Here is a 144179-nt window from a genome sequence, read left to right as displayed (position 1 = left end):
GCTCAGGGCAGCAAGCGGGTGGCAAGCAAAAGAGCAGGGGAAACAGAGGATGGCTTGAGGGCAAAGCCAGAAGCTCCTCTAGCGAACCAAAGCCTGGTTTACTCCTGAGAGAGGCCGAGAACAAACCGCTGCAACTGCAATGGAGGAGGAGCCAGAGCGGAGGGGATAAACGCGATTATGGCAAGTTGATAGCACCATGATCAAGAAATTAACCGGCGTAAATGGATGTACTGGCGTCATTAAAGTCTCATTAAGCTGGAGCAGAGGAGGAGTTATGACCAGAGCTGTGAGAGGATGTGTGGCGGTGAAAATCAACCACGCGCCCATCCAAACCGCTAGCCACGTACCTATGTTGCCGTCAGACACCCGGATCCGAGAAGAAGTCCACTATTGTTATTATTGTGCCCTTACGTTATTATTGTTATGTCGGTTCTGATTATATTACGACCCCTTAGACTCCTACATATAGAAAAGAGGTCTTGTCATTTGTATCATCCAAGAATTTTTCATTTGTGTAATGTAAAGGAGGTTGGCTGAATTCTAAGGCGTTGATCTATCTTTTCTATCTTTTTGTGAGCTGGTTTAATAACATTTGGCATCAGAGCTTTGGATTCTAGGGTTTTGCTGATCCAAACAGGTCATCGTGGCATTTTAGTTTTAGTTTTTTTTTTTTTTTTTGCGACATTTCTGAAGCTAAAAAAAAACTCATTTGAGCCGAAATCGTTCTAAACTTCAGGTTCGAATTTCAGAGCTTGTCTCGCTATATTTTCAGAGATATAATATGAGGAAGTTAGCGTTTTTGCAGACTTCCGAATTACATTCTAAACAGGGGACCTTGGGAAAATTGTCATAACTTTTTCTCTGAGCATCAGATTGGAATTTCGTGAGAAGTTACAGAAAGAGGATGGACTATAGTTTTCTGTATATATTTCTTCAGATCCTAAGGTTGAAAGAGTGACACGTGGGACTTCATACAAGTACGCTCTACTGAGCTAGTCTATAATCAGGTCATCGTGAGAGATTTGACATAATTCTTCCTTGAAGAATCCAATCTTGATCAGACTTGTGGGATCAGAAAGAGAACGTAGAGGGCTACTGTAGGACGCAATTTCAGAACTTGGAGATCTGAAATTACAGAGTTACAGTCATTTCAAGCCCGAGCTCCAAAAATCAATAAAAGGCGATATGAGGCATTTTGTTGGCAAGGATCCGATAAATTGGATACTACAGATGGAGCAATATTTGATCTACATGAGGTGCAACTATTACAAAAGGTATGTATTCAATCTTCATATTTAGAATTGGATCAATTTTTATGGTATAAAGGGTTTTGTTCTCGTAAACCACTTGTTACATGGTCAATTTTCATGGAGAAAATGATAGCACATTATGAGGATACAAAGAGAAATACCTTCTTTAGCCAATTGATAAATCTCAAACAAAAGTGTTCAATGGCAGAGCACATTGAGTACTTTCAAACATTGAATATAAGGAAAAATGATATTCCAGAGAAGCAGAGGATTGATGTCTCCATAGGGACTTTAAAGGATAACATTCAACATGAATTTCATCTTTGGGAACCTGATTCATTGGAGAAGGCATTCAGGTTGGCAAGAAAAGTGGAAAGAAAAATTATGGCAACAAGGAATTCTACCCTTCACAACTATAAAGATGGAAGTGTTGTTTCTCCTAGCCTTACACAACCTACAAGGTTGACACCACAACAATTGGAAGAAAAAAGTGCAAAAGAGCTTTGTTGTAATTGTGATAACACATACATTAAAGGTCATGTGCCGAGAAGAAATTATTTTACATAAATTGTGAAGTGGAGGAAGAAAAGAATCCAGAAACATCAAAAGAAGAGGATATACACCAGGAAACAACCCCAGAGAAAGAAGAAATGAATCCGGTCATATCTTCTAAAGCATTGGAAAGAATTACCACTCCTCAAACTCTCAAGATAGAAGGACATATAAAGAAGAAAAAGGTTCAAGAAGTGAAAAATCACATCGAAAAAGAAGAAATGAATCTGCCCATATCTTGTAATGCATTGGCAATAATTACCACTCCTCAAACTATCAAGATAGAAGGACATATCAAAAAGAAAAATGTTCAAGAAGTGAAACATCACATCGAGCATCAAGAAATGAATCCGACCATATCTTGTAATGCATGAAGAAATTACCACTCCTCAAACTCTCAAGATAGAAGGACATATCAAGAAGAAAAAGATTCAAGCAGTGAAAGATCACATCGAGCATCAACAACAAGTTCTCCAACTTTTAAAGGATAACGCCACTTTGGTGCAAAATCAAATGAAACAACTGACAAATCAACATCGCAATGAAAGAAGTTTTGATGTAGGTGATTGGGTATTTTTATGGCTACATCTCAAGCAAACTATTTATGAGAAGGAAACATTGGCAATACTACATGCACTTAAGAAATGACAACCTTACCTAATGGGAAGACACTTCAAGATAAAAATGGATCATGATAGTCTTAAATACTTTTTAGAACAAAGATTGTCTTTAGAAGAACAAAAAAAATGGGTCACAAATATGTTGGGTTATGACTTTGAAATCATCTACAAAAAAGAGAAGCAAAATGTTGTTGTAGATGCACTCTCAAGAAAGGATGAGGATGTGGAGGCATTGTTTTATGCTATTTCTGTTATCCAACCAAATTTGATAAACGATGTAAGGGATGAATGGATGAAGGACGAATAGGTGTTTCCACTCATTCAAAAGTTGCGGAAGATCCCAGTTCAAACAATATTGCCAGAACTTAACGAGGAAGGAAAAATCATATTGGAACCTGGAGCAGTCATAGAAACAAGAACCCGACAACTAGGAAATCGATCAATTTCAAAGTATCTCATCAAGTGGAAGAACTTACCTGCTAAAAATTCCACATGGGAGGACAGGAATTTTATACAAAAACATCAAGAACTACTCTAGCGTTGAGGACAACACTTTTTGAAGGAGAGGGGCATGTTAGATCCCTATAGTACTAATGTAAACCCTTATTGTTATTAGTACAACCCCCTTATTATATTGTTGTGTCCATATTGTTATTATTGTGCCCCATAGAAGCCCATTATGTTATTATTGTGTCCTTACATTATTATTGTTATGTTCGCTCTGATTATATTACGACCCCTTAGACTCCTATATATAAAAAGGAGGTCTTGTCATTTGTATCATCCAAGAATTGTTCATTTGTGTAATGTAAAGGAGTTTGCCCCCTCGAAGAGGCTGAATTCTAAGGCATTAATCTATCTTTTTGTGAGTTGGTTTCATAAGATTTGGTCTCAGAGCTTTGGATTATAGGGTTTCGCTAATCCAAACAGGTCATCGTGTCATTTTCGCTATAATTTTTTTTTTGTGACGTTTCAAAAGCTAAAAAAAAAACCCATTTGCATTGAAGTCGTTCTAAATTTCGGGTCTGAATTTCAGAACTTGTCTCACTATATTTTCAGAGATATAATATGAGGAAGCTAGGGTTTTTGCAGACTCCCGAATTACATTCTAGATAGGGGACCTTGGGAAAATCGTCATAACTTTTTCTCTGATTATCAAATTGAAATTTCGTCAGAAGTTACAGAAAGAGGATGGACTATAGTTTTTTGTATATATTTTTCAGATCCTAAGGTTGAAACAGTGACACGTGGGACTTCGTACAAGTACGCTCTACTGAACCAGTCTATAATCAGGTCATCGTGGGAGATTTGATATAACTCTTCCTTGCAGAATCCAATCTTGATTAGACTTGCGGAATTAGAAAGAGAACGTAGAGGGCTACTGCAGGATGCAATTTCATAACTTGGAGATCTGAAATTACAGAGTTACAATCGTTACAAGCCTGAGATCCTAAAATCAAGAAAAGACGATTTGACGAAGTTTGATGGCAAGGATCCGGTAATTGGATACTGCAGATGGAGCAATATTTTGATCTACATGAGCTGCAACTATTACAAAAGGTACGTATTGCATCTTCATATTTAGAACCAGATCAATTTTTATGGTATAAAGTTATCCGTTCTCGTAAACCACTTGTTACGTGGTCAATTTTCACGGAGGAAATGATAGCACATTATGAAGATACAAAGAGAAACACCTTCTTTAGCCAATTGATAAATCTCAAACAAAAGTGTTCAATGGCAGAGCACATTGAGGACTTTCAAACATTGAATATAAGGGAAAATGATATTCCAGAGAAACAAAGGATTGATGTCTCCATAGAGACTTTAAAGGATAACATTCAACATGAGGTTCATCTTTGGGAACCTGATTCATTGGAGAAGGCATTCAGGTTGGCAAGAAAAATTGAAAGCAAAATTATGGCAACAAGGAATTCTACCCCTCACGACTATAAAGATGGAAGTGTTGTTTCTCCTAGCCTTCCACAAGCTACAAGGTTGACACCACAACAATTGGAAGAAAAAAGTGCAAAAGGGCTTTGTTACTGTTGTGATAAGAAATACATTAAAGGTCATAAGTGTGCTGAGAAGAAATTATTTTACATAGATTGTGAAGAGGAGGAAGAAAATGAACAACGTAAACTTTGAAACGGGAACTGATACTGTTACCCGTTTCGTAGAGATAGCAAAAAATTGACCCAATTTTGAAAAGCGGCGATGCAGAACACACATTTTTTTTAGATCATAGTTTTTGGCACTTTAAATAACCGATACGATTACCCGTTTCGTAGGGGTAATAAAAATGTGACCCGATTTTCAAAAGTGGTTAAGCAGAAAACATTTTTTTTTGTTGGGAGCATATTTTTAAGTTTATTTTGGTTTTTTTATTTTTTTTATATGTTTTTAATATTAATTTTCTTAGTTTTTTAAAAAAAAAAAATTGTTGATTCTCTATTTTTGTTTGATCTAGTTTGCTTTTAATTTTTGTTCTTTTCATAGTTTTTGTTAATGTTTTTTTAATTTTTCTATTTTTACTTACTTAACTTTATATATATATATATATATATATATATATTATTATTTTTTTTATTTTTTTTCCAAATTCTATTATGGTTTATGGGATAACTTTTTTTTTAACATTTTTTTTTTGTCTTTTTTATATATATTTTTATATTTGTTTTTTAAAATAATTAACATTTTAATCTTAATTTCACTAGTTTTTAATTTTTTTTTTGGTTAATTTTCCTTCTTCTTTTTTTAAATCTAGTTGTTTTTAATTTTCATTTTTTTTTAGTTTTTTGTTAATGTTTTTTTAAATTTTCTACTTTTACCTATTTAATTTTATATATTTTTTTTCCCAAATTTTTTTATGGTTTACATAAAAAAAAATTTCCATTTTTTTTAAATATGTTTTTTTTACTATTTATTTGTTTATAATTTGTAATTTTTTTTTAGTTTTTTAATTCTTATCTTTTATAGGTTAATTTTGTTTTTTTTTTTACATTTTTATGATTGATTTTTTTTTTGATGTTTGATTTTTTTTGTTTTTTATTTTTATTTTATGTTTTGTTTTTAGTATATATTTTAATTTATGTTTGTTATTTTTTTTTTACATTTTTTTTCATTATCTTTTTGAAATTTTAATGTTTTTCGGGGTCATGATAAAATATTTTACGCCATTATTTCGAAATGTTGAAATTTTACCCTTGAAATTTTTTTTGTTATCCCAACGTCAACACTTTTCGTTTTAAGAGTGCTTTTTGCACAAAATTTACTATTGAAAAAAAAAAAGTGTTATTCGAACATCAACACTTCGTTTTGAGGGTGTCTTTTGGGCAATTTTTGCACAAAAAATTGGTTTTCACCGCCATTTTTAAAACATGTTGAAAATTTACCCTAGGAAAAAAGGTGTTATTCCAGCATCAACAATTTTCGTTTTTAGCACTGTTTTTGATGTTTTTACGGGGTTTTTTGGCTAGAGTTCCCGTTTTGAGTTTATAGTTCCTGTTTCAAAGTTTACATTGTTAATGATCAAAAACATCAAAAGAAGAGGATATACACCAAGAACCAACCCCAGAAAAAAGAATAAATGAATCCAACCATATCTTCTAAAGCATTGAAAAGAATTACCACTCCTCAAACTCTCAAGATAAAAGGACATATAAAGAAGAAAAAGGTTCAAGAAGTGAAATATCACATCGAGAAAGAAGAAATGAATCTGACCATATCTTGTAATGTATTGGCAAGAATTACCACTCCTCAAACTATCAAGATAGAAGGACATATAAAAAAGAAAAATGTTCAAGAAGTGAAACATCACAATGAGCATCAAGAAATGAATCTGACCATATCTTGTAATGCATTGGATGAAATTACCACTCTTCAAACTCTCAAGATAGAAGCACATATCAAGAAGAAAAAGATTCAAGCGGTGGAAGATCACATCGAGCATCAACAACAAGTTCTCCAACTTTTAAAGGATAACGCCACTTTGGTGCAGAATCGAATGAAACAACAGATAGACCAACATCGTAGTGAAAAAAGTTTGATGTAGGCGACTGGGTATTTTTCTGGCTACATCTCAAGCAAGATATTTATGAGAAAGAAATTTTGACAATACTACATGCACTTAAGAAATGATGACCTTACCTAATGGGAAGACACTTCAAAGTAAAAATGGATCATGATAGTCTTAAATAATTTTTAGAACGAAGATTATCTTTATAAAAACAGAAAAAATGGGCCACAAATATGTTGGGTTATGACTTTGAAATCATCTACAAAAAAGGGAAGCAAAATGTTGTTGCAGATGCACTCTCAAGAAAGGATGAGGAAGTGGAAGCATTGTTTTATGCTATTTCTATTATCCAACCAGATTGGATAAATGAAGCAAGGGATGAATGGAAGAAGGACGAAGAATTGTGGCCACTCATTCAAAAGTTACAGAAGATCCCAGTTCAAACAATATTGCCAGAACTTGATGATGAAAGAAAAATCATATTGGAACCTGGAGTAGTCACAGAAACAAGAACCTGACAACTAGGAAATCGATCAATTTCAGAGTATCTCGTCAAGTGGAAGAACTTACCTGCTGAAGATTCCACATGGGAGGATAAGAATTTTATACAGAAGCATCAAGAACTACTCAAGCGTTGAGAACGACACTTTTTGAAGTAGAGGGACATGTTAGGTCCATATACTACTAGTGCAACCCCTTATTGTTATTAGTACAACCCCCTTATTATATTGTCGTGCCCATATTGTTATTATTGTGCCCCATAGAAGCCCACTATTGTTATTATTGTGCCCTTACATTACTATTGTTATGTCGACTCTGATTATATTATGACCCTTAGACTCCTATATATAGAAAGGAGGTCTTGTCATTTGTATCATCCAAGAATTGTTCATTTGTGTAATGTAAAGGAGGTTCCCCCTTGAAGAGGTTGAATTCTAAGGCGTTGATCTATCTTTTCTATCTTTTTGTGAGCTGGTTTCATAACATTTGGTATCAGAGCTTTGGATTCTAGGGTTTCGCTGACCCAAACAGGGAATTTTTCTTTCTGAACGTTTCAGAAGCTAAAACAAAAACCCATTTGATCTGAAATCGTTTTGAACATCGGGTCCAAATTTCATAGCTTGTATCACTATATTTTCGGAGATATAATCTGAGGAAGTTAGGGTTTTTGCAGACTCCCAAATTACATTCTAAATAGGTGACTTTGGGAAAATCATCATAACTTTTTCTTTGAGCATCAGATTGAAATTTCGTAAGAAGTTATGGAAAGAGGATGGACTATAGATTCCCGTATATATTTTTCAGATCCTAAGGTTGAAACAGTGACACGTGGGATTTTGTACAAGTACGCTCTACTGAACCAGTTTAAAATCAGGTCATTGTGGGAGATGTGACATAACTCTTCCTTGTAGAATCCAATCTTGATAAGAGTTGTGAGATTAGAAAGAGAACGTAGAGGTCTACTGCAGAACATAATTTCAGAACTTGGAGATCTGAAATTACAGAGTTACATTCATTTCAAGCCCGAGCTCCTAAAATCAAGAAAAGGCGATATGAGGAAGTTCGATGGCAAGGATCCGGTAAATTAGATACTATAGATGGAGCAATATATTGATCTACATGAGGTGCAACTATTACAAAATGTACGTATTGCTTCTTCATATTTAGAACCGGATCAATTTTTATGGTATAAAGGGCTTTGTTATCGTAAACCACTTGTTACATGGTCAATTTTCACAAAGGAAATGATAGCACATTATGAGGATACAAAGAGAAACACCTTTTTTAGCCAATTGATAAATATCAAACATAAGTGTTCAATGGAAGAGCACATTGAGGACTTTCAAACATTGAATATAAGGGAAAATGATATTCCAGAGAAGTAGAGGATTGATGTCTCCATAGGGACTTTAAAGGATAACATTCAACATGAGGTTCATCTTTGAGAACCTGATTCATTGGAGAAGGCATTGAGGTTGGCAAGAAAAGTGGAAAGCAAAATTATGGCAACAGAGAATTCTACCCCTCACAACTATAAAGATGGAAGTGTTGTTACTCCTAGCCTTCCACAACCTACAAGGTTGACACCACAACAATTGGAAGAAAAAAGAGCAAAAGGGCTTTGTTACAATTGTGATAACAAATGCGTTAAATGTCATAAGTGTGCTAAGAAGAAATTATTTTACATAGATTGTGAATTGGAGGAAGAAAAGGATCAAGAAACATCAAAAGAAGAGGATATACACTAAGAACCAACCCCAGAGAAAGAAGAAATGAATCCGGCCATATCTTCTAAAGCATTGGAAAGAATTACCACTCCTCAAACTCTAAAGATAGAAGGACATATAAAGAAGAAAAAGGTTCAAGAAGTGAAAGATCACATCGAGAAAGAAGAAATGAATCTGACCATATCTTGTAATGCATTGGCAAGAATTACCACTCCTCAAATTATCAAGATAAAAGGACTTATCAAAAAGAAAAATGTTCAAGAAGTGAAACATGACATCGAGCATCAAGAAATGAATCTGACCATATCTTGTAATCCATTGGAAGAAATTACCACTTCTCAAACTCTCAAGATAGAAGGACATATCAAGAAGAAAAAGATTCAAGCAGTGAAAGATCACATTAAGCATCAACAACAAGTTCTCCAACTTTTAAAGGATAACGCCACTTTGGTGCAAAATCGAATGAAACAATAGACAGATCAACATCGCAGTGAAAGAAGTTTTGATGTAGGTGATTGGGTATTTTTATGGCTACATCTCAAGTAAGCTATTTATGAGAAGGAAATGTTGGCAATACTACATGCACTTGAGAAATGACGACCTTACCTAATGGGAAGACAATTCAAGGTAAAAATGGATCATGATAATTTTAAATACTTTTTAGAACAAATATTATCTTTAGAAGAACATAAAAAATGGGTCACAAATATGTTTGGTTATGACTTTGAAATCATCTACAAAAGAGGGAAGCAAAATGTTGTTGCAGATGCACTCTCAAGAAAGGATGAGGATGTGGAAGCATTGTTTTATGCTATTTCTATTATCCAACCACATTGGATAAATGAAGCAAGGGATGAATGGGAGAAGGACGAAGAAGGGTGGCCACTCATTCAAAAGTTGCAGAAGATTCCAGTTCAAACAATATTGCCAGAACTTGACAAGGAAGGGAAAATCATATTGGAACCTGGAGCAGTCACAGAAACAAGAACCTGACAACTAGGAAATCAATCAATTTCAGAGTATCTCATCAAGTGGAAGAACTTACCTACTGAAGGTTCCACATGGGAGGACAAGAATTTTACACAGAAGGATCAAGAACTACTCAAGCGTTGAGGACAACACTTTTTAAATGAGAGGGGCATGTTAGCTCCCTATACTACTAGTGTAACCCCTTATTGTTATTATTACAACCCACTTATTATATTTTTATGCCCATATTGTTATTATTGTGCCCCATATAAGCCCACTATTGTTATTATTGTGCCCTTACATTATTATTTTTATGTCGGCTCTGATTATATTATGACCCCTTAGACTCCTATATATAAAAATGAGGTCTTGTCATTTGTATCATTCAAGAATTTATCATTTGTGTAATGTAAAGGAGGTTGCCCCCTCGAAGAGGCTGAATTCTAAGATTTTGATCTATCTTTTCTATTTTTTTGTGAGCTGGTTTCATAACATTTGGTATCAGAGCTTTAGACTCTAGGGTTTCGCTGATTCAAACAGGTCATCGTGGCATTTCCGCTATAATTTTTTTTCGACGTTTTAGAAGCTAAAAAAAAAAAGACCCATTTGAGTCGAAATCATTCTAAACTTCAGGTCCAAATTTCAGAGCTTGTCTCGCTATATTTTCAGAGATATAATCTGAGGAATTTAGGGTTTTTGCAGACTCCCGAATTACATTCTAAACAGGTGACCTTGGGAAAATCGTCATAACTTTCTCTTTGAGCATCAGATTGAAATTTTTTAAGAATATACAGAAAGAGGATGGACTATAGTTTTCTGTATATATTTTTCAGATCCTAAGGTTGAAACAGTGACACGTGGGACTTCGTACAAGTACGCTCTACTGAACCAGTATATAATCATGTCATCGTGGGAGATTTGACATAACTCTTCCTTGTAGAATCCAATCTTGATCAGACTTGCGGGATTAAAAAGAGAACGTAGAGGGCTACTGCAGGATGCAATTTTAGAACTTGGAGATCTTAAATTACAAAGTTACAGTCGTTTCAAGCCTGAGTTCCTAAAATCAAGAAAAGGCGATATGAGGAAGTTTGATGGAAAGGATCCGGTAAATTGGATACTACAGATGGAGTAATATTTTGATCTACATGAGGTGCAATTATTACAAAAGGTACGTATTGCATCTTCATATTTAGAATCAGATCAATTTTTATGGTATAAAGGGCTTTGTTCTCGTAAACCACTTGTTACGTGGTCAATTTTCATGGAGGAAATGATAGCACATTATGAGGATACAAAGAGAAACACCTTCTTTAGCCAATTGATAAATCTCAAACAAAAGTGTTTAATGGCAGAGCACATTGAGGACTTTCAAACATTGAATATAAGGGAAAATGATACTCCAGAGACGCAGAGGATTGATGTCTCCATAGGGACTTTAAAGGATAACATTCAACATGCGGTTCATCTTTGGGAACCTGATTCATTGGAGAAGGCATTCAGGTTGGCAAGAAAAGTGGAAAGCAAAATTATGGCAACAAGAAATTCTACCCCTCACAACTATAAAGATGGAAGTGTTGTTTCTCCTAGCCTTCCAAAACCTATAAGCTTGACACCACAACGATTGGGAGAAAAAAGAGCAAAAGGGCTTTCTTACAATTGTGATAACAAATACATTAAAGGTCATAAGTGTGCTAAGAATAAATTATTTTACATAGATTGTGAAGTGGAGGAAGAAAAGGATCAAGAAACATCAAAAGAAGAGGATATACACCAGGAACCAACCCCGGAGAAAGAAGAAATGAATCCGACCATATCTTCTAAAGCATTGGAAAGAATTACCACTCCTCAAACTCTCAAGATAGAAGGACATATAAAGAAGAAAAAGGTTCAAGAAGTGAAAGATCACATCGAGAAAGAAGAAATGAATCTAACCATATCTTGTAATGCATTAGCAAGAATTACCACTCCTCAAACTATCAAGATAGAAGGACATATCAAAAAGAAAAATGTTCAAGAAGTGAGACATCACATCGAACATCAAGAAATGAATCTGGCCATATCTTGTAATGCATTGGAAGAAATTACCACTCCTCAAACTCTCAAGATAGAAGGACATATCAAGAAGAAAAAGATTCAAGCAGTGAAAGATCACATCGAGCATCAACAACAAGTTCTCCATCTTTTAAAGGATAATGCCACTTTGGTGCAAAATTGAATGAAACAACAGATAAATCAACATCGCTTGAAGAAAGTTTTGATGTAGGCGATTGGGTATTTTTATGGCTACATCTCAAGCAAGCTATTTATGAGAAGGAAATGTCGGCAATACTACATGCACTTAAGAAATGGCGACCTTACCTAATGGGAGGACACTTCAAGGTAAAAATGGATCATGATAGTCTTAAATACTTTTTAGAACAAAGATTATCTTTAGAATAACAGAAAAAATGGGTCACAAATATGTTGGGTTATGACTTTGAAATCATCTACAAAAAAGGGAAGCAAAATGTTGTTGTGGATGCACTCTCAAGAAAGGATGAGGATGTGGAAGCATTATTTTACGTTATTTCTATTATCCAACCAGATTGGATAAACGAAGCAAGGGACGAATGGCAGAAAGACGAAGAAGTGTGGCCGCTCATTTAAAAGTTGCAGAAGATCCTAGTTCAAACAATATTGCCAGAACTTGACGAGGAAGGAAAAATCATATTGAAACCTGAAGCAGTCACAGAAACAAGAACCCGACAACTAGGAAATCGATCAATTTCAGAGTATCTCATCAAGTGGAGGAACTTGCGTGTTGAAAATTCCACATGGGAGGACAAGAATTTTATACAGAAGCATCAAGAACTACTCAAGCGTTGAGGACAACACTTTTTGAAGGAAAGGGGCATGTTAGGCCCCTATACTACTAGTGTAACCCCTTATTGTTATTAGTACAACCTTCTCATTATATTGTTGTGCCCATATTGTTATTATTGTGCCCCATAGAAGCCCAATATTGTTATTGTTAGAAAATTATATATTACGGAGCAATGGAACACATAAAATATTGCAGAAATATAAACACAGAAAACGCATAAAACAAGAGAGACACAGATATACATGGGTCAACCAGTTTGGGCTACGTCCACCCCGAACAGCCAGTCCTTCCTTTCTATTATCTAGCAAAATGAAGAGACACAACCTACAACAAATCCGCTGTAATATCCTCTCTTTTCTCTCACAGTCTCACCTCTCAGTTTCTCGCTCACAGTATACACACCTATATCTCAGCCTCAAAGACAATGCCCTCATACAAAGAGAGGGGTTGCCTTCTAGGGCAAAAAACCCTAAACTAAACATAAGTTCTATCGTCAGATCATCTGCCTAATGAACGGCCCAGATTGACTAGAAATTACTATACTTTTACAAGGCAATTTTACATTTGTTTTTAGCTTCGGGGGCGCTGCCCCCGAGCCCCCGCCAGGGGACCGTTGGCCCCCAGACCCCCCAGCCGGGGGGATCGGCCCCCCGGACCCCCGTGGGGGGGACAAGTCCCCCCCGCACCCCCCCGTGGAGGGGTGTACAAACTTCCTGGGGTACACATCCGACTGAAACAAATACCTCTCAACAATCATGCTCCACACACAACAGTTATTATTGTGCCCTTACATTATTATTGTTATGTCGGCTCTGATTATATTATGACCCGTTAGACTCCTATATGAAAGGAAGTCTTGTCATTTGTATCATCCAAGAATTGTTCATTTGTGTAATGTAAAGGAGGTTGGCCCTCGAAAAGGTTGAATTCTAAGGCATTGATCTATCTTTTCTATCTTTTTGTGAGGTGGTTTCATAACAATTATTTATCCATGACTTAACATTTGATTGGTATATAATCTATATTTAAAAGAGTATGGACGGTCATTTTCTAATGATCGATTGTGAGAAACTCTCTTATATAAAATAAAATAAAATTGTTGCATTAATAAATAGCTTAAGTGGTCACATTGGGTGTACAAAATATTTCCTTCTTAGAAGGTTTTAACCATGTAAAACTATTGTATTGTGATATTTTATCTAGTTGTGTAAGTGGTTACTTAAGGTGTTCTCCCTGTGTGGAATACCATTTTTTCCCAAACATGTGACTTGTCCTTGATGTGAAAAACTACCTAATGTCATCCATATTCAACTTTGCTGCAAAAAACCTCCTAGACAATGTTCGACTTATGGTTTGTAGCTATTGTTCATGGTGATCAAGTATGAAAATCTATTTTTAGGGCGTCAGACCTAAATGTTTTCCCACATGTACCATGGAAGTTGAGGTTAAAAAGGTTCATTTGGATTAAACCCCATGTTCCCCCACTTGACTATGTTTAGGCCTCAAGACCGATTTCCACTACACAAAACCTAGTCATGTCACCCATATCCTACTTGGAATCTATATAACCCAAGTCATGCTATGGAGAACCATTCTTAGTGTGGGATTGAGATACATTTTTGTTTAGTCCATATGTAATGTTTTAATCATGACACTTATACCCCTCTAGGGGGTCAAACATACCTTACAAGGGTCTAGTGTGGTGGTTCAAGGACACATTCATGGAGCTATAGCGTGAGAATATTCATGGGTTGTAGGTGTTCTTTATGGCACTCAAGCCCAAGATAATTTAGGGAGCACATGTATTATTTCTCTCCTCTAATATTGGTTAGGATTTGATACCCATTTTGGTTCACAAATTACCTAGTGGTGGTGCCCAATCCCACTTGGAGGCAACTAACAACCTATATAGGTCATATATGGTGGTTTGAGGACTCTTCCATGGTGGTTGACCCTGAAACACAAGTGCATGAATACCTTCTACATGTATCCTCCAAGTTTCACGTTATGGAACATCCCGAAAGAAAATGTAGAACGAAAATTCCTAGATGACTCGTTCACCCCATAAATCATATTTTTGCTTCCACCTTTAGACTCCAAAAATCACCCAAAAGTTATTCATTGGCTCCTCTTGTGACCTCAAATCTCTTATTTCTTAGATTCCTTCCGAATGAACTCATATACCCTTTATTGATAGTGTTTGTACGTTCACTTATGGGATTGACTTGTAAGATTGGTTGGGTTAGATTGCTTGTATTTTAGTTGGGCCATCCTAACTAAATCTTTCATATCTCCTCATTCTTATCAAATTATAGGGAGTGTCATTTTCCATTGGAAAGGTCTCGAAATAAGCTTTCCAACCATATATCCTATGTTCCCATTTAAGCTGAGTAATTGGAGTACAAAAGACGGGGCATCAAAAGTCCAAAAACAATATTTCCAACAATTTTCTTTTTCTAATCTCTATATTGGACACAAGTAGCCTACCCCTGTCTTTGACATCAATGAAAACAATGTTTCCAAGAAATTCAACCAAGGGAAATTAAATCGACCTAACATGACTCCAATAATGTTGTGAACATAGAAATTTGTGATAACGTTGTCCTTCCTCTACTGGCAGGCATTTCAAGAATGACCTTTCGAGTGAGTTGTACCTCCCATGTGAATCAACCAATGCATTAACGTGAATTCAACCTTCTTGCTAAGGAATGATTAAGGTTGTGTCCAGATGTTTGTAAGAGTTATAGTCACTTGCTCTAACATTAATGAGAGAGCTCCTCTCCTCATGCTCAAGTGTGATGAAACCATAAGATACATCCCATCCTTCTTTGATGTTTCACCACATAGTTGTTGCAGATGATTTTTTTCATCACACCCTATTTGAGAGTTTTCATTTTTTGTTTGTTTGTTAAATATATTCCTTTATAATATTTTATTTCAATGCTCATCAAATATTCAAAAAAATTGCCAACAACTATGTTGATTATTTCTTTGGGTAAAATATTGCATTTGGGTGGGTGATTCCTAAAATTTATGTGCACGTCCTTAAGAGTTTTAAGTTGCATTTAGCTCAAAAGATATTACAAGTTAAATGATTGTTAGTTCAAGGTTCTTAAGGTTTCTTTGTTTCCTTATTTTTCGCTGTGATACTAATATTATTTTGGAGGAACAAGAACTACCCCCATGATGAAATGGTAAATATTTTGCTCTTGCATAATTGAAATGTTTAAATCTTTGTCTCATGTTAAATTGGGTGATCCTATTTTTATCACAATAATACATAATTAAAGTTTGAGGTTCATCATTCATAAATAGTCAACAAATTTACATTTAGGCAAACATTGACATCTCAAGGTCCAAAGGCAATAAGGTATAATATTTTCATGTTTTCCATATTATTTAATTTGGAAGGTGGTTTTTGAGAGTATGTTTTTGGTTTTGATGTGGAGCATTGTTCTTCAATCTAGAATTAACATCCATGTTGTCTTTTTATTGAAAATGCCAGTGTGAGTAAAATAAGCTAATTAACAAGGCCCTAATGGATACAACAAAAAACATTCCTACATTTTGTAAAGGAAGGTATCACCTTCTATGCCAATAGTTATTCTTGCAGTGGATTCATAATAAGGCACTCTCAAAAATCCATGCAAGTACCTAATAACCACACATATTTCCTTTTACATGATGATTGCCCACATTCCAAAGATAAATATTATATGATCCCTAAGAACAATGTTCAATGTTAATTTTCAAGAAAATGTATTTTCAACATCACCATTCAATAAAATTGAAATTAAAAAACATTCTAAAGAACATTTGACAGAAAGCAAGTCTACACAGAGTTAAAAGTTCATTAAATCATATATTTAAGTAGAGTATCCAATTTGAAACTGAGAAAAAAAAGTCACGCTAATCGAACTCCAATGTCATCTTCCCAGTTATAAAGCATGACATATCAGAGAATAAAAGAAACCACTTGTTATTTCAGGACTAAGTCAGTGAGTCCATAGAGAACTTCATGCAACAACAAAAAGACAAAAGAATAACTCTTGAATGAAATGATATAACAACTATGAAGAGAAACTAACCCACTCAAGCACTAAAAGATGTGGGGTGGACATAGGCTCTTTGTAATGCCTTTTCCCCTTCAACAAATCCATAAATAGACAAGATAGATATGTGATTTGAATCTCTGTATCCTAGGGAGAAATGCAACAATTAATGTTTCTTAATATCAAAATGATACATTATTTTGTGGCAAAGGAATGCAATGCTTTAGAAGATCCTAAAATATGCAAACTTGATCCACAACATGCTAGATGATGTCCATAATAGGGCCACAATGATGATTCCCTTTACCTTAACCTCTGGCAAACTACATTTTATCCTCGCCAAATTAGGGGCTTGAGCATCAATAATCTTCTTCAATGGAACATTATTAACTATAGTGATGGTGAACCATTATCGACATATGTATGGTTGATCTTCTTTATAGTTGCATATTCCAAGGTGAAATCCTATACGAGTTTTGTAAATGCTTTATCAAACATAATATTTTTAATTATATCATTATTATCAAGTATTGATGGACCCTTCAAAGACTTCATGTTGGTTATCAAGTACTCTATCAATGACATGTTCTTTTCTAGTAGATTGTTGCATTTTCTTATCAATTATGATACCCTCCCAATGTTATAGTCCATTCCTTAATGGATCTCCTTGAAATGTTTATTACTTGGCCTCTATCACCTCCTCCTTGTCTATAGATCTTGAGCTTCCAAAATTGTTATGTATACTTCACATATTTTTTTAGGATTTAGGTCTCATTCTATGCTTCAATTATAAGGACCTTACTCCTCCCTAGTTGTGTTGGCTAAGGAGAATTGTGCTTTTATCAATAAGGCATTCTTTTTTTAATGGAGTCTTTGTATTATCCAAGTTACCTAAAACAACTTATATCATACTTCTTGATGATAGCTTGAGCCAAGAGGATAGTAGGGTTAGTGTGATGTTGAACCCCTTGGATAGTTATCTCCTCGCATGGTATAGGAGAAGCAAGGACTATATATAAAGGTTCATACAATAACATGCTTTGAAAATCTTCAAACTACTTTGCGTTGATTGTAAGTAGTTCCTTGAAGCTCTTCATTATCAGTCCCCATGATTTCACTTTTGTATTAATGAGATCAAATGAAACACTGCTTGAACTAATAACCTTGGATGCCAACAACTTGAAAGCATCGATAATCCTCTAAAAGTGTTTGTGTTTACTTTCTTGATGTTCAATGCTCATTGTGAATCTCTATGATGCCTTCCTATTCAAACTTATCAAGCCACAATGGTATATCCATAGTTGAGAATCTTGTTCCACATCAATATAGTTTCTACTACTATAATATTATGAAGGAAGAAGTGACTCATTTTCTTTTGTGAAATCTCTTAAAAGAAAACCAAGAACCTAATCATAGGGAGAAAAAATTAAAACAATTCCAATGCTCATAGGGAAGAAAGGAAAACAATTAGAGACTGACACAATATCATCACTAATGTAGATCTTTCTCAAATTCAGATCCATTAAGAGGAGAGAGGGGTCCAAAAACCAATTGAGATTCAAATCTCTTCATGCTTAAAGAACATGAATTAAGGTGGATTTATGTTGGCGAGCTTTATATATTTTTAGATACTCTATTTTATTAACTTTGTTATCCCTGCCACTCGTAGTAGATAATGCATTGGGGTTTTTTTGTCAAACCCATATTAGTTTGGGTTTCACAATTTTTTTTACAAATTTATATAGTTTAACATTTTAGATTGAAATTTATTATTTTTCAACAATAATTTAATTTATTTTTCTTCATCCTCATTAGCTATCAAGTTACACGTGTTATTGCTGATTGGCTCGATTAACGAACCCTTACAATGATATCCATTCATATAAGTTGTCAATTCATATTAGTTGTCATTTCATTAAATAACTTGATCATCTATGTTTTCCATTCATATCAATAGTATATTTGCATAATAATTTTTTTGTTATCAATACATAGTCTCCAAGACCAACAAATTTAAATGTATACTCTTTTAGTGTGATTTCCATATCATAAAACGAGACAATCTCCAAAGCTTTGGTCCTCTTAACATCAACAAAATCCTTTCAAAACAACATTATATACATTATATGATTAAAGCTCCTCGCAATAAATGGGAACATTCCCCATAAAAATCCTAAGGAATTTAGGAAATTTTCTTTACCACGCCTTCCCCCACTCTGCTTAAACATAAAATATAAAGAAAAATTCTAAAGATAGCCTCTCAGAATTTGTCAACAAGCTCACCCAACCATATCATCGATTATCTATTTTAGTAACGATTTTGAATTGAACCCAACCGACTAATATAATCGAACTTGAGCAAAACAAAAGTATGTATAAAGATGAACGTTCAAATGTATCTCAACGATTATTGTCGTTTCCAAAAGTAAACTATTGTCACACATGAAATTTAATGACATGTTTTAGCTACAAATTCTCGAAAACAATGAATACAATGACCAATTTAGTTAAAAATCCTTGAATATACCAAATATGATATTAAGTTCTAGCTACAAATATTCGAAAATACTGACTACACAAACTCGAAGATGGTAAGAACCATAAATTCAAAGAAAAATTGTTCCATTCTACATAGGGAGATTTGTCTATGTTGATCCTAGATGCCTAGGAGCAAAAGATAAGAGGGTTGCTTGGCTTCTGATCGAAAAGGATTATAGGGGCGGTTTTCTGGATCGCATCGACCTGATTTGGGGCAAGCTATCTGCCTGTCAAAGGCTGGATGCCTGGGGCGTTCCTTTTAGGTGCGCACAATGTCACAGAACGGGGCATTTAAAGGAAAAATGTCCTTGGCAGTCTAAAGGTAAGGCTTGGAAAAAAGTCTATTTGGTGAAAAATATTGCCAATGTCTCTGCTGAGTCTCCCTATTGTGATAACAGAGAATTTCAGTTCTGCAAAGATGTTTCACCCTCTGCTGCTTTTCCCTCCTAATCCCATTATCAGATTTTCCCGACTTCTCCTATACAAATGAGAGACCTGAACCACCGCCCTTCACTTTCGCCCAGGCTGCACAAATCTTCCAACTTTCCGATTTTGAGGTCAAATTCCGTGGGAAATTTCAAAGTGGCATGTGACTTTTCTCCCCTGTGTCCCCCTCCTGAACCACCTCTTGATATCCTGATTGCCCCTCTCCCTCCTATACCCAAGGACTGCTCCCCATCCCTAAAGGAAGGAAACTTCCACGTCATCCCCTCATCTTCCCCGTCACTTATGCGGCCTGAACATTCCCCTAATGATCTTGATAATTCCTCCCCCCCCATACCCTCCTCGTTGAACCGCTCGATTTCCAAAGGCAATGCCCCCATGAGCTATGTATCCCCCCTTTCTGGCCTCTTCCATCCCCTTCCAACTCCATTGGCAGTGACCTGGACATGTTGCTCCACAATAACTCACTCCGTTTACTTCCCCTAACTATCCATAAACCCCGCAAATCTTCTTCCCCTATCATCAGTCCTAATTCTGCTAATAATATTACTGTCTGCCGGAAAAACTATAGGGGAAGTAGACATTTTAGGGGCCGCAAAGGATCTCGGAACCTGGACTTTCAAGATTCCTCCCTTATTGATATTCCCATCTCCAACCTCCCTGGACCCGGGCCTCTTAGAGCAACATTGCCCGCAAATTGTATCAAATGATGAATATTATATCCATCAATATAAGGGGGCTGGGAGTAAACCCCAAATATATTGCTCTAAAAAATTTATTTTTCTCATCTTCATACAGGTTGATATTAATTTAGGAAACAATGCATAACAGTAAGGACACTATCTCATTCTTTAAGAGAATGTTTCCTTCGTGGTATATAGCGGCAACGGAGGCGTCGAGACTCTCTGGAGGACTAGCGGTGATTTGGGATCCGAGATGGATCTCTGCTAGAACATACAGATGCCTTGGGGGAATCTTGATCACTGCTAAATTTAGAGGATGTGCTGACAGGATACATATATTAAATGTCTATGCACCTTGCAAGGACCGTGCTTCCTATTGGGAATATTTCATTGCATCTGGTATCTTGGAGAATGAAGCGCTCCTCATCGCGGGAGATCTTAACTGCACAATGGGACCAAATGAAGTTTGGGGGAAGGGGAAAAAACTAACATGATTGGGGAAAAAATTAAGGAAGCTATGTTTCAATTCAACTATGTTGACATCTGTCCGAAATCTTTGTCCCCCACCTGGGACAACGGTCGCTCGGGTGATGCCTATATTGCTAAAAGGCTGGACAGATTTATCATGCATGAATAGCTGATGGAGAAACATGGTATCCCGAGCTCTCACACTCTCCCTGTTTTTATTTCGGACCATAGGCCGGTCTCCCTTCAATGGATGAGCTCTAAAGCACGGAAAGGTTACCCATTCAAATTCAACAGGTATTGGCTAGAGGACGAAGCATTTAACAACATGGTTCGGGAATTTTGGATGGCAAACAGTTTGACAATAGAAACCTCTCCATCAGAGTACTTGATTGGCAAAATGGGCATTCTTAAAACCAAAGTGAACAATTAGCAAATTCAGAAAAAACGATCAAATTGTGTTGAACTGAAGAATATTGAAAAAGAACTAGCTGATATAGCAGATGCTATGACTTCCCATTCCATTCCATGGAGCACTCGGGCGCGAATATGGGAACTTGGAAATAAGAAACAAAATATTCTAAAGATTGAAGAGATCTCATGGCGGCTCAAAAGCCGCGCTACATGGCTGATGGAGGGTGATAAGAACACAAAATTCTTTCACCGATTTGCAAGCAAAAGAAGAGCTACAAATTCTATTTGGCAAATCAGAAATGAAGAAGGAGATCTACTATTCTCCCAAGAAGACATATCCAAAGAAGCTGTCAATCATTTTTAAAAAGCTTATAAAAGAGAGACTATCAGGGAGATAAATGATATATTATGGGGCATAGATCCTTTCTCAAGAATGTTCAATGATGAAGATAATGAAAGAATATTTGCTGTTGTATCAGAGGAGGAATTACTCTCTGTAATGAGATCATTCAAGAAGGACAAATGTCCCGGCCCAGATGGCTGGACCATAGACATCTTCATCCACTTCTTTGATATTATGAAAAATTACATCTTGGGGATGGTGGAAGAGACCAGAATCCAAGGGAGAATAAATCAAAATATTTCTTCCACCTATATAGCACTGATTCTGAAAAGAAAAGACTCCTCTTCTTTTGCAGATTACAGGCCGATTTCTTTATGCAATGCCATCTATGAAATCATTTCTAAAATTATAGCAGAGAGAATCTTAGGCAACTTATCAGTTCATATTAGAAAAGAACAGCATGGATTCCTTAGTGGCAAGAACATTCTAGATGTTGTGGCCATAGCTCAGGAAGCTTTGCACTCTATGCAAACAAAAAATATTGGGGCTGCTATTCTTAAAATTGATTTAAAAAAGCCTTCAACAGCCTAGACTAGAGCCACCTCAGATATTTACTTATAAAAATCGGCCTGAATGACCAGTGCACAAAATGGATCATGGCGTGCGTGGAAGGAGTCAATTTCGCGGTTCTCATTAACGGATTCCCTACAGTTTTTTTTTTTTTCGAGTTGAAAAGGGTCTCCGTCAGGGGTGCTCATCATCTCGAATTTTATTCATCTTGGCCATGGATACCCTTAGTCTCCACATCAAAAGAGCAGTTGCTGCCAGAAAAATTGACCCCCTTGCCATATCCAGAGGTAACTTTGTTACGCACAACTTCTTTGTGGATGACATTCTCCTGTTTTCTAGGCTTTGCAGACATACTTGGCAGATAATGCATGAGATAATAAATTTATTTCAAAAGGCGACTGGCATATTCGTCAACAAAGGTAAATCCACTTCCACTTTGGTAAGGTTAAAGAAGAGGAGATGGAATATATCACACAACTATTTAACATTCAGGTTGTTTCCATAAAAGAGGGGCTAAAATATTTGGGATATCATCTTAAACCCACGGGATATAATATTTATGATTGGTCATGGATAACTGACAGATTTTATAAGAGAATATCAGGGTGGGAATTTAAATGCTTATCGCTTGCTGGCAGAATGATCTTAACACAGTCGGTTCTTGCTCAAATCAGTGTATATTGGACGCATCTGTTTTACATTCCATCGGCTATAGTTAAAAATTGAACAGCTTAATGGCAACCTTCATCTAGGGGGGAAACAAGGAAAAGAGAAAATTCCATCTTGCTAAACTGGAAGACATCTCCCTCCCAAAAAAGAAGGGAGGTTGGGGCATCATGAATTTGCGCCTCTTTGGCAGAGCTCTACTATGCAAATCATTGTGGCGGGTGGTTTTTGGAAAAAGCTTATGGAGTCAAGCTATTAAAATGAAATACCTTGGGAACAATGATATTTACTATTGGTATAGGAACAGTTTCAAATGGCCCTCTCAAGGTTCGGGGATCTGGAGAAGTTTTCAAAGGATACTTCCTTTTTTTTGCAGGAACTTCATTTGGAAATTCCAAACTGGTAACAACATCCTTATAGGTGCTGATACCATCAAGGGAGTTGATACAGAACCAATAATCACCCCACAGCTTCTTTCACTCCTCCACGGGAAAGGTCTTTTCTACTGGGCACAGGTAATAGAAGGATGGAAGAATGCCATTCCACAATGGAAAACTTTCAGAGAATTAGGCCTCGATGAAGAAATGGCTACTCAATGGAATAGTATTATTTGCAATATGAGGAATGCAGGTTTTTACAAAACTGAGGACAGGGATTGCATTGAATGGGAGGCTATGAAAGGCAAGTCCCTAATTTTAGTTAGAGACATATATCTTGTTGGAAATAATACTGAGGGGGGGGGGGGGGGTGAATCAGTATTATCAAGTCAAATATTCCTTTTTCAAAATCAAATGATATACACTACTTCAGTTAATTAAACTCGCGTATATACGCAACTATGCAGAAGAAAACCCGCGTATATAATGCAAACTTTTAAATGACTTTATCTTTCTGATGAGGATTATTAATCCGTGTTTGAGAATCAAATAACCAGTAACCAGAAACAGTCAAACAGAGCAGAAAGACAATCGCACACAAGAACACAAGATATAAGGTGGAAACCCAATGTGGGTGAAAACCACCTGCTGTAATTCGTCTCTATCTTCTCTTTAATTAGAAACTTCTTTTTACAATTGTACTGGCGCAGTCCTTTACCAGTACGCAGGCTGCAACCTGCAGAGAGCTACAACCCTCTCTCGTTTTCCAGCTTCTCCTGGAAGGGAGCTACAACCCCTTATCTCTTGCACTAGCCAAGATACTAGTACATAGGTGCTGGCCTACAAAAGGCTACAACCTTCTCTTTCTTTCAGGGACCACGTTTCATAAATTTTCAGACTGGATCCACAAATAGCATCAATCAAACATCAAGAATTTCTGCATCACCCAATCACCTTTTCACCAATCAAAACTGAATCAAAATAAACACTTCTCTGACGACTGTACCCAGATCATAGTAACAGTAACCACACACCAAATCTGAACCCAGAACACTGCAGCAATAAACAGAAGCAGCAAGATCACAACTCAAAATATATACGCTACTTTAATAGCCTGAAACCTGCGTGCATACGCTTCTGCGTATGGAACAACCTGCGTATACGTTGTTTCCCTTTACTGAACCAGCGTGTATACGCGCCTTCTCTTCACTGAACCTGCGTACAGATCTATAAAGGATAATTCGCTCTTTCAGATATTCAAACACTAATTAACCCAGATTATCAGACTTATAGATCAAGCATGCGCCACATATAGCAGATCAAAATCATACAAAGATACTATCATTCAAGCTTAAAGATTATGACCCATCAATAGAACTTATCCTTCTCTTTGCGCTAAGGTTCCTCCTTCATTCAGATCCAGATCTGCACCTTAACCCAATTACCAGTATTCCAGATCTAGCACTTTATCAGATATTCAACAATAATTCAGATTATTCCTTGCCACATGATCTCCTTCCTCTTTTATAGTTTTAGGCCTTCCACAATACCACGGTCCAAAACCATAATAAACCAATACCACGGACCCAATACTTGGGATGAACGCGTCTGACGAGGTATCATGGTCCAAAACCATAGGTTCAAATACCAAGGACTAACTACCACGGACCAAGGGTAAGTTCTCCAACATATACACGCTTTTCCTTGCATGAAAGTGCGTGTATACGCACACGCGCCTTTGAAACGTCTAACCCGCGTGTATATGCGTCTTCGTCTAGATGAACCTACGTATATGTCTTTTCCTTCATTCTGAAAGCCTGAACTGAGATCTGTTACCAAAGAGAGTTGCCATCAAGGACAACACCTGTGCCATAATGCCAACAATCTCCCCCTTTGGACTTGATGGCAACCCAACATCCTCAAAGTCATTCTCCCCCTTTGTCATCAAGGGCAAAGGGTTGTGCTCCCCCTGAGTACATGCTGAAATTTCTGCCCTGCTGTGCTGACCATGCTCCCCCTGACTGTAGGCAAGATCTGCAAAAGATGTTCTTCAAGAAGAACCATGACTTATACATCATAAAAGACCTTCCTATCACCAAAAGACTCAATACATACATCCATCACCCAACCAAGTGGGGATACATCAGAAAATTACATATGACAACCAAGTTCATTACATGTTCATCCTAGGCATAGTGGGGAAACCAAGATAGGCCGTTACATGACCTTGACACCATAAAAGAGATACCACAAAAGAGATACATGACATAGAGACGAAATATCTAGAACAAGACTTATGAAAGTCACAAATAACTGATAGCAGCAGCATTTGTCAATCACAATTCAGATCAGAACCAAGATTTCCTTCTGTTCTCCCTCTGCCTCTGCTCCACCTAAAACCAACAACAGCTGTGAACTAGAACCAAAAGCTTCTAAGATAATGCCAACAATGCATTATTAGAAGATTATCTGCTCCCCCTGAACCTGTGCCAGATGGTCTCTGTCAGACCCATATCAGACTCTCTTCAACCAGAGTCTGTCCTTGCTGATTTTCTTCAGAACTCCATATACGCGACTGCACCTGCATAAATCGGCGTATGTACGCGGATCTTCCTCATTCAACTCGCGTACACCCATTTTTCTCTGAAACAGACACGATTTAACAGCAAGATGATGCATCAACTACTCCCAGCTTCTATCTGAGGTATTCAAATGTCTCCCTGGGCAGTGGTTTGGTGAGAATATCAACAACTTGTTCCTTAGAAGGAACATACTCCAATTTGACCTTTTGTTCCAACACTTGTTCCCGGAGAAAGTGATACTTGATCGGTATGTGCTTGGTCTTTGAATGCATGACTAGGTTCTTTGAAATGATGATTGCACTTGTATTATCACATAAGATGGAGATAGGTGGTGTACAAGTGATTTGAAAATCCTGCAAGGTCTGCATCATCCAAAGAAGTTGAGTGCAGCAAGATGCAGCAGCCACATATTCCGCTTCAGCTGTAAATAAAGCAATCGAACTTTGTTTCTTGCTGAACCAAGATACTAATCTGGAACCCATAAAGAATGCACCACCACTTGTGCTCTTCCTGTCATCCACGCTACCGGCCCAATCTGCATTTGTGTAAGCATGAAGTGTGAGATATGTATCTCTAGGATACCATAAGCCATAGTTTTGAGTTCCTTGAAGGTACTTGAAGATTCTCTTGACTGCCTGAAGATGAGTTTCCTTTGGATTTGCCTAAAATCTTCCAACTATTCCCACTGCATGCATGATGTCTGGTCGGGTACCTGTCAAATAAAGTAGACTTCCAATCATAGATCTGTAGGTTGGTTGATGCACTGCTGCTGATTCATCATTTGCACTGAGGCTGCATCCTGTGACCATGGGGGTACATACTGGTTTTGCATCTTCCATGCCATATTTCTTCAAAATCTACTTGAGATACTTGGTTTGAGACAAGAAGATACCGCCTTCATTTTGTTGGATTTGCAATCCAAGAAAATATGTCAGTTCTCCAAGCAAATACATTTCGAATTCTTTCTGCATCACTAAGGCAAAGCTTTGACTCATAGCTTCTTCATTGCTGCCAAAGATAATATCATCTACATACACAACAAGTATTAGCAATTTGTCATTTTCATTTTTTATGTAAAGATTGCTATCTGCTGATCCCTTTGAAAAACCTTGTTGATGAAGATATTTGTCCAAACGGTAGTACCAAGCCCTTGGAGCTTGTTTAAGACCATAGAGAGCCTTTTTTAGTCTACATACAAGATTTGGATCATTCCCAAGGATAAAACCATCTGGTTGCTCAATGTACACTTCTTCTTCTAAGTCCCCATTCGGAAAGGCTGATTTCACGTCCATTTGAAAAACTTTGAACTTCTGAAAGCTTGAGAGAGCAAGGAACATTCAGATGGCCTCAAGTCTAGCAACGGGAGCAAAATTTTCTTCAATGTCTATTCCTTCTTGTTGAGCATACCCTTTACGCACAAGTCTGGCCTTGTTTCTGATTACTTCTCCATTTCATTCAACTTATTTTTAAAGATCTATTTTGTCCCTATGGCATTCTTATCTTTTGGTCTAGGAACCAATTCCCAAGTGTTGTTCTTTTCGATCTGCTCAAGTTCTTCATCCATTGCCTTGACCTAGCATTCATCTTTGCATGCCTCTTTTACATTTTGTGGCTCAGTGGAGGAGAGTAATGCCAAATAGCTTGAGGCTTCTGCAATTGTTCTTCTTGTTTGTACACCTGCCTCTTTCTGCCCCAAAATTTGAGATTCTGGATGACTCTTCTGAACATACCTGGATGGAGTCTTCTCTTCTATCCTTATTTGTTCCTTTGGTGCCTCTTGAGGTTCTTCTTCATCATCAGTCTGACTTGGAGGGTAGTCTTCATCCTCTTCGATGTTTTCATAATTTACTTGCCTAAGAATGTATCCTTTTTCATCAACCACTACATCAATGTTGTCAACAATTCTTCCAAGTCTTTTATTGTAACACTTATATGCTTTGCTGTGGGGAGAATAACCAAGGAGAATGCCTTCATCTGCTCTAGGTTCAAGTTTGCCAAGTTGTTCATCATTATTCTTAATATAGCATTTGCTTCCAAAATTTTGAAATGCTTTACCGCAGGAGTCTCACCATACCAGAGCTGATGAGGAGTTTGAGTGCTGTTCACTCGGACATTTGTTTTGTTGAGAATAACAACCGCAGAAAATGCAGCTTCACCCCAGAAGGTTGCGGGAGTCCCAGACTCATCAAGCATAGCACGAGCCATTTGTTGGACCGTTCTGTTCATCCTTTCCACCACTCCATTTTGCTGAGGAGTCCTAGCTGTAGAGAATTCCCTTCTTATTCCATGTTCTTCACAAAAATCAAAAAATTCATTTGAGGTAAACTCCCCACCTCTGTCGGACCTGAGACACTTAATTTTGTGATCTGATTCGTTTTCAGCCAAGGCTTTGAAAGATTTGAATTTTTCGAATGCTTCGTCCTTGTGTTTCATAAGTCCCAACCAAACCATCCTGGAGAAGTCGTCAATGAATAATATAAAGTATTCTTCTCCTCAAGGTGACCTTGTCCTAAATGGACCACATACATCTGTATGGACTAGTTCAAGAGGCCTGCTGGCGGATCCTTCCTTCTCAGGGAAGTTAGTTCTGGTTTGCTTACCAAACTAACATGATTTGCATATGGTGTTGTCTGGAATTTTGATATCTGGAAGACCACGAACTGCCTGGTATTTGCATGCTTTCCTTATTTGTGAAAAGCTTAGATGCCCCAACCTCTGGTGCCATAACCAATGTTCATCATCCTTGCTCAAATAGAATTTTTGTTGTTCTCCTTCAAATATGTATAGATTATTTGGAGTTCTTCTGCCTTTGATCACTTTTTTTCCTGTATCAAGATCACGAACACTACATCCATTTGATCGAAATATTACCTCTGTTCCTTGATCGCACATCTGACTGACACTTAGTAGATTATGCTTCAAGCCATCAACATACAAAACATTTCTAGCTTTGACCTTTTCTTTCAACTGAGCAGTGCCTTTTCCTTTTATGGCTGCAGGGGTATCATTTCCAAAAGAAACTTTCTTTCCCTTTTCTAAAGCAGTATATGATTCAAGTTTTTCTTTATCACCTGTCATATGCTTCGAACATCTGCTGTCGATGTACCATAGATTTTCTTGTCCTTCTACATAAAAAGCTATCCCACATCTTTCTGTTTTTGGTTCCTTTATTCTCCATGTTCTGGTGCTTGAGGCTTGTTCCTTTGTCTCCCGAAACGTGCTCCTGCATTCAGAATCTTCATGACCGAAGTTATTACAAAGAGAACATTCAATTTCATTTTCAAGGGCCGAAAAGTTGTTATAGGTCCTTTTCGTAATCCTAGTCATACTTCTTTGTTTTTTAGATTCTCTAGTCATGATTGTCTTATAAGCAACACATTGAGCTGCTTTGTGACCAAAGTTATGGCAAGAGAAACACTGGCCATTGAAGAAACTTCTGCGATTATCAAATCTACCAACCAAATGATCCATTCTTGAAGCAAATTGAGAAGTTTTTACCTGTGGCTGGTAGTAGCTTTTGTTCACCCTTAAGATGGATTGCCCCTGATTTACCTGGTAGTATTTGTTTGTTCTTGATGTAATTCGTCCCTGCTTTACCTGGTGATCTCCATTGGGCTTTTGCTCATTCATCCTTGCTGCATCAAGATAACTCCTTGAGGTGGATGGTTGAGATGTTTCTCCATTATAACCCAGACCTGTCTTGATTAGTGGAGAACGTTGTACATTGATAATCTCATCCAGAGTTTCAGATCCTTTAACAAATTTAAGATTAAGAGCCTTTGTTTTCTCAATTTCTTTTCTAAGGCCAACAATTTCACATTCTAACTTCTCAAGAGATTTTTCTTTTTCACCAAGTTGGAATTGCAGAGTATCAATGATCATATCTTTTTCTTCTAAACATATTTTGAGTCGAGAAATCTCTTCATAAAAACCATCTACATCTATAGCGTCCATGTAATCATCATCTTCAAAGGCCATTAAAAGTTTATAATCATTACCTCGTTCATCTTCGTCACTATTTGATAGGCCATCACTGTCTTCATGAGTGTAGTAACTTTTCTTAGTTGCATTCTGTTTCTTGTTCCATCTAACAGGTTCCTTCCCTTTGTCAATCTTATCCTTGTGAGGATATTTGGCAGCATAGTGACCGACTCTTCCACAAGCAAAGCATTTGAAAGGTAACTTACCTCGGAATCGTCCAGTACCCCATTGAAGATTTCTGACAAAATTTGATTCTTCTTCTTCTTCTAACACATGTCCTGACTCATAGTACTCTCCTTTGCCTGAAGCCTTATAGGCAGCTTCTCTCCTGTCTGATGGACCTCCTTTCCTCATTTCATAAGCAGTTAAAATTTCGTGCAGCTGTGACATTTTAAGGCTTTGTAGATTCTCTTTTTCTTCTATTGCAGAAACTTTAGATTCAAACCTAGGGGACAAAGATCTTAGAACTTTTTCAACCACAACAGCCTCTTTTATTTCTTCACCCAAAATTTTCATACAATTAACAATCTCATCTACACGAAGAAAATAGTTAGCCACACTTTCATCATTATACATCCTGAGATTTTCATACTGAATCCTGAGGGTTTGAAGTTTTGCTCGTTTTACCTGATCATCTCCTTCATAGCTCAGAACAATCTTGTCCCATATCTCTTTTTCGGATTTAAACTGCATTACCTTGACAAATTTTGATTGAGATAGGCATCCTAATAGAGTATTGACCGCCTTTGCATTTGTTTCATATTTCTTCTTCTTAGCTGGATCTGTAGGAGTTGCTGATGGAAAAGTATACCCTGTATCTATGATATCCCAGACTTCTGTACCAAGAGATTGAAGATAGGCAGTAACTCTTACCTTCCAATAAATGAAGTTTGTCCCATCAAAAATCGGTGGCCTGATTGATGCTTCCCTCTCGTAGTTGCTCATGATGAACGATCTTCCTTCAAGCGATCAAGCTTCTTCTGAAGGACCTGCTCTGATACCAATTGTTGGAAATAATACTGAGAGGGGGGGGGGTGAATCAGTATTATCAAGTCAATATTCCTTTTTCAAAATCAAATGATATACGCTACTTCAGTTAATTAAACCCGCGTATATACGCAACTATGCAGAAGAAAACCCGCGTATATAATGCAAACTTTTAAATGACTTTATCTTTTTGATGAGGATTATTAATCTGTGTTTGAGAATCAAATAACCAGAAACAGTCAAACAGAGCAGAAAGACAATCGCACACAAGAACACAAGATATAAGGTGGAAACCCAATGTGGGTGAAAACCACCTGCTGCAATTCGTCTCTATCTTCTCTTTAATTAGAAACTTCTTTTTACAATTGTACTGGTGCAGTCCTTTACCAGTACGCAGGCTACAACCTGCAGAGAGCTACAACCCTCTCTCGTTTTCCAGCTTCTCCTGGAAGGGAGCTACAACCCCCTTAGCTCTTGCCCTAGCCAAGATATTAGTACGTAGGTGCTGGCCTACAGAAGGCTACAACCTTCTCTTTCTTTCAGGGACCACGTTTCATAAATTTTCAGACTGGATCCACAAATAGCATCAATCAAACATCAAGAATTTCTGCATCACCCAATCACCTTTTCACCAATCAAAACTGAATCAAAATAAACACTTCTCTGACGACTGTACCTAGATCATAGTAACAGTTACCACACACCAAATCTGAACCCAGAACACTGCAGCAATAAACAGAAGCAACAAGATCACAACTCAAAATATATACGCTACTTTAATAGCCTGAAACCTGCGTGCATACGCTTCTGCGTATGGAACAACCTGCGTATACATTGTTTCCCTTTACTGAACCAGCGTGTATACGCACCTTCTCTTCACTGAACCTGCATACAGATCTATAAAGGATAATTCGCTCTTTCAGATATTCAAACACTAATTAACCCAGATTATCAGACTTATAGATCAAGCATGCGCCACATATAGCAGATCAAAATCATACAAAGATACTATCATTCAAGCTTAAAGATTATGACCCATCAATAGAACTTATCCTTCTCTTTGCGCTAAGGTCCTCCTTCATTCAGATCCAGATCTGCACCTTAACCCAATTACCAGTATTCCAGATCTAGCACTTTATCAGATATTCAACAATAATTCAGATTATTCCTTGCCACATGATCTCCTTCCTCTTTTATAGTTTTAGGCCTTCCACAATACCACGATCCAAAACCAAACCAATACCACGGACCCAATACTTGGGATCAACGCGTCTGACGAGGTATCGTGGTCCAAAACCATAGGTTCAAATACCAAGGACTAACTACCACGGACCAAGGGTAAGTTCTCCAACATATACGCGTTTTTCCTTGCATGAAAGTGCGTGTGCGTAACCCGCATGTATACGCGTCTTCGTCTAGATGAACCTGCGTATATGTCTTTTCCTTCATTCTGAAAGCCTGAACTGAGATCTGTTACCAAAGAGAGTTGCCATCAAGGACAACACCTGTGCCATAGCTCCAAACCTGTGCCATAATGCCAACATATCTCTATTTGATAGAGCTGCAAAGAGGAACCTCCCGGAAAATCTTTCCACCCTCTCTATGGAAAGTAAGCTGCCCGCTAAAAATCATTATGTTTTCGTGGCTAGTATTTCATAATAAAAACCTCACTTGGACAAATTTACAGAAAAGGTGCTGGCAGGGACCAGCCATATGCATGATCTGTCTTGCCAACTCTGAATATAACTTTCACACTTTTTTAAATTGTCCTCAATCTCAGTCTTTGTGGATGCAATTAGCTTCATATTTTGGCTTTCCTGCAATTTCACATCCTTCCATAACACAGGCATATGAATGGTGGGGTTCACAAAAATCTATCTGGCGTCCCATTCCATTAATCGTTTTCTAGTTCATATGGAAGTGGAGAAACAAAAGAATCTTCCAAAATAGCAAGGAGTCTTTCGGTCATATTATGGATAAGGTTATTCCCTATTACTTCTCCATCCTACAAAACATGCCCCAACAGAAAAATCAACAGAGGGCTGCCTCTGACGACCAACAACTCTCCTTCCCAAGGGCTCACTTCGATGGTGCGGCAAAGGATGGCATTTGCACTTGTGGTGTTTTCATCGGTATTTCAAATGACCTCCAATACTTCATATATTGGAATGGTGGCAAAGGGTCAAATAATAAGGTTGAGGCCATGGCCCTCCATGGTCTGCTTTTATTCTATACTTTCATGGATATTGGACCTATAAATGTATACAGTGACTCGAAAATAATCATAGAACATGTGAAAGGCAAACATGCTATACAAAATGACAGCCTTACAGGTTGGCTAGACAGGGTAGTATCTCTATGGAAGCCTGCGACTTTCCCTATCTCACATATAAAGCACAATCAAAATGAGCAAGTTGACGTACTGTCAAAGAAAGCTATGCATTCTCCATTTGGTAAGTGGCACCTGTGCATCAATATTGACCTCTATACATATGACATACAACCCTTCTCAATGCCTGGCACATAAAGACAACAATATCAGGTATGCTATTAGAACCATTTTTCTGGAAATACCTCAAATCTACTGATATCCTACATATACCGGATAGTTTAATAATTTTGCTATGATGATATGAATATATGTTTCCCAGAATCTTGTATATGTAATATGAAAGATGATCTGTTGAATGCGCTGAAAAGGATGCCATTCCGGGACTTATGCAAGCCACTTTTTGTAATATTCAATCTGTTTTTTGAACAATATATAATACAATACTGCATTTTCTTCTGAAAAAAAGTAATTTCGTCAATGTTAAAAACAACAAAATAAGCTTCTTCTTTTTTGAAATAAATTATCAATATCACTGAATTAATGCTTTTTTTTTAATAAATTATAAATATCACTAAATTATGCTTTTAGGTGATGATCAATGATTTGACGTTTATATTATATTCGATAGTTCGTCACAACAAATATGATAATAATGTATTAAAATTCTAAATCTTTACACTATTACAATTTTCTTAAACTTATAGATCTATCAATTTAACTGTAATTTGGGCATGCATGTGAATGGAAATTATGTAGAAAAGTAGAGAACAAAAAAATAAGCTTACACACATAAGACACAAGATATGCTCTGGGAAAATCTTTCAGGATAAAATCTAGTTGGAAGGTGAGGTTGTTTTGCTCTCTTTCTCTGTTTGGAAAATAAGGATGCAGGTACAGAGAAGTAATGCATGTGGCCCATGTGCTGCTACAGTGCACAAATCCTCTATGTATGCTCTACTTCCTAGCTCTTCTAGCTATCTTTACTCAACTATGGAACAAAATGCCCTCGAAAGAATGGAATGCCTCTTCCTCCTAGTGGTCCGGTTATGAACACAACCCGATAGCCTACTAGTGGTTGAGATTGACTACATCAACTGTTAACTAGAGTTACAATATAGACTTTTCTAGAGTCTTTTACATCAAAAACACATGGATAACCAATTTTTCATGAATAATGAGGGCTGACACGACATCCTCCCGAACACAGCCTGATAGCCTACTAGTGGTTGAGTTTGACTACATCAACTCTTAATTAGAGTTACAATATAGAATTTTGTAGAGTCTTTTACATCAAAAACACATGGATAGCCCGTTTTTCATGAATAATGAAAGCTGACACGACATCCTCCCGAACACGGCTCGATAGCCTACTAGTGGTTGAGTTTGACTACATCAACTCTTAACTAAAGTTATAATATAAACTTTTCTAGATTCTTTTACATCAAAAACACATGGATAGCCCATTTTTCATGAATAGTGAGGGTTGACACGACATCCTCCCAACTATAGATGTGAAAATAAGAAGTTCAATTTATGAATGGCATAACTTTTGCATATAGACTCTGATTGACGTGTTTCTTCTGCCGTTGGAAAGATCTTTGTGTATGGAATAGTATGAAAAGGTGCAGTGTGAAAGCGACAAAGTTTTACCCAAAAAAACGTTGTTTGATGCCTCAAAATGCTGCCATAAGGCTTCAGACCTCGTCTTGCCAAACTGAGTCCCGTCGGTAAAAACAGTCCCACGAGTTGATTCCTCCACTTTTTCCACTTTGAATGCATTGAGATGGATAACAAACAATATAATGATCCAATCGAGATCAAGTGACCATAAACATAACAAACAAATCTTAAAATTAAATAAATATTATATAATACTAAACATTTGTCGTTTTTTTTCTCTATTTAATCACAAAATTATTATCAAATCTATCAATTCCACTGACAACAAACAAGATGTACTAATTCCATGTGTTCATACCAAAAAGTTAGCAATGATTTACTGAATCTATTAAAAGATTGCAAATTGAGCATGAAAATGATTAAAAAAAAAAGTCCAATTTGAACGAAAAATGGTTTTATATTTAAGATGATAACAAAGTATTTCGAAAATGAATATTTTGGGTACATACCTGACTTTAGGATGCGTACTCTACAATTCAACCCTAACAAACTACACCTTGTACGCCTTTCATATTTCATTTGTTTCTTGAAAATAAGACTTAAAATAATCATGCTTCTAGTTGTCGTGGCATGGCGTCAGCTACGATTCAGACAAGTGGAGCCACGATCATTGGAAGTTGAAGATCATACTAGTGTAATCAAATCCCAAATCCCACCTGTAGTATGTACATAGAAAATGGCATGCATGGTAAAATATGTTTTGTGATCTTTATTACAGATGGACAGACATGGCGGTGTCTATGAAGATATCATGGACATGTATGGAAGAGCTCGAGTCCCGAGTTCTACTCGCAACAAAATACATAGAAATTTATGTGCACGATAAAACTGCACTTGCTTGTGCTTTGAGGCTCTTCACATATGTGAAACAACACAATGGAAGCAAACTAGATGTCAATAGGCAACACTACCTTCAAGTCTACCCCTACAATAATTATTAACCATAGGTTGTAGTCTCCCATAAGATCATAACATTGCATAGTTAATTTTCAAAAGTACTTAATCAATTTAGATAATGACTCGGTGTATATTTACATTTACCAATGTTTTTGAATACCTCACAATCATTTCAGAGATATACATAATTTATTTATCAAATTCCTATATGTCACTTTGGGGTCTTATTTCTCATAATTTATTTATCAAATTCCTATATGTCACTTTGGGGTCTTATTTACCATGAGAAATTAGGTATTGCTAATTATTATTTACCATGACAAATTAGGTGTTGCTAATTATTTTAACTTTTCAATGGAATGGATATCAAATATTTTAAAGATTTTAAAAAGTTACGTTGAAAATGTAACAGAATTAAAAAAGAATTATTCGCGAGAGAAGTGTGTCTTCATCCGAGTTATTATACTGTCATAGACGGTGTATATCGAAATTGATTTTTTATTTGATCGTGTTTCACCAAACAAATTTGCGTATTTTTAGAGTCTAACATTACATATTGAATTTTGTTATTTTTTTTAATGATATTTAAATTTATTTATATACAATTTGTTTGGTTCAAGTTTTATAGTAATAATAGTAGGAAAGTACAGGTTTAGCGTCTTAGTAGTTTTATGAGCAACTTTTGTGAGTACTAATTGTTTGGTTTTTTGTCATTTTGTATTATACTAAGGAAAAAAAAATTGAAAGGGCCAAAAAATCATGTTTTTGTTATGATGAACTTAATTGAGAAAGCTAGCTATGCATACAAATCACAGTGAAGCTTCATCGAATCTCTCTCTCAACAACCTATATTTGTCAAATCCTATCTCTACTTTTTCAAAATCCTAGAGTGATGAGGAGAACAATGGAAACCACATATATTTTCAAGGTTCTCAACCAAACATTTTTTCACTTCAAAATTCCCATCCAACGTTTCAATTTAATATGTCCTCCAAGACATCCTTTTCCACATCTCATCTTCTAATATTTTATATTCCACGTCCTATAGTATAATACACTTTTTTTTGCAAGTCGAAGCTTTTCATTACTCAAAAGGTATGTACAAAGATGTCAAAATGCATGTGGCCTCACCTCGACCAGGTTTGTTGACTTATGTTATTACCATGCTACAGACATAAAGCAAAATACACAACTGAGAGGTCCACAGCCTTATAGGCCTTACAAAAAAGAAAAGAAAAAGGAATTAACAAGACACCAATTACCATAATCAGTGATCAAAAGTGATAGAAGCAGGATTGTCTCGCCCTATTCTTGGAGGAGGAAGTGGGCATGTTGCTCAAAGTGAGCAAGCCAATTTTCTAGCTTCTCGAGCTTCTCTGTCAGTAGATTTTGTCCATGCCAAACAACCACAATTTATTCACGAACGCGACATTGAAAGTAATGAAGTTTCTCCAACTTAGCCATAACTGCCTCGTGCTCCATGAGATTCCACCGTGTCCGTGATAGATTGGAACATCTCCTGTTGCATCGAAGTTCTCTTGTTGCGACCAACAACTGCACGTCTAACTGACCCCACGTTTCCCATCCTGCCACTCTGCCCCCATGTGCTCGAACCTCGTCCACGCCTTGTGCCTCTGCTCCTGCTGCCTACCATACGACCCTGCAATCCATGTCGCCCATAGGACCAACCACTGATCTTCTCCCACCGCAAACTCCATGATCCCCACAAGATTTGCCTCACATAATTTCAGCATCATGACTACTGCAATCAGCACCGACTCCCACACCGCCACCCCAGGCACCAACAAACTCAGATGTCCCTTGCTTAGCCGAGACAATTCTGGCTTCACCAACACATGAGCTCGCAAGGATCGGAGAACCAGCTTCATCCTGAAAGCTTAGTCAAAACCCAGAGTCCTGTAACGAGCCTAAATCGACAACAACGTCCACCCAGTCAACCCCTGAACTGCGCCACCAACAACTACACACTCTATCAGCCAGTTGATCACCACCAGAGACCCTGCACTCCATGCCACAACCAGAAGAGGTAAAATGACCCAGCCCCGCTGGTCTCCACCAACTGAATTCACCACTAATCTATTACAGACCCAGGCTAATACTGCCAAATGACCCCTCACCAGGAGGGTCCAAAGGAAAGTCGCCCAACTACACGCAGGGAAGGAAAAACACCCAGACTCCTAGAAGCCTGAGCGTCGCCAGAGCCACTGGGCTTCCCCAAATGGAATTCTTCGTCCAACAGCACTAGGAAGGAAAAACCATACAATGCCAATCACAGAGAGCCAAAATATGGCCTGCTCCAGAGCCTCAACCCGAGCAAAATCACCACCACTGAAAACCCTGGTACCACTGGAAAAAGCGCCAACCACTATACACAAAGAGCCAAAGCACCACCACCCGAAATACCAACTCAAGAAACTACCTAGGCCCAAGACACCTATACCCAATACTAACCACTTCTCCAACTAACAAACCCTCTGGCCAAAAAATGAAAAGGAACGTTTCACCCAGAATGACAAGGAGGGAGTTGTTACCTTAATAATCCCGCAGGAGGAGCAACGGTTGGAGGTCTGCCACCATACCCACACGACCTGGAGAAAAGGAACCATAGACCAATTCACATCCCACAAAGAGCCAAATACCATTTGTATTGTTGCATGATCAACACTACTTAACCACCATATCGCAGGCGCCATGAATCCCTGAGACTGTCTTATTCCCTCGTGCACAGGCAAGGGATGATGTTTCACACGTTCTAAGGCAGAGACATTAACCACAACATAATGGGAAGGCAGATTGTCTGCCCTCCTCCACGCATGCCAAATGTCGTATGCCATGCTTCAGACATCAATGAGTTTGAGCTGTCCCCCACCCCCATCGGGGATACAATATAATAATATTTATTGCATTAGGGAATGCTTATTAATTGTGAAAAGTCTGTATGGTGATTATTATGTTCCCTCTTCCCAAAAGAAATTATTGGTTCCTTTCTACACCCATATTTAAGTATATTGTATCAAGCACTGAAGCAAAAAATTATTAAAATGTAATTGTTATGAGGGTTTGTGATGATCTCACTAATTTCAATTAGTAATAATTATTTTTGTGGTGATATCGTTAATTTTAATTAGCAAATAATTATTTTAGTTACAATGAAAAATGCTACAAGGTTTATAATGATCTCATCACTTTCAAATATATTTGTTTATTTATTTTTTTGTAACTAGGCGGAGCCTGGGGTGGGGCCAACTTGCTTATTGGTTGGAAGAAGATCGATCCACCCACAATGAGATGATTATCACCATGATTGTGTGAGGCTTTAGTCAAGCATGGACGCCCCTTGGGAAGTTTAATTACCCCAAAGTGGCTTCCACCCCTCAACCCCTCCCCATGAGGTTTGAACCTGTGTGCTGGTGGGGACTAAACCCCACACAAACCAATTAGTCTATACCTCATGGGTCAAATATATTTGATTTGAATAACCAAATTTCGTCTTACCAAACAATAACCAAATCACTTTGGTTTCTTAACAAGATACCATGCCATATTACAACTTTAAACATCACATGTGTGAGGAAATAGTTTACAAATCAAAAGCTTTGGTTCATAAAATAATGTGAAATCATTGGCCATCTTCATTTTCTTTATGTATTTATTAGTTATATTTAAACTAAACGACAGGGACTAGCTACTATGTAGCATTTGTATAAATATAAAATAGGCCCAACCTTGCATGACATAGACAAACATGATGGGTGTTACAATCTCTTAAGACACTAGGTTGTAGGTTTCTTTTTTTTTGTGAAAGGAACTGGTAGCATTGTATTAATCTAGCTGGAAACATGCCAACACCTTTACGTTCAAGAGTTGAACTTCATCAAAGGCATTGAAAAACTATTCAAGTTGTAGCCTACCTGTATTTTGTCTTTTCATCACTTATATCTAACATAGTTTATCTTATATAGTATCCAAAACAATCTATTATATATGAAAAAATTACAAAGCATTGCAAAACAAGAAAACAATAATGCTACCTACTGCCTTCATCCTCGTTTCCAGTGATTCCATCTGGCATGACACGATCAACATCCATTTGAAGAGGTGGCTTCGTTGTCGCTTCGTGCTCAATTTTCGCCTGCTGGGCAACCTGTTCATCAGGTTAGGGGTCATTAATCCCAAATACTTATTTGAATACACTGACTGCAATAAATTCCACAACCACTTCCACATTGTCCACCTTGAAGTCCATATTTTCCATTTTGGTGATCAACATGTCTACTAATAACTAGAGACATTCAAAATCTTTCCGTAGTTCACCAAGATGACTTGAAACCAATGCGAAGTGAGAGCGAGCCTTAGTCATTATTTGATCCCCTACCTTGGTTACCAAAAGTCGAGACATCCATTTTCATCGCTTCCATCTGCTTTTCCGAGAGCCTACTGGTGTTGTTCTTGCTTGCAAAAGCCATTTTTCCAACTTCTCTACCCTTGATTCAAATCAACAATGTTTTTAGTATTTGCACTCGACCCTTTAAATTATTACCTTGATCTAAATCGATTGCAAGGGAGATCTTGTCACATTGAATGCGTCCTTGCTCAAACTTATCTCATAAGTCCATCGCTATAATCGCCATTCTAAATGCATATGCGAACGAAATTAACTAATTCAACTCAGAGGCAATACTATCTAGTTCAGCCCTGGTGGGGAATTAATGTAAGTCCAATATTATTCCACTTGTCTTGAAACTTGACGTTGTCCATCGTGTGTTCCCAGTTGGATGCTTGATTTGTGGACTCCTCCTTCCAATGCTGCTGCTCATCAAGGTTCTCCCAGGCCTTGCGATTAAAGACATTCGATAGTGGAATGCCATACCTTAATTCCGTCTTAATGATAAAATTGAAATTTTTCATCCTTTGCTTGATAATGATCATGGGATATGAAATATAATTGGGTCACCTTGAGCTTTGAATAACACACCTTGGGCAAGGTTTGCCCCTTTGTTGGCTTGCTCATCAACTAGCTGATTATTTTCCCACTTGACATGGAAAAAGTCTTTTTTTTTCAAATTTGTCCATAAGTAACCCTATTGGATGATATATTGGCGGCAAATCCTTCTCCATGTGATCTTTAATTTTATGGAATTTTTGGATAAAATCATTGAGTCACCAAACACACTTATTTGACAAATGCCCATTGTTAATACAATTTTCAATCCTTGCCAAAGAGCTAAGGCTTTTGCTTGATTATTTGAAGCAATGCCTAGTCCCTAAGCAAATTTCATCTCTATTTCTCCATCGGGGCGAAATAAAATCCCTCCTGCTCCCGCCTCCCCTTGGACTTATTGGGGTTTGAAATTGTGACCTCCAAGTTACATGCCTATTGACTTTACCATTGAACCACATACACAACTTGGCCGTAGATTTTCCTTTTTTAAGCAAAAATTGAGAATAGCTATTATATTAAAAGACACTTAGCTAAAGCTCAATTTAGATACATGATTCACAAAAGCAAGTTGAAGCCCATGGATATGGTTAAAATGGACTATGTATCAATGACCATCTACATAATTTTGACCTTGAAACTTTTGGACAAAATGCTATAATATCTATAGTATTCCACTTGTACATTTGCCAATACTGACATAACAAAAATCAAAATTTACAAAGCATCCACCCCTTTTGCCCTTGTTAAGGAAGGGGGACATGCCCCTTTGCCCTGCCACTAAAATTCACCTGGATTTATCCTTAACCCCAAATTAGCTATGCAATAAGCCTTGGAGTTGTTTGATGTGAGAACATGGAGACATTTATTCTTAGGGATAGATCGATACCACTGATAAATTACTTGAAAATATGACTTAACATTGCATATGAGGTGAGAGATCTTAAATATAAATGGTGAATTATATTCAAGGAATCACAACAAACGATCATCTTCTGAATTCCGAGATTCACAATTTGCCTCAAACCTTGATATAAGGCATAAGCTTCAACAACATTGTTGGAAGTGTGACCTAAACCCCAAGCATACCTATGTGCTTCTTGATTCTTAGGGAAAAAAGTTACCATCCCCGACTCGTGCCACCCCTCATTAGGCTCTAGAATTACCTCGCTTCTCTTAGTGCAATTAAGTGTGTTTCCTTAAAGGATGGAGCATTAATGTTGTCCAATATGCCTTTGTGTCAAGAATACTTGCAATCATCAGTAAAACAAAATTACATTGACAAACCTATAAGATATGCCGTTACAGTGACGAGACTTGAAATTAATATTGACAATACATAAATACTAACTATAAGTAAAAATTGACTCACAAGACATGCCATTAAAAACAATGTGAATATCAAAATAAAAATAATGATAATAATAATCTAATATTAAGGTCATGACCAAGCCATATACCAAGTTATTATTATTATCCAATTTTAAGGTTATAGCCAAGCCACACCAAATTGGTGTATGAGACCCCCTTGTTTGTGGGACAAGGGACCCACCTCGCACAGTGATTACTAAGTCTACGAAGGCATACATACTCTACCCCCTCGGTTTTGAACCTATGACCTCTTAAGAGGAAACACATGTTCTTAACTATTGGGCCCACTCAAACTGTATAAGACATACAAGACCCTAAAAATTTGTAAAGAAATACATACATATCCATCCCAATTTGACCATCTCTTATTAAATATATATATTATGAAACATTCAACGCATTTAAATTATAATATTACATCATTTAAAAACTTAGACACTAAAAAACACTAAAACCAATTTAAACCTGGTAAAAAATTCAGCCGTAAATATGTGCCAAATACTCATTTATATTTTTACTAACAACGCAGCCCATATCCACACATAGTAAGCATTGAGATTAATGTGCCATCCCATTTTGCTTAATGCTAAGCTACTAAAATATTCGAACCTTCGAACACCTAAACAATTCAGTAGCCCCTCGGCTTATCTAGCCCGATTTGATTGCCATCTCGATACTTTTCCGACCATACGTCATAACGCAATATGTTTTTCCCGCCAAATTTGAGACTACTCATACAAACAGAGCCGGAGAGACACGGAGTCTAACGTTTGGGTTGAGAGGTTGGTTCTCATATTGTTCACAGATCTACTCAGAAATCCTCGCGACAGGGCAGAAGCCAGAAGCAACAATGCCCATGGAAGACGATATTCACCAAGAAGGGAGTACGAATCTTTCTCTGTTATCTGCCATCTTCGTATTGATGGTGTTCGCATAGTAGATCGTCTATGTATAAACCTGGTTAAATCACGTGGAGACTGGATATGAAGTTTCATGTAAAGGGCTCGCTTCTCTAAGCGCACGATACTTACTGGGTTTTTGTTTTCGTAGATGCAGGTCCCGGAAGTGAGGTTTCCTGTGAGGATGACGAGGATAACAGGGGAGAAGACAATATGCAGATTGACAGTCCCAAGAAAGCCCTGAACGAAGCTAGTATTCTCCCTCAAGGATTTAACGCCGAGTACTTGAGGGTCTACTATGGTAAATTCCTTGCATATTTTACTTTCTAGTCCTGATAAGTTTGATTGGCCACAGAAACTATACGTTGTCTCATTTTTTTTTTTTTTTGCTCTTTTCTCTGGTGGGTTCACGTCAAACAATAAATCGATGAAGCCAACACAATACGTGCTTATGCCTAATCCACGCCTTCACCAAATGTGCCATCTATCTTTTAATTTTGTGGAGATATATCTATTAACTTATTTGACATTCTTTGTGGATATTCACTGATACGAAATAAAAATGTCTTGTATAGTTTCACTGCCTTGCTTGCTCTCGCATATGCCCACTTTGTTTCTATATAATCACTAGCATTGTATACTTCCCTGTTTATTTTTTCTTTCTTTTGCATATTATACTATGCACACCCTTGTAGAATTTAAAAATTAGCCTGCAGAGCTAGCATGTCCACTTTGTGTCCAACTCCAGGCATATCTATATCTTTCCCAAAAATGGTTTTCCTTGTTGAGATATTTATAACTAAATCTGATCTAAAAGCTTTCTCCAGGTTGAACCGTTGAACAGAGCATCCATTTCAATGAAAAGTTGCTCCGACACTCTGGTTTTCATAAGAAAGGAATGGTTGTTGGTTTGACATGCTCTTGCTGACTGTTGGGCCATCCATTCCCCTGCCACACCACCCCCCAGCCCCACTCCAAAACTGCTTCTCCCAATGAAGAGGAGAAACAAAGAGGCACTTTTTGTATATATTAAAAAAAAGTTATATACCTCGACGTTGCACGTCCTCCCTAAATTTCCCTAAAATTTGAGGGTTCTCCTACACATCCCCCTTGTGCGTCTCCCCACGCCCGTCCTCCCTAAATTTCCCTAAAATTTGAGGGTACTCCCACACATCCCCCTTGTGCGTCTCCCCACACCCGTGCGCCCACCCCCCCCGTTCCGGAGTCTTGGTGGAAAATTGCATTTAACATGGAGCTTCTAAGCTCTGAGGAATAGGGCACGTTTAACAGTTGTATGGAGCTTCGAAGGTTTGAGGGCACATTTCATAGGTTGAATTGAATAGAGCGAACTTGCACTGAACTGATTGATTCTCAACCGACCTTAATTTCTTTTTAAGGTTCACTGAACTTCGAACTTCAAGGCTCAAGCTCGACCAATCCTGTGACTTAGCCTCGAGAGAGAGAGAAAATGCAAGTGAAGACATGTGTGCGGGAGGGAGAGAGAGGGAGTGCACACTCTCTTCTCTTAGTCACATGTCTTCACAAGTGTGAATTAATATGTTTTGCAAAGATTGCCTCCTTCCTCTATTTATATGAGAGGTAAGGGAGGCCTACTATACTATGTGGACCTAAGCACTTACAAGTAACATACATGAGCCTTTTTAGGCCACACAAGTGAGATGTCTACTCTAGAGTACAAGTGTCATGCTCCAATGGCAATGTTGTGTACAATAATGACTCCAAGGTGATGTGGCTACACAAGGAAAGTCATACAACTCCATCATGAGTGTCCATGGACTCCATATATTCTCCAAAGCAATGTATTCCACTGGGTTAGGTACCCTTGCAAGAACACTATTGAAGCCCTAGGCATCCTTGAGCCATCTCCAATCCTTTGAATAGGAAACTAAGTTGCTACATGCCAGCTAGGTCTTTGGCTTGAAGCCCTTCTCGATGATGCACAACGCTTAACATCCCTTGTAGGGTGCTCTCCAAACAAGTGGGTCCTCCATGAGGCTTCAATGAAAGACGTCCACCAAATTGCCAAGAGATCTCCAATGCTTAAGGGAAGAGCACCAAACTTGCAATCAACTTAGATCAAGCATCCACTGAGCAAACTATCACAAGAGTGCATATTCATTGTAGACCACCTTTCATGCTACAATTCATCTCGAACCATCTAGGGATTGAACATACATCATGTAACCTAAATCTCATAAAGCACCCCTAAACATAGTGTTAATACTTTTGGAGTAACTTGAAACTTTGATAGGATGTAATATATGGTGTAGCTGAATTGGTATGTCCATGGAATTTAGCAATGTGCTCATCTCAATATGGTGTTGAGAGGTCATTCGGAAATATTGAGATACTCGAGAGATCAAATGGAGCATACCACTTGGCCTCTGGTGGGGTCAATGCCACATCTCTTCACCCCCAAATCTTCAATATGACACGCTGACAAAATTTGAAAAACATATAACCATCATACCTCATTTCGATATCAATGGAATTGGTAGGTTGGTCTTCAAATACCTTTAATTCTGTCGGATGTCCTCACCTCTACAAACATTAAGTCACTTAATTTTTTTTTGGAACAAAGCTTTGTTCATTCATAGAGTTGCCAAATGAGAAAAGATATTTAAAGAAATGGTCCTATTAGATCTCGAGAACTAGACTTTAGACCTAGCAATAGAGCTTTTTTTTTTACCTCTTGGACTTGCTCTAAAAAATATTCAAGTCCCTAAAGGAAGTGCAATCCTAGAGGTGTTTATGAAGATTGCCCAATGTTACCACAACATCTCTTCCTTTCACTTAGGCTAGTTCTTTTTTGGCACAATGGGAAACCCCAGGAAAGGAATTTATGATATATTTTATAAAGGGATGATGAATTGCCAAGACTGATGCTTACCCAATTGGATGATGGATTCAAGATCCAAAAACAAGAGGCTTTGAATATTATGGAGAAGATGTAATTAAAGCATTCATTGAAGCACCATAATTAGTCCAAAATAGATTTTAGATCATGAAAGAATAAGTGAGAGCCCTTAAACAAGATGCATCATAACAAACATGAACTTATAGGAAGTAATAGCGTGCAACCATAAAGGAATAACTACGTAGAAAAAGTAGGACACCCTTTTTATTGAATGAACAACCTACAACACATCATATCTTCTTTTCATCATGAGATCAAGAGAGCCATAACATCTCACAATTAATCTTATTTCTTTGCTAAAACAACCCTCAAACATGGAGCAAACAACCTTAACCAAAAAATTTCAACAACAAACTCCTTCAAATATTGAATGCTACATCAAGAATTAGGGAGAGTTTCACCTTGGCCACAATGTCATTTTATTGGAGCAAGACTACCTTTTTTAAAGATTATTTTAACAACAAAAACAACGAGAATCCTTGCAAAAAGCCTAGTCATCAATGATAAAGAAAAATAGAGGTCAAAATCTATAATGTCCCCAAGAGATTAATTGCCCCGAGAGACAAAATAGCCTATCAATCCTTGTAGGCTATAGTCTTGGATAAAGGGGAAAATCCCAAAATTCCCAATGTTTGGGTAACAGGGGGCAAGTTTTGGGACAATTGAGGCAAAAAAAACCAAAATTGGGGGCTACCATGAATCCCTATCAATTAATTAAGGAGAAAAATCCCTTCAAGAAAATCTATAAATACAAGAAGGTTAGTGTGAAAATTTCAACTCTACTACTAAAATCCTATTGCAGCAACTGGATGTTATTTTTCTAATTGTTAATTAAATTTAATAATTTATCTGCTACGACAAATATCAAATAATTCACACTGCAACCTTCACAAATAAAATTGCGGAAGAAAATGAGAAAATACTAGCACACACAAAATTTGAGACAATTATTTTTGGACAAATGTCCCCAGAAAAACCCAACTTGGGAAAACCAGTGCATCAACTGAGGGTTTTATTATTATGCAGTAGTGAGAAATTTTGAGTATAACTGGATGCCGAATCTGGCTATCCTACAGAGAAAAATACTGGCAAATCTAGTGAGAAATTTTCCTCAACCCATAGGAAATCGAGGCTTTGACTGCAGCTCGAAGTGAGCTATCGAAACTGCCTCTACGCAGGCTTGCGTAACCCTTGCGCAGTCCCTTCTACGCTCAATCTGAATCAGCTGCTAACTCAAGCCATCCTGTCTCCACTGAGTGAGAAACTGTCTCTCCAGCCCTCTGGAACCCTTTCCCGCCTTTGGTATTGAAACTCGACTTCTAAATCGAATTGCCTCTCGAGGCTTTTTCCTAGCCCTTGCGTCAGCCTCACTGTGGTTCTTCTGCCTCTCTGCAAATGCACTCGCTGGATCTGGAAACCTTCCTCCGACCTCACTGTCTTTGTCCATCACTATCTCTGCTTCGTTTTGAAGCTCGAACTCTCCTGGCAAGTAACTGCTGCTACTTTGGAAAATCAAACTCTCTGAGGAAACTGACGCATAATCAGGTCAACGCAAGAGTATTTTCTAGATGAGAGTTAGAGCAAGGGTATTAGGACAATGAACCTATTGTTAGACCTTAGTGTAGTAAACCGTTGCAACTAGAGGATTGGACCACTGGATTTTGATATTGCATTCACAGTATATTGATGGTTTTGTGAAGAAAATTGAAGAATTGATTGTGGATTTACTGTAGAATCTTGTTAGTGTTAACAATATAGAACAACATCATTGCTTGAATCTATTGTTCATTTGATGCCCTAGTTTATTGACGAATGTCATACTATTGAGGATTTTTATAATTGTGATGATTGCACCTGTTATATGAATGCATAAACATGTTTTGTGGTTGAATTATTGAAAAATTCTAGACATGTTATAGAAACCCTAAGGGCTAAAATTTCGCTTGGGATATTACAAAATCCTTACATTGAACTTGTCCTTAAACTTCTACCTCCTTAAAGATATTCAACTAAACATGGAGGTGAACTCCCACACCTCCAACCATGCCTTAAGCAAATGGATCTCTCCTTTAAATTAAACCTCAATTCATATAATAATATTTCTTTTTAGAAGGCCCTATGATCCTCCATGAGTTTGCCTTTTGAGTAAATAAAATATGTCCATATTGCCCCTTGTCATTTTTCTATTTCTTGAGATCCATGTTTAATGATATTGGGAAATGGGTACGAGTTTCTAAGATGGAAACATGTTGGAAATTTGGCCCTTCAAAAATTTTGAAACCAGGAAACATGATATAATAATAATAATAATAATGTGTTATTTTACAAATAACACATTATATTGAGACTTTGAAGGAAAGCATTATGAATTAATGAACAAGAACATTAAAAATAATAAACATAAATGACAAGTAATGTACTGTGATCGCTTATATTGAGATCCCTCATCATTAGTGTTACTCTTTGCCTCCTCATCTAGCCTTTGCCTATAACTCGATTCACTAAGGAATGAACAATATCCAATTTTGGTGAAATTGCTTAATCCAAGTGTTAAAATATGGTAGAAAAGCTTAACATGCCGAATCAATGATTTTGGCTCTAGTGAAGGGTACATTTTTGCCAAGGCCATGAGAAGAGTCCAACAATTGTTGCCACCAACAACAGAGTACATAAAGGGCTTGATACTCTTGATTAAATGTGAATTGTTTGTTGAATTTTGTAGATATGGTTGGTCTTCATAATCAACATTTTAGCCCTTGATGTATTTATAATGTTAAATACAAAGCATGTTCTTCATGCTATTATCAAAAGATAAAATATGACATGTTCTTCATGTTGGATCTAAAAGCAAAAAGTTGTGAATTTTAAAATTTGAATTTTGTCCCCAAAATTGATTTGGTCGGCCCTCCTACAAAGATAAGTCAGCTCAGCTTCTAGAGGCACCCATTCGTCCTCCTCCAAGCACAAGAAGTTCTATCTGTGTTGAAATTGGCAACTAGGGCCAAATTCCATGTGGGTCATCTTATTAATGACATCTGATATTTTCTTGGATCCCTCTCATCAAGAGGTGTAGCATTGATCTAAAGATCATCCGATTCCGATAAGTATTCATGGAGATATGAATTTATTAGTATTATGGGACAATTCGTTAAGGTCGGCTAGCAACCAAATAAACCCCACTTTTGCTCAATGTTTTAGTATAAATAGAGGTGGACTTCAAGTCATTTAACAATCATCTCTTGTGATCTCACTCTCCACTTGTTTGGGTTTTTGGTGGAAGGGGAGGTCTAGAGGAGATGCCTCCTACGCAACCCTAATGGAGAAGTCTTGGACGTGCCCTAGCCGCAGTCAAGAAGGGTAGTGAAGTGTAAGCCCTCAACACAGCCAAGGAAAGGCTCCCTAGTCTAAGGGAGCTTCAACGCAAATCTAAGGAATCCTATAGGGAGCCTTAGCTGCAGTAAAAGAGGCCTTCCCACAATTGAAGGTAAAGCCCTCATATGCTGTCCCAAATGCCCTAGGCGCAGGTCATGAAGGGACCCTAATTTGCTGTCTCAAGAGACCCTCAAACGCAGCAAGAAGAGAACCTTGATCTGGTGTCTATGGAGCTCCTAATCCGCAATCCTTAAAAGTTCTAATACACTGTCATAATGAAGATTCTAGGAGAAGAGTCCTATACGCTGGAAGTACAACAAGGAGATCTGGCCGCAGGAAAAAGTGAGGTGTATTACGCTGTCATAAGGAAGCCCTCAAACAATCAGGAAGAAATCTAGACGTAGGGCTAAAGGGAGATGCCCTAACTGCTGTTTCAAAGCACAGTCATAAGCCCTAAACACTGTCAAGAAGAGGTGACCTTAATACGCAGTGAAGGGTGATAAAGAAGCCCTTGTTCGCTGTAATAAGGTGTCCTAAAATACGCTATCATTAAAGGCCTCAATCCACAATTGAGGATGATTGTTCTAGGAAGCCCTTACTTGTTGTTTCACAGCTAGAGGATGATCCGCAGCTTTAGGAGGATGGTCATAGGCAATACTAACAGCGGTTGCTGTCTAGAAAGAAGCCTTACACAGTCACTTTGCTGTTGTTGTTGTAGGTGACAGCAGGGCCATGTTTGGGTATGATATGGTGGGCTAAAGTATCCAATGAGGAGGAACTATGAGGCTGTTGCTTGAAGGCTGATTGGATCACTGTATAAAGGGACAAGGTTACAATCAACTGCTGGGCTAGGCCGCAGGCCATAGCCAGCAGTTGGAGGCCTCCTTAAGTGCTGCGTTCAGACCCTATAAGGCAGGGTATTGTTGGAGCAAATATGTGCAGGCAAGATGCAGTCAATAGATGGACTGTGGGGTTGATTTAGAATGCTGTAGCTCACAGTGTTTGTGCTCTATTCAGTGTCCAAGTCTGCTATGAAATCAGTGAAGCAGCAAAGGAGGAAGAGCATTATAGAAGGAAAGCTTCAATATTCTGGGCAATTGGTTGAGCTGCTCTAGGCCTATCATCTACTGCATTGTGTTATCTTCATGGTGAAGATCTCTGATGTTTGATCTCTTATCTTGTCAAGTCAAAGTGTTGACTTCTGATGTATATGTACTATCTCTCTCTGCTGAACTATTGAAGAACATATAAGAAGAATTGATCAAGGGTTTCCCCACATTGGGGTTTGTCCCTGGCTAGCACCACATCTTGTGTCCTCTTGTCTTGGCTTGTCTTCTGCGATTTATATTTATGTTCTATCTGCAGTTTACTTTAATACAGATGTGATTGCTAATCTAGAAAAGATATTGAGCTAGCTGTGAAAATTGAAATAAATTGCTCTAGCATAGAACACACCTAAAATTAACAATCTGTCTGTGGCAAGCAAAAGGACGAGTCTGAGGAAGTGAAAGGAAGAAAGTTCAAACCATATGTGGAAAGAATAAGGACGAATCTACGGAGAAGGAAGGAACAAATTTGAGGTAGAGAGAAAGATTGAATTTGTGGCAGAAGCATTTGGGTAGCAGAACCAAGTTTCCCAAAAGAAAAAGAAAGCCAAATTTGTTGGACAACAGGTTGTCTGACCAGGTTTGACCTAGCTATATTGTTGGTCAATTTGACCTAGTAAATGATTGGATGTATCTCTGTTGAACTTAATAATTTCTCCAAGGAAAAGGTTGTTGGCTTTTTCCCCCATGTGGGTTTTCCAAGGGATTGACTGTCTCTCTACGATCTTATTGACATTTTGTTTCTACTGTTGAGATCTTCTGTGTTTTTGCTTTATGATGAATTTGAATGCAAGAAAGGATTAATGTTAAGATATCATAAGAAGTAATTATTAGATAATAAGATCATATAAAAATCAACATTGCATACTCTCATACTTGATAGAATCCAATGAAACGCTGCAATCTCGCCAATATTGAAATGTTAAAAGCGGTTAAAGTCTTTTGGATTTTGAATGGGATTATGAAATTCTACTTTCTCCATATGAAGTTTGATGAGGTTAGAACCACTCTCAAACATCTTGAAACAATTAATGATAATTTAAGTAAGAGGATAGAAAACGAAAGATAAAGGAATGATAAAGGAGTTTAACATTACCATTAATTGTCGACATTTTTGGTCAAACCTAATAAAAAATCATGTAAAAAGTCAGTCAAATCATTTTGGAAATGCACTATATAGAAAATGGTACAACTGGGAAACATCTCGCACATGGAATGCATGTGTGTGCTTGAAGCTTATTTTCAGGATGTACCACTTGCTTTTCCATGTTTCCATACAGAAGTTTATGAGTATGTTTCTGTATGCATTTATTGCAACATATCATGAGATCCTTTTAAAACATATAGGGATTACTTATTTGGGTGTTTGACCATGTCAATAATGCCACATGGCATCACCTCATGCAAAGATCTTTCTTCTAAATATGTAGAAAATGCCTTGAACAAAGTTTCCTCACCCCAAAGCACTCCTTAAAGGTGAAACACGCCTCCATATATATAGAAACAACCTCAAACAATGTATCTTCCCCCCCTAATACTTTAAAAGGTGAAATATGCCTCACAAGTATGTGAAAATGGATTAATTAGTATGTCGACCCCCCAAAGTTCTCCTCAAAAGGGAAACATGCCTCCAAATATATGGATTATGCCTCAAAGAATGTACAGTGCCCCATAAAGTCATTCAAAGATTTAAATGCCTTCTTGCACATAATGTCCCTCTTAAAGGAAGTATATTCATGTTCAAGCAACCAAATGTTTTTTTTAACCCATGGAGTGGGATGCTCCACATCAAATGACCCTTATTTGACCATCCAAATGCCTTCAACACTACACATCATCATTATAAGCAAGGTATTCCTTATTTAACTTCTTTCTTCACCACTTGTCATGCCTTGGGATTCCTCCATGATAGGGTGTTTTTCTCCTTTGGGCATTATCTTGCCACATTCCTTGCTCTGAACATCTTGTACAATAGGGTATTCCTACTTTGGGGTTATGTTTGGTCCTTACCTCACCATAAATCACACCTTGGACACTTCCTAAAGTAGGGCGTTTATCCTCTAGGGTTTGCTTGCTTGTGCAAATCCTTCATCTACGTGGTATCGGGCCTTCGATGCAACTAGGGAACAAGGCTCCATGTCAATGATGCAACAAAAGATAGTGTAAGCCATGTAACAATGCTTCCAAATTCATGTCAAGTGTGCCAAGTGGAACCTCATGGTGAAATGTCTTTGGAAAGTATCCATCAATACCTCCCATTTCTCTTCTTGCAACCCATGATTGCCAATGAACTCTGAGGATTTGCTTTGTTGGTGAGCGAAGAAAGGCCCATAAAAATGCAAAATGAACCATGCATTTTCAAGGGGTAACATCGTACAACATACAAAAATAAGCAGTTCAAGTCTAGAGTTGACATAAAGAAAAAGTATATCCATAGTGGCATCAAGCATGCAAAGCCAAATCAAGTTGCTTATTAGTTTGTAGGTATACTTCCTGATATAACAAAAATAAATCTTGACAAAACATATTATAACTATAAGCAAACTAATGCCTTGGATGGGTATTATCAACATAGTCCACTTGGGTTGCCAAGCTAGCTCCATTCATGACAATAGTAGAGGTTTTAGGTTTTAGGTAGGTCGAGATCCACAAAGTTGACATAACATGGAAGTAGGGCAAGAGCGGGAGGAAAGAGCTCTTTTGGAGGTAGGTTAACGTGACTTGGTATATGTGTTAATAGAGTACTCAGAATGTCAAGTTAGGTTGTGAGCTCCAAGCGCTTCATATGTAGAATTGACATAGTAGCCTAAGGATATGTAGAATTGACATAGTAGCCTAAGGTTTTAGTCGTCAATCATGTAGGCATAAGATTTGTTTACTAGTATCAAGAGTGAACTGGTCTCTACCCTTGTTGACCTCCTACTATTTTTCCTTGAAGCCCTTTTCAAACTTTCCTAGATCAGTTTCGAAGAAGTCACATTATTGTGGGCCTTAGTGATATCCTTTTCATATTGTTGGAGGCATTTTTTAATCCCATGACTTTCCGTAAACACACAACAACAACAACAACAATGAGCCATGGTATCATACCTTTGGTTGCCTTAGGGAAATGAATGGGTTGCTCAAGCTCTAGACCTCCAACAATGTCGTGAATTCCCAACAATATCAACAATTGAACCCTAGAACCATCGAAAGAAATGAATGTCTGAATCCCATACTCAGATGCGAGTTATCCCCTAGGCTATCACATAATATGGAGTTGGTGTTGATTGACATTAACCTTGGAAATGACTGTGGAGGCTTAAATGCATGAGGAAGTAAATCCATTACCTCTCAAGAGAATTTTGCCAGGTGAGGATGTGGGAGAGGGGATGAATGTTGGGACCATTTATCTCGTTCTCAATGACACATCCAAAGTGACAAATGGAAGGGGGTTAGAGCTCCCTTTTTTTATTATTATCCATTAGCTCATGGTCATGGAGGGGTTTGGCCACTAATAATCCCAGCTTGATCCCTTCACAACAACTATCGTTCTATTAACATAATCCCTTCATTGGCCTTACAATCTGTTCTTAACATGAGAGTTCACTTTACCTCAAAGAAAGATATGTCTTGGAAGCTCTGAACGAGGGGATGGCTTTGCTTACAATTTTGGGAACTCTTTGTTCCGAAGGTATCTTTCCTAGCATCAAAGTTCTAGTGATAATTGTCCAATCTTCTATAACAATGGCTTTTTTGACGCCTTGGTCTGTTAGCAGTTCAACCCCTTGGCAAGCAACAAGAGCTTCTACTTCATTATTAGTTGCTCTACCCGATCCCAATGCAAACTCTATGGTTTGTTATCTTTTGAGATCAATTATGGTCCCTCCTCTACTTGTTGCCCCTAATGATGAACTCAAAATTAAACTATATACTGACCTTGATTCCACATCCTTATGTAGCCAGCCTAAAGTGTAGGATTCTAGTTGGACTTTTGTTGGTAAACCCATCCATTATACCAATGTACCAAGGCTTCAGAAATCATTTTTTTTGGCTACCACGGTCAAATATCACTGCAACTATGTACTTTTTGACTTGCACTTAGTAGTAGAAGGGTTTTCCCACTCTTCATTTTGTGCAGTTTGAGGGTGCATCACAAGAGCCAATTTTCATCCATCTTCTCGTGCTTCAACTTCTTGTTTCTCTACTGGAGCAGTCATTTTCATAAGGATTTCCTTTTTCCAGTGTGATTTTTGGGAATCAGCTCTGGATACAACAACCAGCATTGTTTGTCCCATGTTTTTTTACAATTGGCTCACTTCATTAACTTTCGTCCATATTTCTCCTCCACATATTTTCTTTGTTCAGTGCCGGGGGCCTTCTTGTCTTTCCTATGTTGTTTATGCTTCTCAGTTTTTATCAATGTTCCACCAAGACTCCGGGACGGGGGGACGCGGGTGCGGGGAGACACACAAGGGGGACACGTGGGAGCAATGTTGCACGAAGCGGGAGCGAAGCGGAAGCGCAGAGCGCGGAAGCGTCATTTTCCAAAAATCTAGGAAGCGAAGCGTCCGCGGAAGCGTCTGCTATATATATATATTTTTTTATATTTTTTTGCATTTATACTCAAAACAAACATCCCAAATACCAAATTAATTGTAGAAGACATGAAAACATGCATATTTTTGCATAAATCAATATTTTTGATATTGACTAAGAGTATTGTAACAAAGCCTATTTATAGGTTAAGAATCTCAATGACAAAATGAGAGTAAATCTACATGGTTAAGATACTTGTTACATGATTTTTTAAATGTATATATAATTAAATTTATATAACTAGGCTAAGTAGTATGTAGTTATACTAGTTACACTAGTTACGTCCATAGGTGTTTCTATTTTCAAATAGGTCGACATAATTCTAATTTAGTTATCAATGATTATTACGTGGATGGTAAGGATTTGACGTCCAAAAATACTCTAGAATATGGTTATGTTCTTTATATACTTTCAATTAAATTGATTAACTAAAAAAATGTCATATGAACATGTGTCATATCAACATAATTTAAAGGTTCTTTGAAGCATGTGATATTAGGAGGGCATGGTGTTGGTCTATGGTATTATAACAAAGCTTATTTGCAGATTAAGAACCTGCATAGTAAAATAGATGTGAATGTGGACAATCTTGTTATTCGTTTTTAACTAAATATATGTTTGACTAATAATAATAATAAAATTATAATATAATTTTTTTTATGATTTTTATTTTTTATTTTTTTGTGATGTGTTTTGATAAATATGCCATTTAATTTATATGACTATGCTATTTTCTTTATATAATTTTTTTTGCTTTATTCAATAAAAATTTGAACTTTGAATTTGATAATTTACACAATACTTCATAACACAATTCAACCATTTCTCATGAAATACTATAACATCATATAATTACACATAAAGATATTGGAATTGAACTCAAGAAATTTTAATTTTTATTAAATGAATAAACAAGATTTCAGGTTGAAGAATATTCTTCATCTAATACACCATCTTGATAAAATAAAAAATATTTTAATAATTGTTCAGTTTAATATCAAAAAAATTACAAATTAAATTTAAATATTATTTTTCATCCACTCCATTGTCTTCCACCACTTCCATTCTTCCGCCCTAATCCACTCATCCATTAAAATATTTTTTTAATAATAAGATGTGTGTCGTTAATTAATGATTCCATGCCTCTCCATTGTCTTCTTCGGCTGCTCATTCTTCCGCGGGCCATACTCTAGATGTTAAACTCATCAATTTCACTCCATTTCAACGATTGCTCTTCCTATAGCCGAATTTCTTATGGGAGATGATAGCGTTGTCATTTTATTTAATGCCAGAGCTTCACAATGTAAATAATTTTTATATTATTGTTCACATAAATTTTGTTTGCAAATTCATCAACAACTCATTGCGTTATATACTTGATATCATTTCATTTCAATGCATCTAACGGAGCCTGGAATGACGGTGGTTCTGTTGAACGCGAGGATTATAATATTTAGGGGTTCAATGCGACTTTCAGTGCACAGCCTGCAGCTTGGCACCCAAATGCTAACCTTAACACAAACACCGTAATCAAACCAAACTTTCAATTGCACTCCCATTTCAACAGTCACTCTTCGTGTAGATGAATGCCCTGTGGGAAATGTCAGCGTTGTCATTTTATTTACTGCCCGAAGCGCCCTCCGAAGCGCGGATCCGGGCCAACGCTTCCAGAATTCCAGGAATCGTGATAAAAAACAGGAATCGCGCTTCAGCAAATTTGGAATCGCGCTTCGGGGAGAGGTTCCGGAACGCTTCCGTACGGGACGCGATTCCGGCCTCGGATCCGGGGGGGGGGGGCGATTCCTGCAACACTGCGTGGGAGTACCTTCAAATTTTAGGGAAATTTAGGGTGGGCGGGGAGACGTCGGGGTATATATATATATATATAATGAAAGCATCAATATATTGATCCATACATAATTGAATTAAATAATGAAATACATTAATCCATGTTCATCATTCTATAATCTACATTGATTTAAAAATTAAATTTATTTGTCATCATTCTAGAATGTAAATTGATTTAAAATTTAAATTCATCATTTATCATTCTAGAATATAATTAGTACTAAGCAAAATAGAGTATAGTAGATACCAATGTTATCGGAATTGAATCAGTAATCGAACCGAAAAAACCTCTGAACAAAAACTAGTCGACCAAAAACACCTAAAATATTCAAATTTTAAAGAAAAACATATATATTCCTGTGCATCCATATGAATCCAAACCATTAATATACAAATAAGCAAAAGTTCTCATTTATATAGCAAGGGTGCACATAACCAAAATGGCACCGAGTGCAATCCATCTTTGAACTAAAAATACATCAACAAATAGGCTCTAGATGGCCTCTAGCATCTAAAAAAATCATGCTACAACAAATACCTACATATCATCAAAATCATTACCTCTATTGGGATCTCCCTAGTCAATATCACCCTCTAAGCATTAAAATAAGATAGAAAAGCATAGCATGTCAAGTCAAAATTTTGTTTGAGTGATGGGTACCTTTTTAGTAAGGTCATGATATAGGAGTTTGACAACCAATGCCACTAACGTCAAGGTACATAGAGGGCTTGGTGCTCTTGATTAAATATTAGTTCCATAGTCTTGTGCATAACAAAATCCAATGGAAACGTTGCAATCCCCCCCAATCCTGAAATCTTGAAAAACTGTTAAGTTCGCTGGATTTTGAGTGAAATCTAAAATTCTACTTTCTCCATATGAAATCCAATGAGGTCGGAACCACTCTCAAACATCCCGAGTCATTTCATGGTAATGTTAAAAATTTAAGTAAAAGGAGAATGTCACTTTTACTTTAAGAATTTAACATTACCATGAATGACATAGCATTAATAGGGCCATAGGCTTGAATATTAGGCTTTCCCATACAAAAGTTCTCAAAACTCAAAAGGGTTGCTTTTGGGCATCCCCCTTTTGAGGCGGTGCGTCCAGAAGCACCCCCTTTCAGGAGATGCGTCCCCCACACTAGGGAAACGTTTCCCCCTACGTCTCCCCAGAAGGGGGATGTGGGGAAACGTTTCCCCAGGCGTCCCCCCTTCCCGGGTGCATGGGAAACGTGGGGTGCGTGCACCCCACCCTAGGGGACGCGTCCCCGTGGAACATTGGTTTTTATAGCTGGTTTCCTGGAGATCCCCACAATTCCAACAACTTGTTTTCCTTTAGCTTTGATGTACATTGCTTTTGTGCACACCTCATCAAGGTTGTGGACATCAAATAGTGCTAGTTCTTGTTGGATATAATTGTGAAGGCCTTCAACGTACTTAATATTTATCATGGGTTTATCCTAAATTTTCAGCAGAGTGGCTAGTTTTTGAAACTTGACAGTGTAATCTTGTACCAACTGCCCTTGGTGTTACCTGAAATTGTGCCTCCGAATTTGCATTTCCCTTCATATAGTGAGCTGGGTTAAATTTCTTCTGCAACAACGATTTGAATTCATCCCAATTACAACAGGCACTTTCCTTTGCTGTTGCTGATGCTGCCGTAGCCAGTAATTTAGTTTTTTTGCATCCTTTTGCCCATCAAATGGTTGAATATTGAACTTGGCCTCCACTCTAAATGGACTCATGCATATGTCAGTTCTATTTATTTCAGAGGAGCCTTGCAGATGTGTTTTATATTCTTCCATGTTTTTTTTCTTTCTCATTCCCACCAGTTCTCTACTCCAACATGGTGGTCACAAGAAACAAAAACCTCCACTGCAGTGCTTCAACATTTGCTTCCATCTGAGCAAATCTTTCCTCAGAAGAGCTATAACCTTCTTCGCCAGGAAACATCTTCTTAAGCCTCCTTTGTTCTGACTTTTCCCGACACTTCTCATCTTTCAACAAATGCTGATGGTGGGTTTCACCATCTACTTCCAGGATTTAAGAGGTGCTCTTGTACCAAAATGATCTGTTATGGACAGGGTATCCCCTGTTTCAACAGCTCGCTTTATTTTTGTTCTGTAATGCCTGCCAATTCAAGGAACTGAACCAAAATCGTAGTTGCTAAATAGCAATATTTGAATGCCCAACAGGAAGCTGGATTCTTCAGTTAAGAGAATGAACCCTGGAAGTCATACACAGCATAACAAAGGCACTATCAATCAAGCCCAGAAGAATGTCTTCTAATGATTTATTCAAAGAAAAGTATTGTACAGAGATTGTTACAGAAGTATTACATAACACTCTTTTTTTGACTAGCAGCAAGCTTACTGCTGTGTAATTGTGCGCATCTTCAGATAACAGCGACCTCCTCCTTCCTTGCTCTGTCTCTTCCTTTTTTCTATTTGGGATCCTTTCACTACCAAAAACTTGAAAATAAAAAAATTAACTCGAAACGAAGAAAAACAACTAAATTAAGTGGCAAACTAAAATATCAACTTTCTAAACTGCTTGTGATGATTAATTTCCTACATGGCTACAACACACTGACAGATCAACTTTAATCAGCAGCGATCCAGGCCCAAAATGCTCTGCCAACTTTGCACTTCCACATAAGATGCTTAACTGTTTCATTTTGCATTAAGCCACACAACATCCATTTGTAAGACCAGAAATACGCAGTCCATTCTTTACTGCAAAAATTGTTATGAGGAATTAACCACCCAAGTAGTCTGACTTAAAGAAGAGTGGCACTGACCCTTCCGAATCTACTTTGCTTTGTTATAGTGAACATTCTGCTTCTAATTAACAAGCTAGCTGAATCTTAGCATAAAACACATTGGTTGGTAGTTCGTAAATGGCTTCCCATAATACCTTTGTGAATTCTCCCAAATAGGCCTGTAGGCATTCAAATTTAGCTTAATTAAACAGTTATCCTGAGTCATATTGATATGCTTTGAATTGATTTATAATGAAATATATGACACAATTTTAGACAATGTTTGAGATTGAAGCCTGTGGCCATTTCAGTTCAAGGCTATACAATTTACAATCATGCTATGCTCACCTTTTTTGTCTTCATTACAGCATTATCTATTCTATTCGTATATAGATAGTAAATTGAAAAGGGCATGTGAGTCTTGTTTCATTAAAATAAAATAACTGCATGTTTGAATCAGCATGCTTACTTTTTACTTCTGGTATCCCCTGTTGAAGCTGAAGACATTTGATATTGGGTTGGCCTTCAGTGTGATTTTTTTCCATGTTTTGCAGCAAAGCTGTTTCCATATGCTGAAATATTCAAATGGCTCTCATATGGACATGGTAAGTTCTATTTTTGATATTAAGGTGAGGAAAAATTAGTAGGATTTCCCTCTTATTTTTGAATTATCCTAACTGTTGTAGTTTATGCATCTTGTGTTGTGCCCGCATTTAAGTGTTGCCCCTCTTCGAGTATATGCAGATGGCAAGCATCCAGCTTGTGATTCATCTTACTTTGGTCGGAAGGAGTTCTCCTTCACATTAGAGCATGACATATATATTCGATTCCAGTCTTTTCAAGATGCACAAGACATGGAGAAATCCATCAAAGAGAAGTGCCCATATAAGATAGATATTGGAGCTGTGTACAATGTTGATGTAAGAAATTCACAGGCTTACTGGCATGCATGTTATTCTTAGCAATTGAATACATATTTTGGGCATGTAATAGCTTGGTTACAATTCCTTATTTTGTCACAGCCTGCAAAGAGACATGCATATGCTCAAGTGGGAGACAAGGTTTTCACACCTGTGGAAAGGGAACTGGTCTTTGATATAGTAAGTGTGGTTTCCTGTTGAAATTAGATTTTGCACATTCTGGGTGAGACATGATGTGATTGTTTGTGTTAATTTTTGGTATGTTCTATGCTTAAGAGCAATTTAATTCAATTTCTTAACTAGCCCAATATCAATATTTAGTTTAGCAATCACATCAGCATGATAGTAAAATGCAGATAGAACATAAACATAAACAGTAGAAGGCAAGCCAAGCCGATGACACAAGATGTGGCACCAGCCAGGGACAAACCCCAATGTGGGGAAACCCTTGATCAATTCTTCTTATATTCTTCAATAGTTCAGCAGAGAGAGATAGAACAAATTTACAAATCTGATAATTTATAACAGCAGCAGTAAAGCCTAGACTAGAAAAGTCAATGCTGATCAAATAGGATGGAAATCTTCCTCTAAGTAGCTTGGTCAAGCCCAGTCAACTTTGACCTTCAACAGTAAGCTCAATCAGCCCAAAACACTGCTCATAATTCTGATTTTATTCCGCTGTTGATTGCTGTTCTGGTTAGGGTACTTGTTGCAGCCCTAAACTCCCTTGACAGTCTCCAAACAGTCCCTAAGAGAGCTGCGGCATACCCTTGAGGAGTTCATCAATCCAGCAGCCCTCCACAAAACACTGCTGCAACATTGTTTGCACTGCTGTTTGCTGCACTCCTGGTTAGGGCACGTCCTGCAGCCCTAGTTCCACCACACAGTCAGCAAACAAGCCCTTGTAGGGCTGCGGTCCACCTTGGAGACCTTCCTCTCATGCCACGCTGCCTCCTAAAGGTGTTGTCCACCCATGACAGCCCTTAACACAACCTCCAGCTGTGTGCTATGGCCTGCAGCCTAGCACAACAACTTGCTGTAGCTTTCGGCCTTCACAAATGTCACCCAAACAATCCCAAACAACAACGTTATCTTCCTCATGAACTCGGCCTAGCTGACTGCACTTGCCAGCACCCAACCGCATGCATATCCAACTCTATGCTGACCTGTCTTCAACGAATTTCTTCTCCTTGTGGCTGCAACTTCCCTGCCTAGCAAACACACCTAAACCCATGCCCTAGAGCAACCTCTTTCACCACGCTGTCACCTACAGCAAACCGAAATTCCCACGCTGTCCTTAAGGCTCCTTGTTGCTGCGGCTAGGGCTTCCTCTTTGCTGCGGCTAGGGCTTCTTCTTTACTGCGTCTAGGACTTCTTGCTGCGGCTAGGGCTTCTTGCTGCGGCTAGGGCTTCTTCTTTACTGCGTCTAGGACTTCTTGCTGCGGCTAGGGCTTCTTGCTGCGGCTAGGGCTTGAGATCCTTCTTTGGAGAAGACATAGCCAAACGAGTGGAGAGAGAGAGATCATGAGATGATATGATGAAATAATGACTTGATGGTCTCCTCTTTTTATATGCAACGTTGAGGATGAGCTGGGGTGAAAATGCTTGTTTTGCTTGCCGGATGACCTTGATAATTTGTCAATAATACAAATAAATCCATATTTTCATTTTTACATGTCGGAATCGGATGATCTTTAGATCTATCCTACACCTCTCGGAGAGAGGAATCCAAGAAAAATATCAGCTGTCAAGGTGACCCACATGGAGTTTGGCCTCAGTTGCCAATTTTAACACTCCCTCTCAGCTAGGGAGAACTCCATGTGCTAATCCATCTGCCAGTAGGTACTATTTCTGCCAACAATGCACTGCTCTGCTCTACTAAACTATGAAGAAGAAGAAGTGATCGAAAATGTATCATACCATTCTCTACTGACCCAAAGTGAGTCCCAAATAAAGAGAGTGTCTCATATAACTCTTACTGACCCGAAGTCAGTTCTAGATAAAAGAGTGTCTCATACCACTCTTACTGACCCGAAGTCAGTTCCAATTGATCCCAGATCAATATAGGTCATCCTAGCATAGGGAGTATAGTAGTACACGATGCGTCCATCGGTAGTACTATGGTCCCTATGCTCATTTCCCTACTCATTGGCCAGATGAGAGGTACTTCCCATGAGTCCCATACTGCATGGGTAGGATGTCTCAGCAGGAGAAGGATGAATCACTCATCCTGCCTACATGTTGCCATGGGGTATTACAGGGGAAGGCTGAACCACTCACCGTGTAATCACTCATCCTGCCTACATGTTGTCATGGGGTATCACAGGGGAAGGCTGAACCACTCACCATGTACACAACAAACCACTAGGGGAAGGCTGGACCACTCACCCTATGGTTGTGTCTCAGCTGGAAAAGGATGAACCACTCATCCTGCCTACATAGCAAACCACTAGGGGAAGGTTGAATCACTCACCCTATGGTTGCTCGTCGCTCCAAGAAGTACCCCAAGCCCCCTCGGAGCTCCTAGAGCTCAATATCCATATCATACAGGACCCTCAGAAGAGGGTCTCTCCACGACTCCTAGTCGTTCTCGGAAAGTCAAGAATTTGACCTTTCCCAGGGGCTTTGTCAGAATGTCGACGACTTACTCATCAGTCCCAATGTGATGGAGCCTTATTGCTCCTCGTTGTACCATATCTCGAATAAAGTGGTACCTGATGTCTATGTGCTTGGAGCGATCATGAAATACGAGATTCTCTAATAATCGGATCCCACTCTGGTTGTCGCAGAGGATCACGGTGGTATCCAACACATGTCCAAACAACTCATTGAAGAGCTTCCTCAACCAGACAACTTCACAGGAGGCCATACTCGCAACTATGTATTCGGCCTCAGCAGTGCTCAAAGCAACCGACTTCTACTTCCTGCTCATCCAAGATATCGAAGCAGAACCCAAAGAGAAACAACACCCAAAAGTGCTCTTGCGATACACCACACTGCCAGCCCAATCAACATCAAAATAACCATGCAGCCTCACATCTCCGGCAGTGTATCTCAGTCCATGAGTGATTGTGCCTTGAAGATATCTTAGAAGATTCATGGCACCAATCCAATGTATATGATGAGGCTCAACTATATATTGGCTCAATGTGTTAACTGCAAAACATATGTCCGGACGACAGTTCACCAAGAACATCAATGCTCCTATGAGTTGACGAAACTCAGAAGCATTTCCCAATTTAGGTCCAACAACACTACCATATAACTTCTTAAAGTTAAGTTCCATCGGGGTAGTCACAGGCTTGCAGTGCACCATCCAAAATCTTTCCAATCTCTTCACAACATATTTTCTTCGAGATAGGAAAATTTCGCTTGGCTTTTTCCAGACCTCCAACCTAGGAAGTAGTGCATCAACCCTAGGTCCTTCATCTCAAATTCGGAAGCCAACTCCCTCTTACATTTGTGAATGAGAGGGTCTGCACCTGTCAGAAAGAGGTCGTCCACATAAAGTACTAGTATGAGAGGTTTATCATCTTCAACCTTAAAGTAAAGGTTCGGATCGGCTTCACTCCTAGTGAATCTCAACTTCATCAGATAGCTATCAATCCTCTCATACCAAGCTCGGGGTGCTTGCTTCAAGCCATGGAGAGCCTTCTTCAACCTGCATACATGAGATTCTCGGTCATGAACCTCAAACCCCTCGGGTTGTTCCACATAGACTTTGAAGTGACAGAACTAGGTGAATACTTCATACTTCCAAGTCTTGTGAGAATAGTCATCCATAAAGGTGAGATAATATAAATATCTTCCCAAAGAGTTTACAGGCATCATATCAGATATATCGGAGTGGATCAATTGCAATATATCTGTGGTCTTGCTATTACTTGAGGGGAATTGTCCCCTTGTAAGTTTTCCTTCGGCACATCGCGGCCATATACCTTGATGCTCTACTTTGAACTCGGGCATACCTGTCACCATCTGTCTTACATCAGGAAGAACCTTATAATGAAGATGGGCAAACCTTCGGTGCCATAGTTCAGATTGTAGAGATGCGTCGCAAGACATGGCTCCTAATGGACTTCCTCCAACTTGATACAAAGAGTCAACTCGGAACCCAAGAGTAAAAGCATCTTTAAAATTTCTTTTCCAAACACGTACCTTTCCATTGATGAATGCCAGTGTGTATCCTTTATCTTCCATTGCTAAAATGGACACCAGGTTCTTCTTGAGATCAGGTACATAAAGAACTTCTTGTAAATGAATCGTGTTACCCTGATTCAATTGAAGGGTAACATTCCCTACACCCTTCATGGGATAGGTGGTATTGTCTCCAAGAATAATCTCCAAGTTTGTCTCCTTCTCTATTAGATTAGAGAGAGCTTCCTTCTATCCGGTGAAGTGCTTTGAGGCACCACTATCAATTAGCCAATTCCCCAGAGTGTCTGGAGGAGAGGTAGTGGAGAGGGCCGATATAAGATAGTACTCCTTTTGCTTATTGTTAACAACATTTGATTCTTCATACCTGGAGTTCCTTGCTTTCTTGGAGGGTTGACCATTTCCTTGATGTCTCACATTCCTTTTTCCTTTGCCATTGAACCTGCCATTCCTTTGATTGTTGTTGTTGAAGTTGCCCCTGGAATGGTTGTGATCATCATCATGTAATGTGTCCCTTCTATTTGGACACTCCCTTGCACAGTGGCCAAACTTATTGCAAACAAAGCACCTCCCCTTCCTTCCACCCTTAGATTTGGGCTTTCCATTGAAATGATCTTTAGACCTTGCATTATTTCTCCTTTTGGCATGAGCGGAGAAAGTAGTGGAGTTGCCTCTATTTGAAGGCATTTCTTGCTCCACCATTCTTGTCTCTTCTTGAATGCATCTTGACATCAATTCTTCAAATCCCGGAATTCAATCATTATTGAGAACAGTGGTTCTAAATATATACCACTCTGGTGGGAGTCTTCCAAGGGTAGTGATAGTGAGTTCCCTGTTAGGAATGACCTCTCCAATCGATAGAAGATCATTCTTGATCTCAGTGATCCTTAAGAAGTAGGATTGAATATCCTCATCCTTGCCCTTCTTAATATCCTTCAATTTATTTTTGAGAAATAAAATTTGATTTGCATCACTAAGCTTGAACATGTTGACCAATATGTCGTAGATCTCCTTGGAGGTGTTCAAATCGGAGATGTAGGCCACCAGACACTTGTCAATGGAATCTCTGATAATCTTCTTCGCTTTGACTTCATCCTTGTTGTATTTGTTCTTTGTAGCAGCTGGTGCATTTGAAGGAGGCTCAGGGATCTTACCCTTATTTGTTCTTTGTAGCAGCTGGTGCATTTGAAGGAGGCTCAGGGATCTTACCCTTACATAATCCAACACTTCTTGTTTTTCCAATGTCAGATCAAGAGACATCTTCCATCCGTGATAGTCAGGACTCAGACTTTTCATGGAGCTTGTCTTCAGCCAGGAAGTGGGATGAGGAATCCATTGAGCCTTTGTCCTTGTCCAACTGTCTTCGGTGATTGCTCTTTCACTCTTGCTTGGGCTTTGTCTTCATCTCACCTCTGATACCAAGTTTATTTTTGGTATGTTCTATGCTTAAGAGCAATTTACTTCAATTTCTTAATTAGCCCAATATCAATATTCAGTTTAGCAATCACATCAGCATGATAGTAAAATGCAGATAGAACATAAACATAAATAGTAGAAGACAAGCCAAGACAAGAGGACACAAGATGTGGCACCGGCTAGGGACAAACCCCAATGTGGGGAAACACTTGATCAATTCTTCTTATATTTTTCAATAGTTCAGAAGAGAGAGATAGAACAAATTTACAAATCTGATAAATTATAACAGCAGCAGTAAAGCCTAGACCAGAAAAGTCAATGCTGATCAAACAGGATGGAAATCTTCTTCTCTGTAGCTCGGTCAAGCCCAGTCAACTTCGGCCTTCAACATTAAGCTCAATCAGCCCAAAACACTGCTCATAATTCTGATTTTGATCCGCTGTTGATTGCTGTTCTGGTTAGGGTACTTGTTGCAGCCCTAAACTCCCTTGACAGTCTCCAAACAGTCCCTAAGAGAGCTGCGGCATACCCTTGAGGAGTTCATCAATCCAGCAGCCCTCCACAAAACACTGCTGCAACATTGTTTGCACTGCTGTTTGCTGCACTCCTGGTTAGGGCACGTCCTGCAGCCCTAGTTCCACCACACAGTCAGCAAACAAGCCCTTGTAGGGCTGTGGTCCACCTTGGAGACCTTCCTCTCATGCCACGCTGCCTCCTAAAGGTGTTGTCCACCCACGACAGTGCTTAACAGAACCTCTAGCTGTGTGCTCTGGCCTGCGAGCTAGCACAACAGCTTGCTGTAGCTTTCACCCTTCACAAATGTTACCCAAACAATCCCAAACAGCAGCGTTATCTTCCTCATGAACTCAGCCTAGCTGACTGCACTTGTCAGCACCCAACCGCATGCATATCCAGCTCTATGCTGACCTGTCTTCAACAAATTTCTTCTCCTTGTGGCTGCGGCTTCTCTGCCTAGCAAACACACCTAAACACATGCCCTGGAGCAGCCTCTTTCACCATGCTGTCACCTACAGAAACTGAAATTCCCACGCTGTCCTTAAGGCTCCTTCTTGCTGTGGCTAGGGCTTCCTCTTTGTTGCGGCGAGGGCTTCTTCTTGCTGCGGCTAGGGCTTGAGTTCCTTCTTTCCACCAAGTCCTCCTTTGGAGAAGACATACCCAAACGAGTGGAGAGAGAGATCATGAGATGATATGATGAAATAATGACTTGATGGTCTCCTCTTTTTATATGCAATGTTGAGGATGAGCTGGGGGTTAAAATGCTTGTTTTGCTTGCTGGCCGACCTTGATAATTTGTCAATAATACAAATAAATTCATATCTTCATTTTTACATGTCGGAATCGGATGATCTTTAGATCAATCCTACACCTCTCGGAGAGAGGAATCCAAGAAAAATATCAGCTGTCATAAATAAGGTGACCCACATGGAGTTTGGCCCTAGTTGCCAATTTTAACAGTTTGAAATTAGATTGTGAGTTTGATAATATTTTTGTTTGCAGGATATGACAGATTATGATGATATACGATATTGTTGCTCTGGAGCTGATATTTGCTTAGATTGCTGGCCTTTAATGACAATTGCTATTAAAGTTATAGACACTGCTCTTCGAGGTTGGCGTTATGTTGGAACACAGCAATATAACTTGGATTTTCTTCCTGATATTTGATGGAATGGTTCTTTGCTGCATGGTTAACTAGCATTTATTGATGTACAGAGGATTTTGGTTTTAAACACATCCTCTGGGTTTATAGTGGTCGCCGTGGTGTTCATTGCTGGGTCTGTGATGGAAGGGCACGAAGGTGACAACTTGCATCCTTTTTGAATAGAACTGGCAGTGTATAATTATATAAATGATACATGAAAGAACTAAGATTGGTTCTTTTCTGTATATAGGCTAACCAATGAGCAGAGAGGAAGTATTGCTGAATATTTTCGTGTATACAAGGTTAGTTGTTTTGATATCTGTATTTGCTTTAATGGTATATTTGGTGCTTTAGTTCCCGAGCAAAAAGGCCTGTAGACTGTTCTGTTTATATTTCTCCTAGTGCTGGACACAATATTGATTTCTGGGCATTTTTTTTCATTCAGGGGAGTGAGCACTCTAATAAAATGGTGTCCCTGAGCGGGCCTGTATTACATCCTTCATTGACGTAAGTTCCTTCCAAAAATTACTCGTTACCAGCTTCAAATGACATCAAGTACTTATGCTAGTAGATTACATAATTATGTATTAACAGGGAACATGGCTTTAATTGATTTCTGCAGGAGGGCTTATGCAGATGTCTTGAGGGTTTTCTTCGAAGAGAAAGTACTTCCTAATCAAAAATTGTTTGTCTATGAAGACAGATATCAGAAGATCTTGGATTTGATACCAGATGATTGTAGGTTTTACTAATTTTGTAAACTAAGTCCATTGTTTCTTGAAATATAGGAGATTCAATAATGCCACTTATTTGTTCATTATTTTTGGACCTGCTATTCTCTTGGGCATATTGGTTATCATTTTTAGAAAAACCATCTGCAAAATTGTTGTCTAACAAGTAACAACCAATCTTTGGTTTTTTGAATGTATATTCATTACCAGATGATGTCTGGATGTTCATTATTTTCACATTTTTTTTTCATTCTGCAATGGATAGCAATTGCATCCCAGCTTCGTGAGAGATGGCGAGACAACAAGCGCTCCTCTGCATCAAAAGAAGATAATAATTTTGGACGCTGGAAACAACTAAGGCAGCTGCTTGAAGCAGGGAAACAAAAGGTTAAGTATATTTATAGTTACAACTTTATGATTCTTTAGATATGCATATATGCCCCATGTAGGCAAGCATTCAATTAATGATTTGTATACTCAGCATATATGGAATTTTGGTGACAGTCACAAGGATTACGACGATGTGTTGAAGAAATTATTTTCTCCTACACCTACCCCCGTCTAGACATGGAGGTATTCAATATGACAATGAAGTTTATGAAGTTTCCATTGAAAAATGCATTTCAAAGGAAAAACCTAACTGTCTGCTGATCCTCCCTTAGGTGTCGAAGCATATGAATCACTTACTGAAGTCACCATTTTGCATTCATCCAAAAACTGGTTTGTATTTTTAGTTCAGTTTTTGGGCATTTCTTTCATTGAGGCTCTGGCGACTGTTGTTCAACTCTTGTATGATTTCCTGAAATATCTGTTTTTATGATTGAGTATTATGCTATCTCAGACTCAATGCTTTTGCTAAGACCATCTGGAGCAATACTTTTTGAAACATTAATGCATAGAATAGTTCATGGTTAGGGTTTATTGGTCTGACTTCTGGGTTTATTGGTAGCTAATCGTTATATGTTGCAGGCCGTGTTTGTGTGCCTATTGACCCTCATGATTGTGACAGCTTTGATCCTACAAGTGTACCCACACTTTCTCAAGTAAGGTTCTTACCTAATTGTATAAATTAAGAAATGGTTAAATTCAAGAAGCTATTTTCTTTTTTGTGATAGTTGATCCTTGATGTAAAAATGTGTTTTTTCTTTTCTTTACTCTGCAGCATAATAATAACATTTGAGATCAAAGAACACTTGAATTTTACACGATAATTTGATGGGATATAAACTAGTATTATCCTAGTGTCCTCAATTATCGTTCCCTTGACTGGTGACACCTTTTGAAACACAATAGCTATCCCATATATCTCTTAATATTGCAATGAATCATGTAGTTGTAAAATCTGTGCAGGTTGAGAAAATAATCTCTAAACCCTGTCATTTTGTACCTGCTTAGTTTTCTCCTTTTTCTGTCTCAAAATCTTACGTCCTTTACTCTCTGTTTTTACTTTTGATGATTAATTGTATGGTTGAAGATCTTGGCCCTTTTTATTCTACATTACGCTAGAAAAGAGTACAATGTTATGTGGTCCTTGGTCATAGCTGCTCATAAGAAACCAACAGGCTTTGAAAGTTATTTGCCCATGCTACACTACAGTGCTGTGTAGTTTGATTGATCATCTCAGCCCTTATTGTATTCTATGTTAAGCTAAAACAACACAGTATGCTATACAATGCTGTACAATGCTATTTCGAAGTTGTCCACGAAAGATCCAACAGACTTGGGCAGCTGTTTGTCCATATTTGTATGACCTACTCTACACCACACTACATGCTAATAAAAACAAAATGTAACCTCATACAGCTGTTTACGTGAATTGTTCCATAAGCTATAATTTGATTGAGGGTGCCTTAACTATGTCTGCAGTCAAGGAATCTTAAGAGCATATGCTTGATGTTATTTAATGAACATGACATATCGTAATTTGTAAGTATGTTGGTGTAGACAAATACTTGTCTGCCTGTAATCTCGGTCCATGACTGATATAATAATAAATTATCATGTATAAGGTGTAATTACTAATTATTTACCCAATTAATATGAAGAGTCATATCTTCATGAATGGATACAATGTTGACTTTCTTCCCCTTGTGTATAGTAATTACTAGTCTTTGGAATTTTACTATTTGAACTATCATCTGATTAAGAGGACTCAGGTTTTGGAGTAATGGTTATTCCCCTCTAGGCATTTTCAAGATTGCAATAGAATAATCAACTAACATGAATAAAATCTATCTATTTATCTAAGAACAACGGAGAAAAGGTTACATCTCCAAGCATGGTCACAAACTTGTACTCTTCCCCTTATTCCAACTTCAAAGTGCTTTCTCTATTGTTTGTTTGAAGTACATAGCTTTGCTTCGCACTTGCTTTTAATGAAGGCATAGAAAGAATTGCCTGGAAATGTGCTTGCCTTTGATTTCGTACATTTAGGTTTGATTTGCACTCCCTTGGCCCGTTTCACATCACAAACCTTTATTTCATGCACTAACATAGCAGCCCTTATTTTCAAAGACATCATCAAAAGGGTGAATTTATACGGATTCTCCACCAATAATAATCTCACTAGTGTTGGCACCCTAGTTTGCAAAGTAGATGATGTGTGCTTGGAAGATTCATGTGACCAGCATGCCCTTTAGTCCAGGCATTGGAAATCTTGTACATTATCACGAGCCCCTATTTTGTAATATGTTTTAGAAGTTATAACTTACTGTAATTGATATGTATTAAAATAGAGATATAGGGTTTAGACTTATTATGGGTTAGTTGAAGGCCCTTCTAGGGTTTTGGTGCAGCGATTGAAAGATTGTTATAAGATGGATGATGGTGATCTTTCTCGGACACTAATGGAATTGGTTGCAGGTTTGATTCCCCATTTCAACCCTTGTGTATGGTGATGTGATGAATGTGTTCTCTTTCTTTCTTGTAATGTGAATGTATGCATTAGGATTTATCGATTTATTTCTCTTTCATATTTATATAAAGTTGATGGGTTGGCTCCCATCAACTTCAGATAGAGATATATCCCCATATGTCACGATCTGATAGGATCTGTCAGATGTGCCACTTTCATGAGTCAGAGACAAAGATGCACTGTTGATATTCGTAGCTTGGGTAGGTTCTTTTGCACAAGTGTCACCCAAAGTCACCCAAAGTCTTCTTAGGACACTTGCTCAAGTGTGAGCGAGTTGCTAATGTAACTTAGCCTAACTTAGAAAAAACACATAATTAATTATGTTGGCTAATTGAGCTAAAGAAACTTAGAAAAAGTAAAGTAATTTACTTTAGTAATTATGTTTTAACCTCAACCATTGATCTCAAGTGAGGCGAGATCTAATCTCCACAGTCAATCACTTTGGGGATTAGAGTTAAGGATTTAGCTCAATGAAGAGTTATAAAAGTAAGGCTAAGGAGACGAGAAACACACACCATACATCAACACTAGCCATTGTGAGAGATTTTCTCAATTGAGGAGGGTGATACTCAAACATATCAGGTTTGAGGGAGGTACAAGGGTGAAATATTGGAGGTCTAGATCAATCAAGCACATTGTTACCGCTCAAACTAGCAAGGGACCTAAAGGGGATCCCTAAAGGGCAAATGCTAGACCAAGGGCAACAAATGGAGACTTAGGCCACTGTCACCTCAGCTAAGGCTCCCTACTCTTTACGGACTTTCACCAATGGGAGGACACCCGGTATATTATGGAGTCAACCAATGAAGGATAAATCAATAAGTGGATATGGAGTGACCCAAATAATCTTTCTAGAAGAGTTTGAAGCAAGGTACAATGTCTTCTAGGAGAAGGATGGGAGGATTTGAGGGTTAGCTTAAGGGAATATGACTTGTGAAAGAGTTTCCCAATCCCTAAAATCCTTGTTGAAATTAGTATCCTGGATGGTTCTTGAAAAATTGTCTTTTCAAAGGAACGGGATCACACGTGACTAAGTGGACCCAGTCTAGGATAGGAGGAAAGCGTTAAGCAACCAATGATGTTCTTAACTTAGACAAGGTAGGAGAAAAGATCAAAGAAAGAATACTCACTTAAAGGTGTTGAATTGATCCTATAAGGCACTAGATTTGGGGGTGCTAGGGCAAAGTTTGATCTTGGAGCTAGGGCTTGACTTTTCTCACAACTCCACCATTGCAATGGCCTCAAATTTGGAGGAGGTCTTGAGGAGACACCAGCGCAGGAGAGGCTAGGAGATCAAACTTTTTGGAGGGATAGTTCATAGGGAAAATGATGCCCTATGTGACCCAACTTGGCTAGACCTAGGGAAAGGTGAAAAAAAGTTGATTTTAGGTGACCACCTCTTGGTAGATTAGTGCTCTAGTCTTGGGAGAATGGAGTCTATGATAAATATGAGTGAGGACCTTTGGTTCTTAGTCAAGGAGGCCTCAAGACTACTTCGCTAGCCTTCTAGGTCAAAGAGAAGCAATCTTGTAGCTTTTATACTTTGATGTGCAAAAGGTGATGGCTTATCAAGATAAATTCGTTGATAGAATTACCCCTAGGAGATTTCATTCACATTACATGGCCCATACATTGAGAGATGCTATATAGAGACAAAATTTCACAATTTAAGCAGTAAATGCATGCAACAATTAGCCCTAAAAATAGCGAAAATCACAGTACAATGTATATGACAAAGTAAAGCAAGAATAACATTAAAAGCGTGTACTTACATGTAATAGAATATATCCAACCATCCACAATTTGACAATAGAGAAGCTCCAAGATAAGATAAACCAAATCCACACATCAAAATTCATCCATAAAGCTCCAATTCATCCTCCAGGAAAAAGTGCGAAATTCTCAAGAGAGAGAAGAGATCCAATCCAAAGTGATGATGAACAAATGAACTCATCTCACTTGTATTTATACACATGAGGAGTTCGAATTAGCCTCCTTGGCCTAAAAAAGCACCAAAAATAAAATAATGTTCTAATAATTTAACTTTTGGTGACAAGCCCACCAAACTAGCTCACAAATGAAAGAATAAGCCTCTCAAGAGGTCAAATAATAATCTATGCATGTTGTAGGGCCCTCTAAGAGGCATGATGAGGTCCGTGGGTGCCATAATGAAAGTAGGACCCTCAAAAGTGATGGACAAGGGCTTGGCCCCTTGTTCTCCAAACAATAAACCTGTGGTGCTCCCAATAGGTGTGGGGGCACAATAATAACCTCATGGGTCTCCAAATGAGTCAAAGATGCCTGTACATAATTTGCAAGGGCTTTGATGATGGTGTAGGGGATGCCACATCGTCCTACAAGTCCTCGGTCAGCTGCCAAGTGCATGGTACATATGTGGGGTCGACTGGGCGAAGGTGAACCAGATGCATCTTCCTCGTCTAGTGGGAGTATCTCGAGCATCTCTGACCATCCTCTGGGATCCATGGAGTGCTGTCTACTGTCGTGCAACCCCATGGCTCTCAACACACACCCTACATGCACCAATGTAGCCCTCTGGAGGATTAAGACCCCGTATAGGGATACCAAACCCAAGATGGAGACCATCTACAATCTTGCATAAGATCTAATGCGTCCCCTAGCCTTCCAATACACAAGTCATTAGGGAAATCGAGTAAATGATCTTACCAACCATGGACCACAGGTGGGGACTTCATAATGGCCTGCCCTTCCATAATGGGCTTCAGGATGTGCCAATGTCTCCTAAACTCTAAATGGGGTTAATCAAGTATCCTATTAAGTGGTTTCTACCTCTAAAGGGGATAATATGTTCAAGGTACATTCTTTAAAAGGTGGTGGCATGTGACAGATAGGTGAATGAAGTAGGGGATAAGAAGGGCAACTCTAGGTCACATGCTGGGGTGCAAGGGTAGCTAATAAGAGGGAATCCCACATTTGGGTTTATAATGTATAGGAGGGAGCAATCGTGGTACATGAGGTGCCCCGAATTTGATTTTTCCACCATTTTTTATATGCCTTTTGCCTTTTTATGATTTTCTTTGATTAACTGCTTGGGGCTCAAGGGGTAAGAGTATGATGCATAAGATATAGCAGTGAATACCCCCTTTTAAAGGTAGGCGGTTCATTGCCCACTAGGGGTTGGGACAATCATGAGTTCCTATGTGATGGTGGAGGCTCATAGAATCTATAGGAACCAGGGTGATGGCCATGATGATGGGGTAGAGCTCATGTATTGGCCTTTTTCCATGTGCTAAATTTGTTTGTCCTGACCATCTTTTGCATTTTCTGGTACATTTTCCTGTTGAATGTGGCCAAATATGCTTTTGTCTTTCTTTTTAGCTGCATCAACCTCCGGGCATCATTCTAGGCCTGAGCCAAAGTGTGGGCGAGGGGAAGGGGCGGGCTAACCCTTTGTGGACCCAGTGGAGGAATGTGGACCCAGGTGGGAGAAATGATGAGTGGAAAGAGGGTAATATAAGCGGATAAGGGAGCGGGACCATGCAACCAAAATTAGGTTTTCTTGTGATATACCATCCATAAAGCTGAATGGTCTATAAAAGAGATCCCACGGGACTAGAATGCAAGGTTAATATCCAAAAGGGGTCTAGGGCACAAGGGCATAGACCTAACCCATTCTTTCTGCCGAATCCCCCCATTAATCTGTTAAAATTTGGGTATCAGAGGACAAGTGGTTCCCTAAGGCTTTGATCTTTGGCCTAGGGAAAAGTGTCCAAATTTACTGTTTACTTTTCTCCTAAAGTGACTTTATAAGTGGTAAAGTCAATTTAATTTAAAAGTGACTTTATAAGTGGTAAAAGTACATTCTAATTTAAAAGTGACTTTATAAGTGGTAAAGTTACATTCTAATTTAAAGGTGACTTTATTAAAGTCAATGAAGAATTAGAAAGTGGAAAAGTGACTATGGAAATAAAAAGCTAAGTGGGTCTTTATTTAAGTGGGTGAGTTAAAAAATAGAAAGTGAGAATTAAATGCACATTTATTCTCATCCTTAGATCTAAATGAATCTCAACCATTAGATCTTAGTGTAACCCAAAAGGTCATTTGGAGATTAAAATGAGAAGAGAAGAGGAAAAGATCAATTAATTCTTTCATGAGCATTTGAGAGAAAGAGAAGAGAGAGCAATGAGAAAATTTTTGAGCAGTGAGGAAGTGAAGGAGAGCAGCAAGAATACATTTCAGCGAATCTGGACAACAACATTTATTGGCACATATCACAAGGCAAAACCGTACAGCAGGAGAAAGGCACAGAAATCGAGGAAGCGAGACAACACATAAATCGAGGAAGAGGGACATCATCAAGGGCACAAATTTTGAGGTAGATTTGGGCACAAATTCCGAGGTAGTCGTACTGCTGAAATTCGTATGGTTCGTACAAGTTTTGGGCACGATTATCGAGGCAGTCCGTACAACATTTAATGCTGTTTTATTGCTGGGAAATTTATGTTTTGGTTGTTTGCTTATTGGCATGATTTTTGAGACGAATTGCAAGCACGGAAATCAAGATAAGTTGTAATTTGTGGTTGCTGGAATTTATACTGTGTATTTCAGTTTCTCTATAAAAGCATTTTCAGAAATAAATAGCTCTCAAACTGGTTTTTCCCAAGAGTTGTAGGGGGTTTTTCCAGGGTCACATTGATAAAAAATCACTGTGTTATTTTCTGTGTGTGGTTGTCATAATTTTGCGGTGTTTTATTTCTGCAATTTCAGTAGTTGTGAAATCTCTAAATTTGTGTTTTTAGAAATTATTGTCATTTCCAGATTTTAGAATTTTTATCATGCTTTGATTTAAAACTAAATGCATGGAGTGATAAGGAAAACTGATAACAGAGTGGGGGTTGAAATTTCTTCATGGTATCGGAGCTTGGTTGGTTGAAATGTGCAGTTTGGGACAACAAAGTGAAAATTATAGCAAGCTGATTTTTACACAGAAAACATAAACTTTTACCATAGATTTGAAAATTTCAGTTTGGTAGGATAGTGAAACATGTCTTTGGGTTTAAGAGTTGAAGACATGTTGGATGGGCAGAACAACTACAGTGCATAGAATGAGAGAATCCAGAGCATCTTTGAGGAAGCAAAAGTCTGGTGCATTATGGTAAATACCACATAGAACCCAGTAGTAGTACCTACTGACCTTGTACAGTTGGCAGAGTTTAACAAAAAGAATGCTAAGGCAAAAAGATTGATTCTGGAAGGAATCAAAGACCATGTCATTCCTCATGTGAGAGGAAAGACTTATGCACATGAGATGTGGATAGCCTTGACTAGTCTTTACTAGAGCTCAAATGAAAACAGAAAAATGGTCCTAAAGGAGAAACTGAAGGCCATTAAAATGGCTAAGACTGACAGTGCTACAACATACCTCACAAAGATCACTTCAGTGAGAGATGAGTTGGTAGCTGTAGGTGATATCATTGCACCCACTGAGTTGGTGAGGATTGCTTTGAATGGTCTTTCCAAGACTTGGGAGAATTTTGTGGATGTCATTGTTGCATGGGAAAACCTTCCCGATTGGGAGAGGTTGTGGGATGATTGCATTCAAAATGAGATAAGAAAGAACCATCTTGGGGCAGCCAAACAGGTGGAGGAGGATGACAATGTAGCATTGCTAGCAAGAGGCAAGAAGGGTAGAGCAAAGAAGCAAGCTTCCAACGGTAGAGGCAAAGGCAAAGGCAAAGGTAAAGGCAAGCAACAAAACAAGGAGAAGGACTATTCCAAAGTCAAATGTTGGAATTGTCAAAAGTTGGGACACTATGCTGTTGTGTGTCCAGAGAAGAAGAATAAGAAAGGGAAAGACAAACCCATGGTAGCTTCTGCAAAGATAGAGAGCTTTAATTGGGAGTTTGGGTTCATAGCTTGTGAGGCCACCAGTGCAGGATCACCTGCCATACAGGTTCAGAGGGAGTGCATTCCCCGCTACTAGCAGAGCATCTTCTAGCATTTGGTATGTTGATAGTGGCGCTTCTCGCCACATGACAGGAGTCAGAGAGTACTTCTCAGAGCTTTCAGAGGGTGATACTGATATGGAGGTAGTACTTGGTGATGACAACATTGTTAGAGCAGTCGGTGTGGGGACATTGACATTTGATAGGGGACCCAAACCTCCCTTGAAAGTGTCAGATGTTCTATATGTGCTTGGAATGAAGAAGAACCTGATATCTGTCTCAGCACTTGAGGACAAAGGGTATGATGTGTTGTTCAGGAGAGGGTAGGTGCTTATATATCCTAGGGGAACTCCAGCTTCTTCAGCTAGAGTGTTTGTTGTGCGCCATGCCAAGGTGTACAAGTTCTCATTCCAGCCCCTGATGGCATTGAGTAGCAGCACCCGAGACAGGACTGACAGTAGATCTAGCAGTTCAGAGTTGTGTGAGATTTGGCACCGCAGGATGGGGCACATGTATCATGGGGCCTTGAGCACATTGCGGGAGATCACCACTGGTGTGCCAGATTTCAGTTCTAATCACCTTGATGTATGTAGAGGATGTGCTATGGGGAAGTTTGCCAGATCCCCTTTTCCCAGCAATGACAGCAGAGCAACCGAGATCCTTGACTTGATTCATACCGATGTGAGTGGTCGGATGTCTCATGTATCCTTGAGTGGCTATGAGTACTATGTTTTATTCATTGATGACCACTCCAGGAAGACCTGGATTTATTTCTTGAAGACCAAGAGTGAGGTCTTCAAGTGGTTTCAAGAGTTCAAAGCTCTTGTGGAGACCTAGACAGGTAGGAAGATCAAGGTCCTCAAGTCGGACAATGGAGGGGAGTATACCCTTGGTGAGTTTGTTGATTTTTGTGCTGAGGCAGGCATTAGGAGGGAGTTCACAGTTCCTTACAACCCCCAGCAAAATGGGGTTGCAGAGAGGAAGAATAGATCCATTGTAGGGGCTGCCAAAGCCATGCTTCATGATCAGGGGTTACCTTTATTTTTGTGGGCAGAGGCTTGCAACACTGCTGTGTTCTTGCAGAGCAGGAGTCCACATTGTGCCTTGGGGAATGTGGCTCCAGAGGAGGTTTTTTTTGGGAAGAAGCCTGATGTTGGGCACTTTCGTATCTTTGGGTGCCTTACATATTCCTATGTCCCCAAGGAGAACAGGACCAAGCTAGAGCCCACTGCAGACAAGGGCATCTTTGTGGGTTATAGCGAGACCTCGAAAGCTTATCGAATTTATATTCCTGTGCAGAGGAAAGTGGTTGTCAGGCGGGATGTGAAGTTCGAGGAGGAGAGAGCTTTCAGGAGGTCACGGGAGTTAGAGTATCCAGAGTCACCAGACCCTCAGGAGTAGCTGAGTCAGTCACAGGGATCCAGTGGTCAGGGATCAGGAGGTACATCGATTACAGTGTCAGGTCCATTAGTGAGCAGTGGCTCTCAGAGTCAGGTGGGTGGTTCTTCGGGCAGCATGCAGGGCAGTCCGCAGAGCAGTTCATAGGGTAGTCCACTAATGGACAGTTCGCATGGTACTTTAGCATCTATAGGCACAAATTCAGGCATGAGGTCAGTTGGCAGGCCTTCAGGAGTTCATGTTTCTGATGATGATGAGGATTCTTTCACTCTGGTGGGAGAAGTATGCTCAGGGAAGAGGAAGCCCAAGTGGCTTCAAGCTACCTTGCGCGAGGCCACATCAGTTGTTGGGCGAAAGAGATAGGTTAGAGAGCTTAAACCACCTGCGCAGTTCTGTAGTTAAATGGCATTAGTAACAAGCATTGTTGACTCCGAGCCTTCTAGTTATGAGGAGGTAGCCAGCGAGTAGGTCTGGAGAGAGGCCATGATGGAGGAGTATTCTTCTATTATGAAGAACGATGTTTGGGAGGTAGTGCCGAGGCCTGAAGGTAAATCAATTGTTACTTCTAGATGGCTCTACAAGATAAAGCATGCTGCAGATGGCAACATTGAGAAGTTCAAGGCTCGATTTGTGGCGAGAGGGTTCTCACAGGTAGAGGGAGTTGACTATGAGGAGACCTTCGCTCCCGTAGCTCGATATACATCTATTCGCTCCATTATATCGATTGCAGCAGAGATGGGTTGGAAGATCCACCAGATGGATGTGAAGACCGCATTTCTCAATGGCTTCATTTAGGAGGAGGTTTATATTGAGCAGCCGCAGGGCTTTGAGGTGCATGGGAAGGAGTCCCATGTATGCAGATTGAAAAAGGCACTCTATGACCTGAAGCAAGCTCCTAGAGCTTGGTACTCGAGGATCGATACATACTTGCAACAGTTGGGTTTTACAAAGAGCAAGGCTGATCCAAACCTATACTTCATTGTGGTGGGTGAGGAGCCTCTCATTCTGGTGTTGTATGTTGATGACTTGGTCATCACAGGTGCAAATAGACTCATTGAGGGATGCAAGAGAGATCTTGCTTTAGAGTTTGAGATGAAGGATATCGGCTTGATGCATTATTTTCTAGGATTGGAGGTGTGGCAGGAGGAGGGGCATTTCTTCCTGTGACAAGGGAAGTACACTGTGGATATTCTTAGGCAGATTTCACAAGGAGGAATGCAAACCCATGTCTACACCTATGATCACTAACTGGAAAAAGTTTCACGCTTCTGATTCCGAGTTGGTGGATCCTACTCTATATAGACAACTGATTGGTTGTTTGATGTATTTGGTCAACACTCGACCAAATATATGTTTTGCAGTTAACACTATGAGTCAGTTCATGTGTGAGCCCAGGAGAGTACACTGGGTGGCTGCAAAACACATTCTTCGTTACTTGCAGGGGACTGTGGATTTTGGTCTAGATTATAGACAGGGTGATGAATGGAGACCGGCAGGGTACACAGATTCAGATTGGGCAGGTTGTGCTTCAGATAGGAAGAGTACGTCCTGGTGTTGTTTTGGGTTGGGTTCGACAATTGTGTCGTGGATCAGTCGGAAACAACAGTCAGTTGCATTGAGCTCAGTTGAGGCAGAGTATATGGCTGCTAGTTTGGCTAGTTGTGAGGCCATATGGCTTTGCAAGATGTTGTTTGGTCTATTTGGTCAGGCATTGAGACCTTCAGTAATTTACTGTGATAATCAAAGTTGCATAAAACTCTCGGAGAATCCAGTTTTTCATGATAGGTCAAAGCATATTGAGATCAAGTATCACTTCATTAGAGACTATGTCTAAAAGGGAGCTGTCAAGCTTGAGTACATTTCCACAAATGAGCAGGTAGCGGACATTTTCACCAAAGCCTTACCACGGGGCAAGCATGTCTACTTCAGAGACAGGATGGGAGTGGTGAGGAACACTTTCCTCGATAAGAGGGAGTGTTAAAATTTGGGTACCAGAGGACAAGTCATTCCCTAAGGCTTTGATCTTTGGCCTAGGGAAAAGTTGATAAATTTATTTTTTACTTTTCTCCTAAAGTGGCTTTATAAGCGGTAAAGTCAATTTAATTTAAAAGTGACTTTATAAGTGGTAAAGTTACATTCTAATTTAAAAGTGACTTTATAAGTGCTAAAGTTACATTCTAATTTAAAGGTGACTTTATTAAAGTCAATGAAGAATTAGAAAGTGAAAAGTGACTATGGAAATAAAAGGCTAAGTGGGTCTTTATTTAAGTGGGTGAGTTAAAAATAAAAAGTGAGAATTAAATGCACATTTATTCTCATCCCAAGATCTAAATGAATCTCAGCCATTAGATTTTAGGGTAACCCAAAAGGTCATTTGGAGATTAAAAAGAGAAGAGAAGAGGAAAAGATCAATTCATTCTTTCATGATTATTTGAGAGAAAGAGAAGAGAGAGCAAGGAGAAAATTTTTGAGCAGTGAGGAAGTGAAGGAGAGCAGCAAGAATACATTTCAGCAAATTTGGACAACAACATTTATTGGCACACATCCCAAGGCAAAACCGTACAATAGGAGAAAGGCACAGAAATTGAAGAAGAGGGACAACAACAAGGGCACGAATTTTGAGGCAGATTTGGGCACAAATTTCGAGGCAGTTGTACTGTTGAAATTCATATGGTTTGTATAGTTTGCCCAACAAGTTTTGGGCACGATTTTCAAGGGTAGGCTGTACAACATTTAATGTTGTTTTATTGCTGGAAAATTTATGTTTTGGCTATTTGCTGATTGGCACGACTTTCGAGGCGGAGTGCAAGCACGAAAATCGAGATAAGTTGTAATTTGTGGTTGCTGGATTTTTTACTGTGTTTTTTAGTTTCTCTGTAAAAGCATTTTCAGAAATAAAGAAGAGCTCTCAAACTGGTTTTCCCCAAGAGTTGTAGGGGGTTTTTCCAGGGTCACATTGACCAAAAATCACTGTGTTATTTTCTGTGTGTGGTTGTCATAATTTTGCTGTGTTTTATTTCTGCAATTTCAGCAGTTGTGAAATCTCTAAATTTGTGTTTTTAGAAAATATTGTCATTTCCAGATTTTAGAATTTTTATCATGCTTGGATTTAAAACTAAATGCATGGAGTGATAAGGAAAACTGATAACCGGAGTGGGGGTTGAAATTTCTTCATAATCCATGTCCAGAAGTGTCCATGATAAGCAAACTACAATACTTATCAAATGACAAGGCATACCTTTAGGTTCAGGGGGCCCACCTTCAAACATACGATCATGGCAGATGGGCGAGGGACCACATGGCTGGCTCAGGTGGCAGAGAAATGGCACAATGAGCTAGCTGGTCGCTGCAAGGGGCTGTCGGTTGCCGGTTGAGGACCATCTTGGGATTGGCCTAAGTGTCTAAGTGTGCAAAAGTGGCCAAAACTTGCTCAAGTGTGAGAAAGCTCCTAATGTAACATAGCCTAAGTCTAGGAAACCCACATAATTGATTATGTTGGTTAATTGACCTAAAGAAACTTAAGAAAAATAAAGCAATTTACTTTAATGATTATGTTTTAATCTCAGCTGTTGATCTTAGGTGAGGCAAGATCTAATCTCGGTTGTCAATCACTTTGGAGATTAGGGTTAGTGATTTAACTCAATGAAAAGTTATAAAAGCAAGGACAGAGAGGAGAAAGGCACACCATACAATGACACTAGCCATTGAGAGAGGGATTTTCTCAAGTGAGGAGTGTGATACTCAAGTGTTTTGGGTTCGAGGAAGGACAAGGGTGCAACATTGGAGATCCAAATAATCCAAGCATATCAATGATAGATCTAAGGTTTGATTAGTTGGATTAGATCCATGGTATGTTGTAATTCTATTTTCTTCAGTTGGGTCATTATCCCAGGATGCAAGCCCAAGTAGGTTTTGAGTTATTAATGAAGACTGTTGATTGGGCAAAATTTGTTGGTGTCACTTGTGATTCAGATTGGTGTGTTTTTTTCTTTTGTTAAATGTGTTAAGAACTTATCATGCATTTATTTAGTAGATCCGTAATATGCAATGTTAATAAATTGTCGGGAACTAGGTTCAATGGAAAATTAAACATGCACCTCTTTTTTAGGTGTCCCCCATACTGTGAGATTGGAGGATGCTCTCATTTCGTTTATAGGGACTCGGGGGTTTCCCTCTTTACTTCCTTCTAATATGAGGACCATAGATGTTTATCCCTCTTCCTCAAGGATATCTTCAACCATAGATATTAGCTCTTGAATGCCATGCCCCACCCTGGATGACTAGGCTAATCACCTCATACTTCCTCGCTGATCCGTTAGATTAGAGAAACAAGCGATAGGTAGAGTTTTGGAGTGTACTAGACTATAGAATGGTTTAGGCCCTATGTTTCTCCTCAACCTCCCCCTTTTGGAGACCCATCGATATTATTGAGATCAACTCAGAGTTATTGGATTGTACATAAGCCACATGTTCTTAGAATGTTAGAGATATCAAATCTAGAAGGATCCACTGTAGAGCGCCTCTCACTTGTCAAACTACCTCCCAATTCTAGAGGAGCAAGCAAAGATCCATTCGGAGTTTCCTCCTTTCTACCTTAGATGATAGGAGTCTCCCTCACTTGTACATTCCACCTTCCTCATCCCTTCCCCCAAAGATCCAAGGATCACAGTTTTAGGCCCCCCGATGGTTCTATAGGACTTCAACAATGGGCCAATGCCCAATTTACTCCCCTTATCCTCAACCATCAAACTCAAGAGACCTTGACATCATCAACTTCATCTTTTGATCTCTCTCTCTCTCTCTTGATAAGTTCTTGAGTTGTCCACCTTTCTAGTTTTGGACAAACTCATTTAGTATAGTTATCACTGTACCTTTGCCATGATTTTCTACATATGTTTTGATGTTATACTTATGCAGATTTCTTTCTTTATATGATTTTCAATATTTTCTAGGAGTTGCGCTTGCACTCCCACATTATATGCATATTGGTTGTACTCTCCAGTCTCGTTGACATAATTTTGTAGTCATTTGTGGGACATTAATAAAATCATACTATATTATCTATCTACTGTTGGCTTGAAGTTTGAATCTAGGGTCACTATAAGGCATCAACAAGTAATCATTGACCTCTTGGATTTTCTTATTATAGATGCAAATAGACTTTCAAAGAGTCGAAGGGAATCGACTTTTGAAATCTTCATTTCATTCTTAGCTTAACCCTTAAGATCCTTGGCTTTGGGTAATATTGTTTTGTAGACCTTAAGACAAGTGAGCTTGCATATACAAAAATATCTGATGCATTATGAAGATTCTTTGATTTGGGTTGCTCAAACATAAATATACCAAGAAGGTATTCTAAGTTACATTGCTCGAACATAGATGCATCAAGAGCATATGTAGAATATCAAGATGATGTCTTGGTAAATCTTAGGAACAAACTTCATGGTTTGAATTCAATCCTCCTTTTGTGGCCATTAATAAATTTATCGTATCTTATCTTATTCAAAGCAGTTTTTATTTTGTTGTGATTTAAAGTTGGATAAAGATAGTTTGTTGAATTGGTGTTTTTAGAATGTGATCCGTATTGAGGGTCATAGGCAACATTTTGTTTTTGTTTTTGTTTTCTAAAATTGCATCAAATTTTTCATTACTATACAAAGCTAAAGCTACATCTTTCTTGAAATATCTATCTTGGTTGAGAGTTTTATAGCCAACTTTGAGCCAAAAGTTGTTAATTCTTTTAAATGTACTGGATTAGTTTCCTCTTGAAAGGTTGGTTGATATTGTTTTTTTCTAGAAGGAAACGCTTGTCAGTATGAGCAAATCTCACACATCCCTTCCTGCCTTTCAAATCATCCATTTATCCTCCCAAAAAATTCCTTTCCAATGAAAAGGAGAAGGAAAAGAATACTGTACTCGGCAACAATTGGTTTGGTTTGGATCCTTATGTAATTTGTTATCCAACTTGATGCTTTTAGAATGGAAAAATTGAAGGTATCAACTTATAGGAGTAGTTTTATTGGCTAGACCCAATTTGGAGAATTGGGGTTTGAAACATTCCAAGGCTAGTTTGAGGCCTTAAATGATGTTTTTGGGGGTAAAGCTTTTCCCCTTAAGCACCAGACCCTGTGACGCTATTCCACACTCGTTCTACAGTTGAAGACCTAACCAACAGTGCAAGAATCGTGTTAATAGGAGTTCAAATGCAAAAGTTATGCCTCCCAGAAGTTGACATATCGTGATTGACAACCATAATTTGAAAGGATGCCATATCAACCCCCATTACTCTTGGAAAATGGGTTAGCCATGTGGGGACTATAAAGAAGAATCTAGAAGGGTTGAGTTGTAACTCATATTGAGGGTTGATTCGGTCAAATTCAACTCCTAGTTAGCTATCGGGCCGTGTTATAATCGATCTGCTAGGAGGAAAAGGGGTTCCATTCTATTTGCTTGCATTTTGTTCCATAGTAGAGCAGAGTAGTTGAGTGTGGATAGATAGAGCATAACAAAGTGGGTTTGTGTTTTGTAGCATCCCACGAGCCACATGTCTCAAGCAACTCCATAGAGAGTGCCCTCTCTTTTGTACTTGCATCATTTCCATTCCAAACAAAAGATAATAGAACAACCTCACCTTCCAGTTGGGTTTTCTTTCGTAAGGATTTCCCAGAGCATATCTTGGTGCTCATTGTTGTTTGTGAGTGATTATATTTACCGCTTCTCTATTTTCTGCATATTATGCATTGCATGCATAAACAACAAAACAATTATAACAAATGTGGAATCTAAAAGGAATTAATCCTTCATAGCAGCGATCTTGGGTTATTTTAATAGATATGTTGTGATGAATTGTCTAGTGGAATGTTTATGGCAATTTATAGATCATATTGGTATTAGAGCAGTTTTCTTTGGGTATTTGTGGAAAGTTGCAGGGGATCAGATTGGTTTAAGTAGAAACCCCAACCATGGCTGGCTAAATACTTTATGATAGCCCTCAAGGTTTGATAAAGGAGAGGTTTGCGTAGCTGGAAGCACAAGTCATAGGTATAAATTGTAAGGTGAGCCTCCTCATGTTGGTCCTAACAAATAAGCTTGGGATGTTCAAAGTGGATGGAGATTCCAATTCAAAGGTCAAATTGGGGGGATTAGGAAGAACCATAGGAGTCTAGGAAACCCACAAAAGCGTAGTTGAGTTCGAGTGCTGCGAACCATTCATAGTCATCTCTTCGTGATGGAAGCGAAGGTGGATATCAAGCCATACCAAGGTGAGATATATGCTTTGAAATTAAATCATTGGTTGTACCAGGTAGAGGTTTATTTTGTTGTTCATTTTCTCATTTCAAATTAGAAGGCCATGCCTTGACTTGGTGGGAAAGCCACATGAAAACCCTTAAGCTGGAGGGGGATCCTCCAATAACTAAGTGGGAGGATTTTAAAACACTCATAAAGTCCCAATTCTACCCTATTTGGTATGTAGAAGACCAGTGGATTCGATGGCATTACTTTAGGCAGAGATAGGGGTAGAGTGGACAAGAGCACACCAAAAAATTTAGGAAGTTGGCAATACTGCTGGGTATCTCTTCGAAGAACCTAGATGTACTCCTCAAGTATCTGGGGGTATACACAATAAACAAGTTATGTTGTTCAAACCTAGAATGGCGGATGAGGCTTGTGTATAAGCACAGTAATTGGAAAACATAAGCAAGAGGAAAGGGAAATCAAGTAATTCAAAGTAGAAGGAACAACAAGAAGCTTCAAAGGAGGGTAAGAAGAAGTTGAAATGGGGGAAAGACAAGAAGATAATAGCTACAACACATTATTTCAAAGATTCTAGCAACCATTACAACCAAAGCAACATCAATGGTCACACAGAGCAGAAGTGTTGGAAATTGCATCCAGAGCTTAACCTGAAGTACTATAAGGACATGAAGAAGAAAATTCTCATAGCCATAGATTCGAGCAATCAGATAGAAAGTAGCTTGAATGTGGATGAGAAGCTTGCTTGCACATTAGCGCAGAAGGGGGTGAATTTGAGTAGCCTTTAGCAACAGGAAGAGAAGGAGATGGTCAAATGTTTTCATGTAAAGATATAGGTCAAGAAGTAAAAAAATGATGCTTTGTTAGACTCAGGATTAGAGGCGAATCTCATAGCGGTGGCTCTAGTCAACAAACTTGGACCAGTGGTTCATGACCATCCTAACCCATATCCATTGGGATGGGTCAACAAGGAGGCAAAGATAAAGGTAACCGAACAGTGTAATTTTTTTTTTTAAAGTTAGGCACTTTGCATTATGTCAAATGAGTAGTACATAGACCAAAATTTTTCTGTCACTGGCCTGCCCAAAGGGAAACCAGACTAGTAACATAATTTCAGAGTCTTGAGGTTGCTAAGACCTCGTCTAACTAGAGCATCTTGTAAATAGAAACTTATAAAAATAGGTTGGTTGTGCTAGACCTTGACATACATCGACATGAGAAGACAAAAAAGACTACTAGTGTTGCAAGCAAAAAACCAGTGAGTCATAACAACTATTGCGCTATTTGGTCACTACCTTCATCGAAGGAGGAGGAGATATTGGCTGATCTACAACTAGAATGGTCAGCTTGCAGTCTATACTATCAAATTTTTCCTCCAACTCTGCCAATTTGATAGAATTCTCCCGCTGAGTCTTCCTGTACCACCCTATGCCACCGACAATATTCAAATGTCGTTTAACCTCGTGCCATCTTTAAGCTGTGATCGATGAAGTGATGGGAGCAGATGCATTGCACCAAGTATAGTGGGAGCCACAACCCCCTTTCGTGTTAGCTGACTTCATATCAAGGCTGGGAAGGGGGGTGGGACGTGCACTCCTGGGCACCCTCCTTGGGGAACCAAACAGTGTAAAATTAAATTTGCTATCAATGTTGATTTTATTAATGAAGTGGAATTGAATGTAGTTCCACTTGATGTATGTAGAGTTGTGTTTAGGAGTCCTTATATGTAGATGCGAGATGCAATTTTCATTTGGGGATCCAACTATTACCACTTCATTGAGGACAAAAAATCTTTATCATCAATGCACACAAGGGCAAGTCAACAATTTCACTGGTAAGCATCAAACAAGCTAAGAAATTGATTAGTTATAGCAAGAAGTATGTTTTATTGTTCTTAAGAAAAAATCAGTCTATAGAAGAGTCAATGAGAGCAAAGGCATCTCTGGAGGGGTGCACTAAGGAACATAGAGAATAATTGATAGAGTTGCTATGGCATACAAGGGAGTGTTCCAAGAGCCTAAAGAGCTACCACCCAAGAGGGAAGTGGAGCACAAGATCCAATTATTGTTGGACTCTCCATTGCCGAACATTGGGATGTACAGGTAGTTTTTTCTAGAAGCAAACAAGGTGAAGACGCAGTTGCAACAACTGTTGGAGCAAGTTGTTATTCAACAAAGTACCTCACCATGTGGGTCATCCATCATAACTGTGCCAAGTGAGGATGGGACTTGGGAATGTGCATTGAATACAAGGTGTTAAACTAAATTAAGCCTAAGAAAAACTACCCCTAACCGAGGATTGATGACATGTACCAATTGCAGCAAGCAAAGTGCTTCACCACGTTGGATTTAAAATTAGGGTATCACCATGTTTGAGTTAAAGAAGATACTTCGAAGATTGCCATCAAAACTAGAGAAAGTTTGTATGAGTGGTTAGTCATGCCATTTAATTTAGGCAATGCATCGACTACGTTCATGAAATTAATGAATGATATACTATGCCTATGTCTTGATTCATTTGTTATTGTTTACTTAGATGATATACTAGCATACATTGCGACCTGGGAAGAGCGCATCTCACATTTGATGCAAGTGTTGAAGACATTGAAGAAGCATCAACAGTTGGAAAATCTCAAGAAATGTGCATTTGCACAACAACCTTTGGTGTATTTAGGCTATGTGATTGTTAGAGGGGAGCTCAAGATAAATCTTGCTACGATGGAGGCCCTCATGAAATGGACGGTGCCTACAAATGTTTTTGAGGTGAGCAGTTTCATTAGGGTGGCACATTACCTAACGAAATTCATATTCTCATTTCCAACAATAGTTGCACCACTCCATGCCATAATAGTGAGTGGCAAGAGACTCGAATGGGGAAGCATCAATAGAAGGCCATTGAAGAGTTGAAGAAGAAGATAAGTTAAGCAATGGTTCTTGCATTACCAAACACGCAACAACATTTGAAGTGGAGACAAATGTGAGTGGCTATGCTTTGGGAGCAGTGTTGATGCAGGAAGGCCTATATGCTACTATTACGAAGTGTTTGATGGGTTGGTTCTCAATTGCTTTCCCTATGACAAGGAGCTCTATGCCCTAGAACAAGTTGTCAAAAAGTGGAAACATTGTGATGGGAAATGAGACAATCATCCACATAGATCATTGGCCACTATAGTACTTGCAGGCCCAAGGTAAGTTACAATAGACCAAGCATTACAAGTGGATGGGGTTTTTACAATAGTTCCATTTAGTGATCAAGTACAATAAAGGCAACACAAACAAGCTGGTCAACATGCTTTCTAGGCCACCTACAAAATCACAACTTTGGGAACTCTGATGCACATGGAACCTTCCACTTATTATGTATCCTTAGGCATATATATAGGATGAGGACTTCAGGGAGGTGTATCAATAGCTATAGGGCCAGACTCATGCGAACGATGGTGATAACACAGTTGACTATCGTCTCTAGAATGGGTTACTTTATAGGTTGGACAAATTATGTTCCTAAAGGTGAGGGACTACAATTGATTAGATAGGCTCATACCTGCAAGGTTGCAAGGCATTTTGGTGTTGGGAAGACGATTGCCAATTTGCAGAGGTTGTGTATTGGCGCAAGATGTAAGAAGATGTAGATAGTTTCATTAGAGGATGTATACTTTGTTGTACCAACAAGCCCAATAATAGGAAACGAGGTCTATACCATCCCTTACCTGTACCTACTTATCTTTGGGAAAGCATTTCCATGGATTTTGTTGGTGGTTTATCAACAACTAGGATGGGACATGACTACCAGTTCATGGTAGTTGACAGGTTCAACAAAATGTACAATCTCACACCTTGTAAAAATACCTTAAGGGGGGCAAGAAGCAACAAACTTGTTCTTTAAACAAATATGGTTGCATTTTGGGATACCAAGGAGCATGGTTTCAGAGAGGGGCACCATATTTTTAAGTGCATTTTGGACTACATTGCAGGAGAAGATGGACACAAACTTGAAGAGGTTTACGACATTCCATCCATTGACAGATGGGAGAATAGAAGTAGTCAACAATTCTTTGGTTCAACTTTTGAGGGGTTACAATAAGAAGCATTTGAAGACTTCGGATGAAAATGTTGTCTATATATAACACTGCTAAAATTTAGCAGTCCACTCTTCAATTGGTAAGCCACCTTGAGACTTGTTTTGGATATTTTCCATGTTCACCTTTAGATGTTGTATATAGGTAGCGAGGAGGAATGAGGGAGGACCTCATAGGGGATGCTTTAAGAGTAGAAAAATTTGTTGAGAAGATCAGGTAGATCCATTTATAGGTTGAGTGGTCATTTACAGTGGGAGATAGAGTATGATTATAGATGAATAAGGAGAGGCTATAGGGCCCTAGTAAAAAAAATCATGGCTTTGTGATATGGTCCTTTTGAGATACTAGAAAAGGTGGGAGATGATGCCTACAATCTTAGTTTACCCCATACATGTGTATTAACTAAATGGTAAATGTGGAGAATATGAAACTCTATGAGCCTTCCATGTGAGACAAGGAAGAGGCGCAACCCCTGCCTTCCATAGAGGATTTAGCACGAGATGCTCAAGTACAAATGACAGAGGATAAAGTTGTGAGGAAGAGGTCCAAAACTACAAGGCAGGGGTAGCATGACCTTTGGCAGATTGGATTGAAAGGACAGATTCCAGGCAAGGCTAAATGTTACTCCAGGGAGAAGGTAGAGAAAAAATTTCCTCATCTCATTCAGTAAAGCTTTTGGGGACCAAAAGCTTCCCAAAATGGGGAAGTATGATATGGATTGGATCACTATATAATTTGTCATCTATCTCAATATTTTTAGAGTGGAAAAATTGAAAGATTCAACCTACAATAGTTATTTCATTAGCAGGACTCAGTTTGAAGAATTGGGCTGTGAAACATTCGAAGGCTTGTTTGAGGCCTTAAATGATGTTCTTTGGCGGTAAAACTTCCCCCTCAACTGCCAAACCTCGTAATGCTATTCTACACTCGAAGACATTTCCAACAGTGTAAGAATCACATCAATAGGAGTTCAAATGCAAAATTTATGGCTCTCGAAATTTGACATATTGTGATTGAACACCATAATTCGAAAGGACGCCACGTTGTCCCCTATTACTCATGGAAAAAGGGCTAACCATGTGGGGACTATGAAGAAGACTCTAGAAGGGTCGAGTTGTAACTCATGTTGAGGGTTGAATGGGTTAAATTTAATCCCTACTTGGATATTGGGCTATGTTATAATCAGGCCACGAGGAAGAAAATGGGTTCCATTTTATTTGCTTGCATTTTGTTTCATAATAGCGCAGAGTAGCCGAGTGTGGATAGTGAGATCATAACAGAGGAGGTTTGTGTTCTCTAGTAGCCAATGAGCCATAGGTCTCAAGCAACTCCATAGGGAGTGCCTTCTCCTTTCTACTCCCATCATTTCCATTCCATACAAAAGAGATCAGAGCAACCTCACCTTCTAGCTGAGTTTTCTCTTGTAAGGGTTTCCCAAAGCATATCTTGGTGTTCATTGTGGTTTGTGAGTGATTATATCTACTTGTTTTCTATTTTTCTCCTATTATCTACTACATTCATAAAAGCAAAACAATTATAACAAACCTGTAATTTAAAAGGAATTAACCCTTCATAGTATAGATTTCGATTTATTTTATAGATCTATTGTGATGAACTGTCTAGTGGAATATCCATGGTAGTTTACATATCAACAATCCATTCCAAAAATGACTTTGATAACCTTGAAATTCCACATATAATTCTTAACCTTCTTTGCTTTCTGGAAACCCCTACAATATCCCTTGGGAAAGCCAATATGATGAATTTGATCTTAAATTGCTGGGATATAGTTATGAAGAACTAACCATCCTAGTAATAATGATTTGAAGGAAGAATGGGACTTCTAGATTCCCTGACCGTGCTTAATCCATCTTGTGTTGTGATCTTAAACGGTCCAATTTTTGTGAAGATAATTGACAACAATGTAATATGGCCAATGTTAAGCCCTATATACGTGCAATGCTAACTCTAGAACTCCTTATTAAGCCCTAGATATTGAGTGATTAAATTTTTATTGTTATATTGTTATGTAGGCTAGAACCTTTCATGGTTCCATTTTATTATAATTGTACCCTTTGTCTCCTATATATATACTAAGGGGACCTAGTCTTACGATCATCACATCTTGTTTTATACATTGCATTAATTGTAAAAAGAGGTTCCCCCCTCTAAGAGGACTATGATTATTGCCGCCTTATCATTTTTAAGGTGCAAGGTTCATAACATTTGGTATCAGAGCTCATGATCCTAGTTTTTTATTGCTTCAAACAGGTCATCGTGGCATTTTTTCTATAACTTTTTTCCTTTGAGAGGTTTTAGACGATGAAACTGAAGAATATTGAGGAGAAATGTCAGGTAACATCTGGTTCAAATTTCATATCTTAGTTCACTATTTTTTTTGAGATACGCTCTAAGAAATTTAGGGTTGTTCCTGAGTGCTCTTGAAATTAATTTTTAAACATGGAAGTTTGGCATTTTCGTTATAACCATTTTTCTGTGAGGTTTCCGATAGTGAAACTTGGACCATATTGAGGATAAATCTTTGTGAACATCTTGTTCAAATTTCAGATCTTGGTTCTATGTTCCACCAAGACTCCAGGACAGGAAGATGCACATGGGGGACGTGTGGGAGTACCCTCAAATTTTGGGGGGATAGGGGGACCTCATGATATATATGTTTTAATATTATATATATAATTCAAATTCGTATTCAATAATGAACGCATAAATAAGCTAAATAGTAATAAATTGATCCACACATAATTGAATTAAATAATGAAATACACTAATCCATACTCATCATTCATATTGATACATACATCATTCATCCATACACTAGGAGATACAATATTAAAATTCAATAATGAAATACATTGATCCATATTCATGATTCATCATTATGGAATCTACATTGATTTAAAATTTAAATTGATCATTCTAGAATTTAAATTGAAAGCAAGACAAACTATACTAGATACTAAAGTCTAAAGGCTGGAATAGTAAATTACTAAATTGATATAACTCAAAGTCTCAAACTCAAAAATAGTAAAGAGTGATGAGTTAAGAATTAGTCTAAGGTCATTGATATCTAGAGTCACGAATCATAAGTTAAAATTGAAAATGAAAAATGGACAATGAGCACTGAAAATAAAATAAACATCAAGGAGTCAATCTCAATGATTGGTCTTTTACATCCATTTGTTGCATGAAGTCATCATGACCATCAATTAGAATGTCACTATCTGAGTTAGAGTCACTCCCTTGGGTAACCAATGGAACTCCAATCAAACCATTAGGGAGCTCATCTGGTCCATTCTCCTCATTTATCTGTGCACCATCTTCTGGATCCACATCCCATCGTGTTTCCTGTCCCCTTCAACACTTCGGTGTCTTCCTATGTGCAAGACATAGGGAACTGTGCATTGCAACTAGCTTCTTCGTTCTCCTAGAGGCAAGTTTATTCCTCTTGATAGAGTGGATGAAGCTATATGTGGGCCAATTTCTCTTTGCTACAGAGGAACTTGCAATATGAGACAATAAGTGAATAACAAGTGGTTGGATGTCTAGAGCATCATCCATATGCATGGTCCACCTACCAATGGGGTCATCTTGGGCTAAGTCATTGCAATCTTCCCTCACATCAAGATTTTTGAAGGGATTATTGAGACTTGCAAATTGCATCCACTGTCTCCTAATTGTTCTCTCTTCTTCTGAACTATACGTCTTTGTAATGGGAGCTTGAAATTCCTTTTTGACCTCAAGGTCTTCAATGGGAAGAATTCTACCAGTCCTTGTCATATACCATTATAGGTTGAGTGCATATGCTGCCATGTGCAAAGGTGTATTCATTTGATCCCACTTACGTTGAATAATGGGTTGAATCTGGGCCATCTAAAACTCTGAGGGATCTTTCTCATGAATGGCCACCTTCACTTGACCCAACATACTATCAAAAGTCTTATAGATTTTTCTAAGGCTAGGAGAATCTATGTCACTGTAGTGAATGACCTCAATTATAGAATGTAAGAGTGACACCAAATAACCACAAAATGTCCACCAATCATTATCCAATATTTGAACCTTGATTTTCTCCTCCTCCTCTGTCTTGGATTCTGCCCACCTGCTCTAATGTGGAGTCACAACCATAGCCTGTAATGTTGATTGCACCTCCAACATCCACTCTAATAAAAGAAAATAATTAGCATATATGGTGTATGTAGGCTTGAGGAATTCCTTCCTTGCGTGAGACCTTCATGGCTAAGGAAGTGTGGTGCTTCCAAATAAACATCTGCACATTTCTTGCAGTTGTCATCAAGTTAGATACCCACTCAATTTTGCCAATGTCTTTCAGTGCATTGTTGAGTTCATGCACACAACAAGGGGTCCATAAAATATACTTGTATTTACTCTAAATCATCAATCATGCTGATGTACACTGTTGCTGTATCTATCACAACTTGTACAACATTTGTAGGTCAAACCTCCTCTATAGCATCACGAAGAAGCTCAAATTGAAAAAAATGCATCTATGCGCTTTCCAAAACAATCAATAACTCTAAGAAAGAAAGGCCCCTTTCGATAAGTAAATATGATGTTGATAAGTGGACGTTTGGTAATGTCTGTGCACCCATCCATAACAATAAAACAACCTTCCTTCACCCATGTTTACCTCATACTTTCCTTTTGCACATTATGATTGGCCACTTGTCTTTCTAAGATCACTACCCTCAACTTATGTTCTCCTGGGGGCACACATGAGGTTCTTGCTACTGCAATTGCCTTGACCATCTCCTTGTAATAAGGAGAGTGTCTAACATGGAAAGGAATGCCATTGACAAAAATAAATTTTCCATTGGTGTCATCTGTATCATCATGGTTGAACTTACCATACATCCGTGCAAGAGTTGGTCTCACCACATAAGAACGAGAACTGTTAGGCTTGGATGAAGGTACACCACTCTCAACTGGAGATGGTGGAGGCATATGGCCATGGTTTTATTTCCTTTTTATTTTCTTTTGAAGCTTGTGGCTTCTTCCACATTTTGATGAGCTTGGGCCATGACATTTTGGTTTGAGAAGGTTCCCTTTGTATTTGCTGCCATTTGCATTCTCAAGAGCTCTGATCTTTGTAACAAGGTTAATTTTGTATATACATTAAACCCTTTGCCACCTACACCCAAAAGATGCATCCTAATTAGACTATAGCTCCCAACCCAAGAATGGCCACAAACATTGCATGCTCAATGGTGTGTCCCACCTCTTTTGCTTCTTGGTTTTGGGTTGGTTGAAGGGCCAACCAATTTGGTTGCACATAGTGAAAGTGGTTTGCTTGTATTAAACATTCCTTTTGCATGTTGTGCCAATGCCTTTGATGAGGATGGACTAACAATAGCACTACCTGCACTACTACCTTTGGTTTTATTCATTGTTGATGGGATGCTCCCAATCACACTTCCAAGTTGACTTCCTGTTTGGGGCTCATATTCACTATCACTATCAGTGGCATTGTGGATGCTATTGTGATCACTCATATTCCTTGATTTTTTATCTACAGATTTTTATTTTTATTTTTAGTGTCCTGCAATAAGTGTTTTTGTTTAAATTTTAAATTTTGGTTCTACATGGTTCCGACATGACAAATGCTGAGTTTTAGGCTTTAGCTACTAGGATTGAAATTTTAAAGATGAAAGAATTAGAAAACAGTAACACTGAAACAACAAGCAATAAGATTTTAAAAAATAACTTACCTCTCAAGTCTCCACTGCCAAAATTTCAATTTGTGCTACTATGGTGGTAATTGGTAAGTGTTGAGTAGTGGTCACTGCCAATTTGTTAAGTGTTGAGTGAACATGTTCAGAGTCTTGGACTAGTGTGGTAGTGGTAATAGTCTGGACCAGTGCTGAGAGTGGTAGTGATAATAATAGGGAGGAGAGGTCGAGGGAGTGCATTGTCCAGCCGTCGACAGGGGAGGTTGAGCACGTAATTGAGATGTTGGGAGGAGAGGTAGAGGTCGAGTCGCGGGAGGAGAGGAATGAAGTGCAGTGTGCAGTGTTAAGCCCGCTAAGAGGATAGGTAGTCGTTGCATAGGTAAATTGTAATGTTGTAAGTTGATTGTGGGAGGAGTGCACAGGTAAATTGTAATTCTGATAAGTCGTGGACTGCGTGGAGGAGTAAGTTGGGAGCATTGTAAGTCATGAGGAGTAAGTCAAGACTCGAGAGCTATGCTTGTAAGTCGAGAGCATTATATTGTCGACTGGCAGGGAGGAGAGTGGCTTGAGTGGTGGAATGAGGTAAACATGTAAGTAGGTAGGTTCTATACTTGTTTTTTTTTAAGTTGTAATATTTTTTTAATTTAATTTTTGTTTTTTTATATATATACAATATTTAAAAAAGAATTAGGGTTTATTAGATAAATTTGAGGGGGATGCATCACCCCTCAGAAGGGGGATGACCTGACATTACCCTTATGAGGGGGGATGCCCAGAAGCACCCTTTTTGGTGAGATGTGTCCCCCAAATCGAGGAAAAGTTCCCCCCTACATCTTCTCGTGTCTGCCCAAAAGGGGACATGGGGAAACGTTTCCCCAGGCGTCCCCCTGTCCCAAGTGTGTGAGGTGCATGCCCCATCCTAGGGGACATATCCCCATGGAACACTGTCTTGGTTCACAATAATTTCAAATATATGCTCTAAGGAAGTTAGGGTTCCTGAATGCTTCTAAAATCAGTTTCAAACATGTCAGTTTGGCATTTTCGCAATAATTTTTTTTGAGGTTTCAGACAATGAAACTTGGACCATATTAAAGAGAAATCTTAGGGACATCTGATTCAAATTTTAGAGTTTCGGAGTTATACCTCGTGGAAGATAGGGTTTGTGAATGATCTTGAAATAAAGTTTAAACATGTTAGCTTGGTATTTTTGCTTTAACTTATTTTTTGGAGCTTTTCAGACTCTGAAATATTTAGGGATCTCAAGAGCCATAAAGAAGTACCTCAGATATAAGTTTAAGAATTATATTTGAAGAATTGGACTTGTGGCATGTTATACAAGTTTGCTCATGGGCAGAGACCAAAAATCAACAAGTTTTGGAAAGCTTACCTTAAATTTCACTTGGCACATCAAAATCTAGTCAAATATGAGGAATTGCAAAGAAGACATATCAAAGTATTACAAACCAAAGTTTCAGATTTAGAAGGGCTCAATTCTTAGTGTTATATCAAGAAAAAATTCAGCCATTCGGATACTCTCCAAATTAAGGTTTTAGTGGTATGTAACTTACAGGTGACCTAACTTTTGATTAGAAGATCCATTTTTTTGGGTGACTGGAAATTGTGATAAAGAGGAGTGCTATTATTATTTTCTCACATGGCTCCAAAGAAAGATCCAAATCTACTACACCAATTAAAGTTCTTGAAGGCTTATCTAGGACTTATGAAGAAAGTGAAGACTTAGAATTTAGGTTCTCCCAATTAGAGAAGAAAGTCAATGAAATGAATGGTTGTACGCTGAAAAATGTGGATTTATTAGGTTCTCAATAAAAGAATTACAAAACATTCTATTAAAAATCCCCCTAAAACGGGTGTAGAGATCCAAATAAATCATGAACATAAGGAGAACCATGGTGTTGAGACTCAATCTCATATGGGGAGCACAAATATTGAATCACATAACAATAATCATGAATTTTCAATCCAAGATCTACGTTATTAGGGCTTCAAGTCAACACCAAGGAACCACTACATTCTGAAGATTGATATGAGGAAGTTTGATGTTAATGATCCTGTAACATGGATATTTTAGATGGAACAATACTTTGATTTACATCAAGTTGCATCCTTACAAAAGATAAATATTGCATCCATGTTCTTAGAATGTGACCAACGTGTATGGTATCAATGGCTGTGTAAGAGGAAAAATGATTCCTGTGATATCTTGGTCCAATTTTACAAAGGAATTGATAACACATTATGGGGATATTAAGAGCAATACATTCTTTAGTCAATTGGTAAATCTTTGACAAAAAGGTCCAATTATAGAGCACATTCAACAATTCCAAAAGTTGAGTCTCAGAGTAAAGAATATTTCAGAGGATAATTTGTTAGACCTATTTATGGGAATTTTAAAGGAAAACATCCAACATGAGGTGTGTCTCTTTGAACCTAAATCTCTAGAGCATGCTTTCAGTCTAACAAGGAAAGTTGAAAGTAAAAATATGGCCACTAGAAAATTGGTCACTAATAACTATAGAGAAAATCATGCTTCCTCTCCTAAACTAACAAGGTTGACTCCTCAGTAAATGGATGAAAGAAGAGCAAAGGGACTTTCAACTTTGACAAGTATACGAAGGGGCATAAATGCAGTGAGAAGAAATTATTCTACATAGACTGTGAAGATGAAGAAGATCAAGAAGTCGAAACTTCACAAGATTTAGAGCTAGAAGAGACTACTCCAACAATATCTTGTCATACATTGGCTGGCATTAGTACTCCACAAACCCTTAAGATAGAAGGATATATCAAAAAGAAAAAGGTAACAATATTAATTGATTTAGGTAGTACACATAACTTCATCAATTACAAATTGGCAAAACTTCTTAATTGCTTTGTATATCTAGCACCAAAATTTTAAGTAATGATTGCAAATGGAGATACAATACATTTTCCAAGGAAGTGCCATAATATTAAGCTGAATATGGGAGAGTATTTGTTGGTTATTCCCACGGTTGCAATCCAAATGGGTGGTGTTGATGTTGTGTTAGGGGTCCAATGGATACAATGATTAGGAACAATGGCCCTTAATTTTCAAGATCTTTTCATAATGTTTTTCTCATAAGGAAAGGAAATTGAGCTTAGAGGGATCCGAGGGAAACCCAATAAAGTGATAAGCTCTAATAACATGACGAAATTGCTAAAAAGAGATGCCAAGGTGTATTTACACGATTGTGTTCATTAGATGTTCAAACATCTATATCTTCTGCTCTAGTGGATCTCGAAAAACACGTGAGGGTGTCAAGGTGGATACTAACAAAATCAAAGCTATGAGGGAATGGCCAGTCCGTAATACCTTGAAGAAACTTGGAGGATTCCTACAATTGACATGATATTACCACAAGGTTGTCAAGAATTATGGTCAAATAGCAACACCTCTAACAAAATTATTGAAGAAGAAAGCATTTTCTTGGACTAAAGAAGCAAACAAAGCTCTTAGAAAACTTAAAGAGGCTATGTGTACAACTGTCGTTTTGGCGATACCTGACTTCACAAAAACCTTCATTGTGGAGTGTGATGCCTTAGGCCATGGCATTGGTGCAGTTTTGATGCAAGAAGGAAGGCCCCTTGCCTTTGAAAGTAATGAACTTAAAGGAAAGAACTTACTCAAACCCATCTATGAAAAAGAAATATTGGCCATACTACATGCAGTTAAGAAATGACATCCATACCTAATAAGAAGAAACTTCAAAATAAAAACAGATCATAATAGTTTGAAGTACTTCTTGGAGCAAAGACATCTTTAGAAGAGCAACAAAAATGGATCACAAACATGTCGGGTTATGACTTTGAAATTATCTACAAAAAGGGAAAACAAATATTGTGGTAGATGCACTTTGAAGGAAAGAGGAAGACACAAATGGTTTACTATGTGCGATTCCATTCCACAATCTAACTGGGTGGAAGAAACAAGGATAGAATGGAAGCAAGATGAGAAGATACGCGAGATCTATAGAAGGATCTTGACGCAATAGAAAAAATTATGTGGAAAAATGATTTGCTATGGTATCAAGATCGCTTATATTTATGCAAGAATTCTCAACTCAAAGAGAAGGTCCTTTTGGAATTACATACTTCTCCTGTAGTAGGACATTCATGGTTCTTGAAAACATACCGTAGGATCAAGAAATATTTTTTTTGGGAAGGTCTTAAAGTAGACGTGAAAACATTTGTGGTGGAATGTGTGGTATGCCAACAGAATAAGGGAGAGACAATCAAGACCCTAAGGCTCCTTTAACCATTAGCCATACCAAGCTAGTGTTGGAAAGAAGTTCCAATGGATTTTATTACAGGTTTATCCAAATCTGAAAGAAAGAGTTCATTATTGTGGTGGTAGATCGAATGACAACATATGCCCATTTTCGCTCTCTTTCTCGTCCTTTCAAATCAAGTGCAATGGCAGAAGCATTCATGGAATCAGTCCAAAAGCTACATCGAAAAACAAAGATTATTGGAAGTGACAAAGATCCAATTTTCATTGGAAATTTTTGGACATAATTGTTTTCTTGTTTAGGTACTCAATTGGCTCACAACTCATCTTACCATCCTCAATATGAGGAACAAACCGAGAGTGAATAAATGTTTTGAAGGATATCCACATTGCTTTGCATCTGATAAACAAATACATTAGGTCAAGTGGTTGCCCTTGGCAGGCTGGTGGTACGACACATCCTTCCATACTTCATAAAAAATGTCACCATTCATGGCAATTTACGGATATCCTCCTCTATCTATCACATCACCCTTGAAAGGGACTATAAAGTCTCAAATAATAGAGGACGCATACGGCGCCAACAAGATGTTCTCTAACTATTGAAGGACAACTTGGTTATGGCACAAAATATGATGAAACAACAAGAGGATAAACATCACAATGAAATGGAAGTTGAAGTGGGGTATTGGGTATTTGTGAGACAACTAAACAAATGTCCCTCAAGCAACAAAAGAAGGACAATAAATTAGCAATGAAGTATTATGGCCCCTATAAGGTATTGTAGAGGATTGGAAATATGGCTTACAAATTGGAGTTGCCTCCATCTTCATATGTGCATCTAGTCTTCCATGTTTCTTGAGTAAAGAAGGTAATCGATGAGATGATCCTAGTCAAAACTATTATACCAGAGATTAATGAAGAAAGAAAAATAATACTAGAACCAGAAACAATCTTGGAAACAAGGGCTAAGCGACTGAAAAATCGAGCACTTACTGAGTACCTCATCAAATGGAAGAACCTACCAGTGGAAGAAGTGGCATGGAAAGATTTGTTGTTCATGCAGAAACACTTATAGAAAGTCAAGTGTTGAGGACAACACTTCTTTGAAGGGGAGGGGCATGTTTAACCCTAGAACCGCTTATATAAGCCCCATGTTAACCCTTAAAACCCTTATTAAACCCTAGATATTGAGTGATTACATTTCTATTGCTATATTGTTATGTAGGCCAGAACCTTTCACGGCCCCATTTTACTATAATTGTGCTATATGCTAAGGAGGACTAGTCTTATGTTAAAATTGGCAACTAGGGCCGAACTCCATGTGGGTCATCTTATTAATGGCAGCTGATATTTTTTTGGATCCCTCTCATCAAGAGGTGTAGGATTGATCTAAAGATCATCCGATTCCGATAAGTATTCATGGAGATATGAATTTATTTGTGTTATGGGACAATTCGTCAAGGTCGGCCAACAACCAAATAAACCCCACATGTGCTCAACGTTTTAGTATAAATAAAGGTTCCTTGAAAGTCATTTGGTCACACTCACTTGGGATCTCTTCCTCTCTACTTGTCTTTGGGTTTTAGTAGGAGGAGAGATCCTAAGGGATAACGCTGCCCTAGTGGAGAATGGTTCTATGCTATCTAGAGGGAGTGCCCTAGGCTCTACGTTGCCCTAATGAAGAAGCCCTAATCAACCTTAACGCAGTCATGGAGGAGACTACTATAGCGCAGCAAGGAGAAGTTCTAAACTGCCCTCAACGTTGGTCTAGAAGAGACCTAAGCTGCTGTCTTAAAGAAGAGACCTAGCCCTAGCTGCAGATCTAAATGGAGCCACAAACTAGCCCTAGCCGCAGTCATGATAAAAGCCCTAGTTGCAAGTGGAAAGGAGACTCAGCCGCAAATGGAGGAGAGCTCTAGCAGCAGTTAAGGTAGAGGTTTGGTTGCAGTTAAAGAAGGCCTAAATCCACAGTTAAAAGAGGCCTATAAAGAAGGCCTAAATTCGCAATTAAAGGAAGCCTATAAAGGAGGCCTAAATCCGTAGTTAGAGGAGGTCTAAGTTCGCAGTAAAGAGAGGCCAGATTCATAGCAATTGAGGAGACCTATACGCAGCTAGAAAAGGACACCTAGCCACGTAAGAAGGACCCTATGTGTGTTGTAGGTGACAGCATGGAAATTTGTGTGTGCTGTAGTTGACAACATGGAAATCTATGTGTGCTGTAGGTGTTACAGTGGGATAGCAATATAGCTGTACATGACACAATACATGGACAACAAGTACATGAAACAGTACATGGAGCAACAAGGTACAACATGTCTAGTTGGGACAACTAGTGCATGGAGCAGCAAGGTACAACATGTCTAGATGGGATAGCTAGTGCATGGAGCAGCAAAGTACATCATGTCTAGATGGGACAACTAATACATGGAGTAGCAAGGTACATCATGTCTAGATTGGACAACTAGTACATGGAGTAGCAAGGTACATCATGTCTAAATGGGACAGCTAGTACATGGTGCAGCAAAGTGCAACAATGGTACTTGGGACAACAATGAAGCTTGATGGAGCAAGCAAATGGGACAGCAGTATGGCAAACATGGAATGGCAATGTCACTAACAGTGGGACAACAGTATGGTACATGGGACAACAGTGGCAGCATAAGGTGCAACAGTATGATGTGTACATCATTGTCATGAGATCCAGCAATGTGATGCTGTGTACAACATGGTCACAAGGTCCAACAATGTGATGATGGGTGCAGCATGGTGCAACATGGTGAGGTGCAACATGATGACGAGATGCAGCACAATGATAGGTGAAGGAGTCACCTTGGAGAATCAGTTGAAGCAGCATGTCTTCAACTGATCTCATGTAGAGATGATCTATTCTCTTATCTAGAAAGTCTAGGTGTTGACTTAGGTTGTAAATGTACTCTCTGTCTCTCTCTGCTGAACTATTGAAGAACATATAAGAAGAATTGATCAAGGGTTTCCCCACATTGGGGTTTGTCCCTGGCTAGCGCCACATCTTGTGTCCTCTTGTCTTGGTTTGTCTTTTGCGATTTATGTTTATGTTCTATCTGCAGTTTACTTTAATGTTGATGTGATTGCTAATCTGGAAAAGATATTGAGCTAACTGCGAAAATTGAAATAAATTGCTCTAAGCATAGAACATACCTAAAATTAACATGGTATCGGAACTGAGGTGAAGAAAAAGTCCAAGCAAGAGCGAAAGAGCAATCACCGAAGATAGTTGGGAAAGGACAAAAGGATCAATGAATTCCTCATCCCTCTTCTAATTCACCAAGGGTGAAATCGAAGTAGAGAATATTATCAGAATGGCATAGCGGAAGTTTCTGATGGCCTACAGATCACTTCAATGGGAAGTCCGGATCTAAGGATGGAAAGAAAGGCAGATGCCTTGTTTGTAATAAGTTCGGCCATTATGCGAAGGAGTGTTCGAATGGCCAGAACAAATCACTTAAAGATGATAACAACCATTTCTAGGACATCTTCAATGATCAGAGGAATGTCATTCAATGCAGGTCATCAAGGAAATGGCCGACTCTTCAGAGAAAGCAAGGAACCCCAGGTATGAAGAATCAAATGTTGTTTTTGATAAGATAAAGAAGCATTATCTTGTATTGGCCCTCTCCTTCAGATTCTGTGGGAATCTGGCTTATTGATTATAGTGCTTCAAGGCACTTCATCGGATAGAAGGGTGCTCTCTCGAATTTGGTAAGAGATGGAAACAATCGTGGGATTATACTTGGAGCCGATGCCACCTATCCTAGAAAGGGTGTAGGAAATGTTACCCCTCAATTGAATGAGGGTAACTCGATTCATTTACAGAATCTCTTTTATGTACCTGATCGCAAGAAGAACTTGGTGTCCATTTCGGCAATGGAAGTCAAAGGTTTCAGGATGGCATTCATCGATGGAAAGGTATGTATTTGAAAATTGAATTTTCATAGATGCTTTTACTCATGGGTTCAGGGTTGGCAATTTGTATCAAGTTGCAGGATGGTCCATTGGGGACCATGTCAGCTGACATATCTCATCTATAGCACCAGAGGTCTACTTATGATGGGGCCCTACCCGATGTGAGTCAGATGGTGACAGGGATGCCTGAATTCAAAAGGAGCAAGAAGGTACATGTCTGAGATGTACCGAAGGAAAATCTTACAAGGGGACCATTCCCCTCATGTAGCAGGTCCACAGGTTCAAAACAACTTGAGGGGTTTGAGATTCATGATCGGGAATCTCATGTATGCAGGTAGAAGAAAGCCCTCTATGGCTTGAAGCAAAACACCCCAGGCGTAGTATGAGAGGATTGATAGCTTTCTGATGAAGCTGAGATTCACTAGGAGTGAAGCCGATCCAAACCATTACTTGAAGGTTGTGGATGATAGACCTCTCATACCGGCACCTTCTAAGGACGACCTATTTTTGACAGGTACAGACCCTCTCATTTGCAGAAGTAAGAGGGAGCTGGATTTCGGATGTGGAATGGTAAATTGCAAGCCCGTGACTACCTCGAGGATCTTAACTTTCAGAAGTTATATGGTAGTGATGTCGGACCAAATTTGGGAAATGCCTCTGAGTTTCATAAACTCATATGCATTGATGTTCTTGGAGAACTTCCGTCCGGATATATGTTTTGCAGTTAGCATGGTGAGCTCATATATGGTTGAGCCAGACTGGATTGGTGCCAAGAATCTTCTCAGATATCTTCGGGGCACAATCTCTCATGGATTGAGATGCACTGCCGGAAATATAAAGTTGCATGATTATTCTGATGCTGATTAGGCAGGTAGTGTGCAAGAGCACTTCTGAGTGCTGGTTCTCTTTGGAATCTGCTCGATATCTTGGATGAACAGGAAGCAGTAGTTGGTTGCTATAAGCACCACTGAGACTGAATACATAGCTACGAGTATGATCTCATATGAAGTTGCCTGGTTGTGGAAGCTCTTCAGTGAGCTGTTTGTACACATGATGGATACCACCGTGATCTTCTGTGTCAATAGGGGGGGAATTCGATTGTTGAGGAATCTCGTATTCTATGATTGCTTAAGCAGATAGACATCAGATAATACCTTATCAGGGATATGGTACGTCGATGAGCGAGGAGGCTCCATCGCATTGAGACTGATGTACAGGTCGCAGCCATTCTATCAAAGCCCCAGGGAAAGGTCAAATTTGTGACTTTCCCGAACGACTTGGAGTCGTTGAGTGACCCTCTTATGGGGGTCCTGCATGTTGCATGCATTGAGCTCTGGGAGCTCTGGGGGGCTTGGGGTACTACTGGAGCAACACGCGACTATAGGGCGACTCACCCTCCCCTAATGGTGTGCTGTGTATAGGGTGAATTGCTCATCCTTCCCTTGTGATACCCCGAGGCGACTTAGGGACAAGATGATTAGTTCTCCTATTGAGGCATCCTACCCATGCAGTCTGGGAATCATGGGAAGTACCTCTCATCCAATCAATGAGCAGGGAAATGGGGTTAGGTACCATAGTAGTACTATCGATGGACGCATCGTTGTATCTACTGTACTCCCTATGCTAGGATGACCTCCATTGATTTGGGATCAATGAAACTGATCTGGGATCAATATGAGTGGTTTGAGACACTCTCTTGTGATATTGATCTGGGATCAATAAAACTGACTTCGGGTCAGTAGAGAGTGGTATGAGACATTCTTGATCAATTCTTCTTCTTAATGGTTCTGCAGAGCAGTGCAGGGCACTGATGGCCAAGATAGTACAGTCGGACAGGATCAACAGATGGAGTTCTCCCTAGTTGAGAGGGAGTGTTAAAATTGGCAACTAGAGCCAAACTCCATGTGGGTCATCTTATTAATGGCAATGGATATTTTTCTTGGATTCCTCTCATCGAGAGGTGTAGGATTGATCTAAAGATCATCCGATTCCAATAAATATTCATGGAGATATGAATTTATTTGTGTTATGGGACAATTCGTCAAGGTTGGCCAGCAACCAAATAAACCACACATGTGCTCAACGTTTTAGTATAAATAGAGGTGCCTTGAAAGTCATTTGGACACACTCACTTGGGATCTTCTCCTCTGTACTTGTCTTTGGGTTTTAGTAGGAGGAGAGATCTTAAGGGATAACGCTGCCCTAATGGAGAAAGGTTCTACGCTATCTAGAGGGAGTGCCTTAGGCTCTACGCTGCCCTAATGAAGAAGCCCTAATCAGCCTTAACGCAGTCATGGAGGAGACTACTATAGTGCAGCAAGGAGAAGTTCTAAACTACCCTCAACGCTGGTCTAGAAGAGACCTAAGCTGCTGTCCTAAAGAAGAGACCTAGCCCTAGCCGCAGATCTAAATGGAGCCACAAACTAGCCCTAGCCGCAGATCTAAATGGAGCCACAAACTAGCCCTAGCCGCAGTCATGATAAAAGCCCTAGCTGCAGGTGGAAAGGAGACTCAGCCGCAGATGGAGGAGAGCTCTAGCAGCAGTTAAGGTAGAGGTTTGGCCGCAGTTAAAGAAGGCCTAAATCCGCAGTTAAAAGAGGCCTATAAAGAAGGCCTAAATCCGCAGTTAAAGGAGGCCTATAAAGGAGGCCTAAATCTGCAGTTAGAGGAGGCCTAAGTCCGCAGTAAAGAGAGGCCAGATTCATAGCAATTGAGGAGACCTATACACAGCTAGAAAAGGAGACCTAGCCATGTAAGAAGGACCCTATGTGTGCTGTAGGTGTTACAGTGGGACAGCAGTATAGCTGTACATGATGCAATACATGGACAGCAAGTACATGAAACAGTACATGGAGCAGCAAGGTACAGCATGTCTAGTTGGGACAGCTAGTGCATGGAGCAGCAAGGTACAACATGTCTAGATGGGACAGCTAGTGCATGGAGCAGCAAGGTACAGCATGTCTAGATGGGATAGCTAGTACATGGAGCAGCAAGGTACAGCATGTCTAGATGGGACAACTAGTACATGGAGCAGCAAGGTACAACATGTCTAAATGGGACAGCTAGTACATGGTGCAGCAAAGTGCAGCAATGGTACTTGGGACAACAATGAAGCTTGATGGAGCAAGCAAATGGGACAGCAGTATGGCAAACATGGAATGGCAATGTCACTAACAGTGGGACAGCAGTATGGTACATGGGACAGCAGTGGCAGCATAAGGTGCAGCAGTATGATGTGTACAGCATGGTCATGAGGTCCAGCAATGTGATGATGTGTACAGCATGGTCATGAGGTCCAGCAATGTGATGATGGGTGCAGCACAGTGAGGTGCAACATGATGATGAGATGCAGCACAATGATAGGTGAAGGAGTCACCTTGGAGAATCAGTTGAAGCAGCATGTCTTCAACTGATCTCATGTAGAGATGATCTATTCTCTTATCTAGAAAGTCTAAGTGTTGACTTCGGTTGTAAATGTACTCTCTCTCTCTCTGCTGAACTATTGAAGAACATATAAGAAGAATTGATCAAGGGTTTCCCCACATTGGGGTTTGTCCCTGGCTAGCTCCACATCTTGTGTCCTCCTGTCTTGGCTTGTCTTCTGCGATTTATGTTTATGTTCCATCCGCAGTTTACTTTAATGCTGATGTGATTGCTAATCTGGAAAAGATATTGAGCTAACTGTGAAAATTGAAATAAATTGCTCTAAGCATGGAACATACTTAAAATTAACATCTTAGGATCATCAAATCTTGTCTTGTGTATTGTATTCATTGTAAAATGAGGTTTCATCCTCAAAGAGGACTGTAATTATTGGTTTCTTATCATTTTTAAAGGGCAAGGTTCATAATAACCAAGCCTTTGGATAGAGCTCATTGGTTCTGTAATCCACAAATGACTTCCCATAGGAACATTGCTAATGTTTTGACTACTGATAATATATCAATTGTGGGAATCATGGTAAAGGATTACAGTTATCAGATTGCTTGAAGTTATCCTCTACAGTGCCTCAATTATCAATCTATATGATTCAAGCTATTATGGATATTTTTAATGTAGTTTTGGTTTCTCTTGTGGCAAGCCAGCTCCTCAAATTATCCCTTCATTATGGACCTACTAATTCATTTTTAGTTCTATCAAGATTATGCTTTTTTGTTGTTGCATTATTTAGTTTGTGTTCAGACATCAAAGGTATCACTTTCTGGAATTTGTAGTGTTGGTGGATGAAGAAATTGATGATATTGTCTTACATTGTGCATGCTCTAATTTTATCAATACATTTTGCAGTTGCTTCAAGAACTGAACAGAGGGAAAAGTCTTGATTTTGGCAGTAGTGATTTGGATGTCAAAGGTATCATAGTACTTGTGATTTGTGTCTTAGTGTTTCAACATTTGGTCAATATTGTTGAAATATTGAGAAAACGAAATTGAATGCCTCAAATTGTTCTATTGCAGAGTGGGAGAAAACTTCACTGGCCAAGTCAGTTCATCTTTTCAGATCAGCATTCCTGCAACCACTTCTCAAATCTTGCAAGGTAAGTAGGTTTTCTATTTTGAGAGAACTGAATCAGGTGTCATTCTACCATGCATTCTGAATAAAGAAATAACAACTAGGATGATTTCACCCTTATTCCATGTTTGAGAGTGTTATATGGTTGCTTATATTATATCTCACAAATATAATATATTTATTATTTAACTGTGCTCATGATGCTTGTATTACCTATCAGTCTTTCCTTGATCCAGCATATGATAAAATGCACCACAAGATGGGGCTTTGCTTCGAGTCCCATTGATCTATTTTGGTCATTTGTGAACACTAATATCCAGCATATGGACTTTGCTTTTGAGTCCTATTAACCTATATTGGTCATTCATGGATATTTATATCCTTTCTTTCTATACTAAAAGGGAAGTTTGTATTATGTCCACATTTCACCTGAGGGATTACTCGTCCAGATTTTATTTCGACACTTTTTATGGATAATTTTTCTTTTTCTTTTTTTAAAGCTTATGCTTCAAGGATTAACCATCCATATTTATTCATCTCGAATCTTTCCTTTTGCTTGTCTAAAGGTTTTGTGTTTCAAAGTTTCTCTTTGATGCTTTCCTATTGTCTATCTTTCTCTTGTACAGACTTAAAAATATATGCTACATATCTGTTGAATTCATCTCTTTTTAAGAATGGTAATTTCAATGGGCATCTTTGAGGAATCATGAGATTTATTGATGTTTTCTATTTACTTCATAGCATATGTGCTTATTGAAAAAAGTGCCAAATTTGTTGCTTAGGTGGTGCATCATTTCCATGTTAAGGGTATTGTGTTAAGCAGAAACTAAAGTTTGTAGAAGATACTATTTTTGTTTCCCACCAGTTTCAGTTAGCCTCTAGGCTTTCTGGGCCATTGCCTTTCAAGGCAATGCACTTGGTGGTTTCCTTTATCCTATTACAGGAAAATCCTTGTTAATCTTGAGTTGCATGTTCTTCAATGCTTCGAATTCTTTTTCTCTCTCTGAGGCATAACAGCATTTATTGCAATTTGCATGTTCTTGGGCTTTTCCTATTCGGGTTTGCAACTTTATGCAATGTATAGGTTTGCCATGATAGTTGTAATAACTGATTTACTCAGTTTATTCATGTTTATATGACAGACCGAGCTGGAAGATGCATACAATGCAAAGTTGCAAGAATCTGGAGTCAGGCATTCTTTAAACTGGTAAATCAACACACAAACATAGTGAAATTCTTTGGTTCACAATTGGTAAAAATGGAAGGATAAACTGCTATAACATCATTAAGGCTACGTGTTCAGGCCAGTGCTGAAGGGAGCACTGCATGTATGTGTTTGTATCATGCTGGCAGTCATAGAGGTATATCAAAGATAATTAGTAATGCTTGAAGAGAATGTTACGACATTAAACTAGTCTGAGTAATGCATAGTTTATTGTCCCACTTCTTGTATTCTTGCTAAAGATGACCATTATTGTTGGCACAGAAGAATTCTTTTGGTCATGTTCTGCTCTTGCAGATAGCAAGCTTGTTTTGTAGGTTTTATTTCAAAGCAACAGTTATAAGTTTCTCAATGTTAGGTTTAGCAAGTCCAATTAAGCTTTGATAATTCCTGGAATTATGGATCATTATCAATAGGTTGCCAGTACGTGAGCAGATTCACGTGTAGTAAATTCTCATTCTAAGTTTTGAGGATTTGTGAAATTTGGTTTTTCTAAAATCTATAAGCATCAAAACATAAACAAATTAACATAGTATACATATTACAAGTGATAAAACCAGAATTTGCTAATATTGGTTTAATGGATTGATCATTGAACTATTTGAAGACTTTGAATCACATTTTTTCCGGCCTTTTGAGAGTTTATGGCTCATTTGAAATGTTCATTTCCTTTTCCCCATCTATCTTTTTGAGTTTTTAGAGTAGGATCTTTCATGAAGTGATAGAATAATCATGTCATTCATACTAAACTGATCTCTTGAATATGTCCATTCAAGAAATTAATCCTAAGTGGATTCTAGGAGAGGATATGGGTTGTCATGACCCAACTTTCCTCGTTATTTATGTAATGAACATCAAATATGTAATTTGCTGTGAGATCATTACTATTATGTAAAATGAGAGTAGGGTGCAATGACCCATCTGGTGTGGGATGCAACTAGCTTTATAATCTTTCCTTATAAGATTGTGGGTTCAAGTACATCGTCATTGCAACAGAAACAAACCACATGTTCACTACCCCAGAGCATAGTGAACATTCCTTCACGGACTTTGAAACCATTACAACAAGAACATAGAATATAAATGAACAAATCACACAATGATTGAAGCCACAATGTTCAAATTCTTAATGTAAATTGATTCAACAAGTTACAAGCTCTCAAATTAATTGAACACATGAATAACGTTGCAATTAACAACAATTCATAAGCTGAAATGATTTGATTTAATCACAGGGTTCAATTCAATCTCAAACCATACAAATCATAGTCCCATTTGCCATTCATTTACGCTACTCACACAGAAAATACCTTCTCGTTCACACAAATTGGAAAGTGCAGGCGGGTCTGCGAACTTCAGAATTGTAGTTACACGGAACTCCCAACACTCTTTCATTTATTCCCAAAAAGAAAAACTTACTATAACAACCAAGAGTCACAAAATGTGAACCGTTTCTCCTTCTCCACAAAAGGGAAATTGAAAACTATACTTACAACAGGAAATAGTTTCTCCAACTTATTTACAGAAAAAAATCAACTCACTCCTAAATTAAATATTTAAAATTTCTTAACAATTTTTTTCCCCAACATTACCATGTGACCATCCCATCACATTGGTAAGCTCTTGTCAAAACTTCATCAAATTTTGTGCTCGGCCTATGCACAAGCATCACTTTCTCTATAGTTTGGCAGTAGAAAACCTTTTAGTATCTTAGTATGGCTCTAAGATGCAAGATTCCTATAGGGTATACAAGTATTCCTTGTGGTGAAGTTGATCACCAATTACTTACAAATGACAACATTCTCATGGGCTTACTATCAATAGAGGACATTGGTTGCTTGAAGATTGTCCTTGATGTCTCTGTGAAGCTTTTGGGACAAAAGTCAATTTCCAGAAATCTCAATTGCTTATTGCCTTTTATCCTACCCTTATGGCTCAACAATTGAAAGATATCTTGGAAGTCTCTCTTATTGAGAAGGACAATAACTTTATAATGCTTGGGAATTCCCACAGGGCTTTGTCCATTTCTTGAAAAAAAAATAGAGGCCTCAACACCTGGCTTTTTAGATAACTTAATTGGTAGGTTGCATGGTGATGATCATATCCACTCACCCAATTGATCAATTATGTCAAATCCATGTCGATTGCTCTCGAGGATGGTAAAGATGATCTTAGTGAATATTTTCTTGGATTATTTATGGGCTCTAGGGTTTGAACAATATCATTAATTCAAATAAGTTAATTAGATTACATTATCAACTCCTATTTCTCTTGGTAGTTTGGTTAGTAGGGACTCTATATTATATGATGTAAAAATAACTAAGTGGGAGTGGGATCTTAGCTTTCAGTGTCAGCATGGAAAAAAGTGATCCATAATAAGTATCTCCATTTTCGAGATTCAAAGCCTTTTTTTACCACCTATACTCCCCCATTAGGTATCCCATTTTGGAAACAACTTCAACGTTCATGACAAAATAATCCCTTGCCTCTTCTAATCCGTAAATTGCCATGGATATTCCACTTAATAGTTCATCACAACAGATTTGATAAAAGTAGATTGAAATCTATTTTATGAGGGTTAATTTCCTTAGATTCCAAATTTGTTAATTATTGTTTTCTGCTTATTCATGTAATAGATAAAATGTGAAAAATAAAGAACAATGAAATATAATCACACAGTAACCATAATGAACACAAGATATACTCTGGGAAACCTTTACGAGAGAAAACCTAGTTGGAAGGTGAGGCTGCTTTGCTCTCTTTTGTTTAGAATGGAAATAATGCAAGTATAAAGGAGAAGACACTCTTTGTGGAGTTACCTGAGACCTGTGGCTTGATAGGTTGCTTTAGGCACTAAATCCCCTCTGTTACTCTCTCTAACTCCCACTCCTAAGTTGTTTTGCTCTACTATGGAACAAGATACAATAAATAATGAATTGAACTTGTTTTCCTCCTAGTGGTCTGGTTTAACATAGCTTGATAGCCAACTAGGGGTTAAGTTTGACTCCGTCAACTCTCAATGAGAGTTATAACTTTGACCCTTTTGGAGTCTTCACATGGCTAGACCCTTTTCCTTGAGTTATTGGGGTTGATGTGGCATCCTCTGGAATTATGGTGGTCAATCATGATAAGTCAACTTTTGAGAGGCATAACTTTTGCATACAAACTCTAATTGATGTATTTCTTGCACCATTGGAAAGGTAAGTGTAGAAAAATCTCATGAGGTTTGATGCCTAGGTGGTAAAGTTTTACGCCACCAAAAAATGTCATTTAAGGCCTCAAAATGGCATTATAAGGTTTTAGACCCCAATTCTCCAATTTGGGTCTCGTCGATAAAATTGCTCTTGTAAGTTGTTTCCTCCAATTTTTCCACTTTGAAAGCATCGATATGGATGACAAATTATATAGTGATCGAATTTCAATTATCTAATCTCGAAATGCTTAAGACAAGGGTTGGATACCGAGGAGAAGAAATGGCAAGGTGGAGATAAAGTTCTTTTGAAGAATGAGCCAAGCATTGTACAATTGAGCTCCTTATAATATTAGGGCTTAATAGAGTTCTCTTCCTTTCTATGTGCCAATAAAGGTGGATGCATTGACATTGAAACTCTCTTTCGTTTTGGTGAAAGAGCTCATGGCACCCAAAGTCTTACAAGTTGATATGGTCTATATCCAAACTCTTTTGTTTACCACCCATACTTCCCCATTAGGTACCCCATTTTGGAAACAATTTCATCATTCATGGAAAAATAGTCCTTGCCTCTTCCTTGTCTTGAAAGGCCTAGGACCAGAAGTGGACATCAAAGAGAACAAATGGCAAGGTGCAGGTAAATTAACCAAGCGTTGAATAATTAAGTACCTTGTTGCAATATTAGGGCTTCATAAGGCTCTCTTCCTTTCTATGAGCCAATAAAAAAGGATTTATTGACATTGAAACTCTCTTTCATTTGGGTGAGAAGAGCACATGGCACCAACATTTTTATAGGATGATATATGCGTTCTAAGACAATTGGTCATATCAATCCCTACCATAGGAACAATATCTCACTTATCTTCACAAAGGGCTCAAAGTGGAAGGATTATCATACCACCACCACTCATGAAAATTATGAAGATGTAAACACAACTCCAACTTTAGCGTTGTAGCATGCTAGGCCTTGCGAAATTTGACTCATTGGAGGTTGGCTCACAATGTTTTGTTCTATGAATATATGGCCTAAAGATGGAAGGATTGGGGCTAAGTAGTTTGCCTTGTTTGTGGGGAGCATAAAGATGATGTTGAGCATATTTTTGGGGAGTGCAGTTGAGCCCAAATGTGATGGTATAGATGACTCGAAACTTTCAATATAAAAATTTGGATATCAATTTTTTTTGGTAAACTTTGCATTATGGCGAATTATTATGCCTCCCAGATATGCACAAAGTTGAATAACACGATGAGATGGTCAAGCAAGTCAAGAGCCTAATCTAGTAGTTTTGCAAGCAATGTTATCATAATTGGTCGAGTCAAACTGACTTGGTTAACTTGATCGGGTTTTTGGCTAGAGTGGTTTGAATCGATGGTTGATCTACTAGAAGCCGAGTTAGCAAGTAAGTTGGTTTCTCTTAATTTGAAATCTATTTCTTGGCTAAGACAGGGATGGCTTGACCAAGTTTGATAGCTTGATTGGTAGCCTATATGTGAGCCCAGTTAGCCTAAAAAGTAAAAATAAAAGAAAAAAACAAATAAAAATTCACCCAACCCCCAAAAATTCCCAAATCAAACCTTGTAGACCCCCTTCCCTCTTTTTGTTTCACACACTTCTCTTTGTGACCATTTGAAGAACCTGAAGCTATAACATTCATGGGTTTTTTTAAGTGAATTTGAAGTTGTTTCAAAGCTGAGTTGGGGTTGATTTTAGTGGGGAATTGATATGCATATGTTGTCTATGCATTTGCCATAAAATTGAAGGATATTGGTGGCTGACATTGGTGTTGGTATTAGAACTTTAGTGGTAAATACCTAAGAGGATAGTACACATGCAACAAACCATGAGCATGATCCAAGAGATTCAATAGATGCTATTCTTGACGGTCTTGAATATTTGTATTCTTGATGCTTTTAATGAGTCATGAGTCATGATCGACTCTCAACATGGTATGTTATGTAGTCATTTGATGTCTGATGATTTTTTTGGACACTATAAGGTATTTAGAGCCTCAATGTTATGTATTCTCTTGGAATTTTAATTTTATGTATCCTAGAACTTTTGTCCTGAAACTTGATGAAGTTTTTCCTATTCACACTATTACATGCATAAAATATATCAACAAAATTTGCATTCTTGGTGTCTAATGGTTTGGATTTACATTTTTTTTATTCGTAAGCGAATTTTTCTAATCTCAATATGACTAGACAAAAATACACATAGTGGCTTGCCCTTGTTTTCCACTAGGGAAACTAGAGTAGTGGCAGTGCCAAAGTTTCTTCACCATCCAAAAAACAATGGTTTGGATTTAAATTGATGTATATAATATTTTTAATTGAAATTGAATGTTATATATTTTTTAGTCAATCGTGTCATTCACCATCGTTTCCAATGCGAAATTAGGCCAAGTGGTAATTTTGGGGAAAGCTATTTTTGGTATGAGTTTGAATATGTATCCATCTATTTATCTATCTCTATTCTTCGTTGGTTCCAATTTGAGTTTTGGTCAAGTGGTAATTTTTGGGGAAAAAAGAAGTGTATGCATTTTTTTATATGGAACTTCTCGATCAAAGTATTGGCTCCATGCTATTATCAACCCTCTCAATAGACATTACACCCTTAACATCCAAAATTCGAATTTGGGAAGTGTTTCCTCTTGATGTGGTACAATTCTTCTCTTGTATCATGGTCTCTTAGATAAATATGATCGTTGGTATGTGAATGAAGATAAATGGATCTTATGGGTGGTTCCTCCTTTTGTTGATGGATAACACAATCATTGGGGAGGGTTTGATGCGATTTCTCATGCTCTAGGTACCTCAATTTTGGTGAGTTGTCTCCCTCTTGTATTGTGGTCTCCTAGATAAATATGATTACTAATTTGTGAACGAAGATAATATTTAAAAGCGAATGAATCTTACAAGTGGTTCCCATGCCTTGATTAGTGATGGATAGCATAATCATTGGTGAGGGTTTGATGGGGTTTGTCTCACTCTAAGTACCCCAATTATGGTGAGTTTTTAGCCTTCTTGCGTCTCTCAATTCGGTTGTGCTATTTCCAATGCAATATTCATTTTGCATCTTGTAGGCTTCCTTGATTCAAATCTTCCCCCAATCCTCCTACCATGATGTATAGAGCACCCGTCCCTTGCTTTCCCTTTGATCTAGTCAAATACCTATGATTTAAATGATATTGAACTAAGGTGTATTTCAATAACAAGATGTTGGAGGTTAGGTCTATCCATTTTTTTTTCTTAAAACTTTTGCCAAGCTGAACTTGGTCTGCCATTTTATCCTTGTTTGATCAACGCTTGTGATATCATGCCAAATTCTTTATTTTCTATGGATGTATGGAATGATGCTTCTTGGAAGGCATGATAAGCTACAATCTTGGTTGCCTTTTCTGTTATGGTGGAAGCGAAGGCTAGGTCACCTATTTTTTGGCGCTCAACAAGCTCCCCCAAAGTTGCTAAGGGGTTTGAAGGTGGAACATGAGAGTTGAATTCCTCCATGTGGGGTGTGCCTTTTGTTGTTGCCCTGTTTGAGATGCATCCATTATCACCATATTCGGTGAATTTTCTCCTCGGCATTTGAAATTCATTGAACTTGAAGAAAACTCGAATTAGTTCAACGAATTTCAATTGGAATGAAAACTCAAGCTCAAATTTGAACTTCAAACTAATAAAATAGGTAGAAATCGAGGGTTGGTCCAAATTTGACCTCAAAATTTGACAGAATTCTTTATTATTATTATTAATTTAAACCCTATCCACCCCATTTTTTTTGCATGGCTTTCGTGTGGAAACCCCTTTGTGTAGCTACATACTCTTCCGTGGCATCCAACCCAGTTCCAATTTCACCCAAAGAGCTTCCTCCCCATAATTACGTAATCCTTTGCAAGCGTGTTTCACCCAATTATGAACTCCATTGCCCTACAAGTTTCTTCCCCACGTGCTGTAGCCACAAAGTCCTCCACCCACATGGACATATATTTTTAAAATTTTAAATTACAATATCGAATTTAATGATGATTTTTTTTATTATTGAACTTTTGTTGAATTTCAAGGTCGTCAGGCTTGAATTTGAATTTGAACCAGGTGACATAGGATGCATCCTTGCTCCTTGGGGAGGGTTCTTTCAATGAGTTGTTTTGGGAGGAAAAGTGGTTGTATCTCTTGATAGAATCTTCCCGCTCCTCTTATGCATATTATTCCTCTCTTTTCCCTTAAACCAACTTCTTAGGCTAGGTGTGTTCAAGGTGGCCATGTTCCTTGTAGATTCGACATCTAAAGGAAATGTTGATATAGTCTATCCGCTACCAATGGGGTGTCCTTGATCCCACTTTTAGGGCTAAGCCTTATGTAAAACCTTATGTGAAAACCACCTCTACTTATATTTCGGTAGTTGTTGTTTGATCCATAACTATCTTTTTGTCATCGATTTTTAGGAATGTTCCCAGCTTGTCTCCTATTCTTCTCAAGATTTCCAGGTTCCAAAACTCTAGCAAAAGGTGGGATAGCTTAATCCAGGTAGGGAGCTTAGATACTTTTTCTCGGATGGGTTTGAAACTAGGTTTCGAGCTTTTGATGGAAATCATCTTTGTATGGTTGATGTATGCCTTTTGGTAGTTTCTTACACACTCACCCCCTTTTACAGTTGGATTTGATTTCAAACCTAAGTTGCGTGAAACTTGGATGCATGTATAGATTTTGGAAACAAGAACACCTGGAAATATGATCCCCCCAAAGACAGGTACATTGGGGAAACATGGTGTGTGTGTGTGTGTAGTTATCTTAAATAACACATTATCTGCAAGAAAATAAGAATGATACACAAAATGACATTTTAGAAGGAAACTCACAACTACATTAACTCCCGTAGATGATTATATTATGCAAAAATCCAAATTTCAAAATTGACCTTTATAGATGAGGCTATACATTCAAAAATCACTATATAATTATATATATTAAGCATAAATTGTATGTGCCAAAATAAAACATGGGCTAAATCCTAATACAACTTCATCTTAACCTCTTGGGAAAAATGAAACGATTCAAGGTTTTTTTTAAAGAGACAATTAACATGTATATTAATTATGTAATTTTACTTTCACAAGCATAATGTATATGAATATTTTTTGTTGGAAAAATTAATAATTAATCTACATTAATTAATTAGGTAAATAATTAATTAATATTATTAACTTTGTTAATACACTACATACATTATTAATTTATAAAATATAGATTGCATATCATCGTGTTATACTATAAATATAAAATTTAATAACATTCTAGGGGTTCTTTTTCCGGTTTCTCGATTACTAGATCTATATCCATTACACATTTGATATTTGTCGATGATGTTCTTATTATAGAGAAAATCTCTTATGGGGAATGGTTTATACTTCATATTATTATTGGTTCATTTGGTGATGCCACTAGACTCTTCATGACTAAATCTATATGACTTCTAATTGGGTAGTTACCAGAGGATGTCAGGGTTAGGAGGATTGCTAATTAAATGAAGTGGAAGTGGCCCCTTTGGACTATGGTTTCAAATATATTGGTTTATGGCTAAAACCAAATAACTATGGCATCAAAGATTGGCGCTGGCTCATGGAGAAATTTGAGTGTATATTATCAACATGGCTCCATAAATCACTAACTTTGGGGTGGTGGTTGAAAGGTAAAGAAGATACATTTGGTTAAGTTAGAGGTGCTTACTAGGTGGTTTGAGGATGAAGGATGGGGAATTTTGAATATGGAGTTGGTTTGGATGGGCATTGTTGGTCAATAACTTTTGGCGTGCTCTAAATGGGGTAGGCATTTGATAATAGATTATCAAGGATACATACTTTCATAACCATTTGGTTCAGGGTTGGATTAAAGAGGGTGCTCGATCTCTAAGTGTAGTCTCATATATATGGAGCAATTTTACCAAAGTTGAACAATAGTTGATGGGTAATATTTGCTGGGAGATTGTGTCTAACAATAAAGTGGAGGTCAGACTTGACCCTATTAGGGGTTTTGTGGGTGACCATCTTCTACCTATGTCTTATTCGACACATTCATAATTTGAGTTTTTACTACATTAACTAGTTGATGTTGTCACATGTGTCTTGTTCTATTATGCACTCATGGATCTGCGCACGAGACTTGGGTGTTTATGGTGATTTGGCGAATATTTGGGATCGATATATTGAATGCTTAAAATGGGTTGGTATTTCATTAACTGGTGGGGATCATAAATTTGTTTGGGATGGGAAATTGGTTTAGGGACAAATTATGTTGCTGATGCTTATACATATATTACTGGTGCACAACAACAAATTGGGTTTGAGGATTGGTTATGTAAAATGTGGAAGTGGAATATGCCACTAACGCTTAAATGCTTTGCATGGTTGACATGGCATAATAAGATAATTACATGGGACAATATGTGCAAACGTGGTTTCATTGGCCCAAGGAGATGTGTATTATGCGAACTTGGCTAGGGGGATGTGGCACACCTTTCCTTGCATTGTCCTTTTGCAGTTGCTATTTGGAATGGGGTGTTGAAGATCCTAGATTTACCTGCGGACTGGAATACCATTTCCATTGGTGCATGTTTAGTGGACTGGTGCAAGGAATATAAGGATTTTGGAATGCTTCCTATCTATATTTTCTGGGGGATTTGGCAATGTAGGAACACAATTATTAAAAACAATCTGAGATATATTGTGATAAAAAATTGTTGGAGCAGATTCCCGGTTGGTTTCTTTGATGGGGTAGCTTGTAATTACAGGTGTGGTAGTGGGGCAGTCATTGTCATTAAGCCAGGTGACTACTATCATTTTAACTAGAACAATTGGTGGGGGACCAAAACTAGAGTATAGATGAGCTAATTATTGAGTGTCATTCTGAAATAATATTTGTGTGATATCTTTCTAGCAAGTTAAAGAAGCCACCACTTCTTAAGGGACATGTTTATTTTTGAGTTTTCACAACAATTATTTCATGTTTGCCTTTATGTATGATATGGTTTGTTTTTGGGTTTATTTAATGTACTTTTATTATTATCGAAAATATATGAGATTGTACGAAGCATTTTAATGATTTGAAAAACTAAAATTTTATTTGGTATAATTTTTATTTTATATAATAATAGTAATAATAATAATAATAAGTTAATTTTAAAATTATGGTTAAATTAAATATTAATTTAATGTATAAAAACTTTTCTGGATTTTTAAAATTTTTAAAATAAAAATTTTATTTTGTATAATTTTTATTTTAAAACTTTTCTACATTTTAGATAGATTTTTAATATTTTTAAAATAAAAATTTTATTTTGTATAATTTTTATTTTAAAATGTATATATTATAACAAGGGAGACATGGTAACTAGTACATGCTACTTAGCTTAAATATAATTTAATTAAAGTAAAAAAAGAATAAAGACAATTCTATCATTACAAAAATAAAACAACTAATAAAATATCATATTGTTGAATGCCATCATTAAAAATCAAGAAATATGATTAACTAATATAGTTTATATTAAAATATATATTATATAGATGTGTGCTTATTTAGTATTATGTGTTGACTGCGTATTAACTTGTCTTTGACCAAAAAAATATGTTGTTTATCCATAGTTTAACATTAGGAATTCAATTTTTGTTATTTTTTTATTATTATTGAAATTTATTTATTTGTAAGGTGATTGGTTGAGGTCTTATTATGGGTTGTTTAGTAACTTCTATTTCTATTAAATACTAATTTTTTGTTTTTACTTTTATTTCCTTTTTTATTAGTATTATTATTTCCATTTTCATGAATTATAGTTTTTTGGTCCATATTTTCAATTTATGATGACTTATTATTATGTTAAAAGCATATTTTAATAAACATATATATTAAAGTGTATATATGTTAATAAAAACAATATTAGTTAATTACATTTCCTAATTTTTAGTGATACATTCAGTAATAAAATATTTTATTAGTTGTTTTATTTTTGTGATAAAAGTTGTCTTTATTATTTTTGAGTTTAATTAAACTATATTTAAGGTAAGTTGCAGGTATTAGCTACTATATAGCCCTTGTTTATATATATATTATAATTAAATTTATTAAAATATATTTTTAATATAATAATAATTCGTCTTAAATTGAAAATATGAAAAAAAATTTATAATTCATGAAAATGAAAATAATAGAAAAAGAAAAAAAATAAAAATAAAACTAAAACAAAAAATTAATAACTAATAGAAATGCAAGTTACTAAAGAGCCCATAATATGACCTCAACTAATCACCTAGATAAATAAATTTAAATAATAATAAAAAATGACAAAAAATGAAACCCCAGTGTTAAACTATGATAAGTGACATAAATTTTTGGTCAAAGGCAAACTAATACACAATCAAAGTCAAAACTGAATAATAATTTAATTTTAAAATTATGATTAAGTTAAATATTAATTTAATAACCCATAATAAGACCTCAACTAATCACTTTATAGATAAATAAATTTAAATAATAATAAAAATGATAGAAAATGAAATCCCAATGTTAAAGTATGATAAGTCACATAATTTTTTGGTCAAAGAGAAACTCATACAACTCAAAGGAAAAACTAAATAATAATTTAATTTTAACATGAATTAAATATATAATTTATTTTATTTTATTTTATTTTTTATAAAATAAAAGGTTTTTACTAAACAATTTGATTTTTAAAATTTATAGAAAAAGAAGAAATTATTTCAACGTCCATGAGGCTAAAAATAACCTGTAAGACAGAATTTTATTATATATTCCTTTTATACAACTCGATCTCTCTACTTACAGATTTGTCACCCTTAATTTTGATCAGTGCTAGATAAATTATATATATATATATATAGAGAGCTCATCTTTCTTAGACTAAAACAGGGACCTAGAGACATTCCACAGGTGTTAAAGCGTAAGAACCTTGACATGATTTTTTTAAAATAATAGTGATAAATAAGTCTACATTAGCTAATAACACCTAATAATAACTATTCCACTAATAATTAAATTATAATATATTTTCTCAATATTTAAAAAAAAACTCTTAACATTAAACCACTAACCTGCCTTTAAACCGAAGTCCTTTCCGAAGCGATATTTCGTCTATTAACAACGTATGAGAATATTCTACGGAAATATTTCGTCTATTAACAACGTATGAGAATATTCTACGGAATTATTCTCTAGGACTTATTAAACACCCTCACATGTTGTCCAATAATTCTTTCTGCTTGCGATCTTCTTATCGGATTTGATTGAATCCGCTTAGTCGGGTATGATAGCATCGTCCCTGCTTCACCTACCCTCTCACCTCGTGTTGACGCTGTGACGGCACTCGTGTTGAAGCTTTAAGTTATTAATTTGTAATTTCATAAAATAGACAAAATTTAACCCGTCTTAAGGTGATTGAGGGAGTGGTAAATTGGTTTAAACGCGAAGCGTTAAAAACCAAGTGTATACTGTCGAATTAAAACCTAAATGATTTCATTAATGATATAAGAAAAAAACATTTACCTTGATGTTTTGTGACCACATTGAAAATATCTAAAATCTCTATTTTTGAAATCAATTCACACTCCTATCTTTTTAGAGGTGAAAGGGCAAAATTATAAGCCTGCCAGTCTTAACACTAAATCAATTATCTGGTTAAAAGTATAATGTGTTAATTGATTTAATATGTTAACTCGTTAAATAGATTATTATATTATTTTAATTGAAAAAAATATTTCAATAAATGTGAGTTGATTTTAAAATAGAGATTTTGGATATTTTCAATTTAGCCGTGCAAACAATTTAGTAATTGTGTTTAATACAGGTTACTTGCAATATATTTGCAATGTTATGTAGATTATATTTAAAAATAATTGTAAAGGTATATTTTAAGTTTGGATCTATCAAGTGTCAAAGGAATCAAATCTTTTTTTACTTAAAAGATTTGCATCTCAAGAGATTTGATCCCTCGATAGATTTGGAGTTAAAATGAATCTAGGCTCATTTAATTTCTCCTTTTAAATAGACTATATTCCACATGAATACCATGGGTCATTGTTATTTTTATTTTTATAAGGTTTTTTTCATAGAGTTAAAATGTTTACATTACAAGACTCTTTTTATTTAATCTAATTTTTCTATTTTAATTTCATTTTTGTTTTTATGTAATTTGATTTATTCAAAATGATAAACATTACATTACAACATCTCTACCATATTAAGTTGGAGAGTGCCTCTCTTGACAATCAAGTTAACCATGATGTGTAATAATTAACAATGAAATGAGTATAGCCACCAACCATCCATTCACAATATTTAAAAGACTAGTATATTCAACTAAATTAAGATAATATTCAGATGAAGTAGTGACCTAACTAACAACCATGGGCAAAAACTTAGAAATTTAAAGTGAGATTATGGCCTCTTAGTTGAATAATCTCAAGTTGCAATAATTGGTTTTCAACTAACTTTTAACTATAAGAATTTATAAATTTTTGAAATTAAAGTTTTTCAGTTGCATTTTTTATTTTTATTTTTTGCCTTTAATATATCAAAGAATGATGTGAAGATAAATAATCTCTTAAGCATAATATAATGTTATTACACTTTTTTTCAATCAAGGATTCAATGTATTTCTTATTTTTTTCTATAAAACAAGCACATTTCATAATCAAACAAGAGAATCCCATAGACAATGATGTCACGTGTTTTGCAAGAATTGACCAAAGATGACTTATCAAGGTTGTTGAGACATGTCATCATATACATTTGTATGATTTCATAATCAACATAGTTCACAAATCCTTTAAATAACTTGCAACCTAGAAAACTAACAACCTCTATAACATGATCACACTAAAGTTCTGTGTTTCTTGTAAGAGTGCAAGGGAGTGTCACATCATTTAGATGTCTCAAAACCAAGAAACATAACAACTTCTATAGCTACACTTTTAGTTGATTGTAATAGGAAGTAAGGGAGTAGATATATATTATGGAAGTGGAGGGGTTCAACATTAGCAAGCACTAACCACACCACTATAGATTCATACATGTTGAGAAAAAGTGCATCAACGCAAATGATTTGGTTTTATTTGTGTTGAAAATTAATGAATATAGTCATAAACAACTAACTTTATCATACACATCATTCCAAAATAAGAGAAGTTGATACCCCATAAACATATTTCATCTTACATGTTTTACTTAAAAGCAATACTTTCTTTAAAGTATTTAGTATCAATTATCAACTATCACCTACAAGGTTTACTTGAAAAAGATATTGTGATGATGAATATAGTGTGTTATTATGCCATGGAGAAAATTTGTATTTTATTTTTTTTAGCACCGAGAGGCACTCTATAGCCCAATATGCGGGGCATGATCTATTGACATGTTAGATGAAATTTAAAAGATCAAATTATAAAAATTTATAAAAAAGTTAAGGAAAAATGCCAAACACATGTATGTAGCTATACATATTATCGAAGTTTTAATAAAATTAATAAGAGTTTTCTATATATAGAGATGTGAAAGTTCTATTGATATAAATGCTTTTATTAAGAACCAACATAGATCCATCTGAATTTTGGATATACCAAACATCGAGAGGAATCAAATCCCTCAAGGTGCAAACCTTTCCTAATGCTTGCACTCAAAAATACATTTGCATTTTGAGAGATTTGTTCCCTTTTCACACGGTAGGTCGTAAGTTAAGATGTATCTATGCTAGTTAAATGATAAATACTATTAAGTACTCAAGTTGAAGTGCAATTTGACTTATACAAAGTTGTTTTTATATAACACATCATCATTATGAGACAAATGAAATTTGTTTTAAAGTCAATTTGATTCATTTCATTGCCTTTTAGATAATTCTATTTTTTTTGAAATTATGTTTTTCACCTACCTTTCACATGTATGCACTAACTAACAGTTGTGACCAGCCATGCTTGACAAAAGATTGTGTGTTGCGTTTAATTATGCTACCTTATTGTATAAATAGATGTAATATTCTTCATCGCTAACATATTGACACTACCTTATCATACAAATAAATACAATATTCTTCATCATTAATATATTTTTAACGCCTAACATTTAATTAGCAAAATAAATAAATCGTCACTTTTCACATGTTGAAGTAGGAATTCCTTAAATGTTTAATCACAAAAAAATTACATGCCTTCATCATTGAACCATGTTCAACCAAAATTATGTTTTTGGAAAAAAAAACTTTCACCGCCTATACTATACTATGATTTGATTATTATTTTTCTTTAAGCTAAAAAAAGTTTGATAACTATAAACGTAACACAATATCCATCGAATATATGGACTTTAAAATTGGCACGAAAGGAAGTTGAATAATAGTAATGTGACCCACTATTATAATAATAATAGTGAAATTTTACAACATATGCATTCCATTCAACATTACCTTGTGTCGCTTTGGGATATGCTAGTCTTGCATTAAAATTATAAAAGAGATCTAGAATGATGAGATCTATATATATAATGTTATTTTAGTAAGTGTTCATAATGTTATTTTAAAATTCATATTTTTTTATTAAAAAATGTCGTAATTTATTAAGTGGAAATTAAATAACTTAGAAGCTTCAAAAATATTAAAAAAGTGTGTTTTTTTTTTACATCACATAGATGTCCTTAACACCTTATATCAGTGTTGTATTTATCTTTGTTGTTGTATTTATCTTTGTTGTTGAAAAACACGAAATGTTCATTCCAACGATCCCACCAAAGGTCTCTAATCATTTCAATCTAATCATTTCAAAAAAAATATGCAGCACAATGCTTTAACAAAAAGTTTACGATTCCATAAAATCTATTAAATTATTTTTTTTGAGTTTTTATGATTATGTGTTGTCATTAATGTAAAAAACCAGAGATTGTTGAATGTGCATAACATGTTGTGAAGGTTGCATTTTGGATAACATATATTTGAAGGCATTTTTTCTTTTGCTTCCTAATCCAAATGAGAATAAAAATTGTATAGTTGAATAATATGTTTTGAGACTTTTCCAATGATATATGACATTTCCTCTAATCCCACAGGAATTGGAAGAAAATTAAAATTGAAAAGAAGTCAAACTTCCATCTTAGAGAAGTATCCTGGTCCCATCAACATATCTAGGCATCCATGCCCTTCGCTGCAAGACTCATTGGATTAATAGTCAAATATTGAATTTTTGGGTTTCTTTCTTAGCCAACAAGATGATTGATCCAAAATTAAAAAGTGAAGGTCTTATGAAATGATTTGCAAGTTAGTTTATGTCTTTTAGGCAATGGATCATGATAGCAAAAACACACAAATTAAAGTAATTTTTGCAGAATTTTAAACAGTTAAAATGGACAACATGTAACATCAAAACATAACAAATTGATGACGGAGTTCACCCCTCCTGGGCTACGTCTCCAAGTCTAGCTTCCAATGGTGGCCTTTTTTTATTATATGCTCAAATTCTCAAATACATCAACATACAAGTCTCAATTTGCAAAAATAACACTGCCATTGCATCTAGAATGCCCAAAAACCCCTGTTTAGGCTTTTCTTAGGCTCAAAAAGGTTAAAAAATGGCCAAGATAGTCCTCCTTCAAACTGCCTGTAAATATCTCAATAAACTGGTCTCCTCTGCAAACCTAAGCAACAAAATCATTCTAGCCCAATTGGTAGGGCGGGTAGTTGGAAACTCAGAGGTTCCAGGTTCAATCCACAAATCTTGACGAGGTTGGTCTTGTTGTAATATATATATATATATATATATATATATATATAAAACGCGGGTCGAAGCTCCTCTCATCCTCCCCGTGGTTGCCAACATGGATCCACATGGGATTGAGGGGCACATGCCATAGGCCACGTGCTCTCCCTAGTCCCGCTCCTGGTCTCGTGGAGTTAATCCCTAGGCCAAGGGTGCGGGTAGGGTGCCACACATCTCGCCCCCTTCGCTTCCGCCGTGGTATTGTGGCTAACAAAAATCATGGGCCGGGCCCATCTCGCTTAATGCTCCACTGTTATATTTTAAATAGAACCCGCCGAACCATATTTAATAAACACGATGTGTGGCTCGTTGGTTGGGCAATTGTTTCATGAGTAGGAGGTCACACATTTGATACATGCAGGTTGGTCGGTCAACTTAACAAAATTTTGGCCTAATTCGAGGTGCCATGTGGTGTCATGTGATTGGGCCACGTGTCACCCTATAATTGGCACACTTGTCTACACTGCATTCACCTACCCCTAACCAACAATTAGATGTAATGTGTCAGCTTGATAGGATGATTCTTGTCCAGTATGTACACCTAGTCAACCTACTGACATCAATACCATGTTAGCATACATAATACCACGTGGCATCCATACCTGCATAATCAACCCTGCAAGTTGACTTTTTAAGCTATTTGTCAAAAACTTCAGAACGCGATAACTTCCTCATATGGTGTCATATTGAGGCGATTCAATTGTCATTGGAATTAGAACGACAAGATCTATGATTTGGCATCTACTTCAGGATATTTTGAGCACTTTCATTTTTGAGCATGTTTTTGATCCCTTGGATTAAGTACCCTAGTTGACTTGGCAATGTAGGTGGAAACACACATGGAGACTAGTGGCAGTGATGTGCTTAAGGCAATGACATGGTAGCCAGAGGTGATGACATGCGCCACTCATTTTTGGCACTTTTAGGTGGTCAATTGGACAAGTGGTAGATGAGATGTGGCAAGTACATGGACACATGGCAACAACAGAGAATGAAACATGGGGGTATGCTGACTTGGCAGAGAGAACGTGGCAAGAGAATTATGTGTAAGTTCTGATTGGTTCTTGGAGTTTTGACGTGACAACTTTTGAAGTCTTAGGATTTGCATCAACGGTTGGTCTGGCTAAGGTTTCTTGATATATTTGTTTTGACCACAATGGCAGAGGATATGAAAATTGTGCTAAAATTAGCAGTGGAAGAGGTTATCCAAGCATCTAGTGGTCAAAGGGTGTAGGAAACATGCACAAAAGCTTGAAACCTAATTCTGAATTCAATGAAAAAGGAAGATTGGGCAACGTTCCATAGACATGGTTCTGGGTGGAGAAATAGATCAAGCCTTTGGTTCATTTGGGCCTTTAGTAGGCATGCATCATAAGAAAGGGTCTAGATTTGTAGATATCTGGAGCTTGTGGTTTAAGATTGTAGACCCACACTCAATTGTATGAAATAATATTGAAGCCCCTAGAGCTAGAGTTAAAAGTAATCTCGGCTAAAAAGTGGTTCAAGTATCCAATAAATTATTGCATGCAAGTGGACCTAGATCTAGATTTAGTGGAATGTCTATTTAACATGGTCATAACATGTGGTTTATGTATATCTAAAAATCTAAGCCCTCGAGGAGCCAAGAAGCCACGATATTAAGTCATATTTGAGTTATATAGATTGGATTTTTTAGTAGAAGACATTAAGTTAATATTTCTAGTTTTTTGATTGCTCTACATGGCGAGTCAGCTATGCTAAGATTTCGTTGTGCCAACGTAATATAAATAAGCCAGAGAAGTTTGGTAGTGGATTGATTTAGTTGGTTAAGACAAAAAGTAGTTTTACTGTGTAATCGATTGTGGTGATTCTGCTATGCAAAGTGCAAAATAAATCTGAGAAATGAAGTCTATAAAATATGTGTGACGCTGTTCAATCTAGATCCGACTAATACTGTGAAGTTTTGTTGACGGTGCTGGACCCGCCAACATTCAGGGGATCACCCCAGTATGAAGTCCTAACTAGAAGTCACACCGTTTGGTGTGGGAGTCCCATCCGGTATGATGGCCCAGTTGCCATTGTCTTAAGGATTTGTCTCAACTCTTGCTTGTCAGCATAGGGGAGTGGTCTGCTTTGCCTTCGAGAAGTGAGGTTCACGTGCCTCGTGAATGCTAGTGTACTTGTGTTAATGGTTCTTTCACTGTAAGGGGAGAGGGTAAGAGTGAGTCCCAAGTTGGTTGGGATGAAGTCCCAACTCGGCTAGGAACACACAACACAACAGGACGTGCACAACTTCCGGAGGAGCAGTCCACACAGATACGGTAGTCATAACACACAAGGTAAGATAACACGTACAAAACTCAATAGATGAGTCTGAATGAGTGCATCGGTTTTTACAACAAGCTTCATGTGAAAGGTCTGTCTGTTGTCTGGGGAGATAGCCACCACGATTGAGACAATGTTAACAACATATACAACACATTTCCATTAACAGATTATGTATTACAACAAGTGAAATAGTTCAAGTGTTCAACATAGGTTAAAGCAACATGCATTACAAGTGTTCAAGATTAGTTTTACAACAGTTACAATATATGTGTGAAAACGTGCTGGCCTGTTAGCAGGCTTCTGAATTAAGCGAAAGTTCCAAGACACATCGTTACACCATACATCACTAACCCTGAGTGCGAGGCGTTGGAGCCACTACTTTCTCCTCAAAGAAAATATTACAGACTCTCTTGGCTATGTGGGAGGAGCTGAGGTGAAAAGTCCTTTCATGTGCAAATGAGGGGGTATTTATAGCCAAGGGTGAAATTCACCCTTGTGGCTATTCAACTATACTCATGACTGTTTGACTTCCATGACTTTTCGACTTTGCATGACTCTTTGTACAACAAGTGGGTCTCTTGGACTTCCACGTTATATTACATTGATTGACAACATATCCCATAGTAGAGATGTGGGCGACATGACTCATGACATGACTCGACATGACAGTGCTGGTACATTTGTGCTGTTGCTGGAGTGCATGTCGAGCTACAATGCTTCTAGGTGATGGATGTCTTCATGGTGTAGCACAACTTCACCTCCGCATGGAAAAGTGCGCAGAGTCTTCGATGGTCTTTGGTTTGCTTGATGATGCTTTGTCACGTTGTTCCTTTCTTGCATGTTGGAAGGCTTGATAGGTTCATTTGTTCGCGAAAGGTGCATGTTCGTCCGTGAGCACATCTTGCATGTTTGCTCGTCCGTCCGTCCGCGAACACATCTTTGCATGATCATCCGTTCACGAGCACATCTCTTCGTATGCATTGTTCGTTCGTCTGTTGGTGAACTGGTCCTTCTGCATGTGCTTGTTGACATAGATTGTCATTGATTTCAATATGGAAATATTCGAGGAGCCAGAGGAAGCAAACAAAACCATCGAGGGAGCAAAACAGAGCCATCAGAGGAAGCAAACAGAGCCATCGGAGTAATGGATGCTAAAGAATACACTATCGGGAGCTATCGGAGCAGAGTATGTCAAAGAATGCACTATCGAGGGCAATATATGCCACAAAAGAGTTAAAAGAGGCGGAAAACATAAATATATAGGCTATATACACTATCGGAGGCAAAAACATGTACATATAGAGGAATACACTATCGGAGCAGAGAAATATATATAGATCAGCGATATTGTAATCGGCGGGTTCGGTTATGTGCCATCACCCCAAAACCCCCGGCAACGATATATATATGTGTGGACCTGACGAAACATATGTGTTTGGGTGTATAAACAACTGAAGTTTGCCAAAAGTGTTCCGAAGCATGCTTTTCAGTGTATTTCAGATTTTCGGGCTCTAAGCTTTGGCACATTAAAACTTGCGAATTTTCAACATATATACATATATATTATATAATTGCAATAAAGCATGCGGACCCGCTAAGACATTGCAATATAACTTAATGTTATATTGCATCCGCCCTATTGGTACCTGCATATCGCAATGCACAAAGGGCTGTCACTCCTGCAAGCGCTGATTGCGATGAATGTTGCGGACCCGATGCAACATTGCAGTTTTGTCTATTGTTATGTCGCATCCGACATATCGCAAGTGCTTAAGGCCTTGCTGCCTTGAAAGCGCCGATTGCGATATATGTTGCGGACCCAATGCAACATTACAATTGACTTAATGCTATATCGCGTTCGCCATGTCGGAAGTGATCCATTGCAAGTTATAAAGGGATGGCGCGATAACCTGTGACTACCGATTGCAATTACACTGTGGACCTGATGCAAGCATAGATGTGGGTGTAGTAAATTTGAAGTCCGCCCTTTAACGTTTCGGCCGGTTGTTTTTCATATATTATATTTGTATTGTGGAGGGTTTGAAGGCCAAAATGCATAAGAAACGCTCCCGATAGTTCAGGAGGCCTGAACGAAAGCCGATTGTGATTGCTATTGGGACGTGGCATGTGGGTCCATCTTGATTGGTACAGTCTCTCCATTAAATAATAAAGTCCTGTGTATGCCTATTATAATTGAAAAAAAGGGGGCTCTGTTACAGTTTTAACATGCAACAATTTTTCTCTGTGTATTTGGTCCTCGCCATTGAATCAACGTGTCCCAGGAGTGTTGGTGAGCACGAAGAGACAGAGGAAGCTACAATGACCGAAAAGCCAGGAAGTCGAAGGGTAAGCCAGTGTAGAGGAAACCAAAAAGCCAAAGCAATGAAGAAGAGGGAAGCCAAAGGACAAGCCAACGCAGAGGAAGCTGAAGCGAGCGTTGAAGAAGCCGAAGAGCCAGTGGAAAGCGAAAACGAACAATCAGAGGCATCAAGAATACATTAAATAGAGAAAAAAAAACAAGGAAAGTTGTGCGAATAATCAGAGCGAGAGGAAGCTGAAGTTTAGGCAGAGGTAGGAGAGGCAAGAGAAGCAGGAGAACATGAGTGAAGTAGAAGCTCAGCAGGCTTGGGAGCAGATAACTACAACAAAACAATTTCTACCAGGTTAGGGTTGGAGCCCATAGGGTTGGAGCCTCAGAACTGAAAGGATTGGAATCCTTGGGAGTTGGTGCTCCTAAGTGCAAAACTATTGCCTTGGCAAAATAGAGTTGGTGCTCCTAAGTGCAAAACTATTGCCTTGGCAAAACAGAGTTGGTGCTCTGGAGGTTGGAGCCTCACAAAAGTCCAAGTTGGTGCTTGGCAATTGATTGCAACCATTTATATATTGTATCTATTTCATTGCACTGTTTGTGTTAATAAAAGCATTTATTCGAGCTATCTATTTCTGTGTTCCATATATAAATGTTTTCGTGATAAAAAGAACAATTAAAAACAAATACTGGTTCACCCCCCCTCTCAGTATTTCCAACAATTGGTATCAGAGCAAGTTTCTTCATATTAGCCTAACAACTTGAAGAAGGATTCGTAGTCATGATGAGAAATCATGAAGCGTCAGGAAAACTTCCTCTGTTTGACGACACCAATTTTGGTTTTTGGAAAAAGAAAATGACCTACTACTTAATGTCCCTTGGACCTGAAGTCTCGCATTTCGTTCTAAATGAGTACCAAATTCCTCCCACTCTTCCAACATATCAAGACGAGAGGAAAGCCTACATTGCAAATGCAAAAGCCTTGAACTCCATCACTAGTGGAATCATTGATTCCGAGTTTACAAAAGTCATGAATTGTAACTCTGCCAAAGAAATGTGGGATAAGCTATTTGGCTTATACGATGGGGACTCAAAAGTCAAGAAGGCAATGCTTCAAACTCATAGAAGGAAATTTGAAAGTCTGAAAATGGAAGATGAATGAAGATGAATAAGATATTGCATCATACTTTCTCCGAATAGCTGAAGTGGTTAACTCTCTTAAAGGATTGGATGAAAAGATTGAAGAAAGTACCATTGTTCAAAAGGTCTTAAGATCTCTTCCAGACAAATTTGACTCCAAAATAAGCGCCATAGAAGAAGCAAAGGATCTAGATACTCTCAAGATGGATGAACTCCATGGAATCCTCACTGCCTAGGAGATGCGAAAAGGTGGCCCAAGCTCCAAAGATGAAGCGTTCAAGGCTACAAAATCAAAGAAGGGGAAAGAAAGGAATCACTATAGTGATGACTCCGATGTGGAATCTGAATTGGCACAATTGGTACAAAAGCTGAAGAAAGGATCTAAGCTAAAAGGTAAGTACCCTCTTATCTGCTTCAAATGTGGAAAAATAGGTCATTATGCTGCAAAATGTCCTCATAAACATGATAGTGATGATGAAGGAAATTCTAAAAGAATGGTATACAAAAAGAAAGGGATCAATAAGAAGAACTTCTTCTCTAAGAAAGATGAGTCTGATGAGGATGAATTTGTAGTCATCAAAAAGAAATCAGATGAGGAAAGTGACCATGATGAAAGCCAAGAAACATTATTCATGGCATTCACAAATGATGATGACTCAGGGCTAGAAGGAAATGTAGATGAACTGTTAATAAGTGCCATTGAAGAAAATGAGAAATTACAGAATAAAATCATTTCTCTCAAGGTAGAAAACGAGGAAACAAGAAGAAGAGAAGATCTCTTGGAAACAAAGCTAAAAGAAAAAGAAGAGACTTGCAAAGAACGTGAAGCCAAAATAGTATCTCTGAGGAAGGAATTGGAGCAAGTTAAAAAGGGTTGGAAAAGCTCTCAAATACTTGAGACTATCCTAAAAAGTCAAAAACCTCAACATGACAAGTCTGGAATATGTTTTAAACGAAAATCATCAAGCACTAAGAATAGTGCGAAAAGCTATGCTGATGTTTCACTCTTGGACATTGTTTTCATTGTAAAAACTTTGGTCATCGAGCCAAACATTGCATGGCTTGCAAGAGTGAAACACCAAAGCTAAAGGATCAAATAATCAAACCATATGGCCCCAAAAGACAGGGACAAATCAAAACCTTCTATTCGTTTGATCCCTTGACCAAATTTGATCTGATTTGCTCATTATGCTACAATAATGGACACTATGAACAAAATTGCCCACTCAAAAGAGGAAAAGCAAGTAGTGAGAATCCCAACATGAGTAAATGTGGCCTGGCTCTATATGCTCAAAATAATGAAAATCATTGGTTTGTGGATAGTGGGTGCTCCAGACACATGACAGAGGACAAAAGGAAGTTTGTCTCATTGAGCAAAAAGGAAGGAAATGTATCTTTTGGAAGTGGATCTGCCAGAATTGCTAGAAGGGGAACTGTTACTCTTATCAATGGAAAAGGAAAAGCCAAAAATGCTCTGCTAGTAAATGGGCTCAAACACAACCTCCTGAGTGTTAGCCAGATCTCTGATCAAGGGCATAATGTCGTCTTTAACACAAAAGACTATGAAATAATGAACTCTTCCTTAGGGGAACTTGTGGCAAAAGGGATTAGAACACCTGGCAAAATTTACATTCTGAATAAGATTCAAGAAGACAAATGCTACTTAAGACAAATAGATGAAAGTTGGTTGTGGCACAAGCGACTTGGACATACAAGCTTCGAGAACTTGATCAATATCAACAAGATTAAAGCTGTACGAGACATCCCAAAGCTATTCAAACCAAATCAAGGAGTATGTGGTCCATGTCAACATGGAAATCAAACTAGAACCAACCACAAGACCAAGGATTTCTCTACATCAAAGCCTTTTGAGATCATCCATGCTGATTTATGTGGACCAACTAGAAATCAGGCACTCTAAGGAGAAAGGTATTTTGTTTTATTTGTTGATGAATATACTAGAATGATGTGGATATATTTTATAAAATATAAATATGAAGCATTTGAGTGTTTTAAGAATCTTAAAGCTCTTGCAGAAAATGAAAATGACACAAAGATTAAGTGCCTCAGAACAGATAGAAGGGGAGAATTCACATCAAAAGAATTTAATGAATTCTGTAAAATACATGGAATTAAAGGAGAATTTTCTGTTGCCAGAACATCCCAACAGAATGGGGTAGTTGAAAGAAGAAACCGAACAATTCAGGAAATGGCAAGAACAATGCTATTAGCAGCAGATTTGCAGCCAAAATTCTGGAGAGAAGCAGTCAAGACAACTGTCTATACCTTGAATCGAACTCAATTAAGACCAAATAGTGAAAAAACTCCTTATGAAATATGGAAAGGAAGACTTGCTTCAGTAAAGTACTTCAAGATCTTTGGAAGAAAGTGCTTCATAAAAATCAATGATGGCTCACCAGGAAAGTTTGATTCTCGGGTTGATGAAGGGATCTTCCTTGGATACTCTACATGGAGCAAAGCTTACAAGTGCTACAATAATCGACTAAGAAAAATAGTGGAAAGCATTGATGTAAAGATTGATGAAGACCTTCCAGAAGAAGAAATTCAAGAACATGAAGTTGATCTTTCATTGAAGAAGAAGAACCAGAAAAGGAAGAAATAGATCAGGAAGAAGAAGAAGAGGAAAAAGAACCACCTCATACCCCTTCAAAGATGAAATTTCTCTAGAAATATCATCCAGAAGAGCAGATTATTGGCAATAGAGATGAAGGGATGCAAACTCGAAGAAGGATGATAAATACACCAAAGAAAAATGATATTGCTCTTCTATCCATGATAGAACCAAAAACATATACTCAAGGAAGTAAGGATCCTCATTGGGTAAAATCCATGGAAGAAGAAATGTCCCAAATTGAGAAGAATGAGGCATGGGAGCTGGTACCTCATCCAAAGGACAAAAACATTATAGGAACCAAGTGGGTATTCAAAAACAAAATGAATGAAGATGGACAAATCATCAGAAACAAGGCAAGGCTTATTTGCAAAGGCTATTCACAAATTGAAGGAATTGACTTTGAAGAAACATTTGCACCAGTAGCTCCTATGGAAGCTATCAGGATGTTCTTGGCATTTGCTTGCTCAAAAGGATTCAAAATATATCAAATGGAAATAAAATCAGCATTTCTGAATGGGGAACTCAAGGAAGAAGTCTACATGGAGAAACCATAAGGGTTTGATATAACAGAAGGAAAAGACTTAGTCTGTAAGTTGAAAAAGGAATTATATGGGTTGAAACATGCTCCCAGAGCTTGGTATGCAAGATTGGATCACTATCTACAACAACAAGGCTTCAAGAAAGGAGTGGCAGGAAGTAATCTCTACATAAAGACAAATGAAGGTAAGTTACTAGTGACACTTGTTTATGTTGATGATCTGATTTTTGCTATCAATAATAATGAGATGAGCCATGAATTTTCTAAAAACATGTCAAAAGAGTTCGAGATGTCGATGATAGGAGAGTTATCTCACTTCCTTGGACTACAAGTATCTCAAACCATAGCAGGATTGTTTATATCTGAAGCCAAATATCTTAAAGACATGCTTAAAAGATATGGAATGGAAGACTGTGCACCCATGAGCACACCTATGACCACAAATTGCAAATTGAGAAAAAATGGTGACTCCCTAGCAGTAGATGCAACTCATTACAGATCAATAATTGGAGCCCTTCTGTACTTAAATGCTATGAGACCTAACATAATGCAGGTAGTAGGAATGGTGGGAAGATTTCAATCTGCTCCTAAACAATCCCATTTGTTAGCCGTAAAAAGAATTCTCAGATATCTGAAAGGAACTCCTGATTTCGGTCTTTGATACCCTAAGAGCTCAACACTGACTGTAACCGCATACACCGATGCTGATTGGGCTGGAAGTATAGGTGATCGAAAAAGTACTAGTGGAAATGCATTCTTCCTAGGAGACTGTTTAGTATCCTGGCTCAGCGAAAAACATACATCCATCTCATTATCCACAACCGAAGTTGAGTATATAGCTGCAACAGACCATTATAGTCAAATACTATGGATGAATAAGGCTCTAAAAGATGTCAACATAGGTACAGATCAACCAATTACCATCTATTGTGATAACACAAGTGCTATTAGTCTCAACAAAAATCCAGTGATGCACTCAAAGACCAAACATATACCAATCAAGGATCATTTCCTTCATGAACAAGTAGCTCAACAAAACATCATCTTGGAATATATCAATACTAAGGAGCCGATAACTGATATTTTCACAAAACCTCTTCCTCGAGAAGCATTTGAACATCTTCGTCAAAAGATGGGGGTTATCTCTTTAGCATCACTCAAGTTCATTATAAAGATGTTACAGGACAGGGGGAGCATTTCTATAGGGGGAGTAGTTCTACAAGGGGAGTAGTTCAACAGGGGGAGTCTGTATGCATTCCTTTGCCATTGATGTCAAAGGGGGAGAGCAGAAGAATATTGCCATCAATAACAAAGGGGGAGATTGTTGACATAGATTGTCATTGATGTCAATATGGAAATATTCGAGGAGCCAGAGGAAGCAAACAAGGCCATTGGGGAGGCAAAACAAAGCCATCAGAGGAAGCAAACAGAGCCATCGGAGCAATGGATGCCAAAGAATACACTATCGGGAGCTATTAGAGCAACGTATGTCAAATAATGCACTATTGGGGGAAATATATGCCACAAAAGAGTTAAAAGATGCGCAAAACATATATATATATATATAGATACATATATATATATATATATATATATACATATATATATATATACATATATATATATATATATATATATATACATATATATATATATATACATATATATATATATATATATACATATATATATATATATATACATATATATATATATATATACATATATATATATATATATATATATATATATATATTTTTTTTTTTTGCTTGTTAAGACTAACCTACGTACCCACGGGGATTTGAACCGGTGACCTATCGCAAGGAGTGCTTTAACAACGCACCCATTCACCGTCAATCCAAAGCCCCGTGGGCTTATATATATATATATATATATATATATATATATATATATAGGCTATATACACTATCGAAGGAAAAAACATGTACATATAGAGGAATACACTATCAGAGCGGAGAAATATGTATAGATTGACGATATTGTAATCGGCGGGTTCAGTTATGTGCCATCACCCCAAAACCCCCGACAACGATAGTGCGAACCTGATGAAACATATGTGTTCGGGTGTATAAACAGGTGAAGTCCGCAAAAATTTGTCCGAAGCATGCTTTTCAGTGTATTTCAGATTTTCGAGCTCTAAGCCTTGGCACATTAAAACTTTCGAATTTGCAACATATATACATATATATTATATAATTACAATAAAGCATGCGGACCCGCTGAGACAGTGCAATATAACTTAATGTTATATCACATCCGCCCTATCGATACTTGCATATCGCAATGCATAAAGGGCTGTCACTCCTGCAAGCGTCGATTGCGATGAATGTTGCGGACTCGATGCAACATTGTAGTTTGGTCTATTGTTATGTCGCATCCAACATATCGCAAGTGCTTAAGACCTTGCCGCCCTGAAAGCACCGACTCCGATATATGTTGCGGACCCGATGCAACATTACAATTGACTTAATGCTATATCACGTCCGCCATGTCAGAAGTGATCCATTGCAAGTTATAAAGGGATGGCGCGATAAGCTGCGATTGCTGATTACGATTACACTTCGGACCCGATGCAAGTATAGATGTGGGTGTAATAAATTTGAATTCCGCCCTTTAACATTTCGGCCAGTTGTTTTTCATATACTCCTGTGTATTTGAATATTTGTATTGCGCAGGGTTTGAAGGCCAAAATGCATAAGAAACGCTCCCGATAGTTCAGGAGGCTTGAATGAAAGATGATTGTGATTGCGATTGGGATGTGGCATGTGGGTCTGTCTTGATTGGTACAATCTCTCCGTGAAACAATAAAGTCCTGTGTATGCCTATTATCATTGAAAAAACGGGGCTCTATTACAATTTTAACATGTAGCAGTTTTTCTCTGTGTATTTGGTCTTCGTCGTTGAATCAACATGTCCCAGGAGTGTTGGTGAGTACGAAGAGACAGAGGAAGCTACAGCGACCGAAAAGCCAGGAAGTTGAAGGGTAAGCCAACGCAGAGGAAACCAGAAGGCCAAAGAAATGAAGAAGAGGGAAGCCAAAGGACAAGACAATGTAGAGGAAGTTGAAGTGAGCGTTGAAGAAGCCGAAGAGCCAGTGGAAAGCGGAAACGAACAGTCAGAGGCATCAGGAATACACAAAATAGAGAAAAACCAAGGAAAGTGGTGTGAATAATTAGAGTGAGAGGAAGCTGAAGTTCAGGCAGAGGCAGGAGAGGCAGGAGAAGCAGGAGAACAGGAGTGAAGTAGAAGCTCAGCAGGCTTGGGAGCAGAGAACTACAACAAAACAATTTCTACCAGGTTAGGGTTGGAGCCCACGGGGTTGGAGCCTTAGAACTGAAAGGATTGGAATCCTTGGGAGTTGGTGCTCCTAAGTGCAGAACTATTGCCTTGGAAAAACAGAGTTGGTGCTCTAGAGGTTGGAGCCTCACAAAAGTCCAAGTTGGTGCTTGGCAACTGATTGCAACCATTTATATATTGTATCTATTTCATTGCACTGTTTGTGTTAATAAAAGCATTTATTCCAACTATCTATTTCTGTGTTCCATATATAAATGTTTTGGTGATAAAAAGAACAATTAAAAAGAAATACTGATTCACCCCCCCATCTTAGTATTTCCAAGAGTGCTCCCTTCGTTCATCCCTTTCGTTGTCGCGCCATGTTTGTTAGTGTACCTATGGCTGCAGTCACTCATGACAAGATGACATCATATCCAAAAACCTCCTAGTCTACCATGACACACGATCATTTCGGATGCACGTGACTGGGAGAGGCAAAAAGGTTGCGTAGCGGGATGATGGCTCCTGGCACTGCTGATGAAAACTGCGCAAGAGTCACTGAGTGATGAAGGTGGGAAATCCAAGCCGACAGTGACTTTCCGTGAGGTCTGGCTCGACAGGAAGGCAAAATTGCTCAAATTTTGGGAGGGACAGTCTGGGATGCAGGAAGGCAAGGTAGGCATAATTTGCGCAGTTTCTGAAACGAGCGGGCTACAAGGGCTGAAAGGAAAAATTTGTGCAATTTTCTGGAGGAACAAGCTGGGATGTAAGGAGGATCAACAGGCAGACATTACACATTTTTTGGGAGGAACTGGTCGGGAGCCTGAAAGTAAAAACTGTGCAATTCCTAGAGGGAACTAGCAGTCGACTGCTGGGTCACTGGCAGCAGAAACTACGCAATTCCCAAGGGGAACAGGCAATTAGCTGTTGGGATATTGGCAGCAGAAACTGCGCAATTCCTGGAGGGAATTGGCACTCTGCTGCTAGGAGCTGCTGGCGAGGAAAACTGCATTGAGGTTGACAAGCTGGCATGCTGATCAACTCTACACAATTTCTGAGCTGAGTGGACTACTGTCTAGCAGAACGCTTTCTCATGAAAATTGTACAATTTCTTGGATGAGCAGCCGGTCAACTGTCGGGAGGACTGACTAGGAAAATTGATCAATTTTTCGAAGGAGACAGGGATAGGCACTTGGTGTCTGTTTGTCTTGTCTATGCAATTTCCTTAGTCAGCAGAGCGAGCAAGGTCAATAGCCTTTGCGTAATTTTTGAGGTGAGTCAGTCCTGGGGTGGCTGTCGGGTCCGATTGTTCAGGTGGTCAACATGAAAGTTGATTGGATTGCTTGTGATCAGTGTAGCTTGGAAAGACTTGCTTGGTGCTTCTGCGCTGTTCTGGGTGACAGTTGATCGAGTCGATGGCGGGGTGATGGTTTGACTGTCAGAGGGGAGTCCAATCGTCAGAACTTCAACAAAAATGACTAAGTGTGTGAATGATCGAAAGATGCATAGGTGATCATGCAAACACACACTCACATGAATCGACGACGAGACGACTCAAACCATCCAGACACACATGTTCAACATGACTGACCGACAGTGCAAGCGACAAGCACGATACTCGTGATTGATTGTTGATCAACCGTGACGATGCTTGTGTGACAGTGAATGTGACTCTGTGTGTGAGTGCAATAGATGCTTTCATAGTGAACACAACAAGTACACATGAAGTGAAGACTTTGAGCATAACCAGAACATGGTCGCAAGCATGACTTAGACACCAACATGTGAAAACTTGAATGAAATGAACAAGCAAGGTGGATGTAAAGACTCACACGGGCTCACAGAGTGAACCTGAGGGTGTGTAGTCATCAAGGGAAACTCTCAAGGGAGGCTCCGAAATTGGGTGCAATCCAAAATTTTGGAGGGTGGTTGTAGCCGCTACAACACTTGGCGACACACTGGTAGAACTCCAACTTCTCTGTTTTGGTTCATTGCTAGCACAGGGACTTGGTCTTTTGGGGAGTATTGAATCGCTGTGCAGGTTACTTTGACTTCCCCACTTATACCATGAACATACATGGTTCACCCTTTGCCAAATCAGTCAAACACAATCAAAAGTTAAACTTAGATCTCAGTGTTTCATATCTGGGAAGGGTAGTTTAGCTCGGAATTTGAAGATTTTCAAAGTATAAGTTTTCATTTCTAGTGTTTCTCTGCTGCCAGCAGGCCTGGACAGTACCCCAACGAAGTCACACAGGAACACATACATTGCTCCATTGCTAGCGAGCCTGGACAGTACCTCGGTGGAGTTGCATGCTTCACCTCTCTGTGCAGGAAGCCTTTCTCTTCTTTCACCTTTGTATTTTTCAAGAGGACTGTGCATAGGCACTTATTTATTTTTGGGGCAGAAGAGGGATCCCAATTTATTGAGAGCAGAAGAGGTTGTTCCTTCAGAGAAGCATGTAAGACCTCTGACATAGGTTTGCTTGTTTAGATTTTCCCCTTCTCCGTTTCTACTAGTTGGATGAGCTTGAAGACACAGAGAAGAAAGATGAGTACATGAATGAGGCTTCCTAGTGTGGACACAGGTTCATGGTTGGAAAAAAACTTCCTTTGCAGACGGTTCGTATTTTCCGTCAAGACTTTATCAGCCGAAGGTTGTAACCAAGCACAGAGAAGACAGACACAAGACTGGCCAGGTGCTGTAGTGTCACAAGTCTCTTCAACTATCAACCACATACTCTATTCAAAAGCCAGAATGTAGTGGTTTGCAACACTCATTTTCGGAAACAAAAATAGTAATATATCAAGAAAAAAATACAAAAGTAAGCAAAAATAGTAAGTAGTCTAATAAAAAAATTAAAAACAAAGATAATAAGCAAAGCAAACAAAATGAAAACAACAAGCAGTAAGAAGACTATGTACATGGCACGGGGATGGCCCGACCTACTTAAAGTAATGCTTGAGATCTTGGTCGTTGACATGAAGGTTGTCAATCCTCTCCTCAAGTGATTGCAAATGATACGTGTGTGGGCCAAGCTTGTCGTGGACTGTGTACGAAAAAATCCATAGGGACTGGAACTTCGTATGTTTGCCTTTGTCTTCACGGGGCTTATCCCATTTCAAAACTAAGTCACCAACATCGAAGTTAGCGTTCCTTGCAGACTTCTTATCGAACCATCTCTTGATACGGTTCTAGTGGAGTGCGAATTTTTCTTTTGCTTTCATACTTTCTTCCTTAAGCCTATGGAGGGAATCCATCCTACGCTGAACTAGCTGGCAAGGCTTGCCTTGGGATTCTTGGGAAAGTTGAAGTTCATGCAAGTAGATATTTGGTGGAAGGATGGCTTCTTTACCATAAACTAGGAAGTACGTGAGGTATTCAGAGAGGGCTTGGGTGTTACACGGTCAGCCCATAATGCATTCATCAAGGCAGTATGCTAGTTACGTTGCTCAGAGAAAATGGTCTTCTTGATTATACGGATGAGGTTTTTATTCGTGGACTCTACTAGACTGTTTCCTTGCGGGTAATAGTTAGATGAATGATTTAACACAATACCATTCTGTAATGCAAAGTCATAGAGTTTCAAAGACGAAAAATAAGTTGCATTATAAAAAACAAGTGATACCGGAACACCGAAGTGTGAGATGATGTTCTGCTAGAGGAAGCTGATGACCTCCTGGTCATTCACTTGTTTGAGTGGAACTGCTTCTGTCCACCGCATGAAGTAGTCAGTTGCTGTTAGAATGTAGCGGTGTTGCTTTGACGAATGAGGGAAAATTTCCCCAATGATGTCTAGGCCCCACTATTGGAATGGTTCGGTCACTGCAACAGGGTATAGTGGGGCTGCTGATCTTCATGTTCTGCCGGCGCATTGCTGACAGACCGGGCACTTGCGGGCATAAGCATGTGCATCCTTGAATAATGTGGGCCAGTAAAAACCGGCTCACATAACTTTGTATGTAGTGGAATTTCTCACAAAGTGACCCCTCACGGGTTCGTCATGCAGTTCTTGAAGTACCTTCTCTGATTCATGTGCCTCCAGGCACCTGAGAAAGACTCCACTACTGTGCTTTCTATAAAGCACTCCGTGCACCGATTGATATGCTAAGGCTTTCAAGTGCAATGTCTTCTTCTGTCTGATGGAAAAGTGAGAGGGTGTGGTTCCTTGGTCAAGGTACTGGCGCACATCTGCGTACCAAGAGGTTCCGTCTTCAGTGGGTGTTGCTCGACTTATGTCATACATCTCAATTTCCTGCTCCCAACTGGCGAGCTCCTCTTTGCCCTCTAGAGCGTGTACTGCTTCAACTACAAGTCCGCATAGCCCATTTCCTTCGATTGCGTGTATTGGATTGATTTCAAGATCATACTCTTGCAATCCTGTCATCCAGTTCACATGTTGTTCACCTAGTTCTTGTTGTACAAGCAATGTGCGGACTGCTGGGTGGGGGACGAAGACTATGCAGTGGTTCTTCAACAAGTAGGGCCTGAAGTGTTTCACCGCCTTGTAAACTGCATAAGCTTGCTTGTCAATGGCGGGGTAGTTGAGCTTTGGTCCTTGCATGCTTGCACTCATGAAGGAGATGGGACGTTCATCATTAGCTTCGTCCTTCTGAGTGAGTACTGCAGCTAGTGAATTATCAGAAGTGAAGGTGTATAACAGGAAATATTTCTTGAAATCTAGGCTGTAGAGTGCAGGCACTTCTGCAATGGCCTGCTTGATCTAGGCGAATGCATACTTTTCCTTCTTACCCCAGTTGTATACTACATCTTTCTTGATCATGTCCTGCATGGGCTTAACTATCTGCACATAATCCGAGATGAACTTCCGGAGGAAGTTTATCTTGCCCAAGAAGGATTGCATGGCTTTCTTGTTGACTGGGTAAGGGATCTGTGTAATGGTTTGGACCTGGTCTGGATCCACCTTGATCCCACTTTTGGCAACAATGTGTCCGAGGAGGTTCCCCTCTGACACTGCGAATACACTCTTTTTGGGATTCAAGGAAATCCTGTATCTCCGACATCGCTCAAAGATTTTCTTCAGAATGAGTCCACAAAAGGCGATGTCCATGGCGTGCAAAAATCTTGCGCCTGTGTTTACAAGCCCAAATGACATTCGTCTATAAGTGAACGTACCCGACTTGGTACGAAAAGTAGTTTTGAGTCTGTCAGGTTTTGCTACCAGAACCTGATTGTATCTTGAGAAACCATCAAGAAGAGAAAACATTTGTGCCTTAGATACTGTTTGCCAAATATGGTCCATAGACGGCACGGGGTAGTTGTCTTTGTCCAAGGCGTAATTACATTTCGGAAATTGACACACAAGTGGATTTCCCCGGACTTCTTACGTATAGAAACAAGGTTGGAGACCCACGTGGAATGGCGAACTTTGTATATGATCCATGCATCCAAAAACTTAGTAAGATCTTTCTTTATGAGGGGTTTCAAGCGGCATATGTACTTTCCTCAACTTATGTTGATATGGCTTGACTCCTTCTTT

At 38.1% G+C, this 144179-nt stretch overlaps 1 protein-coding gene across 2 annotated transcripts; it reads left to right on the top strand.

Annotated features, from left to right (window-relative positions):
- The first annotated feature begins 42454 nt into the window (after positions 1-42454).
- Positions 42455-109733, top strand: POLA3 (DNA primase POLA3). 2 transcript variants are annotated; one of them, XM_089437708.1, is made up of 17 exons: positions 42455-42729; positions 42902-43045; positions 59902-59952; positions 60092-60267; positions 60370-60447; positions 67357-67468; positions 67573-67657; positions 67752-67803; positions 67947-68008; positions 68124-68239; positions 68498-68619; positions 68737-68805; positions 68895-68952; positions 69202-69275; positions 108008-108071; positions 108176-108255; positions 109373-109733. In XM_089437708.1, exons 1-17 carry the CDS (start codon positions 42696-42698, stop codon positions 109439-109441), a joined length of 1446 nt encoding a protein of 481 aa, XP_089293834.1. In that variant the 5' UTR covers positions 42455-42695; the 3' UTR covers positions 109442-109733. The 2 variants fall into 2 exon arrangements, with proteins under 2 accessions (XP_089293834.1, XP_089293833.1); XM_089437707.1 differs by having other exon boundaries at positions 42456-42729; positions 42896-43045.
- Positions 109734-144179: the final 34446 nt, after the last annotated feature.

Source organism: Pinus tabuliformis, chromosome 5_2 (genome assembly GCF_031772625.1).
Source record: "Pinus tabuliformis cultivar Carrire ecotype Pingquan chromosome 5_2, CPIR1, whole genome shotgun sequence".
In the NCBI taxonomy this organism is placed as follows: domain Eukaryota; kingdom Viridiplantae; phylum Streptophyta; class Pinopsida; order Pinales; family Pinaceae; genus Pinus; species Pinus tabuliformis.
Note: the sequence above shows the minus strand (reverse complement) of the source record. Positions and strands in the feature narration are given on the sequence as shown.

Bases quoted from the DNA above. Each gene is read 5' to 3' on its own strand.
- POLA3 (XM_089437707.1), top strand. From the start codon at position 42,696: ATGCCCATGGAAGACGATATTCACCAAGAAGGGA. The intron at 68,806-68,894 runs GTATTCAATATG...ATCCTCCCTTAG, and splicing joins ACCCCCGTCTAGACATGGAG to GTGTCGAAGCATATGAATCA. The intron at 69,276-108,007 runs GTAAGGTTCTTA...TACATTTTGCAG, and splicing joins GTGTACCCACACTTTCTCAA to TTGCTTCAAGAACTGAACAG.